The sequence below is a fragment of the Taudactylus pleione genome, unplaced genomic scaffold, assembly GCF_031769625.1.
Source record: "Taudactylus pleione unplaced genomic scaffold, aTauple2 ptg000367l, whole genome shotgun sequence".
Taxonomy (NCBI): domain Eukaryota; kingdom Metazoa; phylum Chordata; class Amphibia; order Anura; family Myobatrachidae; genus Taudactylus; species Taudactylus pleione.
Genome location: NW_028284768.1, coordinates 1229450 through 1358732, shown reverse-complemented (window position 1 = coordinate 1358732; position 129283 = coordinate 1229450). Strand labels below are relative to the sequence as shown.

Here is a 129283-nt window from a genome sequence, read left to right as displayed (position 1 = left end):
ATTATTTGTACTCATATCTGCGTGTGCATGTTTTCCTGTCTGTCCTATTTATTATTTGTCCTCATATCTGCGTGTGCATGTTTTCCTGTCTGTCCTATTTATTATTTGTACTCATATCTGCGTGTGCATGTTTTCCCTCTATTTCTGATTTATTCATTCTACTGCTATTTGGCTTATTTGTTGTTTTTTTTATTTTTTTTAGTTTTGTTGCCCGGATTTGTCCATAAACTAACCGCAATTTCTTTGTCATATTTTAGGGGGACAGCCAAGACTCCGCCGTCACCGTCCGTCCAGACGGCGTTCCCGGCCACTATCCCCAACCCCCAGCCAACACTCCACCCCAAATCTTTCCCCTATTCCCCACTCCTCCCAATCCTTTCCAGACCCTCTCCCGGAAATGTCGGGCCTCCTTCCCCTCCGTCCCACTTCCCCCTCTCCTCCACCCACCCCTCTTCCAATTACCCCCTCCCCGGAGTCCATCATAACTCCTCCCCATTCTTTGGGGAATGACGGATCCTCCGAGGAGGATCATGGAGGTATTTCCGGAGCTCCCGTTTTGGCTCCCGGTATGTTTTTTTTTTGTTTTTTTTTAAAGCAAAAACTGTTTGTATGTAATCATGTGTCGTGCCTTTCTTCGTGTTTTTGTGGCTTGACTTTTGGTGATTTTGAAGGTTTGCCTTTACCTCTTCCTGGTGATTTCAACATACACATATCATACCTGTGGGAATTTTTACCTAGGCCTTGTATTTTTGCCAGCCCCCCCTCTTTTTTTTTTTTTTTAACAAATATCTTTGCCACAAAAAAAAGCCAACAAAATATTAGGCCAATTTGTTTGTGTTTAAACAATAAATTTAAAACAAAAAACTGACATTGTATTGTGACATTATTGAACAAATGGGTTACATTTAATCCTGGCCCTAAAGGCAAAAACTGACCCTCTTAAAAAAAAAAAAAGGCCTCTTTAAGGAACGTTTAAAAAATCACATAGCGATGCAAATTCCACAGTAAACCAAAAAAAAGGGGAGCTAATTAAAACATGATGACATTATTGTTACAATAGGCCATAACCAACAAATTGTGGCCAAAATAAAACACCAAAAATGTACGCTAATTGATTGTGTAATCATGACATTAGCAGCTCTGATTTCCACCTGCGTACGCTTTTGTGCTATCCCAATAAACTGCTTTCCAAACACATACCAAGCCGGTTTTCAATCCAACACTAATTATTTTACTGACCAGCCGCGATTAATCGCAGCACCATCGTTGAGTCCAGGGACGGAGGAGAAGGCCATCGCCAATGTGGTCGAGTAATCCTGACCCTAAGCTGTGCGAGCATTTTGAAGGGAAAGCGGATGTTCCAGTGACGTATGAGACGGTCCGAACACATTTGACGTTCGCATCTGCTAATGTATGTACGCCCCAAAAACGCCTCGCCACGCCTGCGTTTTTTCATCTCCACCCCCGTCAACACCCAAAAACGCCCTGTTCTGTCAATCACATTTGACATGTCACTTCCTGTACGCTATTTTAGGAACGAGAGAAAAAAAACTCGCAATCTGCCGTACGCACATGCGCAGTGTAACACCGACGCATGCGCGGTTAGTCAACATCGGAACGCAACGAGCGTACTGTTGTTAACGTGCGGCTCTGAATGAGGGCCAATGTTCACTTCGACTACTTAGGCTCAGGGGTCTGACACCTCTTCTGGTCCCACTCTTCACCATGAATGATGGAGATAAAAATGTCATTAGTCACAATTTCTCTAGCAGCTAACGACAGACCCAGCAATAGGTATAGGGTTTTCAGTTGATAGAGGGCTATTCGCAAGAACAAATCAAGGGTCTGATTCAGAGCCGGACGCTCTGACAAGAGCGCTCGCTCAGAATCAGGGCCCTCCTACCTAATATTGGAGCGGCCTCCTGGCCGCTCGCATAGCTGTGGGTGACCACCCACAGCTTTGCGAGTGGCCAAAAAGATGGTCGCGATGGTCAAGACCATCGCGACCATCGGGCTTGCGATGAGACCCTGCGGTAGGGTCTCGCAGCCGCAAGCCCAGGAGTGCTTTTGGCTCTATCAGAGCCAAAAGCACTCCCACTGACATCACTAGTGATGTCAGTGGGGCCGGCCCCAGACGGTAGGCGTTCCCATGGGAACGCCTTCGTCTGGGCAGCAACTCCCCCGGCACACCCACCAAAGGGGGCGTGCTGTCAATAAACATCGACAGCACGCCCCCTTTGGTGCGAGACCCATAGCAACGGCTTGGCCGTCGCTATTCGGGTCTCGCGCATGCGCACAATGGAGCTCCCTCCGTCGTGCGCATGCGCACTAGGGCACCATTGACCTGCTTGCGAGCGCTCAGCGCTCGCGAGCGGGTCAGAATCAGGCCCCAAGTTTGTAGGTTATAGACTCCTGCATACTAAGGTTTGTTTTTTTGGAAGCTTTGCTACCCATCAACAGCTAGTGGGCACTAGGCAGCCTATTACACACCTCAGTGTCTAGGATATTTGTTCTGTTGTTGGCACGAGGACAGTTGTTGGCACCGGGACGTTGTTGCAATTACAGTTCCTCCTTTATTGTACACCACACAGTGGACCTCATTCAGAGCCGGTCGCACAGAGCGTGCGGTCGGTCTGAATGAGGGGAGGACCTCTTGAATTTTCAAGACGTCCTCCTTTGCGGTGGTAAGGCTGTGGGTTAACACCCACAGCCTTACGACCACCTAAGGTGATGGTCGCGATGGTCAAGACCATCGCGACCATCGGGGCTTACGACGAGACCTTAGGGTAGGGTGCCCTCCTCTGTTGCGGTCATTAGGCTGTGGGTTAACACCCACAGCTCTAACGACCGCTTCGGTGATGGTCGCGATGGTCAGAGACCATCGCGACCATCGGGGCTTACGACGAGACCCTAGGGTAGGGTCTCACTTGTCGTAAGCCCCGGAGAGCTTCTGGCTCTATCTGAACCGAAAGCTCTCCACTGACATCACTAGTGATGTCAGTGGGGCCGCCCCCAAATGGTAGGCATTCCCATGGGAACGCCCCCATTTGGGCTACCAACCCCCCGGCCCGCCTTCCAAACGGGGCGAGCTGTCAATCAACATCAACAGCTCGCCCCCTTTGGATCGAGACCCGCTACGACCGGCGCTGTCGGACGTAGCGGGTCTCACGCATGCGCACGACGGCACCGGCGCCGTCGTGCGCATGCTCTGTTGGGGGCCATCGACCCGGTCCGAGCGCATCGGCGCTAATGACCGGGTCTGAATGACCCCCAGTGTCCCTCTGCGATTTGGACCTTGTAACGCGTCTTCTCAAGAACACTGATGGCAATAAGATTGGTTACTAGATCTGGCAGAAGTAATACATCTTTTATGTTTGTGACACTATTCCCCTAATGTTTACAGGCTCACATGACTCAAATTATTTGAAGTAACTTTCTTTACAACATTACAGCTAAATTGCCTTGTGGCTCCTGAGTCCATGTATCAGCAATCTTTGCACTGATTGTCTCCTACATTTAACGCTGACTCTATTTTTCTGTCATGCTTACATGCTGAAATATCACTTGGTTCACTTGCTCTATATGCTGAGGTCTTATGTCCAATTTTGTGACACTTGAAGCACATATTAATGGGAGTACACACCTGCGTATATACATAGACTGGTGGCAATAGAGCATAGACACACTGGCAAAGATATACAGCAGTATAGTGGTGGTGGAGTCATGGATGTTGCAGGGTCACTGGCTTTTGTAATGTCATCTCTTCTTACCATTAGGGAGACTCTCATTGACACGTCTTCCCCCTGTGGAGGACAGAGCTAAAGACGCACGGTATGGCCTGGCATGTGCAGTAGCACATGCCAGGCCATAGGGTTGGAGGTCATTCCTCTGACAATCCTGTGCACTCTCATAACAAACTTTGGAGCTACAGAAGGCCAAGCTAGATATGACAGACAAGGAAAGTTCCCCACCATCAGCTACAGCTATTATGCTGATGTATAGATCAAGTGCTATTGCACATAAGTTGTATGAGTATGGTCCCCTAAATGTAAAACACTGATTAATATGTTTATGATTTACAAATAAAGAATAATGGTCATAATCGTATGATGAAGTAAAGTTACCCCTACATTTCAAACATGATTCTAGTGAATACTAAATGGTATCCTCTGCGAGATACTAAGGAAAGGTGGTCCTGCTGGGAGATGGTGGGCGTAGCACTGTGAATCGCATCATTGAAGCCCCTCCTGTGATATGTGACACTGTGCAGCAGGAGGTGGGACCCCAAATATAATTACTTACTGGGGAAGTGGTTGATATCAAGAGGCTGGTCTAATCTCTCTGGAATGTGGGAGAATTCCCCAAAATTTGTGAGTCTGCCGGACATGGACAAGTATTTGCTGTGTCCCTTGCATTTACTTAACACCAATGGGCAATCACCCTTAGGGCAACAACAATTATAACCTGTTTATTGATCTTAGGGCCTGATTCAGACCCGGTCGCTATGAGCGTACGCTCACACGATGCGTATGCACATATTTGAAAGTGACGCAGGGGGGAGCGATTGCTCGCCAAGGCATAAGTATGCCCATTTTACCTCTCCGAGCGTTCGCTTTGTGTATGCAGACTCCCCTTAGCGAATGCAGAGACGCCCACTGCCCCAGATTGTGAAAACATTGGTACATCGACCACTATCGGATGTGAACGCAGTGCTTGTGGTAGCTTTTTTCTACAGCAAGTATTGTGAGGAAAACAGAGTAAAAAAATGGCTGGTAACGTGTACTATGACGCTGCCTGTTAATTATGCACGCCTCTAAAACGGCGTTGAAACACTCAGACACGCCTGCGTTCTCACCTCCACTCCCCCGTTTTTACTGGACTGCCCTTGTTACCACCCACAAACTGCCTCTCCTGTCACTCACTCTGCTGGGCTGGCTTTGCTGTGCGAGCGAGGGATCTGCAAACGCACTGTGTAGTTTGCACACGTGCACTGCGATGCATACGCATGCGCAGATTAGCAACCATCGGCAATAGCGAGCGCACTGCGGATAGCGACTGGGTCTGAATCAGGCCCTTACTTTTAATGTCAGGTTATCCATTTATTTAATAGATAGTTGTTTACAAAATGCCGGAGAACAAATATTGATTGTGGGAATTGGAGTATTTATTTATTAACACATTTATTTTACTCATTCATATCAGTCCTTTTTGTTAGAAGCCAATAAACTTACCTCCATAGTTTTTTTTATGGGTTGTGGCAGGAAACCAGACTTCCTGGAAGAATCCGATGCAAACACAGGGAGAACATACAACACAAACAGGGCTTTGGTGGGAATCAAACCCAAGACCTCAGTGCTGTCAGGCAGCAGGCTAATCATTGTGTCATGGTGCATTATTGTACATTGTAGATGCTCCACAACCCTTCTAAAACACTAGGCTGACCCTAATTCCACCCTTGTATGGATGGACACCACCTGACTGGCACATTTCAAGGGAAAATAATGTTCAGAATCAGTATCAAATCTTTAGATACTGCAACTGTCTTCGAGAAATTATCAGGAAGAAATCACAATTACAAAAGGCTCTGTTCCTGTACTTCCATCTTAGGGGGGAATCCAATTGCGGGTTTGATATTTAAAACCCCCCTGCAGCACTGGGTTTTTCCTGCAGCTGCGGGGTTTTGCTATTCAATTAGATGACTGAAAATGGGACACCACAGTGATTTCTATAGAAATCACTGCATTTTTCTCGCACCTCCAGAGCAAGTCTGATTTTTCCTAAAATAATTCATATTAGGAAAAATCAGCGGGACTTGCTTTGGGCCCCCGCACCCTCCCTGAGGACTAATTAAGCGATTGGAAGTTTCCAATTAGCTTAATTAGTCCTTAATTACTCACCTTCCTAAGTGGTGTCTTATGCATCCAGCGTTGGTAGCCGGGTCTTCTGCAGCAGAGTATGTGTTTGCAGGGTTGGACTGGCCCACAGTGGTACAGGGGAAATCCACGGTGGGCCCCACTGCCTGTGGGCCCACCCCCATCCTCTAGGTGTCAGGTTCCAGACCTCAAATTATAGACTTTTACTCTTTTAGATGGTCAGTTACCAGGAACACTGATCAGCATGGAGGCTTGGTCCCTTCTATACAAACTACACCAAGATTTGCCTATTTGTTAGCCAAGCATCTGTGGTGGCTGGCCACACCCCCTCTTGTGGATGACCACACCCTTTAAGCATGGACCCCTGCCACTGTTTACCCCTGATGGGCTCTTCATGTCCCAGTCCGACCCTGTGTGTTTGTAAGTGTGTATGAGTGTTGTGTGCATGAGTGTGTGTGTGAGTAACCCCCAGTATGTGTGACCAGGCTGCCATCAGGGGGGACTGCCGGGACTGGAGTCCCGGGACCGGACAGAGAGGGGCCCGTGTGGCAGTGGTGTGGATTGGTGCCGGGCTGCTGCCCGCCAGCTGATTGCAGCTGGCGGACTGGCAGACAGCCATGGAGAAGCAGCAGCGGCACTTCAAACGACACCGGACGCGAATCAATCGGAGCTTGCGGACCAGCAGCCAATCAGGAGCGGCGGCAGAAGTGGCTCCAGATTGACTACCGCTCTATGAGCACCGGTCAGCTCATGGACGTTGTCAAGTTTGAAGTGCCTCTGGTGCTGCTGCTTCTCCATGGCTGTCTGTTGGTCCACCAGCTGAGGGCGGCGGATTGGCGTCAATCCACCTCTACTCTCTCCCATAAGTTCCAGTTCAATTTAACTGCCTGCCCAGTGCCCTGCATTCTGCACTGACGGAGACCACGCAGCACAGGACAAGAGGAGGCATGACCAGCAGCTAAAGAGGTAAGTGACCAGTCACCAGCTGTCCACATTTGCTCCAAGCCCAGTCTGGCCACACATGGTCCCAACTGACCTGACCCATTCCTCCCCGGCCCACACCTGACTCTTTCATCCCCTGCATGCTTGTTTGTCCAACAATAGTCTACGTCTGCTTCTCCCTGACCCCAGTGTGCCTGTCATTGTCACCCTCTGTCTCTCTCTCTTTGTTTTCCCCCCTTATCACCAATTATGTATGTGCACTTGTCTCCTCTGCTCCTGCCCATGTTTGCATTTGCCATGTGTGCCACTAGGGTCCCCATAGTAAAATTGGCCCACCTAGGTCCCCCCCCCCTCGGTCCGCAGGTGCAAGGTTTTTGGGTTTTTTTACCTCGCTAAACCTAGCCTCCCAATTGAATATGCCCCTTAATTTATGACTGCCATCACCTCAGGCGTGTCGACCATCTGGCTGCCTCTTCTGAGAGAGGCAGCCAGCTCGGCACAGCTGGGGGGCGTGTCACTGTATTGATGGCGTGGCGGGGGAGCATGACAGCGTGATTGCGTCATCACGTCCAATGCTGAGATTACCAGCATTGTGTTGCTGGGGCAGGGCCACGATGACGCGATTCAGGGCAAATCTCGTCATTAGCTGCCCCCAGAGTGTCCAGTTATCAAAGGTAGGAGCGGACGCCAGCAGGGAGACTTGCCCACTCTTCCAGGAGGCCGAGAGTGATGCCCTATTTTTGTGAGGCTCCCCACCATTTCGGGAGAGTAGGCAAGTATGCATCACCTGTGGTGAAACACCTTTCTTATCAATGAACTAGTTCTACACAGGCGACTGCAAGTATGAGGGAAGTACAGGAACAGAGCATTTTGTCACTCCTGAAATGGGTCATGTTGGGAAGTATGCAACGATAAGAAAGGTAAAGAGTCGACCAGACAGATTTCAGTGATTCCAGCCACAACATGGCGCATATTGCACAAGTTGCACTTGTGCCAGCCAAAAGATGGCCAGTTCACTGTGAGCGACGGAGCGCAGCCAACCGCAAGATGGCGCCGCCAGCCGAGCTGTATCTCGTCTTCCTGCTTCCCATCCATGTGAGCGTGTGAGGATCCGGCTGCGGCAGGCCGGGCAGGTAGTAGCGATACACTACGTGTGTTTCTGTCCTCCGTCCTCTGATGTCCGCCCGGTAGCTCCCGACTCCCACAGACATGCAGGTTTCTAATGTCAATGACGTGAGGATCTACGATCTGAGCTGCGGGAAATCCCTGCCTGAGGTAAGGGGCTGCCACACCACACTTACCCTGCCACCACCATGCCAGGGGGTATAAGGGGCTGCCTCACCACAATTACCCTAACACCATCTCAGGGATATATGGGGCTGCTTTACCACAATTACCTCAACTCTACCTGGCCAGGTGTAAGGGGCTGCCACATGACACCTAAATACCACCAGCACCATGCCAGGGGGTATAAGGGGCTGCCTCACCACAATTACCCTAACACCATCTCAGGGATATATGGGGCTGCTTTACCACAATTACCTCAACTCTACCTGGCCAGGTGTAAGGGGCTGCCACATGACACCTAAATACCACCAGCACCATGCCAGGGGTATAAGGGGCTGCCATACCACACACTTACCCCACCACCATGCCAGGGGTATAAGGGGCTGCCATACCACACACTTACCCCACCACCATGCCAGGGGTATAAGGGGTTGTAACCAACACATATAACCCATCACCACCATGCCAGGGGTATAAGGGGCTATAACCAACACACTTACCCCACGACCATGCCAGGGGGTATAAGGGGCTATAACCAACACACTTTACTCCTCCACCATCCCGGGGGAAAAAGGGGGATGTAGGCAACACACATACCCCATTACCACTATGCCAGGTTTATATGGAGTTACCACACTTTCCAGGGGTATAAAGGAATGTAACCAACACACTTATACCCCCAACATGCCAAAGGGGTAACTAAAACTCCACCACCATACCCAGTATTTATCCAAAATACTTACCCCACCACCATGCCAGGGTTATAAGGGGCTGCCCCACCACACTTGCTTAACCACCAATATGCCAAGGCTATAAGGCTCTGTAACCAATACACCTACCACACCACCATGCCAGGGGTTTAAGGGGCTGTAACTAGTACACTGTACCACCACGATTTCAAGGTTATAAGGGGAACTAACCAATCTACTTGGCTCGTCACCCAAATGCCAAGTTATAATAGGTTGTACAGACACATCCCACCACTCACGTACACTTGTCTCTACCCCAATGCCAGAGGTATAAGTGACTGTACCACAACACTTAACCCAGGGCTTGACAAATCCCGGGGGCCAGGTCGCCATGGCTAAGAGATTTTGCTGCCTTACTACCAGATTTTGCAGTGAGGGAGGAAGCAGAGCCTCATCAGCCCCCGCGGAGATTTGTGGCTATAGTATTGCAGCGTTCATTTCATGCACAGGAGTGCATGTGCTGAGTGTCGTCTGCGGTGATTGCTGTGCCTGTGTCCGTCCCATCCTGCGCTGACTCCTCCTCTCCGTCCCATCCTGCGCTGACTCCTGTCCCGCTCTGACCCATGCTGTCTGTCTCAGCTGAGACATACAGGAGGATACACGTAGACTGTCTATGGTCACCTACCTCTGGCTGCATAGAGCTCCCCGGTAATAGAGTCTATGTGGGGCCAGGGATTGTGGAGTGGCTTCAGAGGGATAGCTGTGTAACCACGAGGGGAGGGGGATTCTGTTGTACTTTCTGGCACCATTGTTTTATATGAATGTGGTCTGTTATTACTGGAGGGTGGGGGGTGGAGAAGGGGAACTGTGCAGAGCAGTGAGGGGGCCTCCATGTTACTATTTCCATTCAGCTGCAACCATTTTGTGGATTAGTGTGTATAACAGTTGCATAACACACAGAGCTGTGCTCCTCAATCACTCCTGTAATTTTTTTTGGGGGGGACAGTGATCTGGCTCCTATATTTTAGAAAAATTTGTCAAGCCCTGACTTAACCGGATCTCTCTCATGTCTTACCTCATGTATCCAATCCCAGGCATATGTGGTCCTATTTAAAGCTTCATTTGCTGCAGTTTGAATTGGGCCTAGATCATGTGCCTGAATGCACCTAACAGCAAACGCAACATAGTCTGAGACTACCTATAAAAATTGTAAATATATATTGTACATATATGTACAGGGGCTGCAGTTTAAATTCCGGCTGTCGGGATGTTGATGCTCAGAATGCTGGCGCCAGAATCCCGACACCTTGGGAGGGTTAGGTTCAGGAACTAGGGGGAGAGGGTTAGGTTTGGGATGTGTGTTGGGGGGGGGGGGTTAGGTTTAGGCACTGGGGGGGGACGGATGGTTACGTTTAGGCACTAGGGGAGGTGGGTTAGGTTCAGGGGTGGGGTTAGGATACTTACCGACAAGTGTCTGTATCTTAACCTTGTCGGTATTCTGACCGCCGGGATCCCCATACCCAACCCTTTTACAGTAATGTAGATTTAAGCAGTAAATTCTTGTAGAAGTAACTGTAACCAGTTACTGCCAGTCATTTTTTTATTCTTCCTTACAGTGGCTTTCTGATCGGAAGAAGAGGGCACTACAGAAAAAAGATGTGGGTAAGTGCTGAACTCTGCAAATAACCTCTACTCTAAAGCTGAGTACACACTAGACGATATGTCACCCGATCTGGCGGATCGGGCAGACCTATCGTCCACACTGGCCACTATGTTGCTGACGGTGCACGCTTTTGCGCATCGTAGGAGACTTCTTCCGTCTCGATAGTGTTTGGCGAGGGCCATGCTGCCGAATGCAGCATGGCCCCCACCGTCATTCCGTCGTTGCCGACATCGGCAAGTGTGTATGCACTTTCCAATGCCGGCACCCCCACCGGGTCCCGCTGCTGCCGATGTCGTGTGTACCCAGCATAACAGTTGTAACCGGTGTATGCTTACAATGCCTCACTACCGCAAATGTCATTAATCTTCTTTGTTGGCATATAGATGTTCGGAAGAGGATCGAACTTATCCAGGATTTTGAAATGCCCACAGTCAGCACGAACCTCAAAATCTCCCGGGATGGGCAGTACATTATGGCAACTGGTGAGCATGCAATCAGTACTATAATGTTGTCAGGGAACTCAAGCTCTCAATATAGGGAACTTGATAACATCCGAAAAAAGGCCTACAACAATCTTAGGATATATGAGAGGCTCTCCTTTCAATAGGAACCAGACACAATACTGAGGCATTAAAGCAGCCAGTCCCATCAGTGACATCACAGATCATATTGCAACCTGTCCCTATACCAGTGATATCAATGAGACATTAATGCTACCTATTCCATTATAGTGTTCTCGCTAGATTACGGTCAGGGCAGGGCAAGGGGGGTGCCGGCTACGAAGCCTCTGAGTGCGCATGCACCCAAAAAGGGGTGTGGCCTACAGGGAGAGGGTGTGTTCTTGTGACACGCCTCCAATTTGTCACACTTGGGGGCGTGCCCAGCACTTATGGAGGTGCTGGGCTTCCCCCAAGCTCTCCACTCACAGTGAATAGTACTGCAAATTTTTCCACCTGCGGGACACTGCTGCACGCGGGTGGGGACAGGGCTGGATTAAACCATCAGGGGGCCCGGGGAACTTGTGAAAGGAGGGTCTGCCCCCACTCCTTCGGACCACCCCTTGTCAGCACGGCCCCCACTAGTCATCCATCCTGCCCCCACTTGTAAACTAATCAAATTATGGGGGGAGTTTAATAGCAAATAAAGTACGTTTTAAAAGTTGACTTTCTGTACAGGATATAACAGCTGCGGTTCCACAGGGTCCAGAGGTGGCAGGGTGAGGCAATGGGTACCGGGGAGGCCGTGAGTGGCAGAGGGTGACTAAGGAGAGGCAGTGGGTGTTTAATGTGTGCTCCCCAGTTCCCCATCCACAGACACATCCCATAGGGTCTGTGCTCATGCTCCCCTGCTGCTGCTTTTTCTCCCTCCTCCACATCACTCAGTGAAATAACAGACGGTTCAACTGATTTCAGACTCCTTAGAGCAATGGCTGAGAGATCAGAGGAATAATCAGCCTGAGCCCACACTCTCCTGCACCACTGCCGGTCCTGATGTGCTTCGGCCATGGGGAGCCACCTGACAGAGGGGGCTTCGGGGCACTGGGCCCCCTCTGTCAAGTGGCTCCCCATGGCCGGAGCACTGGTCCGCCACCTTAATCCAACCCTGGGTGGGGAAGGCTCAGGGCAGGCTGTTTTAGCGGAGTGCCACTCAAAGGGCAGGGCGCATTTTGCCTTTTTAAAACCATGCAGGGCGCAGCACCCCGCTATAACAGACATCACAGATCATAATGTAACCTTCCCCTCACTAGGTACTAGTGACATTAATGCAACCAGTCCCAGCACTAGATACCAGTGACATCACTGAGACATTAATGCAGCCAGTCCCAGCACTAGATACCAGCGACATCACTGAGACATTAATGCAACCAGTCCCCAGCACTAGATACCAGTGACATCACTGAGACATTAATGCAGCCAGTCCCAGCACTAGATACCAGCGACATCACTGAGACATTAATGCAGCCAGTCCCAGCACTAGATACCAGTGACATCACTGAGACATTAATGCAGCCAGTCCCAGCACTAGAAACCAGTGACATCACTGATACATTAATGCAGTCAGTTCATTCATTAGGTACTGGTTATATCACTGAGACCTTAATGCAGCCTGTCCCATCACTTGGTACCAGTGACATCTGTGGGACAGTAAAGCAGCCTGTTCATTCACTAGGTACCGGTAATATCACTGAGACAGTAATGCAGCCTGTTCCATCCCTATGTACCTGTGACATCACAGATCGTAATGTGACCTTTCCCCTCACTAAGTACCAGTGACATATCTGATATAAATATGCAGACTGTTCCATCACAAGGTACCAGTGACATCACTAAGACAGGAATGCAGCCTGTTCCATCTCTATGTACCAGTACAGATTGTAATGTGACCTTCCCCCTCACTAGGTACCAGTGACATCACCAACAGTAATGCAGTCTTTTCACTAGGTTCTGGTGACATCACAGACAATAATACAGCCTGTTCCTTCAGTAGATTCGAGTGACATCACTGACACATTAATGCAGCCTGTTCCTTCACTAGGTACCACTTCACTGTGGTACTGATTCAGAGTTGTACTATATTGCACATGTGCAGGGAAGCGGCTGTGTAATACCATACAACTCAAACGCAGCAGCGGACATCTGGTGTACGCAGACACCTCCTGACCGCGTAGCGGATCCCAATGCTGCGTCCTAAGACGAAAGAACAAAAGAATAGCCTCTGGCGCTTGGAAGGAGTTTGAGAATACCAAGGGAGAGGGGGATGGGGGAGTATAGAAGAGCACAGGATGATATGATAGTAACAATGTAAATTATTATTGAAATATAATTTGAAAGATCCACAATCGTCAAAATCAAGACCCTATGGTCAGTAGGAACCTGAAGAAATAACAAGGTGGAGGTGCTCCCCGGAGAGTACACATCATATGGAAACAAGAAAGAAGAAAAAAACTCTCTAGTTGGGGTCACTCTTGAATATAAGTAAATAGTTAATTAATAAATAACATTTAATTGGTATGCATTAAAAATAGCTGCCACAATACGGTAAGTATATCAGTAGTAATATACAAGAACAAGACAAAACAAGACATGAAACATGAAAGGTCTCAGCGGGGTGATGTCAGAGAAAAAAAGAGATCACAAGTGTAGTCTCATAAATAATTCTCTGAGTTGGCCCACTACGGTATTAGTCCAATGACTGAATTATATCAAATAATTATAATGTGTATTAAAGATAAAATTAGTAGATTAAATAACCTCAAACCGCATCAACACATCGTTAATAAACAAAACTCCACATGCAAATATCACCAAGAAGCTCCCTCTCTATAAATGGAGTAAACATGAAATTAATGATACGTAACAAAGGTAGAAAACAATGCGCATCATATAGATTGTTGTAGAGAGCTCTCTCTGTACATATTCCAAAGGTAGCACAGTTGTACTAGTTAATGAGGTAAACAAACCTAGAATAATCAGTCTCTCGCCCACATAATATATACACTGAAAAATTGACAGATAAATTAAGTGTACATATGAGCAACAAGTGTTATGGAGATGTGATCTCTGTAGGTACCGCTGAGAATAGATATGTGGAGAATATCAAGCGAAGAAATTAAAGGAGTTATTCCCTATCAACGGTGTCAAGGCAGTAGCTGCTGCAAGTCATTATGATACTCAGAGAATGACATGTGAGCGTACTGTCAGGCTCACCCAAGGGTATGAATGAGTGAATTGAGCATCTGCTGTTAGGGCTGATATGAAAAAGGAGCCTGGTATATAGAGTAGTGCAGGAACCTATTCAAATCAGGCTGTAATGAGAGTGCTCATAGATATTAGGTAATCTGATTAAAAGATGGTAAGCAAGACAAAGAATAGTAAAGGCCACAGTATAATGTCGTCCCCAGTGCTGCTGCTAGTCACATTTCCCAACGGTAGTGGTGAGTAGTGAGAAGCATGAAGTCGTATACTCTGGTATGAAAGAAGTTAAGAAAAAGATTGCACTGCGACTCACACAGGGTAAGCAATGCTCTGTGTGCCCGTCGGGGTAGTGCAGAGTCAGTCACTTACACATGCAGCCGAGTAGGCACGTGCGTCTAAGAGTAAGAGAAGAGCGGTACCTGTATACCCATATGGAGAGCGGCAAATGGTGGACTAGGGGTGCCAAACCGGGAGTGTGTTGTGCTGTGTGGTCCCGCCTGTACACAGCGGGAAAACACCGATCTGAGACGCGCGTTTCACGAGCTGCTTCCTCAGTCAGATGCTGGTGAGGGTGCACAGCTGACCTTTAGTCTGCATGGTAGCCAATCAAAGGGCCGGGTTCTGCTGTGCAGTGTGTAAAGCGCCTGGTTATAGGCCATTTAAAGCTCTCTGCTGATTGTTCCAATTGCGGAGGATCAGAGAGAGACACACAATAACAAAAACGAAACCACGTGGTTAGCTAAATGTAGCTGTTTGTATGGGGATTAACAACATATATTAACATGATGATGAAGGAGTGGATTCCGGAATCTGGATATCCTAAACATTAATTAGTCTGTGCTGATCATGTGTATATACTGTTAGGTAAATGAGAAGAAAAGCAAAGGGAGATAATGAAAAGGGGAAGAGAAAAAAAGAGAGAGAGAAACATAGATGTGAGAAAGTATGGGTGAATAAGAAATATATGTAATAAGAAAAATAAAATAATAATAGGAATGAAAATATATAAATGAAAATATAGAAGTAAAAAAATTTTTTAAGATAAATAAATATGAATAAGAATAAATTAAAATGAGAATAAATAATGTAAATAGATAAAATAAGTAAATAAAGGATTTATAATCACAATAATTATAAAAATAGACTGATAAATCTCATTGATGAATATATATATATATACATGCATGGACAATCCCTTGCTGCCGCTGAGAAATGGAAGCAAACCAGAAAAACTAAAAGTAAGACACGATACAACAGCACAATATGTGGTTCTAAATGCTAATTCATCTGCAAATATTCCAACATATATTTAAACAACTGTTTAATCAAACACAGCAATGTCTAAAACAATATATTTAAAAATACATTATAGCAGCCACAATTTTTAAAATATATGTTGGCATATTTGAAAATGAATTAGCATTTAGACCTACCCATTGCGCTGTTGTATCGTGTCTTACTGTGCGTCCTACTACGCAGCATCTGATCTTCTGCGATACCTTTGGCAATCTGAGTAACCGTGAGGTTACTCAGATTGACCCCCGCAGCTCCATTGTCTGGGCCAGTAAGTCTGAAGACGCAAAATTTGCGATACGCTCCCGCTTCTGGGAGTTGAGGCCGGCCCAGCCTCCAAACGCTGCTGTGGCTTGAGAGAACTGTGAGAGATCTCGCAGAGAGAGACCTGCACATGCGCAGTACAGATCCTGCGTATGTGCAGGACTTTCACACTCTCTGGTTTGCGTACTACTCTGAATCAGGCCCAGAGACATTAATGCAGCCTATCCCATAACTAGTGACATCACTGAGACATTAATGCAACCTATTCCATAACTAGTGAGATCACTGAGACATTAATGCAGCCTATCCCATAACTAGTGACATCACTGAGACATTAATGCAGCCTATCCCATAACTAGTGACATCACTGAGACATTAATGCAACCTATTCCATAACTAGTGACATCACTGAGACATTAATGCAGCCTATTCCATAACTAGTGACATCACTGAGACATTAATGCAGCCTATTCCATAACTAGTGACATCACTGAGACATTAATGCAGCCTATTCCATAACTAGTGACATCACTGAGACATTAATGCAGCCTGTTCCATAACTAGTGACATCACTGAGACATTAATGCAGCCTATTCCATAACTAGTGACATCACTGAGACATTAATGCAGCCTATTCCATAACTAGTGACATCACTGAGACGTTAACGTAACATGTCCCGGCAGTAGGTTGGTGTATGTGTTGACTGTCTCCCCAGACAGCAGATTAGTTATGTGATCCTTTGTTGATTAAAAATTACATTGTCTTTCAGGTACATACAAGCCCCGTGTCCGCTGTTATGACACTTACCAGCTGTCTCTGAAGTTTGAGAGGTGCTTGGATTGTGAGGGTGAGTATCCGATAAAATTACCAATTCCGTCTGTGTCTTAAGGGGCCCATACATCATTGCTGCAATTCCCTCCGCAAATCTCCGCCAGGCCGCGGACACCGATGATTGGCAATCTGTCGGCGGATCGGAGAAATTCGACTTTTTAGATATCCCAGACTCACCGATCCCGATCATTTCTCCATCATCTACTAGGGGACACTGGAGCTTCTGGCAGTCGGGTATAGAAGGTGGGTTGAGTAGACCCTGGCACTTTAAGAATCTAAAAGTGAGACTGGCTCCTCCCCCTCTATGACCCTTCAGCCCCAGTTTTTAGAATGTGCCTGAGAAGAGCCGGTGCACATGGGGCTGTTTTCCAGCCCTATTTTCAAATTTTTATTACGATTGAACAGTCTGCCTGCACTGTGGGAGCTGGCAGGGGGAGGGTACCACCACGGCTACTGCAGCCTGTGTCTGGTCACACTATGGAGGGGGCCCCCACTTAACAAGAGTCCCCTAACTCAGCGGGGCACGCCACAGCTGAAACCGGCTTGTTTTCTACTGACAGCGGCCATGGTTCTCCCAGAGAGCTATGCGTCTCCTCCTCCACTACTCTGCACTATTGGCGCGCTCTACTCACTAGGAGCGGCGCCATCTTAACTATAAGCCCACTCCTCCTCTTCCCTGGTGTCTGCAGTACAAAAGAGGATCTCAGAGGGCAACAGTGACAACCAGCTCCAGTCTGCTATGGGCTCTGTGAGTCCTGCAGTGGCGTAGCATTAATTTTTGTAAATTCAGCTCTCCCCACCTGTTTCTGTAGTAATAGTGGGGTAGCATTATTAGTTGTGAATTTTTTTTTTTCTGAGTAGCATTATTATTGAAACTCTGCTCCTCCCCATCTGTTGCTCTGTCTGCCTCAGTTTACTTTCTCTGTGTCAGATTATCTGCAAAAACTCTGTGAGTGGGCTATGATGGGTAGGGAACAAGAGGCTGCCAAGGATAGACCTAGTACCTCTCACCCTTCCTTTCCTGCTACAGAACCAGCGTTGGCTCAGGATCTACAAACATGGCCAAAAATGTTGAGAATTACACAAGTATTGGTTTTCACAAAGCTTGCTTCTTCACTGTTCTTAGACCTTTTTGTCAGATGTTACTATGGCATACTGAAGTAATATTACAAGCATTTCATAAGTGTCAAAGGCTTTTATTGACAATTACATTAAGTTTATGCAAGAGTCAAAATTTGCAGTGCTGACCCTTCTTTTTCAAGACCTCTGCAATTCGCCCTGGCATGCTGTCAATCAAATTCTGGGACACATACTGACTGATGGCGCCCATTCTTACCTAATCAATGCTTGGAGTTTGTCAGATTTTGTGGGTTTTTGTTTGTCCACCCGCCTCATGAGGATTGACCACAAGTTCTCAATGAAATTAAGGTCTGGGGAGTTTCCTGGCCATGGACTCAAAATTTCAATATTTTGTTTCCCGAGCCACTTAGTTATCACTTTTGCCTTATGGCAAGGTGCTCCATCATGCTGGAAAATGCATTGTTCGTCATCAAACTGTCCTTGGATGGATGGGAGAAGTTGCTCTTGGAGGATGTTTTAGTACCATTCTTTATTCATGGCTGTGTTCTTAGGCAAAGTTGTGAGTCATCCCACTCCCTTGGCTGAGAAGCAACCCCACGCATGAATGGTCTCAGAATGCTTTACTGTTGGCCAGGTGATGGATTCTGCACCTGTCTCCTGAGGCCTGTGGTAAGTCGGACCTCTAAGAAGAGGGCACTTCGACGGTTCTCCAGTCATTTTGAGGATTCTGAAGCAGATCACTCGTCTCAAGAGGAGGTAGGGGAAATGCTGGACGTATCCGATATAGAGGCTTCTTCACAGGAACCTGAAGCGACGCAGGGCATTGAAGCATTTATACTGGCTGTGAGGGACGTATCTGACATTGAGGCTCCAGAATCGTTAGATGACTCCTTGTTTGCTAAGAAACGGAAGTCTTCTGCTACCTTTACGGTTTCGGCAAATTAGACGAACAGATGGCGACAGCCTGGCAGAATCCGGATTGTAAGTTCCAGATCCCTAGGTGTTTTTTCTCCTTTCATCTTTTTCCTGCAGAGAATAGAAATCGATGGGAGACTCTGCCATTTGTGGATTCTTTGGCTTCTCGTCTGTCGGAAAAAAACACGCTTCCAGTTCCGGGAGCTAATGCGTTAAATGAAAGCTCAGAGCGGATATTGAAAACCACGTTAAAATCCATTTATACTGCTACTAGCGCACTTCTCAGACAGCCTTGGTTGGCTCTTCGGTCACCAAGACACTGGAGAAGTGGGCGGAACAATTTCCGGAAGGTCTAAAGTCAAACACTCCGCGGGCGGATATGATTACCTTGGCGGAGCATATTCAGGAGTCTGCAGTATACTTGGGAAATGCCTCCAGAGATGTTGGCCAGGTAGGCGCTAGGATCTCTGCTTCGGCTTGCGGGGCTCTTTGGCTTTGTGCTTGGCAAGCGGATGCTGAGTCTAAACGGGTGGTTGAAGCTCTTCCTTTCACAGGTGATATTTTATTTCTTCTAGAGTTGGACAAGTGGATCTTTCTGGCCACCGGAGTTAAGAGCACTTTTCTACCTTCGTCAGCACCTCCTCCACGTCCCTTGTTTGGAGGACCTTCTTTTCGCTCCTTTTGAGCTCCAGCGAGATTTCAGGGTCGACCTCGAGGTTCGTCTTCAGCAGGTCACGGAGGTTGTGCAAGAGGATGTCAGACTGCCAGTGCCCGCTGTCAGGATCCCATGCCAGCATAAAAGTCTGTGGCATGATGGGCTCCCATCACACCTCAGGTATCCCAAGGTGGGTGCTCGTCTCCTGAGCTTTTGGGAGGTTTGGCGGCAGACTTGTCCCGACACTTGGGTTCTGGATTTTGGTATCTCATGGATACAAGTTAGTTTGCCTTCTCTTTTCACAACAAGATTTCCAGTCGATCTTTTGAAACATCTAGTTTTGCGTCAAGCAATCGACAAAAACTTCTGCTGGCCGAGGTTCTGGTCTCGGTTCCGACTGCACAAAGAAACCAGAGATTTTATTCAAATCTTTTTGTGGTTCCACAGCCGAATGGGTCCGTCGGACCCATTCTAAATGTCAAGTCTTTGACCCAGTATCTCTCCTTTCACAGGTTCAAGATGGAGTCCCTTTAGTCTGTGATTGCGGGACTGGAAGCAGGGGAGTTTTTGGTGTCATTAGACATCAAAGATGTCTATCTTCACATTCCGATTTGGGATCCTCACCAGGCCTTCCTCAGGTTTGCCATGAGGGATACTCTAGACAGAATCCTGCTTCGGATCTTCCTGCCATTAGACAAAGCCATTGCCATTCAGGAGTTGGTTTGCTTGGTGCTCAGGCCAAAGAAAGTGTCTGTGCATCTTTGTATTCGTCTCTTAGGAAAGATGGTGGCCTCCTTCGAGGCCATCCAATTCGGCAGGTTTCACTCCAGAACGATTCAGTTAAATCTGTCTTAATGGTCGGGATCCCACCTACAAATGCATCGTCTGGTGTGTCTGTCTCTTCAGACCCGCATATCCTTGATCTGGTGGCTCCAGACGGACCATCTGGTAGCGGATCGACTCTTCAGAATTTGGAATTGGACCCTGCTTACTACGGACGTCAGCCTTCGTGGATGGTAAGCTGTGGTCTTGGACAAACACTTCCAGGGCAGGAATCCCTTTTACCTATCAACGTTCTCGAACTGCGGGCAGTCTACAGGGCTCTGATACAAAGGAAAAGAAAACTGAAGTTGGTGCAAAAACAACTACTAGCTCCTTGCGCTAATAAAACGGGTGTGTAAATAAAACCAAGCTGCTAGTCCAAGTAGACCAGTACTACCTGGTCTTAATAAAGTCACCCACAAAAAGCTACAAATTAAGACTGCGCTATACAATATAATATCTCATTTATCGCTTGTTTGAAATTAATCAACGATCAAGGCTCCTCTAAATATAAAAAAAATTTTTTTATTCACAACCTACAATAGATAAAAATAAAAAATAGACCTAATAGTAAAACAAAAAACATGTATCTAAAACACACAGTAATTGTATAAAATAGCACTGGTAGCAATTAAATTGAAATCACTCGTGACATGCACATAATCATTCCACATAAAGCTTAGTGCATCAGCAAATGTCCTGATGGAAAAGAGGGAGATATCTCTCTTTTAGTTGGTATATATCTGTCTGTATCAGCTCTTATCCATTTGCATATTATTGGTCAAAGAAAGTCTCTTCATGCACTGTGAATGCCTTTTTGGTAGATAAAGTATGCTCTCACCACATAAGTTCAAATTGTAGAAGTAGCAGAACAATGCTGTCTGCCTGTGTTCAAAAGCAGTCCTGGGAGACACGCCCCCTGGTTGCCGGGACCTGCAGGCAGGCACAGATGATGGTTGTTCAGTGTGTACGAACAACCATCATCTGCAGATATATCTGTATAGTGTGTACCCACCTTTACATAACCGCTTCTTTTTATGGTTTTTCTTTTCATTTATTTAAATTGTCGAACTTGCTAGATTTGCAATCTAGCCTCTGATCCTGCGTCACTGATTTACTATCTTATGCGCATGTGAATATCCGATAAAACTAATGCGGGTGTTTGTGCGTGTGCAAGCGGAAACACGCCGGCATCCTCAACGGTCATCATTAGTATCAGCACTCACATCAGCCCCAGTTACTAATCTGTCTTAGGAGATAAAGTGAACGGTGATAAGGTACCAGCCAATCAGCTCCTAACCGCCGTTTTTCAAACACAGCCTGTGACATGGCAATTAGGAGCTGATTGGCTGGTACCTTATCACCGTTCACTTTATCTCATAACACAGCTTAGTAAATATGTCATTTTCTACTTCAGGGTCCATAGGGGGTCCACAGGGTTGACCTTGGGGGTATAGGTTGGGAACCAAATCCGGGCACCACGCAGTTAAAGCTTTCAGCTCCCAGGATGCACTTGGGTCCACTCTCCCTATAACCCCACCCCCAGCCAGAGGCACCTCAGTTTAAGTTGGTGCCCGGCCGGAGTCAGGTCACTGTTTAGTGCAGTGGGGAGCTGATTAGCAGCCCCTAAGCTTTATATTTTTTTGAAAGAACAGAGTTTTTTATTTTTACTTTGGACATTTAGAGCGGCAGCGTCGGACTGTCTGTATTTAATTCTCTCACCTGTCAGTGTATATCTATCCCTTTTCTTTATCTGCCCTAATACAGCTGTACTTAGGGTGGTTCTGAGATCTCACGTTTATATACTCGTTAATATTTGTGAGGTTTGTCACATACTGTTGCGTGCTGCACGTTGCCACATTTTCGTTGGAACTGTGTGTTGCATACGCTGAAAATGGGTCCCTGCGGCTAATTTTGGCATCAGTCAGGACCAGTATAACGCTGCTTGATATTTCCGTCAAGATTGGTCAGATATGTTTGACCAGGAGATAGAGCGTTATACGGCACCCATTTTTGCTATCCTGCAAGTCATGTTCTGCAGGTGTTAGTGCGGAGGATTTGTTTCATAAAGGGTTCTGTGTGTGGCGTCATCTGGTGCCGGCCCCTTTCACGACCCCCTTGGGCGGTTTGTTTTCTCGGGATCCTCTCAATTGCGGATCGCTGGGTGGGCCCCATTGTTGTACCTCACTTGGGGTTACTTCACCATACTGCCCTTTTCATCTTAGGGTATCTCGCAGTTTCTTGCACTCTTCCCCTGTGACACAGACTACCGCTCCCTGCAGGGGTTTTTCGCAGAATATGAATTCCCCCTGGTGCCACAACAGTCTGTCATTCCCCTTGCAGGGATTCCCACAGCCACCCTGGGTGGATGTCGTTTTCTACGTAACGCAAAGTGGCGTGGTTGACGCCCTGTGGTTACTTCCCAGTTGGCTCTGCCGTGAACTGGATACTGTTTTGGGCTCTTTCCCTCTTACACGTGGGGAAGCCTATTTCAGGTATTATTATCCCTGCTTTGGGGCTGGTAGCAGGTCCATTCTGGTTAGAGTGAATGTTGACCTGCACTTGTATCATACACCCTCAGTCTTACGTGCCTTCGGGTTCCCTGTTGCTGACTAGCGGGTGGATCGCATGGCGGGACTCTGGCTGTTGCCAGATACGAGGTATTGCAACAGTGTTTGGCCTCCTGTCCCAAATTCCCTGAGGGTCCTCACGAGTCCCTCCTGGGGTGGATGGGCGTGTTACTCGTCTGATTTCAGACGTTGACGCCTCCCATTCCTGCGTGGTCGGATTCTTCGGATCCGTAGGGGGTTACTCTGCCTGAAGTCAGTATACTCGCTTTCAGGGCTTGTTACCCATCCTACCATGGTTATAGCATGGTTGGTTAATACTATTGCATACCGAGCTGATGCATTTGTAATGTTTTTTCCCCTCCAACAAGTCTGGGGTTCAAATTTATTTGGTCGCTCACGTAATATATGCAGTTGTCATAGGTGGAAATGCCTATATTGGATATCAGTCTCCTAACTTTCAGAGTTCCGGCTGCGACTGTATCCTCCGTAATACCCTATGGCTGCGCTCTGGGAATGCAGAGGTGCAGATACCATCTATAGGGTAGATCTTGTTTGGTCCTGACCTTGACAGGATTGTAGTAACTTTGGCAGTATTACTAACGACAAGTTTACCGCCTTCAGCTATGCCCACTACAAGGCCTCAGACTAAGTCTGTTAAGTCTTTTTGTCCTCTGGGTCAGCCTAAAGATCTGTTTCTTCATAGACTGTCGGCCTCTACGAGGGCCGACATATCCAGTACCGAGCAGGCCTGGACTGCCAGCCGATCCTGCTTCTGAACCTACGGATATCTCTTCAGCCTGACGAGACAGGCCTACCACTGGGAGATGGCGATTTTCTCAGTTCGCCCGGTACTAGTGTCAAGTTGCCGCGGCGACGTGGGTAGGAGGGTACGCCCTCTTTTTGTTCAGGCGGACTCTTTCCAGGTGATGGTACGCAGGCCCTTATTCAGACCCGAACAGGTCCTTACATATCCAGAAAGCTATACAGTTGTTGCTGTATGAGGAGCTCATTAGGCCATCCCCACTTTCTCAGCGAGGGACTGGTTGTTCTGCTTTCTTTCTGGTGCGGTGGCTGACTGGTCCTCTTTGGCCTGTTCTCTGTCTCACTTCCCTGAACCAGTTCCTAAGGCTACCTGGGCTCAGGAGGCAATCCCTAGGCTCCATCATACTATGTTTGGAACCTGGGGACTTTATGGTATCACTAGATACACAGGACGCGTGCCTACGGGTACTTACAGAGACCTTGCCTCAGCATGGACTGAGGTTTGCTGTATCACAGCACTTACAATTTTTTGGGCTCTGCCTGTGGGGACTGTCCTCAGCCCCACAGGGGTTTACCAGCGTTTTGGATTTTCTGACAGTTCTCCTGTTCAGTATATCCCAATGCTCCTGTACCTGGACGGCCTCCTGCTCTTAGCAGGATCGCCGGGGTTCTCTACAGCCAGGTCAGGATGACCGTGGCTTCTTCAGGGTGCAGACGTTTAATCAACGGGGAAAAAGTCCTCCCTGCATCCCTCTCTGGGTATTCTTCACCTAGGAGCCCTGCTGGATTCTCAGAATCTGAGAATTCTTCTGGTGTAAGACGGCATCTCCACTCTTCCATTAGGAGTACATGGATGTCTACGCAGTCGACATATGTCATTACACTCTGAGATGCATGGTCCACTATTCAGTGTCTGCCTTTGGAAGGGTGGAATGGGCTCAGTTCCATTCCAGGTCTTTCCATAATTGGCTTATCTCCAGATGGAACGAGTTTTTTCTGTCGGATCACTGTTCAAACGATGATGCTCTCTCCGGAGGCAAGTCGGTCCCTTTCCGGGTGGCTATGGTCATCTCGTCCAGGGTATTCTTGGCTACGGACAGTGTCTGGTTCGCATCCATTTCAGTGCAGTTGGACGTCTGTCGATTCCACCCTGTCAATTAACTTGTTGGAACTTTAACCTGTCTTGGGCCTTCACTCTGGCGTAACTCTTGTTTCCCGGTGAACCTGAAAAAGTTCAGTCCAGCAGGGTTAGGGCAGTGGCTTCCTTTTTAGCAACACTGTTCGTTGGGTGGCAATGACAGGTATGTCACACATTCGGACATGGACCGAGGGTCTCCTCCTGACCATCTCGGCAGCGTTCATATCAAGTCCTCAGCCGTCACGAAGTGCATCCCGGGGACTAGTCTCTTCCCCAAGAGAGGTTTTCATCTCCTGGTGAGCAGGGGGGCCCCCCTGAGGTGACCCTCCTGGCCTTCTGACTTTATCACACTATGGTGTTACAGTCCAACTCTGGGGATTCTGAAGCAACCTTCAGTGACTCTTTGTCGGTGAAGTGGTCCTTCCAATTTGAGTACCTGTGTTCTCCGGTCTCCCTTCTTCCTCGTGGGAAGTGTTTCAATCGAGACGGAGATGCTTTCCTGCTGGTGGCTCCTGATTGCCCCAGATGTCAGGGGTACTTGGATTTTCGGAGTCTCTCCATCGATACTCCATTCCTGCTGCTTCACTGCCCGGACCTGTTATCTCAGGGTCCTTGGTTTTGCCTTGGACCTGGGTCGCTTGTCCTTGACTGCGTCCCTTACAGTGGTCTTACGGCTTCCCTGGCTTTGTAATCCCTGGCTTTGCACATGGATCAGCTTTTGCCAGGACCTACCACTAACTGTGGCAGCCGTAATTTTTATGGTATTGTACCTGTTGATACAATCCTCCGGTGTCCAGGATTTCCTAATATTCTGGCATTCGTTCCGGCTGGCTTGGGTTGCACCCTCGGCCTGGCCTTCCTGTCAGTGCGGATCTCTACACTGTCAGTATGTTTAAGATATGGAATTGCTCCGCTCTGGTATCCAGTTCATCCTTTGGAGTGTTTTCTGTATTATTCCTCCATTTGTCCTCCCTAGCGACTTCTTGGGAGTTAGTAGTGGTTCTTCGTTCCCTCTGGGGACGGTCTATGGAACCGCTGGTTGTGATAGCCATTACATGGTCTATTGCTTAGGCTCTCTCTTTCTCTCAGGGTGTTTATATCACCCAGGTGAGTGTCGGAATTGGGAGCGTTCTCATGTGGCTCCCTCTTCTGGAGGGCATCATGTCAGGGTGTGAGTTGCTCTCACCCTGTGTTTCTTCTTAGTGATTTTTAGGTTCCATATTATTCTGGAACTTATGGTACGGCCATTCAGTCCCCAGTCCTCTCGGCTGGTGTGGCCTCATTGACTGTGGTCCGGCCTCTGGATTTATGTGATCCGTTCAGGTTCCTTACGGAAATCGGACTCCTTATTGGTGGTCTGAGATTTCTGGTTTTAACAGGAAAGGATGGCCGGCCTATAGCCAGATGTTGGCTGGATGGCCTCGTATGTCTTCTTCAGGGGCCTCCCTTGGGTAGGCCTTTCTGTTGTTGATGCTTGTTTTTTCTCGGGCCATGTAACCCTCGTGGGCGGCTCGCTGTGGCGCCTTGGCTGTGTTGCCTTACTAGGTGGCCATGTGGTCTTCTGTCCACACCTTTTTTTAAGGTTCTAGGCATTGGTTTCCTTTGCCTCTCAGGATGCTTCCTTTTTGGCGACGGATTCTCCTCTCAGCACAGGAGCGTCCCCACCCTTGGTTGAACTGCTTTGGGACATCCCCAAGGTCAACCCTGTGGACCCCCTATGGACCCTGAAGTAGAAAACAAGAGATATGGTAAGAACTTACCTTTGTTATCTCTGTTTCTACGAAGTCCATAGGGTCCACAGGGCGCCCGCCCTGACGCACCTGGCTTCATATGGGCTGTGTGGCTGGTCACCGGTTTTCCGTCTCCCATTTCTGTGAGTATGGTTATTGAGTGTTCCAGTTTTCTCTCTCTTTTTCTCTCCTCCTCCGGCCTTTGGCTACTTACAAACTGAGGTGCCTCTGGCTGGGGGTGGGGTTATAGGGAGAGTGGACCCAAGTGCATCCTGGGAGCTGAAAGCTTTAACTGCGTGGTGCCCGGATTTGGTTCCCAACCTATACCCCCAAGGTCAACCCTGTGGACCCGATGGACTTCGTAGAAACAGAGATAACAAAGATAAGTTCTTACCATATCTCTTGTTATTCCTAGTACATTTTTAAAAATGAAAGCCAATGTCTGGTGGGGCTGCTGTAGACAAGAGAGACTTTTCTGTGCAGTAACCTGTAGAATTATTTCCCCTATCATGTATGTCAGACAGTGGATTATGACCCTAGGAGAGGAGAATGGACACCTCCTTCCTTTCCTCTGTTCCATATGCTTCTGTCCTGCTTTACCCATCAAACTTCGTGTAAGTTGCAGATGTTCCAGTATGATCCTAAATTGATAAATTGTTCTGTTTTAAGTTAATAGCCCTGTGTGATTCAAGGTTTACAAAATACAAATGATCTTACAATTCATCATAGATCTGCATGTAAAGTGTCTTATCTGTTCTGGAGCAATACTTTTTATTTCCCTTCTCTGACCTAATGTATTATTTTTTTTTTTTAGTGGTTAAATTTGACATCTTATCAGAGGACTACTCCAAGGTACAGTACTTACAGTATGTTATTGCTTTGTGTAACACTGGGAATGGTAGGGGTCATGTATGTCGTCCCAGAGATCAGCAGGGTACAGTGTAGGGTTAGGCACCTCCCTGGAAGATTTAGGCTAGGGCATGGGTCTTCAACCTTGGCCCTCCAGCTGCTGTGGAACTACACATCCCAGCATGCACTGCCATAGTTTTAGCATGCTGTTATATCAAAAAAGTGACAGTGCATGCTGGGATGTGTAGTTCCACAGCAGCTGGAGGGCCAAGGTTGAAGACCCGTGGGCTAGGGGAAGGGGGTGTTGGCGTCGGGCACCTCCCGGGGGGGGGGGGGGGTGTTGGGGGGCGGTTAGGTTCAGGCACTCCCCCTGTGAGGGTTGGGTGCAGGGAGGTGGGGTTAGGTTTAGGCACCCCTGGGGGGAGGTCCATCTAATTTGCTAAAGCCAGTCTCATTCAGGCGTAGATGTTTCCCATAGCAACTAATCAGCTCCTAGCTATCGTTTATCAAATACAGCCTATAGAATGATAGACTGCTAGAACCTGGTTGCTATGGGAGACTTTTATGCATGTCGTCTTTAGAAGGTTTGGTACATCTGTCTATAGACAATTATGCAATAAAAATAGGGATGGATGCTCTCAGGAATGGGGGCAAGGAGAAGAGAGTATTAATGTAGACGTCCCATCTGTGCGCAGAATTATCTTTATCTCTGTCCTAAGAGAGAAGAACTGGAAGAGCCCAAAGATCATGCCTATAGATTGAGGCCTCCGCTGGTTTTGTTTTGTATGACGGATTTCCACTGTCTACCCATCTATTCTCATTTTAGTTACCAAGCTGAATCAGTGCTGACAATATTACTCGAGTATAAGCCGACTTTTTCAGCACATTTTTTGTGCTGAAAAAGTACCCCCTCGGCTTATACTCGAGTGAAGTGTAGCGCTGACCGGACGGAGTTCGGTCAGCGCTACACAGCACAAACACACAGCCGCCGGAGCCGGCAGCTGCGTGTTGCTGTAATCAGCAGCCGCTGAGAGTCTGTCAGACTCTCAGCGGCTGCTGCTCCCACTGCGGGAGCCATCTTCCGGCTCCCGCAGTGGGTAATGGGAGACACGTCGTCATGACGACGTCTCTCCCATGCAAAGCGGCCGGAGGAGCGGATAGCGGCGGGACCAGGAGCGGGTGTTTCAGGTAAGTGATTTTTTTTTTTATTATTCTTATCACATCTCTCTCTACTGGGGGGGGGGGGGGGGACTACAGGGAGCACTACCAGGGGGCGATTAAAACAGGGGGCGATTACTACAGGGGGCACTACCTGGGGGCGATTACTACAGGGGGCACTAAAAGGGGGGATTACCACTGGGGGTACTACCAGGGGGGGATTACAACAGGGGGCACTAAAAGGGGGGATTACCACTGGGGGTACTACCATGGGGGGATTACCACTGGGGGTACTACCAGGGGGGGATTACCACTGGAGGCACTGAAAGGGGGGATTACCACTGGAGGCACTGAAAGGGGGGGATTACCACTGGGTGCACTACCAGGAGGGATTACTACTGGGGGCACAACCAGGGGGAATTACTACTGGGGCCACTACCAGCTGCTGCCATTTCCCACACTAGGCTTATACTCGAGTCAATAAGTTTTCCCAGTTTTTTGGGGTAAAAGTAGGTACCTCGGCTTATATTCGGGTCGGCTTATACTCGAGTATATACAGTACATCTGTTCTTTAGATAGTCACATTCTAGTTTTCCAAATGTGTCGTCACTTGAAGTGCAGGCGCACGTGTAGGTGAAACCCGGCTTCTTTATTCTGTTCCAGATTGTCTTCCTGCAGAGTGACCGATATGTAGAGTTTCACTCCCAGCATGGCCGCTACCACCGACTCAGGATACCAAAGTTCGGCAGAGATTTTTCCTATCACTACCCATCCTGCGATCTGTATTTTGTTGGAGCAAGGTAATGAAAGTGATCTTGAGAAATATAATATGATATAGCAGGTAAGGGGCACTTAGGAAACTTGAACCTAACTATGTTGTATTTGCCCTTATTAATTTACCTGTTTGCGCATCCTAATAAATGTCGGCATCGTCCCTTACTGGCACCATATTGGAGAGGGCAGGTTCACCTATCCCCAGAAGTGTAACAGGATGTGGGTTAATCACTCCCTTTGTCTAATCATTACCAACTCCCAACTCTCTCACCCTCAGCTGATGGACATGTGGGCAGCTCAGCCACCTAGCGAGAGGAGGGGATATCTATTGCTGTGGCCTCCACACTGTTAGGGTTTTACTGCAACAAATGTCAGTGATGCAGGCAGGGTGGGCTTGAATGGTGGTCCTGCAGTGTTAGACCTTACCTACTTCAGTCATTGGTATGATGTGGGCAGGGAAAGCTGAAAGGCAACTGGATCTCAGCTGTGGTTCCTTGGACACTCCAGCCTTAGTACTGCAGGACCTATTTGGTTCTACACTTCTGATATGTGGCAACCTACCTAAGGTGTGCAGGACCGATCGGGTCTAGCACATGTAACTTAGTCTGATCAATGGGCTGTCACCAGCAAGCTTGAAGCGTACGAGACCTATCGTAGCTCTTCAGCTTACAGCAGCCTGTCACAGATTCCTTTTGGCTGCTACTTAGTGCACCAGCCTCCACACGACCCCCAGCAGTGTTGGTGACACAGTCTAGACATGCAGTCCTCCTTTCTCTATCCCCTTTGTAAAGGGGGTAGATCATGGTGGCTTGTCCTGCTAATGCTGGCGTCCTTGTGAGCCTTGGCGCTTGCTCTGTGTGTGGATTTCAACCAAGTTTTTTTTGTGTTTAATTTCTACCAGGTGGCATGATGCTTATTAACTTTAAGCAGCATCTGCAGTTTAAAAACTAGCAGTTCTGTGCCAGGTCATATGTATTTAGAAATGGAAGACCTTTTTCCCATTATGGTTCTATTGTGCTGTTTTTGCACTGTTCATCTGTGTATTATTCTAAGCAGATCAGTGTTCTCCCCACAATCTACAGTCAGGTGCATAAATATTGGGACATTGACAGAATTTTCATATTTTGTCCTCTATTCACCACCACAATGGCTTTGAAATGAAACAAACAAGATGTGCTTTACCTGCAGACTTTCAGATTTAATTTGAGGGTAATTACATCCAAATCAGGTGAACGGTGTAGGAATTACAACGGTTTCAACGTGTGCACCCGAGATATGCACAATTCAATTAGAAATACAAATTCGCAGTGAATGTTCTTATTTTGTCCAAATAGCGAACAGGCAAAATGGCATGAAAAAGTGGGGAGACCTTCCTGGACCCCAAAAAAGTGACAACTTCATTAGCAGAATCATAGAAGACGGTTAGTGGCCATAAGGAAAGTACTTTATGTGTTTAAAAGGTGTCAAATGGCTGATTTATGCATTTTTTTTTAAAAAAAGAGTCAAATGTTAAAAGCTGTAGAATTTCGTTTAATTACAAAGGAATTAAAAGGAAAATGCAAAAAAAAAAAGTAGAAAAAAAGGGTGCTTTTGGGGGAAATTTGTGGCGACTTTTTAAAAATGTAAAAAAAAATGTTAAACAACTATTTGTCATTGAAATAAATACTTTAATTAAATTTGGGGTGCATTATTTAGCTAAAAAGCTTATTTTGGGGTAATTGGGGGCCATTTCCTTTTTTTCACCCCAAAAATTACTTGTAATTATTGTCTAATTGAAAACTTCCAAATGCCTAATTAGTAATTAGGGAGGGGAGGGGGGGGGAGAGGTTGGGTTCCAAGGGGTTCTGAAGCAAGTCCTGACATTATTACCTTAAAATAAAGATTTCTTCTTAAGGGTCCATAGGGGTCCACATGGATACCATGGGGATAATTCGGTTGGAGAGATCCAGGCACCAAACAGTTAAAGCTTTCAGCTCCCAGGATGCCTCGGGTCCTCCTCCATATATATATATATATATATACTTTAGACTAATTCTCAAGTCCTGCTACTTTAACAGCTCTATACTCTTTTTTTTGGTTATAATATACTATTGTAGTTGTGCCTTTACATCTTCCTGCACTGTTCTTCCTTTTATCTTATTTTGACCTGTACTGCTCCCTCATCTCACACTCATTACTACTACTGACTCTCCATCCCCCCCCCCCCCCCCCCACTGCCTCATTTACACAATGTCTCTTTTCTTCTACTCCTCCCCCACTCAGCTGCTACATTATTTTCTCCTCTACCACCAGTTTTCACCTCTTTTTTCCTTCCTTAGTCCCCTCTACATTCTCCCCCTCCTCTGTGTCTCTTCATCACATATTAGTCTCTCAACTGCATCTCCCACAACTCCAGTATTATTCACTACTCTTCCACCATGGTCCTGCTCCACCACCACTAAACCCTGCACCCTCTCTTTTCTCCAAGATACTTATCCTTCTCCCCCCCCACACCACACTAAACCTCCACCTTACCCATCACCTGCTGTCACCCTTCCTCATTCAGAAGCCAGCCACATAACCCCACACTCCTTATCCCCCTTCTCTAGATCAATATCACCTCCACACTACATCAACCCTAATAATCTCATTCTCCTCTCGCCTCTTAACTCTATCCCTCTCTCCTGTTCCTTCTGGAAAGCCAGTTTTGTCTATAATAAACTGGTCCCTGTTCATGAGCACTTCATCTGTAATGCCTTGATTCTCCTTGCCATCATCAAACCCTGGGTTTACCCCTCTGACACCACTGCTCCTGCAAAATTCCTCCATCACTTGGCTTCCTGGCTTTTAATCTTCAACTGGGCCCATTTCTTCCTCAATGCTTTCCAGCGCTCATCCTAACCCACTACTCTATGCTCCTTCCTCACTATCTAGCCCATCTGTGTCACCCCTGTTTGTCTGACCCTCCCCTCAGAATGTAAGCTCTCGCGAGCAGGGCCCTCTTTCCTCACGTGCTTCTTCTTGCCTTACTTTTACTTTCATTTACAATGGTGCCTAAAACTGCTTACTGACACCCTGCTGCTTATTTAGGTGTTATGCAGCATTGTTTATAAATCATGTACTTGTCCTGCATTGTCTGTACTGTTAATAACTGTTGTCTTGTGTGCTCATTTGTTTTTGTACTTTGTAAGGCGCTGCGGAACCCTTGTGGCGCCATATAAATAAAGGATAATAATAATAATATAATATACACCCCGCGAACAAAAACAGGCAGATTTACTCTTGAAATAGAAATGAGTTCGGAATTGAATTGCAAATGTAATTCGCATTGTGAATTTGCTGTGAATTCGGCTCGCGGGACAAAACTCGCACCTAATTGAATTCCCCCCTTAATGTTACCCAGCTGGCAACATTTTCTGGGGAGAACACTGCAGACAGAGGCACAAGCCTGTATGAGAGCAGGAGAGAGAATGTACTGATTTACTGATCTTTATGTAATAATCCATGATGGACCCAAAGAACCTTTTATGGCTTATCACTAGTTGGGAGAGGTCTTTCTTATATATATTACAAAAGTGATGAAATAACTACTAAACTTGTGTTTCTACGATTGTGGAACTAAAACTGTTTTCCCATTTATTTGGCTTTGATATCAATAGCTTAAATTTCATCTATGACGGTTATACAGAGATTCATTGTTTTTGTTTTTTTATTTTTACAGCTCTGATGTGTACCGGCTGAACCTAGAGCAGGGGCGGTATCTGAACTCTCTTCAAACTGATGCCTCGTAAGTAAGATTGCTTTGGCCTTCCAGTCTTTATATCAAGTAACCACTAGGTGGTGCTAGACAGTCACTTAGCAGTAGAGCTGTTCACATTCCATGTCAGCGCCTACCATACGTCAGACAGCCTTCATTATTTGTTTCATCCACAGATACAAAATTGCAGGCAATTATCTACTTAACCATAATTTTGCAAATCTCTTTCCTTTCAGACAGATTAATGTTTGTGACATCAATCCTGCGCACCACTTATTTGCTGCTGGCACAGTTGAGGTAATATTTACTTATATTATCCTTTTGTGTGATCCTACACATCTGCGGATAACCATTGACAGACCTTGTACATTCAGAGAACATCCTTCTAAATATGCTGGATGGCCCGCAGGCTATATTAGCTGTGCTCTAGTTAGGGGGAGGGGCTAGGAATGCACGCCCTCATTTTAAACATAATGAGGTGCTACCATGCTGGGACTTGCAGTTCCATTCAGAAAAAAACATGCTGGTGCACACCCACAGAATATAATAAACTGCGAATGGCATGGAGTAAGGGGAGTGCTTACTGCATATTTGGCCAAACATGTGAGTCCATCCACCATGTTACAGTGAACCCCATCAGATGGGTCCCTGACGTTACTAATACTAACACATATAGAGCAGTATCCAATTAGCCCCGAACATTGTTCGGGCGCTAATTGATCTCCGCGATCGGGTAAAACTGGGAGTTTTCTCTGTTTATTCCCGATTTTCGTTGATGTTTTTTTTCACCCTATCCTATTATTTAGGTCGAAATAATATGATAGTTCTCAGAAAACACATAGGTCCGCGAGCTTATCGCGGCACCTATGTGTGTTCGCCTTTTTTTCAGGTGAAAAAAATGGCAATTATTGTGGATTCTTTTTCAGGACACATCAGGTCCCGGAAAAAAAAAACCCTGATAAGTGCCGGCGTCAGGCCGACTTCGGGGCTAATTGGATAGTCCCGGACAAGGTAATTATATGCGGTAATTTACCGCGGCTAATGGGATACTCCCCTAAGTCAGTTTATGAAGGACTTGCCATAATCATGCCCATTCTAATATGCAGACAGTACAGCACATCATGTGCTGATTAAAAACGCCTAAGGGCAGATGTAGGGGGGCTAGTACCAGACGGAAAGAGTCCCTACCTTATACGTGTATTTTATATCCACAAATACCGAGGAAAGGTGGGGAGACTGTTCTCTAGTTACTTACACGTGTCCCCTTTTCCAGGGTAAGGTGGAATGCTGGGACCCCCGCATGAGGAGCCGCGTAGGGATTCTAGACTGCGCCTTGGGCAGTATAACAGAAGAGACAGAGTAAGTTAAATTACTGGCAGAATTGACTTTTTTATGTGACGGCTAAAGCCTGGAAAGCTGATGTGTGTATTCCTGTACCTGTCACCTTACTGTCTATGGAAGTGGTTGTAGTATTCCTTTATAATAAGATATTAATCCCAGTCGTCGTGTTTATTAATGACACATTTACTCATCGTATAAACCCCCTACTCCCCTATAGTCATCCAATTTTAATAATGGCTAAAATCCTGCTTATAAAAGGAATACTTATAGACACGTGCTTCAGTCACCAATAAAATCAGCCTTTGTTCAGTTGCCAGGAATTTCCATATGTCGGCCATAACTAGCATGTGTTTGTTTGTACTGATCATTAGACATAGGCTCAGGATACAGGGACAGGTCTGGCTGCTGTAGTATGCATGCTACTTTACATAGGTAACATGTCTCTTCTTACAGCTAAACTGCCTCCCCTCCCCCATTTCCTCTGTACTAGTGATCTCTGCATGGTAATAAACTACAGAGAATAGAAGTACTGAGGGGTTGGCTTCCTGGTAAATCTCCATAGTGACCGAGCAGCTGTGTCACACACTTGTGATATAGGGAAACCGTGCACGGTCACATACATTAATAAAGGTCAGAACTCAACTTGGAGGAACCGTTCAACATGGTGTCTGACCATACACATTTCCCTAGGTGCAAAAATAATGATCCTTTTATTTATTTATTTATCACCAGTTATTTATATAGCGCACACATATTCCGCAGCGCTTTACAGAGAATAGTTGGCCATTCACATCAGTCCCTGCCCCAGTGGAGCTTACAATCTATGTTCCCTATCACATGCTCACACACATACACACTAGGGTTAATTTTTTTATGTGTTTGGAGCCAATTAACCTACCAGTATATTTTTGGAGTGTGGGAGGAAACCGGAGTACCCGGAGGAAACCCACGCAAGCACAGGGAGAATATACAAACTCCACACAGTTAGGGCCGTGGTGGGAATCGAACCCACGACCTCAGTGCTGTGAGGCAGTAACGCTAACCATTACACCATCTGTGCTGCCCAATGATCCTTTTATTAATAATTAAGATTGTGTCAGATACTTTATGTAGCTTAGTGCTGGAGACAGTTGTTTATTGCAGTTAAACTGTTGGAAAAGTGGTGGAAGATTTGGTGCTACCCATGGGCCTTAGATGTGGCAGCACATCCTGGGCATAGGAAAGAATATGATCTTATCCAGTATTCCGCCCTCAGTAGTTCTTATAAGCGTGTCGGTGTAAACAGTACAAGGAACTTAAGAGACCTATCCATTAGGAGACCTGAAGGACTGAACGCTAGTCATTCAGTCCTTCAGGTCGCCTAGGTGCGCTGCCCGCTCTGAGCGGCGTTCACTGAAAGTCATTCAGTGCAGGAGAACGACCTCCTATCTGTGCACATGTGGAAGCTGACTATCGTCGTCAGGTTGACGAGCATGTTCCACAAATAGTTGGCGTCGGCAAGGACCCAGCGTGCACGCGTATCGCTGGTCCTTGCCGGCTATCCATTAGACCGACTTGCTGAACAATCCGACCAAAACCTCAGTTTAATGGATAGGCCCCTTTATGCTTTGACAAACTGTTCTGTAAATGAGTCGTTTTTATCAGCCACATTGTATCAGGACAGATCTTTACTAGAAACACACTGATTTTTTTTAGATTAATACTGTCACTATTTCATGCTTTAAATTGTGTCCATTCATATTATAGTAAACGGTTTATCCATATATTTGAGCCTCTAATTGTATTCTATCTATCTAGCATTTTTAGGCATTTACTAAGCGCAGTGTATTTGTTTTCAAGTTACGCCACAGTTTTCCCACCTAAATGTATATGGCAACAGCTCATGTAAATAGGAATGCTGACTGTTATCTTTTTTTTTTTTTTTTCCCTCTTTCATCCATGGGGACACTGGAGAATACTGGGTATAGGTGTTGCTGGAGCAGTCTGCGCAGTAAATATTTAAAGCTTGACAGCACAGGCTCCTCCTCTCCTATACCCCACCCACTGCTCTGACAAGCGCATTCTCTTCATAGTGCCCATAAGTGCTGGCCACATTTTTTTTCAATTGCTGCTGCAATTTTTTTTGTTGTTTTACTCTCTTATTCAACATCTTTGGGATGGCTGGTAGGGCCGTCCGTTCTGCAGGACCTGCTCCGGCGTCGCAGTTAGAAGCTGCAGCCGGTTCCTGGACCACACAGGGATACTATGGCCGGAGCCAGGGGCTCAGTTAATTTAGCCAGTTCAGGAAGGAGGTTGGCCAGGTGCTCTGTAACAGGCCACCATGAAAACCGCTGGAGTCACTGGCGGTCGGCCGGGGGAGGAGCCTTTTCCCTTTGAATCCTTCCACCCCATCTTGTACTTGAAGTCGCTCAATGTTTATCTCTGAGTTCCCAGGTTCAGGATGGAATCTTTCCGGTCAGTTATGTATGCCTTTGAACTTGGGTATTTCCTGGTGTCCCTGGATGTCAAGGAAGCTTATTTACATATTCCCATTTGGGAGGATCATCAGCGCTTCCTGTGCTTTCCATTTCTCTCGGGTTATTACCAGTATAAGGCCTCGCCTTTGGTTTGTCAACTGCATTTTGGGTTGGGCAGCACAGACAGTGTAATGGTTAGCATTACTGCACTGAGATCATGTGTTCGATTCCCACCACGGCCCTACCTGTGTGGAGTTTGTATATTCTCCCTGTGCTTGCGTGGGTTTACTTCCGGGTACTCCGGTTTCCTCCCACACTCCAAAAATATACTGGTAGGTTAATTGGCTCCCAACACATATTAACCCGTGTGTGTGTGTGTGTGTGCGCATATGTGGTGAGGAACATAGAATGTAAGCTCCAGTTTAGCTCCATTTCCAACACCTCTCATTGTCACAGGAAGTTCGTCACTCTCTGGGGCTTCCCTTCCTCATCCAGGACTAAATGCTGCTTACAACAGAAGCGAACCTGAAGGGGTAGGGGACCTGATCTCCCAATCTCGCATTCTAGGGCAGTGTTCACAAATAGGCGCTATAGCGCATATTTTACCCCATATCGGGGACTCACTTTTTTAAAGTCCCCGGGGACGCGCTGTGCTGTGGCCAATCCCTGACAGCTGGCTGCAGCACAGCGCGTCCCCCTGCAGAGACGGACATAACGCTGTCTGTTAGAGCAGCCAATGAGAGTCAGATAGACTCTCATTGGCTGCTGCTGTGGAAAGCCGTGCTGGGATCAAGTGTCTGATCCCAGCATCGGCACAGCGTCCCGTGCCCGGCGCTGGGACAGTGTTTGTTCCCAGCGCCGGGAAAGCCACTGCGGCGGGTACCTGGTGAAGGGACCACCTGGTCCCTTCCACCAGTGGCGGCGGGAGAAGCTTGGCTCCGGTCGCGAGCTGAGCGGAGCTCGCTGCCCGGAAGCCAAGTAGCGGCGGCAGTGGTTTGACACTGGCCCGGGCCAGCAGCCAATAGGAGGCAGACGCGACGAACCAATCGCGGCTCGTCACGTCATAGCCCCGCCCACTCGCGGCGTCTTGAATAGACGTTGCTGAGCTGGAACGTTCAGTCCGTCGGCGGAGGGGAGGAGTGAAGACCTCCCGAAGACAAGTGAAGAGCGGCGCGGCAACAGTTCCGGCGGCCGCGCAAGAGGCCAGAAGACTGCGTGATCAAGAAGGAAGAGGCGGTGCCACTGGCCAGGACGGGCCAGCGGCAGAAGACTGAAGCTGAGGACCGAAGAGGACTGCGGGGGAGGAAAGCAAAAGTGCTAACGAAGCTCCCCCCCGCAAGCCTCTTCCACCGTACCGGTAGGCGGCCTTTGGCCACCGGTATTTTACTCCTTCCTAGACCACCAGGGTTGTCGGGCACTAGGCCCGTGGGGTAAATTCAGGCAATAGGCCTGTGGGTCTATAGGCGGGCACAAGGCCCGGGCAACATAGGGCGCATTAGGCCCAATTGAAGGTATATGCCCCCAAAATAGGTGTGTGACTTGGGCATTAGGCCCAGGTCACTAGAGGGCCCATCTATTTGCCCTTTAGTGGCCTGGGCCTAATGCCCAGGTCACACACACATATTAGGGGGGCAGATACCTTCATTGGACTGCTTAGGTGGTCTGACAGGCGTACTACTGCTGGGGGCACTGCACAGGGGGTCTAAAGGGCATTAATGTGTGGTATAATGTGTAAAGGGCATTAGTGTGTGGCATCATTTTGTAAGGGGTATTGCTGCATGGCATAATGTGTAAAGGCTGGGCTTTGCTGTGTGACATAATGTGTAAAGGAATGTGTAAAGACCTGGCATTTATCCTTTGATAATTATGCCTATTACCTAAAGTGGCTAACCATAATATCACTTTAAAACTGGACACGTGAATTAATTACAAAGGTTCTGTGACTGGCTGACTTCATGCCTAGATTTCACCTGGTTTTAATGAGCCACAGAACCTGTGTAATCCATGAGTGTCCCAGTTTAAAGGGATGATATGGTAAGCCTACTTATTAACTATGGGTTTTGTGAACAGACAAGTCATATTACCTGAAAGATCATGGAGGCATTAAAATATGCATTTAAGGGGCTTGTGGGGATAACTGATGCTGTTGGGGGTATCAGATCTGCATTTTAGGGGCATGTGGGGCTGTGGTGGCATGTGGGGAGGTCTGAGGCATATGGGGAGCTCTAAAGCATAAATTATGATGGGACCCAGAAATGGTCAGGTAGGACCCCATTTTTTTTAAAGTGGTGGGTCCCTGGGACCCACAAATTTTGTCGCTCACGGCGGTCACTGTAGGGTCGATGGACGGCCCAAGGATTCACTTCTTTCTATCAACATTCTGGAGCTCATGGCAATCTGCAGAGCCCTCTGTCAGACGAAGCCTCTTCTTCAGGGTAAAGATCCAGTCGGACAAAGCAACCGCCCTTGCGTATATAAATCATCAAGGCAGTACAAGAAGCCCGAGAGCCATATGAGAAGTGAGCATAATTCTCAGTTGGGCAGGGTGGTTCCTCCCAACTCTATCAGCAGTTTATATCCCAGGAGTCGACAACTTCTAGGCAGACTACCTCAATCGTCAGGATCTTCACACGGGGGAGTGGTCCCTCCATCCTGCAGTAATACAATTGTTGGTGGAATGCTGTAGCCAACCTTCCATAGACTTTATGGCCTCCCGACACAGTCGCAATCTGTCCCAGTACTGCTCCAGGCCTCTGGATCTGAACGCCTTCCTGGTGGACGCTCTGTTGGTCCCATGGATGTTTCCCCTAATATACCTCTTTCCACCCATGTCAATGCTGCCTCTAGCTAATGCAAGCTGAAGCTAGGGAGCGGGTCAGCTATCCTGATGACTCCAGACAGGCCAGGCAGGGACTGATGTCTGTGACTCCCCCTTGTCATCTTCCTCTAAGGCCGGACCTTCTATTTCGGGGTCTGTTCCTGAATCCCCGGAACTCCCTCATCTGGCTTTGACGGGGTGGCTGTTGAGACATCCCTCTTGAAGGCCAGGGTGTTTTTATACTTTGTACACACATTGCTTTGCGCCATGAAATCTGTTTCTACTAAGGTCCATCACTATGTGTGGCAAGCCTATTTCCATCAGGAAGCTAAACAACGTTTTTTTTCCTCTTCAAACTCCTGTCCTTTCTCCAAGAAGGGTTAGATTTGGGTCTCCATCTCTCTTTTCTCAAGTTCCAGGTCTCAGCCCCCTCTGTCTTTTTCCAGTGTAAGATTTTTTTTTTGTATTCTGGTGGTGCAGACTGTTCTCCAGGGGTTGCTTCACATCATATCTTCTTTTATTACCCCGGTTGCCCCTTGGGATTTGGTTCTGGTCCTGTGGGCTCTTCAGAGTCATCCCTTCTAACATTTGGACTCTGTGGACCTCCGATAGCTCACTATGTTCCCTCTTGCTATCTCGTCTGCCCGTAGTGTCCCTGACTTGAGTGCCTTGTCTCACAGATCTGTTTCTGATCTTTCACCCTGACTGAGTAGTTCTGTGGACCAGGATGGATTTTCTTCCAAATGTGGTCTCTAAGTTCCATATCAGCCAGGACACTGTGGTGCCTTCTCTTCCAGTGGACGATCAGCGGGATCCACTCTCGTCTTTTGCCTCATTGGACGTAGTATGGGCTCTCCTTATGAGTTGGCAGGACCAAGGCCTTCTGACACTCAGATTCTACTACTTGGCAAACAAGATGGTTCTGGACTTGGGGACAGCTTTGTAGGGAACCTCCGTGGTCCTCTGCACACACTTTCATTAAGTTCTAAAGATTTTCACCTCTAGTAACGCTAGTTTCGGGCAAAGGGTCCTACACCCAGCATAGGAGCATTCCCTCTCTTAGGAGACAGCTTTGGGATGTCCCAGTGTTCTCCAATGTTTCCCATTGATAAAAGAGAAAATGTAATTTTGGTACTTACCTGATTAAATGCTTTTCGCTGAATTTCATGGGGGACATTGGATGACCTGCCTTTTCGCCCCTGGCTTTTGTTTGGGGTGGTTTTTTATGGGTTTTGGCGATCCAGGTCCACTGAGTCTGTATGCGTGTTGTGTGCCTGCTTTGACTCTACTCCTCCTCCTCTGTCTTTTGGGCTTTGTTAGTAATAACTGGCAGTTCAGGGCAAAGGGGGTAAGGTATAGAGAAGGAGAATCCTTTTTGGTCAAGCTTTAATTATTTAGTGCGCTGTTTTCTCCAGCACCACCTATACCCAGTGTTCTACATTGTCCCCCATATAATTGGGAGACAAGGATTTAATTTATAATGTAAGAACCAAAATCCCACTTTTTTTTTTTTTGACTTGGCCTGGTTATGTGGCTTACGATAAAAAATTTTGTTTATGAAGTTTGTGCACATTTTATAGATTACCTGGGTTATTACCAGGATAGATATACTTAGTGTGTGTGTATGTTTACATTGTAATGATTGAGGTTAGTAGAATGTTTATGCCCACGTTGTTTCAGCGGCTACAACATGCTTATGTTCTGTTTCTGTCTACATTCTTTTAGAATTGAAGGGTTACCGTCGGTTTCTGCCCTGAAGTTTAATGGACCTTTGCACATGGCAGTGGGAACGTCTACTGGACAGGTACACATAGACTATCTGATAACAGGTGGCACGGAGTACTGTTCAAAAGTATGGAAGAAAAATGATCTTTTCTATGATGCTTAAAAGTTTTGCTTAATATCACATTCCTTATATGAAACCATTTATATTGTCACGGTGTCTAATGTCTCAAAAGCTAGTTCTCACATATATTAGAAATACTTGCAGTGTCCTTCCTTTTCCATCTCTTTGTGGAGTTCCTTTTCTTTTTCCTTCTGGATGAACTTGTGTGATCCTCCTTCAATCATGGGGTTAACTTTCAATAATCGTGTTGATTCCGTCTGTTTCAGATAATATCCACGTAGTTAGAACATTTCTCAGGTGACCATGTAGGAGAAAAAAGTGCCTTACACTCAATCTTCTTTTATACTTCTTTAAAAACCTCTTCTGCAGGTCTGCCTGCCACCTACGCGTTTCACTCTCAATCTGAAATAGGCAGCAGGGATACAGAGCGCTGTTACTGTAAAATACATAGGCAGCGGCTCTCAGAGGATTTACAAAGACAAATTAACACAGATCTATTTGTGTCAATGTTTCTGGTTTATTTCAACCTGTCATCAGGATACGGGTTGAAGTAAACCTGAAACGTTGATACAAATGGATCTGTGTTAATTTGTCTTTGTAAATCCGCTTAGTGACGCTGCCTGGACTTGACTATATATAATATATATATATAATTTATATTATATTATATTTTTCAGTATGAAGACCTAGGACTTAATAGGCTGTTAAAACAGTGACTATTCATGTTGGTGAAGATTGTGATACCAGGCAGTGGCAAATTCAGTGCAACATAAACACCTCAATATAATAATGGGAATCTCCCACTTCAGTCTGTGCTTGACAAGTGTGTAGCTGGCATGTGAACTGGTTCAGACACCCGTGGGTACCCGCCCTCTCATACTGTGAGCTACTCCAACGCTGTTGGAAAGGCGTGTCACAGAATACGGCTTAGTCTAGACCATAACATAATAAACCACAAAATAAGCAGGTGTACAAGCAATTACATTTTGTGCTGAAGCACCTAATGGTCTTCTTCATACCTAATAAACAGTCCACCTAGCAGATTTAGGACCTGCCCCTGGAAAAATGCTTTGTGTAGCTGTTAGTAGTGTCGTCTGGAAATCTGAATAGAAAAAGATGAGTCCAACAGACTACAACCTGAGAGCCACTACCTTCATTAGTTTAACGTCTAAATTATATACATTTTCCATCTGCCTCCTAATAATCTGTCATGTTTATGTCCTAAGTTATGGGGCCCATACATCTAGGACACAGATACAATGCTCTGCCAATACGACCCTCGGATCAACGGCCATTGACAATTGGTTGGCGGATCGGAGAATTTAAAATGTAAAAAATCCCTGATTCCGACCATTTCCAGGTCCGGATTGGGGAATAGAGATATTTCAATATGTTGATAATCGCGGATTGCCCGACCCCTCTATCGGTAGAACAGGGAATTTCTGCGACAGCGGCTAAATATTGTGTCATTCTAAATCATAAAATGGGTCATTGCAAAGTGAGAGTGGGTGAACTTTAATGTAACTTTTCCATAGTGATAAGGACCCACTCTCTCATTAGAATGACCCCTTCCATTACTTTAAAATTCTTCAGTTTTTCTTAAAAAAATAAATAAAATCAATTTGTGTAACTTATGCCCAAAATGAATGAGAACTGTATGTGGACATTTGACCTTTTTTTAATGTGGCAATTTTTTGGTTCTTTATGCAAAGTACACCTACCAAAGCGTGTTGCTCTAAGGTGCAAATTGCACCTCAGTGTAAGAATAGATTAGTCCAATGGTTCCCAAACTTTTTTGAATCACGGCACCCTGGAGTATCAGCGTAATTTTCACGGCACCCCTAAGCCAAAAGTTTAAGGAGAAATTCAGGAAAAAATGTAGTAAAATGAAGTAAATTGTGCTTATATGTCATCCTTAGGGTCAGTTATGTGGTGGTGGGGACAGGTTTGCGCTTCTTTTTGTCCACATATTTACATTACATTGACCATAAATAATTTGATTTGGTGCTGGACCACTAACCTGAGGCACCCCTGCAAATGTCCCGAGGCACCCCTGCAAGTGTCCCGAGGCACCCCAGGGTGCCACGGCGCACAGTTTGGGAACCATTGGATTAGCCCACAGAACGGCCATAGCATCTAGGTGGTTTTTTGTTTATATCGCTTTCTGCCTTGTCTGGGTAGTGCTGCGTACACACTGTATGATGGCAACGATCAGATAATGATCAAACAATCGTCTGATCGTTTTGCATGTGTTGGATGCAGTAAACCCTTAACGACTATAGCGTGGTCCCTATAGTAAGCAGGCTAACCTGGTAGATATCGACCAGGTCTGCCTGCTTGCACAGGCGACGTAAGTTGGTCAATAACGACCATACGTGGCCGTGCATCGACCATTGTATGGTCGTTTGCAGGGGCCACAAACTGTCAGATTTTAACGATAGGATCGTTATCGTTAAAAATCTGACAGCTTTATCTTGCCGTGTGTACGTTGCATATATCCATGTATCCATGTGTATCCATGGAGAGAGAAGGGGTTATTTATGAACTTGTTCTTAGTTGCAGAGATGAATAATTGTATTATGTTTATCTGCTCCTGTACAGGTCCTTGTGTACGATCTCCGCTCCAGCCGGCCACTGATTGTGAAGGATCACCAGTACGGCTTACCCATCAGATCCATCCAGTTTCACGACCCTTTAGAGCTGATTATATCTGCTGACTCCCGAATCATAAAAATGTGGAACAAGGATAATGTAAGTGCACATGTAACCACTTGCATGTTTGTTTGCAGGCGCAGTGCTTACAAATAATTATAATCTATACCTGAGCAAGCAACTCCTACTTGGATTACCCGAATATAAGCCGAGGCACCTAATTTTACCACAAAAAACTGGGAAAACTTATTGTCTCGAGTATAAGCCTAGGGTGGGAAATGCAGCAGCTACTGGTAAATTTCAAAAATTAAAATAGATACCAATAAAATGACATTAATAGAGGCATCAGTATTATGTTCATCTTTTTTTTTTTTTTTTTACTTTACTTTCCACTACAGTGGAAGTACCTTCATTAGAAACAGCGGCACCCAGCAGTTATGTTACTCTGGATAACAGGATGTGCGCATTGCAACTAGTGAGGGCATCTCTGCTTCTCATCAGCACCCCTCGCCGCTAACTGCTCTGGTGCACAGTCCACGGGGGGGGGGGGGGGGGGTTTGCGGGCGCCGCTCACCTAGCTCACCCGGAAGCAGACAGAGCAAATGGCTCCACAGGGGAGGGCGGGTTTTTGCGGGCGCCGCTCACCCGGAAGCATACAGAGCAGGTCACCAGCGCAGTGGAATCAGACAGGGCAGCATACCCCGGGGATATCTCACACTGCTACCGCCGGCCACCTCAAGCAGGTACTTTTCATTGTGGTCCTGGAGCATCACTCGAGTATAAGCCGAGGGGGGGCTTTTTCATTACAAAAAATGTGCTGAAAAACTCGGCTTATACTCCAGTATATACGGTAATAGTCTGCCTTCATTAAAGCCCCTTATTTATTCTACACATGGACGGTTATTTACAAACATTTGTTGAAATGTGCACAGGTGCAGTAATCCATAGCAACCGATAAGTACTTTCATCTTACATCCATTAAATGTAGTTACCGATTGGTTGTTATAGGTGACTGCATGTATGTACATTTACACCTTGTTAGCAAAGGGAGAGCAAAAAATCAGCCTAGTTTAATATTTTGACAAGGTTTTTGTGAATGTCATTTTAGGCAGAAGCTTCAGGTTAGTGCATACAGAAGATGGATTTGGGAAGTGCATGTGTACATTGCACAAAGCTCTCACCCTTGCAGTGCCCACTAGTCATTTATGTTGTCTTCATTTAGCTTTATTTTTATTGCATTAGATGTGCAAGATTTCTGTTTTCCTTTGTGGCAGTGTGCAGCCCCCTAGCTGATATTGTAGAAGTGTAACATAATGTGGTCAGTTTACTGGAAGTGAAATACTTTATTTTCCATAGGGCAAAGTTTTTACATCTATTGAACCAGAGGCAGACGTCAATGATGTATGCCTTTACCCTAATTCAGGTGAGAATCTGTTTTACATGTAGTAATAGAGTATATGTCTTAAACACTGCAAACACTCTTCCTTCCCTGTCTGCCTGCTACATCACTCTATTCTCCAACTCCTAGCTGCTGGCCCCAGCATTCTCTGCTCATCTACCTGCACACTGGCAGTGACATACACTGCTTCCCTGCCTGTATGTGTGATGGCCAGTGCGTTCTCTGCTCCTCTATACACTGGCAGTGACATACACTACTCCCCTGCCTGCATGTGTGATGGCCAGTGCGTTCTCTGCTCCTCTATCCACTGGCAGTGACACACACTGCTCCCCTTCCTGCATGTGCGATAGTCAGTGCGTTCTCTGCTCCTCTATACACTGGCAGTGACACACACTGCTCCCCTGCCTGGTTATGTGATGGCCAGTGTGTTCTCTGCTCCTCTATACACTGGCAGTGACACACACTGCTCCCCTGCCTGTATGTGTGATGGCCAGTGCGTTCTCTGCTCCTCTATATACTGGCAGTGACATACACTACTCCCCTGCCTGCATGTGTGATGACCAGTGCGTTCTCTGCTCCTCTATACACTGGCAGTGACACACACTGCTCCCCTGCCTGTATGTGTGATGGCCAGTGCGTTCTCTGCTCCTCTATATACTGGCAGTGACATACACTGCTCCCCTGCCTGCATTTGTGATGGCCAGTGCGTTCTCTGCTCCTCTATACACTGGCAGTGACACACACACTGCTCCCCTGCCTGGTTATGTGATGGCCAGTGCGTTCTCTGCTCCTCTATATACTGGCAGTGACATACACTACTCCCCTGCCTGCATGTGTGATGGCCAGTGCGTTCTCTGCTCCTCTATCCACTGGCAGTGACACACACTGCTCCCCTGCCTGCATGTGCGATAGTCAGTGCGTTCTCTGCTCCTCTATACACTGGCAGTGACACACACTGCTCCCCTGCCTGGTTATGTGATGGCCACTGCGTTCTCTGCTCCTCTATACACTGGCAGTGACACACACTGCTCCCCTGCCTGTATGTGTGATGGCCAGTGCGTTCTCTGCTCCTCTATATACTGGCAGTGACATACACTGCTCCCCTGCCTGCATTTGTGATGGCCAGTGCGTTCTCTGCTCCTCTATACACTGGCAGTGACACACACACTGCTCCCCTGCCTGGTTATGTGATGGCCAGTGCGTTCTCTGCTCCTCTATACTGGCAGTGACACACACTGCTCCCCTGCCTGCATGTGCGATGGCCAGTGCGTTCTCTGCTCCTATATACTGGCAGTGACACACACTGCTCCCCTGCCTGCATGTGCGATGGCCAGTGCGTTCTCTGCTCCTCTATACACTGGCAGTGACACACACTACTCCCCTGCCTGCATGTGTGATGGCCAGTGCGTTCTCTGGTCCTCTATACACTGGCAGTGACGCACACTGCTCCCCTGCCTGCATGTGCGATGGCCAGTGCGTTCTCTGCTCCTCTATATACTGGTAGTGACACACACTGCTCCCCTGCCTGCATGTATGATGGCCAGTGCGTTCTCTGCTCCTCTATACACTGGCAGTGACACACACTGCTCCCCTGCCTGCATGTGCGATGGCCAGTGCGTTCTCTGTTCCTATATACACTGGCAGTGACACACACTACTCCCCTGCCTGCATGTGTGATGGCCAGTGCGTTCTCTGCTCCTCTATACACTGGCAGTGACGCACACTGCTCCCCTGCCTGTATGTGTGATGACCAGTGCGTTCTCTGCTCCTCTATACACTGGCAGTGATGCACACTGCTCCTCTGCCTGCATGTGCGATGGCCAGTGCGTTCTCTGCTCCTCTATATACTGGCAGTGACACACACTACTCCCCTGCCTGCATGTGTGATGGCCAGTGCATTCTCTGCTCCTCTATACACTGGTAGTGACACACACTGCTCCCCTGCCTGCATGTGTGATGGCCAGTGCGTTCTCTGCTCCTCTATACACTGGCAGTGACATACACTGCTCCCCTGCCTGCATGTGTGATGGCCAGTGCGTTCTCTGCTCCTCTATACACTAGCAGTGACACACACTGCTCCCCTGCCTGCATGTGTGATTACCAGTGCGTTCTCTGCTCCTCTATACACTGGCGGTGACACACACACTGCTCCCCTGCCTGCATGTGTGATGACCAGTGCGTTCTCTGCTCCTCTATACACTGGCAGTGTCATACACTGCTCCCCTGCCTGCATGTGTGATGGCCAGTGCGTTCTCTGCTCCTCTATACACTGGCAGTGACACGCACTGCTCCCCTGTCTGCATGTGTGATGGCCAGTGCGTTCTCTGCTCCTCTACCTGCACACTGGCAGTGACACTCTTTACTCCGCTGCTTGTCTACGAGACAGCCACTGCATTCTTTGCACTTCTACAAGTAAACACTCTGCTCCCCTGCCTGCCTCCAGAACAATGCAACCTACTCCCCTGCCTCCCTCCTGATCACAACATTCTCTGCTCTTCAGCTGTCTCCTGAACACAACACACAGCTCGCATGCCTCTCCTGTATGTGTGCTGACAATAGCCTCAGTGTGATAGCCATGTTCTTTGCATTATAGGCACAATGCGTTCATCTGTAATACACAGTGATATGTTTGCCTCCAGCACTACACGTGTTTCTCAGTGTGTAATATACCTCCTGCTGGCAGTGCTGATAGGATGATTACCCATGAGCATTTGTTTATGCGGCACCCAGTCCTATCCCCTGCTGCCAGGTGTCTAGTGTGAGTGCAGTTCTCATGTTCTGTGCTGTTGTGTGTCCTCAGGAATGCTGCTCACTGCTAACGAAACCCCTAAAATGAACGTCTACTATATACCGGTAAGTTCACTCCACAGGGGAATGCTAAGATCCTGTTGCATGCCTGGATTAGCCCTCAGTTATGATGAATTAATGAGGTTTTTTAAGATGTAAATGCACAAATGGTGGAAACGGACAAAAGCACATGTGTAGCTTTACAAATGGCGATTTCCGTTTGTTCTCCCATTTGCTTGACAGCAGTGAATATATTGTATGCGTTTGGAAAGCTTCCAGTTTCCTAGATAACCCTTTAGTAGAGCATGGACCGCTGTGATGTACTACTCCCGTGCCTCAGATCAGAGTATGGCAGAGCTGCCATGTTGCCTGCGCATCAGCTAAAGTATAAAGTATGGTCTTGTTTACTAATCTCCGGATGTAGGGATTTGGCATGAATGTACCTATTTGTCCACCTCGTACGAACACTGATCATGTGCTCTTCCTGATTGGAAAGGATCCCCATGTAAAGTCCTTGTTTGACAGTTAATGGGATTACTGAGCCCATAAGGTGTGCATCAGGACAAGGCCCTGCACACACAACCATTGCAGGGCTCTGGCAACTTGGAAGCACAACTTTTTGTTAAATACAGCCTTTTCTACTTCAGGGTCCATAGGGGGTCCACAGGGTTGACCTTGGGGTATAGCTGGATCTGGATCCACGGGCACCACGCAGTTAAAGCTTTCACTGCTCCCAGGATGCACTTGGGTCCGTCCTCCTCTATACCCTGCCCCCAAGCCACAGGCACCTCAGTTTTAGTTGGTGCCCGGCCGGAGTCGGGTCACCCTGTTGCAGTGGGGCTGTTTTTAGCAGCTAAGCTTTATTTGTGAAGATAGAAGATTTTATTATTTTATTTTTTACTCTTCAGAGCGTCAGCATCAGACTGTCCATCTGGACGTCCACGCTGCCGCTCCAACAACCCCGCTGGCGCTGCGACGCCAGTACTGATCTGGGGATCGCAGCGGGACCCCGGAGTCAGTACTAGCGTGGCTCCGGGACCTCCCACTGACTGCTGCCGGGCTTACGGGGATTAAGGTAAGTCGCGTACAGCGCTATCAGCGTTGCTCGCGGGGATTCATGCAGTCTCTAGCCGCCGGTCTCTGGGGACAGACCGGTGGCGCTAGTTGCGGCGGCGGCGGGCTCTCCCTCTTCAGGCATACACCGCGCGTCCGCTGGACCACAAGGGTGTAATGTCTGGAGGGGAACCAGCGTCCCTGGGGTTAATCACTAGCCAGGGGAGGCAGCCTTCCCTCGTTTAGCGGCTCCTCAGCTCAGTGCGCTTTCTCCCACGTGTGCTGGCGTCGCTGAGCTGTTCCTCATGCGGCCACTCCTCATCAGAGCTCTCCGGCGGCCATCTTCTAGGCTGTAACGCAGATTCCCAGGCGGTGCGTGGACGGGTCCCCCTGTATACCTATCCTCTGCTAAGGGACAGTGTATGCAGCGCTATAGCCCTCCCAGACACTGAATCTGGGAGGTTGATTGTAGCGGAAGGTGCGGTAAGTCAAATCCTTACTGCATGGTATGTGACTATTGCTAGTGCTGCTGTCTGTGACTTCTTTTTAACTTGCTGTCAGCTTGTACCTATCCCTTTCCTTTTCCAATACGGCCCGACAGGTGTGTGGGGGAAGGGCTTTTTTCTGTGGACCTCGCTTGTATAAATCAAGTATTTGCGAGGTCAGTCACATAGAGTTGTGTGCTGCACAGTTCCATATTGTGGGCTGTTTGTGTTGCATGCTGTGAGTGCGGGGGTGTTTTTTCACCGTAATTCCTCTGGTGATACGTATTCATTGAGTATTTACTGTATCATGTCTGACGAGGAGACTGAGTACTCCGGGGCTCCTGTGTTGTTTTCCTGCAGATGCTTTTCTGCTGGAGTTGATAGGGAGGATTTATCTCAGGATGGTCTGTGCGGGCGGTGGCATCTGGTACCTGGCCCCTCTATACCTCCTATATCGCAGGATCCTCCTTGGGCGATGTTTTCCCAGGTGCTGGCGTCTATTGCGGACCGTTTAGCGGTGCCGGCTGCAGTGCCTGTTAGGGCGTTGCCCCTGCCTAACATCCCCCATTCCCCGGGTATTCTGCATTTATTGCAGACTCCCCCTGGGTCTCAGACTGTGGGTCCTTATGCGGGGTTGCCCGTGTATGTCCAGCCCCCCCCTGTGACTCAGCAGTCGGTGGTGCCTTTTCAGGGTTATCCTCAAGCAGCTCCTCCACCATGGGTGGAGGTACTCTCCAGCTCTGTGCAGAGTCTGGCGGCCTCATCCTCTGCTTTTCAGTCTATGTTGCAGAGTGATTTGCCCCCTAAGGCGCCCAAGCGTCACATTGTGAGTTCTTTAACAGCGCAGCTGTCGGACTCGGATGTGTCTTCAGATGATGGAGAAGTTCATGAGGAAACTGACTCAGACGCCATGGCCCAGGAGATGGAGGCTAAGTCCTCCATTAATGTGCCGGCATTGGTTAGGGCGGTGCGCGCTATCTGTCATATTGAGGATGATGCACCGGCCCCGAAGTCTAAGTACCCTAACTTTAAAAAGGCTAAGGTTACGTCGGGTGTCTTTCCCTTGTCTGACCAGATCATATGGCGGGGGCCTGGCAGTTGCCCAGTAAGGGATTCCAGCCACAAAAGAGGTTGGCATCTAATTATCCTTTTCCTGAAGCGCATTGCAAGAAGTGGGAAACTCCACCGACTGTGGATTCCCACGTCACCCGCTTGATTAAGAGCGCTACGCTCCCATTGCCGTCTATTTCCTCTTTGAAGGATCCCACAGACAGGAAGGTCGAGATCTGTTTGAAATCAATTTACTCCGTTTCGGGGGCGGTGGCGCGCCCGTCCATGGCCATCTCATGGGTGGCTAAGGCCATTGAGAGCTGGGCTAACGCTTTGGAGGATACTATTCCAGAGGATGCTCCGGAGATCCAGAGAGCGTTAATTGGACAAATGAGGGATGCTGCTTCCTATGTCGGGGAAGCTTCGTTGGATGCTAGTCTGCTGACCTCTAGGGTTTCGGCTGCAGCTGTGTCTGCTCGTCGGTCCTTGTGGCTGAGGTCTTGGCGAGCAGATGCGGACTCTAAAAAGGGTCTGGAGGCATTGCCTTTTAATGGTGAGTTACTATTTGGTCCAGACTTGGACAAAATAGTGGATACCTTGGCTAAATCCAAGTCGGCCGTCCTTCCTTCCGGTTCAGCGCCGGCTAAGGTGAGGAGCTCTGCTTTTCGGTCCTTTCGGGTTCAGGGTAAGGCCAAGGGTCAGTCCTTCCCGAGACATTCGGCAACCAAATCCGCACCCAAGCCCAAGAAGCAGGCATGGAGTGCTCGGCGCCCTTCTTCCAAGCAGGAGGATAAACCTGCTGCCTGATGGGACGGGCCTCCCTCTGGAGGACCTCAGAGTGGGAGGCCGACTTCTCCAATTCGCCCAGTGCTGGCACAATACCACCACGGATGCCTGGGTTTGGGAAGTAGTCTTTCAGGGGTACGCCCTGTCTTTTCGGCTCAGGCCGCCCCAACAGTTTTTTTGCACAAGTCCTTCTCTGGACAAGACCAAAGCTTCTCAGATTCAGGTGGCTATAGCATCCTTGCTACAAGCAGGGGTCATTGTTCCTGTTCCGCAGTCTCAACGCGGGAAGGGGTACTATTCTACTGTTTCTGGTACAGAAGCCAAATGGTTCTCATCGCCCTATCCTGAATTTGAAGTCTCTGAACAAATTCCTCAGGGTTCCCAAGTTCAGGATGGAAACGTTGAATTCCATCATTCTGGCGATGGAGCCAGGAAATTACATGGTTTCCCTGGACATCCAGGACGCCTATCTTCAAGGTGATGGCAGTTATGGCTGCCCACCTTCGGGACTAGGGTATACGGCTGCTACCGTACCTGGACGATCTTCTGCTGCTGGCAAGCTCCCCGGAGGTACTTCTTCGGCATCTGCACCTGACCATTACTTGTCTTCAAGCACATGGGTGCTAATAAATTGGTCGAAGTCATCTCTGATCTCATCACGGATGGTCCATCTGGGAGCCCTTCTGGATTCTTGTCAACAAAGGATTTTCTTGACTCCGGAAAAGGTGTCCTTCCTACAACTGAGGATACACAGTTGTCTGAGCAGTCACAGGGTGTCGGTTCATTCGGCAATGAGAGTCCTAGGGTCCATGGTGTCGGCATTCGACATGGTGGAATTTGCCCAGCTCCATTCCAGGCCCCTGCAGGGGCAGATTCTATCGGAATGGAACGGGTTACCTCACCGGATCCGATCCCAGATGCTGGTTTGTCACCGGAAGTGCGCCGGTCTCTGGCGTGGTGGCTTCGACCAGCTCATCTCATCGAGGGTCGCCCCTTTTGGATCCCAGACTGGGTTCTGCTTACGACGGATGCCAGTCTCCGGTGGTTGGGGGGCAGTGACCGGCTCGTTGTCTCTTCAGGGCCGTTGGTCGGCGGAGGAAGCAGTCCTTCCCATAAACATTCTGGAGCTGCGGGCCGTGTACAGAGCTCTGCTGTCCTCAGGCACTGCTCTTCACGGAAGGGCGGTTCAGGTGCAATCCGACAACGCCACCACGGTGGCGTACATCAATCACCAGGGAGGAACTCGCAGTCGAGCGGCGATGTTGGAGGTGTCTCAGATACTGGCTTGGGCGGAGTGCCACCTTCCAGCAATTTTGGCAGTCTTCATCAATTGGGAGGCAGACTTCCTCAGCCGTCACGACGTGCACCCCGGGGAATGGTCGCTTCACCCAGAGGTGTTTCAACTTCTCGTGGACAAATGGGGACTGCCGGAGTTGGACCTGATGGTCTCCCGTCACAACTACAAGTTGCCCGTTTACGGCTCAAGGACAAGGGACGCAGGCGCTGTCGGTGAAGTGGACATTTCACCTAGTGTACCTGTTTCCTCCGATCTCCCTGCTGCCTCGGGTACTAAGAAAAATCAAACAGGAAGGAGGCACGTTTCTGCTGGTGGCTCCAGCCTGGCCCAGACGTCCTAGGTACTCCGATCTCAGGAGCTTGTCCATCGACGTGCCGTACCTTCTACCTCAGCGTCGGGACCCGCTGTCTCAGGGGCCCTGCCTTTACCTGGATCTGGGTCGACTGTCTTTGATGGCGTGGCTCTTGAGACAGCCGTCTTAAGGTCCGGGGGTTTTTCAAGCTCTGTCATCAGTACCATGCACAGGGCAAGTAAACCTGCCTCCGCTCGGATTTACCACAGGGTGTGGCACACTTACTTTCAGTGGTGTGAGTTCAGAAACTTTGATCCTCAGGTGTTCAGGGTTTCTATTATTTTGGCATTTCTCCAGTCAGGTCTTGACTTGGGCTTACGTCTGGCTTCCCTGAAGGTTCATGTGTCAGCTCTGTCTGTGTGGTTCCAAAGTAGGATCGCTACACTGCCTGATGTTCACACCTTTTTCCAACCTCCCTTTGTGCCTCCAGTGGCTCCGTCGGACTTGGCGGTGGTTCTTCGGGGCCTTCGGGGACCTCCTTTTTAGCCTCTTGAGTCGGTTGACCTCAAGTGGTTAACACTTAAGACTGTTTTTCTCCTGGCTATTGCTTCAGCCAGGAGGGTATCTGAGTTGGGGGCGCTTTCCTGTAGTCCCCCCTTCTTAATTTTTCACCAGTACAGAGCGGTGCTTCGCACTCGTCCTGAGTTTTTGCCTAAAGTCGTCTCTAAGTTCCACATCAATCAGGAACTTGTGGTGCCAGCTTTTCAATCTCCTGATCTTACTGCTGGTGAGGCTTCGTTGGACGTTGTCCGTGCTCTCAGAATTTATGTGGACCGGACTGCTTCTGTTAGAAAGTCCGATTCTTTGTTTGTCCTCTTTGGTTTTCACAGGAGGGGTTGGCCTGCCAACAAACAAACTGTTGCCCATTGGCTTTGTTCTGTTATTTGTGAGGCTTATATACAGGAAGGTTTACCTGTCCCCGCCTCTGTTAAGGCTCATTCCACTCGGTCTGTGGGTCCTTCTTGGGCTGCTAGACGTGGTGCCTCCGCTGTTCAGCTGTGCAAGGCAGCGACTTGGTCTTCAATTCAGACGTTTTTGAGGTTTTATGCGTTTGACACCTTTGCCTCTCAGGATGCATCCTTTGGGCGCAGGATTCTCCTTTCAGCACAGGAGCGTCCCCGCCCTTAGTTGAACTGATTTGGGACATCCCCAAGGTCAACTCTGTGGACCCCCTATGGACCCTGAAGTAGAAAACAAGAGATATGGTAAGAACTTACCTTTGTTATCTCTGTTTCTACGAAGTCCATAAGGTCCACAGGGCGCCCGCCCTGATGCACCTGGCTTAAAATGGGTTGTGTGGCTGGTCACCGGTTTTTCCGTCTCCCATTTCTGTGAGTATAGTTTCTTGTGTGTTCCAGTCTTCCTTCTCTCTGTTTAGTCTCCTCCTCCGGCCTTGGCTGCTTACCAACTGAGGTGCCTGTGGCTCGGGGGCGGGGTATAGAAGAGGACGGACCCAAGTGCATCCTGGGAGCAGTGAAAGCTTTAACTGCGTGGTGCCCGTGGATCCAGATCCAGCTATACCCCAAGGTCAACCCTGTGGACCCTATGGACTTCGTAGAAACAGAGATAACAAAGGTAAGTTCTTACCATATCTCGTTTTTCTACTACAATAGTTGTAATCTTATTTGTATGGTGTAGGAATCATCATAATGAGGGGACTTCATAATGAAGGCGAGCTCAGGGAGGACAGAAACCTCCCATGGAGCAGAAGGGCATTTTGTGACTTAAAATGGTCACGTCCACAAAAGTGTAAAAAAAATAAAGTACTTTCTTCAGGGTCCATAGGGATCCACAGGGATACCATGGGGTGTGTGTGGTTTAAAGTGATCTGGGAAGCAAACAGTCAAAGCGTTAGCTCCCAGGATGCACCAGTCTTCCTCCACATATACCCCAGTTTTAAGTTTGGTGACGGCATGGCCGGTCGCACCTTTTCGACAGGAGGACTGCATTTAGCAGCCCCAAGCCTTACTTTTATTTTTTCATCAGAGCAAGCAGCGCTAGGCGTCCTAATTGGGCACCTGTGCTGCTGATCAGACTACCTCCGCCGCAACACCGGTGACTGTCCGGTGATTATGGCGGGCGTCAGCGGGGCTTTGCTAGCCGCTTCACTGGGGACCCTGGGTTGCAGCCGGACAAACAGACTGGTAAGGCGATTGCCCGTTTTGTGCAGTCCTTACCTCCGGCGGTGGAGACCTGTCGGAGGACGCTGCAGTGGGGCGACTGGTTCGTCTGTTCCCCCACTAGACCACCGGGTGGTTTAAGTCTGGTGCCGGGAACCATGGCAGGCCAGTGGCACCCGACGGTTGATGCAGCAGAGAGGGAGGTAGGCTCTCCCCCAGCCCAGAGCGCGATTCTTCACAAGAGGTTTTCCTGCCTATGAGCTGCTGCTCCTCACCCTCCTCCCTATATGGGACGCTTAGCAGCCGTTATTCTGGGCTTTGCTGAAGCTACAGGTCTCAGGAGATTCGGGTCCTGTCTCCCTTTATACCTCTCCCCGGAGCCAGGTTATATAGTGCTCAATCCTACCAGCCTATTAAGGCTTGAGTAGTTGATTCAGTGCCCATTGCAAGTATATTTATTTATATGCATTGTATGTGACTTGTGTTTAGCTCTTCTGTGTGATATACTGCCTTACATTTTATGACTGTCAGTTATATCTATCTCTTCTGCTATTTCTTAAACCCTTAGTACTTCACATTTACCTGTATTTGTTAAGGGTGTCACATTGCATTATTAGCTATACACTTTTTGTGTGCTACTTGCTGGCTATTTACTATGTCTTTTAAAGGCAAGGGTAAACAGGAGATTGAGGCTCCTGTGTTGGTTACATGTAAATCCTGTTTAGGGTGCTTGTCCCCTCAGGATTACATACAGGATGGTCTGTGTGCTAATTATGTACCACCTCACCAGTCCACCTTACTAGCACCTGTTCAGGAGCCAATGTGGGTGTCCTCCTTGTCTCAGGTTATGACGCATTTAGTGGACCGCTTATCAGCCCCCATGCTGCCTCCCACCATGGGGTACCCACAGCAATTACAGCCTGGTATGTTTGTTCCTCCCATACGTCCCCCTTGGATGGATGGTTATGCCCACTCAGTTCAAAATATGCAAACATCTGCCGCCTTTCAGCAAATGTTACAGGCAGACAGGCAGCCACCAAAGCACATAGGCAGACTGTATCATCCTCCCAGTTCACCCTGCTTTTGGATTCTGATGCATCATTTGAGGAGGCAGATGATGCACACTTTTCTCCCCCCCGAGTCCCCCTTGGGTGAGGAGGATCGTCATTCAAAAGTGGATGTCCCTTCTCTATTGAGGGTGGTTAAATCAATCCTGAACATAGGGGATGAGGAACTGTCCCCTAAGCCTAAAACCCCGGTGTTTAAACGCCAAAAGGTGGTTAGGGCTGAATTCCCTCAATCAGAACAGCTCACTGAGCTCATGGGGGAAGCATGGGGCACTCCTGGCAAACTGTTCCAGATTTCAAAAAGATTAGTGTCCTGGCGAGTGTACTAAGTGGGAAGTCCCTCCTACTGTTGATTCTCACGTGGCACGCTTAGTCAGAAGCTCTACGCTGCCTTTACCGTCCACATCCTCCCTTAAAGACGACACAAATAGGAAACTGGAGACTTGTCTCAAGTCTGTTTTCTCACTTTTTGGCGCTGTTACTCGGCTGGTTTAGGCCGCGCCCTGGGTAGCTAAGGCTATCGAAGGATGGACTGAGGCGCTTGCCATCAGACTCTACCAACTGGCCTACATCTCCCATATCCGGGAAGCAACCTCTTATTTGGGAGAAGCTGCATTGGATACTGGACTCCTTGCTTCTAAGGCATCTGCAACCTCGGTAGTCGCACACCGGGTCCTTTGGCTACGATCATGGAAAGCGGATACAGAATCCAAGAAGGCCCTCTAATTCTTACCCTTCTCTGGAGACTTGCTGTTTGGCGCAGAGTTAGACAAAATTGTGGCTACCGTGGCAGCCTCTAAATCTGCTTTTTTGCCATCAGCAGCTGCCCCTAGGCCTAAAACATCCTCCTTTATCTCCTTTCGTCCCCAAGGTTCGGCAAAAGGAGTCTTTTTCCCAGGCAGCCTAGTTCTCACAAGACCGCCAAGCAGCCTTGGGCGGCTAGACGTCAGACTTCCAAGCCTGATGACAAACCCTTTGCCTGATGGGGTGGGCCTTCTCCTGGGAGACCCCAGGGTGGGAGGCCGACTTCTGTGGTATGCTGACTCATGGCTACAAACAACCACGGATGCCTTGGTCCATGAAGTGGTCTCTTATGGGTACGCCCTCACCTTTTTGAGGCGTCCTCCTCAGCAATTTGTTTGTACAAGTCCTCCATCAGACCCCATCAGGGCCCGGGTCCTCCAAGAAGCCATTCACTCCCTGCTATGTTCAGGTATGATAATACCAGTTCGTTTGGATCATCAGTTAAACCAAACTGGTCTCATCGGCCTATTCTGAATCTCAAATCTCTCAACAGGTGCCAACTCTACGATCAATTGTCCTGGCAATGGACCCTGGGGATTTTATGGCTTCTTTGAACTTTCAGTATGCATACCTGCATGTGCCTATTACTTTAACTCACCAACGGTTCCTACGGTTTGCTGTTCTGCAGCAACATTACCAGTTTCAGGCGCTGCCCTTTGGTCTGTCAACGGCCCCTCTCGTCTTTACCAAAATAATGGCAGTTATGGCGGCCCACCTCAGGCGCCAGGGAGTCAGAATCCTGCCATACCTAGACGACCTCTAGTGTATCCATTCACTCAGCAAGAAATTATGAGTTTGGTAGACTTACCTTTAACTCTATTTTTCGAAGTCCATAGGGTCCACAGGGCGCCCTCCCTGACTCACCTGGTTTTATTGGGTATTTTTTTCTTGGTCACTAATTCTCTCATCTTCTGTGAGTGTTTCTTGTGTATATTGTTATTCCTCTCTCTGCTTCTGCCTTGGGCTTGTTCACACCTGTGGCTGGGGTCGGGGTTTATGTGGAGGAGGTCCGGTGCATCCTGGGAGCTAAAGCTTTGACTGTTTGGTGCCCGGATCACTCCAACCACACACCCCATGGTATCCCTGTGGACCCTATGGACATAGAGAGATAAGTCTACCATAACTCTTAATTTTGTGAATTTGATGGGAGAGACACTGTGGCCCCAATGTAACTAGGGATGCCCCTCCAAATAGATACTTCCTCCCACTGAAACTCTTATTATAAATGCTGTCTCACAAGACATAATTTGTTTTCTCAACTTTTGTGCCTGGCTGTTCCCATAACAAGGTGCTGCGCTCTGATCCGTGAGTCACATTCCATAAAACAGACACAATCGGGCAGATGGAACAGATGCTGTCAGCGCTTGTCCTTACTGATGCCTCAGTCCATTTAGCACATGAGAAATGGGGCTTTTGGTTCAAAACCTTTCAGCTTGCAGACCAGTTTTGAGGGTCCTCATTTTTGTGAGCGCTTGCATCTACAGCTATGCTTCAGATAACACACATGCTGCATAATCCTGTGCTCTGGGGAGTTTATTTTTTTTTATACTCCACACCGAAGTAATCCCCTAATGCAAAGGTTCCCAAAATCCATTCTTCGCCCCAAAAGTCCAGGTTTTAAGGATATCCATGTTTGAGCACAAGTGACTTAATTAGCACCACATTGCTCTTGATTACACCAGCTGTGGTCAACCATGGATATCCTTAATACCTGAACTGTTGGGCTTTAAGTAAAATGCTATGCATTTATTAATAGTTATTTATATAGTGTGCACATCAGACAGCGCTTTACAGAGAATAGTTCCGTCATTCACATCCGTCCCTGCTGCGGTGGAGCTTACAATCCTTATCCTCTATCACATTGACGTACACATACACACTAGGGTTAATTTTTTGCCAGAAGCCTATATACCTACAGTACCAGTATGATTTTGCTGCATAGGAGGAAACTAGAGCTCCCAGAAAATAGAGGAAGAACATACAAACTTCACACAGATAGTGTACAATATTCGTAGAAAAACTTGTTCTCCAATCCAAAGGTGCTGCAGTAGTCGCTAGGGTGGTCACTAACACCCTGTTCAAGATCAAAATACAGTACTTGCAGTCAATTGCGCTCCTCTGAGGTAAGTACCAATTCTGAACAACAGTATGGTTGGTTATGTCCCAACAGAATCCCGTGATCTTCCCTCTCGGTTCTTCACACTTGGAAAACCTCTTTTAAGCTGAATATTCCTTCCCTATGGAACACACATGTATCCACTTTTCCTAAAAAATTTAAAAATAAAATAAAAATAAAGTGATAGATATCTCTCTCTCTCTCTCTCTCTCTCTCTCTCTCTCTCTCTCATATATACATATATATATATATTTATTTATTTATTAGTGAAGTAAAGGTTTTTTTGTTTGTACATTAAAATATATCTATTAAAACACCAATCCATCAAATAAGCAGACTATGTGGGGTATAGGACAACACACCCCCAAGTTCGCAATTATTTGGGTTTAAACAGTCACCTCCTGGGTATTAGGTTCCTGAAGTGCCCCTGGTCGTGTGTATAGTCAATATCCTCCAGAGGCATCACCTGGTACTCCTTCTGCTTCATCACGCTCACCAACGCGTTTCTGCTCTCATGGAGCCTATTTCAGATAGTGCCTTGGTCAGGAGTTGAACTCATGACCTCAGTGCTGTGAGGCAGTCTAGTAACCGAAGAGGACTTCTTATAGGTGTATCTAATCCTACATGCCAATTACATCACATGCTGCTTTCTCTGACCCCAGTATTTTCCTGCAGTGTCTCACAGTTCGCGGCAGAGACCAATCCAGTTATTTCTGGTCATAATCGGAAGCTTGTGAAAGTTTGGGAAATACCTGCAATGAGACGTTTGTTATGCAGGTTGTGTTCTGGGTGTGTAGGGCATTCATAACAGGATATACTTTTAATCATTGCTGGGGATGTTTATTGAAATAATTATGGATGTGACATGAAAGGACATGTAAGGATGACGGCATGCGCCCTATATTTAAGCTAACTAACGTCAGCAAACTAGGTTTATGACATCCATGGCATGCTACAAATGATCTTGTTACCTGGGATTGAGCGATTTCCTTAGCAACGTTATATCCTCATGTTTTCTCCTAGTCCGTGTCATGTTTCAGAATTTAGTTGTGTGACTGATTTTAATGGGAGTTTTTCATCAACCAGCAGTGTTTGTTTTAAATGGATACTTTCTGCACTTTCTCAAGAGATAGACAGGTCATGTATGTAGCATTAGTACTTTCCTCCCTCCCTCACACAAACTGTTGGAGAAAGCTCTCTGAGGGAGCAGCTCCTTCTCCCTACACAGCGGAGGCAGCCATTTTGTGTGTTCAACGAATGTTTGTCAGTGCTGGGGAACCTTTTTTCTACCAAGTGCCATTTTGATATATATATAATTATTCACGGGCGGGTGCAGGCCACGCCCCCTCCATGTGATGTCACACAGGTACGGGGCCACAATCGCCGGTGATTACAGCAATGCACAGAGCTTCCTGTGGATGCTTCGGGGAGCTGTAAGGGCAGCGGTGTGATCGTCTGAAGCGTCCTAAGGATGCTCCAGGCTGCACTGCTGCATAGATTATGGCTGCAGGGTGCCATTCTAGGCACCCTGCCCGCCAGATGAGGCTGGCATCAGCGCCTCATGCGTATTGGTCACAAAATGCCTCCGTGATTTAACGGTTCTCCACCTGAAGCTATGGACTGCGTTCATGTGAGTATTCGTTGAAGACACAAGATGGTTACCTACATTGTGTGTTGTTGACATCTGCTTTTTCAGGTGGCGCCTGTGCAGTGGAAGAGCAATGTGTTTTTAATTATTTGTCATTTGGCCCATTCTGACTCTCGTGCAGCCCGTCTGTAAAAATATGCATTTCTGACTATATAGAGATCAGTGCAACATTAAATATCTAGGCCTACTTTACAATAGATGGATCAGTACTGTGGCCATTGGAAATACATTCCCCAGGGTGTTACCTTTCGGTGGCTTCCGGAGCATTAATTGTCATGTTTTCTGAGAGTCACCTTGATTCCATTTTATTATATTCAATACTATGGTTACTAAGGGGCAACATTTATAGTCCCGCACTATTTTCAAATAGTATTGAGGTTTCTTAGTAACACCGCGGCTATGTTACCGCACGGTGAGCCTGACTCAGTCGTTCGCTAAATCTGCCGCTGCGTCGTCTGTGTATGCAGCTGCTGTGCAAAAATATGCAAATGTTGCCGAGGCAGTGCCAGCGACCTGTGCCCAGCCCTACCCTCTTTGCGTATGACATTACACATAGGGGTCGGGGCCGCCAGCACCTGGAAGTGCAGCGGGCAGCTATACACAGCAGGTTGCCTGTCTGCAGCGTCCAAGGACACGACGGGTGGCACTGCCGCAGCGTTAAAGGCTGCAGGGTGCCGTTCTAGGCCAGAAGCAAGGGCTGTGGGGCAGCGACATTGCCACCCACAGAGCCCTGTGCGCTCTGTGCAGCGGCATCGGTTGCACACCCCTAGCTAACGGCCCTGAATGTCGCAGACGCCAAGGATTGTATTGAGTTGCCCACCTGCAGTTTTAAAATCTAAGCATCCGCGTACAAAGACACAGCATCGGTCGCAGATGATTCGATTTATCATAGTTCTGATTAACGCTATGGCTACTCAGTATGGCCGTGGTGACTGATACGCCCCGGTGGGACCTCCACCATGTTAACGCTAGCAAGGACTTAGTGATCCAAAGTCTGATATTTTTTGGGGGGGCTGATTTGAAGCAATTGGTGAATTTCCTAACAAAAAAATCTTTCTGAAATGTGTTCTTGTCTAGATTGATTCATTTTTTTTTTATTTTTTTTTTTAACATAATCTTCATTGACTTTTTTTAGAGGTTATTGTTTGTGTACTAGTAGCTTTATTTTGGAGAGATGTTACCCTCGTGCACAGGGCCAGCGAGCTGTCATGTCACAGGCTGGAAATGCTGTTACAGAAATAGAATGCCATGTGCTACCTGTACACAACAGGATGATGGCAAACACACGGCCCTTGTGGTTGGATGGGGAGCGGACATAAGCCCTCATTATCACTGTCACCCTTATGTCTGGCACGTTCCTGTTAATAATGCTCTGTTTGTAGCTTGATGAGCTGGGGGACTCAGGAGGAAATAGGTCAATGTGTTAATTACTTCACCTGCCTTGTGTCTAGCTCAGCGTGGAAACATGTGCATCCTATACCAGTCTAAGCACGTTCAAGGAGAATCACAGCAACCAGAAAATCTGAGCCAATGACAGGAAATCCTAGTGACTTCCTCCAGCCGCCTGTTCAACTTAATGTGCCACTTGTCTTGTCCTTGTCCATAGCAATACATTTCACCGTATGTTAAATATAATGAATCAGCCAGTGAATGCACATTTTCAGGTTTAATACAGTAATCTTAAATTGAATGCATACAATCTTAGATTAGATCTGTTGACTGTGTTTTATTGATGGAAGTCCATATTATTCATTTACTGGACTTGTCTGTTCATTTGCTAGTATTGTGCGTTCATTCACTGGTCATTTCTACACTTCTCCTGCTTTCTGGTTGTAAAATTCTAACTCTTCCTTCAGTCTTTAAACCAAAAATGTATTTAAAAGTATACATAGTAATAATGATAGCAGATGTCTATAATAGTTATTATGTTGTATCTTCTACACGGGATGTAATTATTAGACCGCCGGACGAGATGCCGCCGGTCTAAATGCGGTTCAAGCCCGACATGGGACTGAAGATAGGCGTCAAAATACTGACGCCTATCTTAATCCCGACGCCGGAATCCTCACAGACGCCATCCCGAACAAGGTAAATCTTGGGGCGTCTTAGGAGTTAGCTGCAGGTGGGGAGGTTTAGGTTTAAGCACCCCCTGGGGGGGGGTGAGGCACCCCCCCTGGGAGGGATAGGATTAGGCTAGGGAAAGGGGGGTTAGGTTTAGCCCCCCCCCCCCTCCCCAGAGGGTTAGGTTTAGGGTGCTGGATGGGGGGTAGTTAGGTTTAGGCACCCCCGGGGGGACTTTGGGTTAGGCACCACCCCAGGAGTTTTACGGTTAGGCACCACCAAGGGTGGGTGGGAGAGGGGAGGGTTAGGATACTTACCAGCTGGAGTCAGGATCTCCTCCTGTCGGGCTTTCACAGTCGGGATGCCGGTATTTCAATCCCATTCCCTCCCACACACCCCATCCCCTTACACATATTCCCTCAACTGTTCATTCACTGCATGATTCACTAATATATAATTTTATATAAATATAATGTCCTGGTAGGTGTATGTAAAAAAGACACATCATGCTCGGAACTGCAGTATATCCAAAAATTTATTTAGACACTAATCATGTCAGCAGCAACGTTTCTGGACCGCGCAGGGTCCTGTCCTCAGGCTGATTTAGATATATATATAGATAGATAGATAGATAGATAGATAGTTCCGCTGTTGCAGGCACTCCAGTTCAAAATATTCTGCCCATGATGCTCACTTAAGAGGATGGATAATGAAGCAAAGCAGTGTCAGTCTCCGGACTTGGCAAAGAAAACCACACAGTCTCGTCAGTGCGTCAATGTTTCGAGTTTAATCACAACTCGCCATCAGGACATACAAAGTTAAACACTAAAATCTTACCTTTATATCCCTCCCTCCACGCGTGTGCCGCCAAACAGCTCCGCTTCCTGCTCACTCACGACGCTCGGCAACTGCCAATGATGTCAGCGGGAGTGTGAGCGTCACCTAGGCAACCACAGGGTCAGTACATGTGACACCAAGTGTAAACCATAACAACGTGCAGTAGACAAACTACATAGAAGGATAGAAGGTTAAATACAGCAATATTAAAAGCATACAGTGGTCCAAGTAACAATATTGGCTGTAACTACGTATTCCAAAGTGTATCACAACTAATAGCATACCACATGTTGTATGTCCTGATGCCGAGTTGTGATTAAACTTGAAACGTTGACGCACTGACGAGACTGTTGTTGTCTTTGCGAAGTCCGGAGAGTGACGCTGCTTTGCATATATATATATATATATATATATATATATATATGTGTGTGTATGTATGTATGTATGTATATATATATGTGTGTGTGTGTGTGTGTGTATGTATGTATGTATGTATGTATGTATGTATAGTAGTGTTGTGTACCTGTTTGGTATGTATTCTCATTCACTGCAGTATGACGCTGTGCTAGGGATAGACTACTTTGTGCACATAACTGTATGTATATCCTGTGTCTTGATGCACAAACATGGCTGCCCTGTGGTTTCAGGCACTGGGCTCAGCCCCCAGGTGGTGTTCCTTCTTGGACAATCTGACTGAGGAGCTGGAGGAAAACCCAGAGAGCACGGTGTACGATGACTACAAATTTGTCACGAAGAAAGATCTGGATGACCTGGGTGAGTATTCTCTACTCTGTGATGTAATGCCACATTGAGAACGGCCAGCCCGCTTATACACGGTGCTTCCATCAGTGTTTATATCATCTAGTAGTTTCCCTCCTACGTAGCTTTTTAGAAGAGTAAGTTTATATTTCCTCAGTACAGAGCTGGAATTTCAAGGGAACTAAAAAGAGTTCCAGGCTTCAGTGCCAAAGTAGGCCCATCTTCCTAAACATATCCGTTGTCCCATTCTGTTCAGAAAACATAGTACCGCACATTTCCAGATGAATGTTTCTCAAACACTTTAGAAATGTAAGTAAAAGTTTGCTGTATGGAAGAAAATTAAATAAAATGATTTAATATAAAACCCGGTTAAAAGATGAAGATCTACAATCCGATAAAATATAGGACCAAATCAGGCACTAATAAAAATGTCTGCAGACCCAAACTGTCAATTGATTAACGAATTAAAAAAACAAAACAATCCAGCCATAAACAGACAGTGAAATTACCTATTTATTGATTAGAGAATGTGCCCGTTTAAAGCGTTATGATGTAGATCAGGGGTGTTCAACGTGCGGCCCTCCAGCTGCTGTGGACCTACACATCCCAGCATGCCCTACCACAGTTTTGCTATTCGGGCATTCTGCATTGTAATTCATCACAATGTCCATCCTAACATCATGTGCTTTTATTCCTCACTAAACAGGTCTGTCCCATCTCGTTGGATCACCCATGCTCCGGGCTTACATGCACGGCTATTTTATTGATATACGGTTGTACCACAAGGTAATGGAAATGTTTTGCAGACTCCGTATACGCAGGGGCGACTTGTAGAGATGAAGTTGGCAGGAGGAATTGCATTGGGGAGATACATAAACATTACTTCTACATATTTTGCCCTCTCAGGTGAAAGCAATGGTCAACCCATTTGCTTATGAAGAATACAAACGGGAGAAGATCAGACAAAAGATTGAAGAGACACGGGCTCAGCGTGTTCAGATTAAGGTAACTCTACAGGTCTATGTAACACGTCTGTCTGCAAAATGCAGCTACATTCCAGGCAATTGGTTTCCAGCCATGATTTTATGGACTATACTATATAAAGCCTTTGCTCCGAGTAGTGGTTTAAAACATCCAATTGACCAGGCTTTAAGCTTTAGCCCTAACATTACTCCCAAGAAGCCAAAGAGCTCAGTGGTTAAGGCCACGTCTGTGGAATCTCCGGGGGCCTTGCTGGTTCCAATCCCAGTGGCTGCGGTTGTGAGATTTGAACAAAATCCACTTTTCTCCAGCTCCCCAAGTAGCTTCTACGAAATCGGTTGGGCTGAGAAAATGTGGCTGGAAAAATTCTATGTACAGCATTGTGTCAACATTAGGTAACCACATGCAGTATGAGCAGCCTAGTACTCAAAGTAGTTTGGGAAAAGAGGAAAGTGAGCACTTTGCTTTACATCAGTCATTGGCACATTTGTGAAGAACTCAGTGTCTGCTCCATGTGGTAGTGACTTTTCTTACAGGTGTGCTAAGACAATGGGGGTTTATCACTGTGGTGAGGGCTAGCAGAGAGTATCTTTTGAGTACAATATTCTGTTTCAATGATTGACTTCGGTCTGAGATATTCCGTGAGAACTGGGCCCTCATGACGGATTCTCTTTACTGATAGAACGCTGCCAAAAATAATACTTCTCCCTCTTTCCTTTCTATTTTAGAAACTGCCGAAGGTGAACAAAGAGCTTGCTTTCAAACTGCTAGAGGAGGAGGAGGAGGAGCGGCCGCTGCAAAAGAGAAAGCAGAAGGTGAGTCTCACCTGGAATATATGCTACAATAGTCACATGTGGCTCATCTGCGAGTCAGGCAACTCATGACAGTGATGTAGTAGAAAGAATTACTGCAGCATTAAGTAGTTTGAGATCAGATCGAAATGTTTTCTAGTTTCCTTGTTAGTAATAAGAAGAAATTCCCCTCCCCACTCTTTCCATCCAAGTAGAGATTTGCCTTCTGCCCGCACAACCAGTGTCTAAGGCTCTATAGACTTAGCAAAGCTTATTACTGTTCCGTCACTGCGCACTCACCATTGGGTTTTTAATAGTACTCCAATGAGTCCTATTTAAAGTGCCCAATACACCGTGTCAAAACATTCTTTCAATCTAAATTTGTAGTTAGTAAACATCACATGTCTGCGGTCCAGACAGCCAAGGATTTCAGTTTTTCCTGTGACAAATGTTTCCCTTTTTATTGGACCACTGGCTGCTAAAATCTGCATTTATATTTCCCCACCTTCTCCAGAAAATGCCGAACATTCTCAGCGACGACCGTTTCAAAGTCATGTTTGAGAATCCTGACTACCAAGTGGATGAGCAGAGTGAGGAGTTCAGGCTGCTGAACCCACTGGTGTCTAAAATCACCCAGAAGAGAAGGAAGAAGCTGAAGGACATGGAGATTCTGCAGGCCAAAGAGGTACAGAGCCGCGTACATGATCCTCTATCGCTTCAGTCACACTTGGCAAAAGTATCATGCTAGCTTCACATGTATTACATCGGTTCATATAGAAAACCAAAGGGTTAGTTGCCTTGGATGCAATGTTTAACCAATAGATCGGGGTGTAGGGCGGCTCTAATGGTCCTACGTCACGCTGCCCCTTTAAAAAAGGCTGAGCAGATGCCGTGTCTTCACCTTGTAAGCCTAACATTCATTCAGATGTGACGTTCAAAGGGGGGACAAGGCATCAATTCCTGCTTGAAACCGATTGCATGATAAGAGGAGACAAGAGTTGCCACATGGGACCATTAGAGGGATCCAGGACCCTGACGACTGTGTTGAAGGATCGTCCAAGATGTGTAGGGGCTTCAGTTTCACCCCAAGAACATGTTTTTGTTTTGTATGAAGTTACATTTTCAATGTACAGTTTGTAAAAGTTTCAAAAATGTCTATTTTATGAGCATTGTACAACCAATGCCATTTATAATTGTATGTAACGATGTGTACAAACTACCCTCCAGACCCAGCTGCAAAAGTCTGCGTTACACAGGTGTCATCACCCCCAGTTGTCCCCGGGGAATAGGTATTAAATGTATCTGTCCTGTTTTTAACTGAAGATTGTTATAATTAGACTGTAATGTCTGGGGCTACTTGCTTGGTTGTCATTTGTTACTAATTCTGTCCCCAGGAGGAAGAGGAAGAGCCGGAAGGAAGACCGAGTGATGCAGAGAGCTCCGAAACGTCCGATGATGAAAAGGAATGGGTCGAAGAGGTCAGGAAGCAGCGCAAGCTCTTACGCCAAGAGGAAAGGACCAGGTGGCAGGAAAGGGAGAAGGAGGACCAGCAAACAGCTCTCCAGCCGCAGTTCTATGAGATAAAAGCTGGGGAGGAGTTCCGCAGCTTCCAGGATGCAGCCACGAAGCAAAAGTTGATGAGGTAGGTGTGAGGTCTTGACAAGTGTCTGTATAAACACAGCTAGCTTGTTGTCTTCTACAACACGTACTGGCATTCAGTCCATCTGGAGGTCCAGCTAGAACACTTGGTGTGTGTATAGGATAAACAATACTGCTCTACTAGTCAGTGCGGTTTAGAAGTTCCCCATGGCATAAGTTGTATTTTCTTGGGTCAATATATCAACATTTTTTAATTTTTTTTTAAGTAATGTGTGACAGTACAAGACTCTAAACGACTGCATAAGATATTTCCTAGCAAGTGCTATTTCAGTGATTTGTTGTTCTTTATATAACGTCAGACCTATTGCACAGCAAGTAGACAGAGAAAAGAAGAAATGTCCATTGCAGTGCACTAAGCAAAAATGATACATAAAATATAACTTTTATTAATATAATTAATATCTAAAGACAAAAATGCGAAATATTAAAAAACGGGGATAATGTGTGTGATGTAAATGAAATGTGTTATAAAAATTGCGTGCGCTCCTATTACACTAAATGCCCTGATGTTAGTATCAATAACCGGTTGGTATAAATAAATATATAGAGATGATAATGTTGCTTTGTAGAATTACCATATAAGGGCATATATGGTGTCTGGTGCAATCAGAAACTTAAAAATTGTCCTATTACACAGCACTTTACAGAGAATGTTTCACGGCTCACACCGTCCCCTTCCCCAGAAGAGTTTATCATCTAGAATTTCTACCACATGAGCACACTATGGTCCGTTTTGTCAGAAGCCAGTTATTCTAGCAGTATGTTTTTTGGACCGGTGTGCTCCTGTGCTTCCTGAGGCTTTAATCTATTATAGTTGGGTCCCCTTGGACCTATTGGAAGCCTGAAACCTAACCCTCCCCCCCGGCGTCCGGCTTACCTTCGTTGGCGGTCAGCATTTAGACCGTCGGCATCCCGACTGCATACCCTTTTTAAGAAATACTTTCAAAGTCTACAAATCCATCCCCCTTCCATAGTCTCCTCCCTGTAAGGAACTTGTTTTTATTTTTTGTGAGTGCCCAGTAGACTGTGACCAGTGCTTCCCTCAGGAGAAGGGAGGTGGCTGATTATTTGGGTATAGATGATTCCACTAGACAGCAAGGTGTGGATGATTTAGTGCTGATGAATGTGCTGCAAGTGCTTAACATTCAAGACAGCAAGGAGTCAGCAGTGCCTGGCATTACGCTGGAGGACTTACTATTTTAAGCCCGGATGTAACCAGAACACAAGTTTCAAGAATCATGCAGATTGCAGACCCTTTAACCGGTATCCACTTAAGATGGATGCCCCCATTGCATGGTTGTCTGACAACTACTATTCCAAATGCTGCAGCTGTTCTATATATGTGCCTGCAGGGGCTTCTCTCAGACCCATTTTAGCCTCCGCATGGGTTATAACAAGGCAGTGGAAAAGTGGCTTGAGCAGCTGTTGGAGGGTTTGCAATCAGACAGAACCAGGACTAAACTGCTGACTTTAGTGAAATACATTTGGGACGTGTCCAAATATCTGGTAGAAGCAGCTTTGGGTGCTAAACTTATTGGGAGCTAGGATTTCAGCTTCCGTGGTCTCTGCAATTTAGATTCTCTGGCTTAAGACCCGGGAAATAGACGCTGAGTCTACGAGGACACTCAAGTCCCTACCTTTTTCAGAGAATATCTTATTCGGGCCAGAACTTGATAAGATTATTAGGCAGACCATGGAGGGAGAAAGTTTCTATCTGTCCATTAATGTTCCAAAGCCTATGGGGTTCATTGTCCAGAGGACAGTTCTGGCCCCCTCCCGGACTCCTGTGTCGACCCCCTCCTGTTCTCCGTCAAATGATAGTGAAGCAGCCACAAATGCTAGATAATCCATAATGTGCTGTCGGTTGCTACTAAGTCCGGGTCAGCCAGCAGTTCTGTTAACTGGTCATTAATCCCCCAAGAAGTGACTTAGACAGTTGATATGTGGGAACAGTATAGACAAGTGATGAGAAAGCAGGTCAGTGCAGGAGCCTCAGTACAGAGTGCATGTCAGTGCAGGAGCCTCAGTACAGTGCATGTCAGTGCAGGAGCCTCAGTACAGAGTGCATGTCAGTGCAGGAGCCTCAGTGTCAGTGCAGGAGCCTCAGTACACAGTGCATGTCAGTGCAGGAGCCTCAGTACACAGTGCATGTCAGTGCAGGAGCCTCAGTACACAGTGCATGTCAGTGCAGGAGCCTCAGTACACAGTGCATGTCGGTGCAGGAGCCTTAGTACACAGTGCATGTCGGTGCAGGAGCCTCAGTACGGAGTGCATGTCAGTGCAGGAGCCACAGTACGGAGTGCATGTCAGTGCAGGACCCTCAGTACACAGTGCATGTCGGTGCAGGAGCCTCAGTACAGAGTGCATGTCAGTGCAGGAGCCTCAGTGTCCGTGCAGGAGCCTCAGTACACAGTGCATGTCGGTGCAGGAGCCTCAGTACAGAGTGCATGTCAGTGCAGGAGCCTCAGTACACAGTGCATGTCAGTGCAGGAGCCTCAGTACACAGTGCGTGTCAGTGCAGGAGCCTCAGTACACAGTGCGTGTCAGTGCAGGAGCCTCAGTACACAGTGCGTGTCAGTGCAGGAGCCTCAGTACACAGTGCGTGTCAGTGCAGGAGCCTCAGTACACAGTGCGTGTCAGTGCAGGAGCCTCAGTACACAGTGCATGTCAGTGCAGGAGCCTCAGTACACAGTGCGTGTCGGTGCAGGTGCCACAGTACACAGTGCGTGTCGGTGCAGGAGCCCCGGTACAGTGCGTGTCGGTGCAGGTGCCCCAGTACACAGTGCGTGTCGGTGCAGGTGCCCCAGTACACAGTGCGTGTCGGTGCAGGAGCCCCGGTACAGTGCGTATCGGTGCAGGAGCCTCAGTACAGTGCATGTCGGTGCACAAGCCTCAGTACATTGCTGGGAGAAAACATTCCAATGGAAAATGAAGACAAAACTGGACCTCTCAACACAAACAAGATGATAAAAACGGAGCTGCAAAGTTTTCTTTGATTAAAAAAACAAAAGCGCAGTGTAGCATTATGTTATACATCTGACTTTATTTCTTGCACCTCCTCTTTAGGTTTATGTTAAAACCTTTTTATATAGCACCAGTATATTATGCAGCGCGTTACAAAACATATTTAGTACATTTCTTCAGCACATGGAGGAAAGCCACACAGACATTGGGAGAATATACAAACTGTACCACCCAATGTATTCATGTTAACCTTCCCACTAGCAGCTTGTCTATGTTGCTGACAATAACTAGTGGTCATCCCAATGATTGGTAGGCAGGTGGACTGCAACACTGTTGGACCCTCATTCTGTAAGTTCACCATGTCTGTCCACCTTCTCTTTATATATGTACAGATGTGTCCACATACATATTACCTCCGTGCTCTGCAAGTCGCGTTAAACAGAACGCGCGAGCATTGTGCAACTTTTTACGTTCCAATGAGTCTTGTTTGCAAAGCGATGTGAATAGCACGAACAAGCCACCTGGCGCTAGAAGAGTGGCATGAGACCTGGCGTGCCAAGTTGTCTGTATGGCGTGGCTGCAGCAAGAATGTATGAGGGCACATCTGTAATTGTTTCCGCAAGAGAACATCCAAAACGATCATCACATATTGAAAAACAATGTGGAGCGGTTGGATTTGTTGGGGGGGGGGGAATGGAAAATCTAGCTGGCCGATTACTGTGTGGGGGTCTTTGGCTGGCCATGACATTAGGTAAAGGGGCACTTTGCGTTCTTTGTCCTGAACGCCCAGATCTGTGCAGATTGTGGGGCTAAAATGTCCAAAGATTTGAGCCAGCTGGCAATTGCCCAAATGATACCAATTGCATGTGATTGGCCAGCTTAAGATTGATACTAGATAGCAACATGCTGAATATGAGAGTGCCAGATGACGATGATATAGGCTGGCGGCTGCGCTGAAGAGTATGTGAACTCCATGCTTAAACGTCCACAGGTCCTAAGATTTTTGATCTTCATGCCAACCACCGTCCTCGCTCATATACTACAGCTGTGGTCCCATGCACTGCACCAAGGACCCTACCAGATAGATGATCTCCATGGCTGCACTATTACCTATGTGCTGTGCAGAAGATTAGCAGGGTCTAACTGCTGCCAGGTGCACTTCCCCGCTACCAGGGGACAAACCCTAAATACAAGAAATAATGTTTATATTATGCACAATATTTAAAGTCCGTCGGGGGGGGGATTCAATTAGCCGTGGTAAATTACGGTGCGCTAATTGATCCCCTGGGGCTACTCTATTAGCCCTGAAGCGCGGATGCTCGCAACACTGATCTGAAATAAATCCACGATACTTAGCCTGTTTTCGGGAAGCCGCCAGCGTGTAAACACACAGGTCTGTGTTATCACGGATTCTATGTCTACTCATCCGAAAAACGTCCAAAGCTAAAAAACGGTCAAAAGTTCAGTTGTTTGACCCCGAAAAATGATCTGGGCTATTGATTTCCACCCTATATGTTATAAATGTATGAATACAAATGAGTTCTCCTGGCCTCTGGAGGGGTGCAGTCAGGTTACAGCATACAGGAGGATGGCCTATGTATTGAGGTTAGTGCACATCTTACAATTGGCACTGGGCAAGAGGGACGGTTTAGTCATGAAACATTTAATTATGTTTAATCCTAAATGAATCTGTTTTCCTTATTAGCTTTGTTTTCTTAGAATTGTACGACCTTACCAGCGAGAATGATGTCAACGCCCTGAATTTTATATTGCTATTAAGGGTCTGTTGTCTAGTTTGTCATGTACTCTTTCAGCAAGTGAACTAGAAATGCATGCAGTAAATACAAGCTTAGATTTCTGTGTCCTTAAACCTGTCCGTAAACAAAACGTTATGTCCTTGAACTGGACAAGTCAAAAACAATAAATTAGGGCTGTGGGTTATACACATGAGGAGATTAAGAGGAAAGATGATCATGGTGTATAAATATATGTACAGAACTTCTGTGGCAACCGATGCCAAGGGCACAACCTGGAAGGCCGGCAATGTAATCTCCAGCTGTAAAGTGGGCGCATCGGAACAAAAAATCGTTAAAATCGTACAGTGTGTACGCACAACATCGTGTAGTTGCGCGCGACCCGTGGGGTCGTTGGCCGCATCGCCTGATCTTTTGTACATGCAGGTAAATCAGGTGTTGTGGGTGGCGATCCCATGCAGCACTATGCTGCGGTGGCCGGCATATTGGGCAGTCGGGCAGGCACAGGAATCGCCCAGTGTGTAAGTCCGCCCTGTATGCCAGCCCGTCGGCAGGGGGTCATGGGTCGCATCGCTGGGTACACACGTAGTTTAGTATGTACCCAGCTTAAGAGCCTTGAACCTGGGAAATGCAGAAAAACTGGTATTTCTACTTCAGGGTCCATAGGGGGTCCACAGGGTTGACCTTGGGGTAATAGCTGGATCAGGATCCATGGGCACCACACAGTCAAGCTTTTAGCTCCCAGGATGCACTTGGGTCCTCCCCTATACCCCGCCCCCGAGCCACAGGCACCTCAGTGTAAGTTGGTGCCCGTGCCGGAGTCGGTCACCGCGCAGGGGGGCTGCAGGAGCAGCCCCCAGAAGCTATTTATTTTAAATTAGATTTTATTTATTTTAATCTCTTTTTACTACAGACGGCAGTGAAGGGCTGTCTATACAGACGGCCACGCTGCCGCTCTGATCCCCGACTGGCGCCGCGACGCCAGTAATGATCTGGGGATCGCGGCGGGAGGACAGAGTCCGTACTAGCCGGACTCTGTCTACCTCCCAGGACTGCTGCCGGAGTCGCCGGGGATTCAGGTAAGCCGCGCGTCGCTGGCTAGCGGCGGCGCGCAGAATGCCTTAAAATGCAGTCCTTTAGCCTCCGGTCTTGGGGACAGACCGGAGGCTGCTGGCAGTGGCGGCGGGCCCCCCCCATAACCCGTGGGACCACTAGACCACCAGGGATTACAGGCAAGCGGGAAGCCAGCATCCCTGGGGTCATGGCCAGCCAGGGGAGGAAGCCTTCCCTGTTCAGCGGCTCCTCCCCTTAGCTCAGCGCACCTTTCAGCACGCAGTCTGGCGTCGCTGAGCTGCAGTTTCACGGCCACTCCTCCTCTGAGGTCTCTGGGGGCCATTTTCTCACAGTGGCAACGCAGATCTCAGGGAGCAAGCGGACCGGTCCCCCTGTGTACCTCTCCCCTGATTTAAGGACAGCGTACACAGCACTATAGCCCTCCCAGACACTGAATCTGGGAGGTTGATTGTAGTGGAAAGGTGCAGTGAGTATAACTTCTATGCATGGTATGTGACTTTTGCTAGTGCTGCCTGTCTGTGCTTATTTTCCGCTTACTGTCAGCTTATACCTGTCCCTTTACTTCTCCTACGAGCCCTACAGGTGTGTGGGGGAAGGGTGTTTCTACTGACCTCACTTATATAGATCACGTATTTGTGAGGTTCGTCACATACAGTTGTGTGCGACACAGTACCATATTGTGGGCTGTTGTTCAACACACCGGTGAGTGCGTTTACTTCTGCCCTGTTGCCAGATATATAATATATTCTGTCATGTCAGACGAGGAGGTTGAGCACTCAGTGGCTCCGGTGTTGGCCTCCTGCGGACGCTGTTCTGCAGGAGTGAATAGGGAGGATTTGTCACAGGATGGCCTGTGTAGTCGGTGCCAGGTGGCTCCTGGCCCATCCAGACCTTCTGTGACGCAGGAACCACAGTGGGCGATGTTTTCTCAAGTGCTGGTGTCTATTGTGGACAGTCTGTCGGTCCCGACTGCTCTCCCTACTAGGGCGTTACCCCAGCCGACCATCCCCGCAGTTATTGCGGAGTCCTCCTGGGTCTCAGTCTGTGGGTCCCTATGCGGGGTTGCCTATGTATATACAGGCTTCCTCTCCCCCGCAGAAGCCTGCGGTACCTTTTCAGGCCCCTATGGCGACTCCTCCACCCTGGGTGGATGTGTTCTCCAACTCCGTGCAAAATTTGGCGGCCGCATCCTCGGCTTTTCAGTCAATGTTGCAGACTGACATGCCTTCTAGGGTTTCAAAACGCCCACTCATGGCGCGGGCGGCTCAGGTATCGGACTCAGAGGGTTCCTCAGATGATGGGGAGGTCCCTGATGACACTGACTCGGACGCCTCGGTCCAGGAAATGGATAAAAAGTCGTCCATTAATGTGCGAGCACTGGTTAGGGCGGTGCGAGCCATTCTTCTTATAGAGGATGAGGCACCAGCTCCTAAGTCGAAGTATCCTAGTTTCAAAAAAACTAAGGTGGCTTCTGCGGTGTTTCCCCTGTCGGATCAGTTGACGGATCATATGGCGGTAGCTTGGCAGGCGCCCAGTAAGAGATTCCTTCCTCAGAAGTGGTTGGCTTCTAATTATCCCTTCCCTGAGGCACATTGTAAAAAATGGGAAACTCCACCGGCGGTGGATTCCCATGTCACCCGTTTAATAAGGAGCTCTACTTTGCCATTACCGTCTATATCCTCGCTGAAGGATCCCACGGACAGGAAAGTTGAGACTTGCTTAAAGTCTATTTACTCCCTCTCCGGGGCGGTGGCCCGACCGTCCATGGCCATCTCCTGGGTGGCCAAGGCCATTGAGGGGTGGGCCAATGCATTGGAAGATACCTTCCCGGATGACGCTCCGGATGTCCAGAGGGCGTTGTTGGGTCAGATGAAGGACGCTGCTTCTTACATTGGGGAAGCCTCTTTAGATGCTAGTTTGCTGACTTCGCGGGTATCGGCTGCAGCGGTGTCTGCCCGCCGATCCTTATGGTTGCGGTCCTGGAGAGCGGACTCTGATTCAAAGAGAGGCCTGGAGGCCTTACCTTTCAATGGGGAATTACTATTTGGTCCAGACTTGGACAAAATAGTGGATACCCTGGCTAAATCCAAGTCGGCTTTCCTCCCTTCGGCGGCACTGCCTGCTAAAGTTCGGAGTTCGGCTTTTCGTTCCTTTCTGGTTCAGGGTAAGGCAAAAGGTCAGTCCTTCCCGAGACAGTTTGCGAGTAAGACTGCCTCTAAACCCAAGAAGCAAGCCTGGAGTGCTCGGCGCCCTTCTTCCAAGCAGGAATATAAACCTGCGGCCTGATGGGACGGGCCTCCCTCTGGGGGACCTCAGAGTGGGAGGCCGACTTCTTCGATTTGCCCAGTGCTGGCACAATACCACCACGGATGCCTGGGTTCGAGAAGTGGTCTCCCAGGGGTACGCCCTGTCTTTTCGGCACAGACCACCCCACCAGTTTTTCTGCACGAGTCCTTCTCAGGACAAGATCAAGGCGTTACAGATTCAGGAGGCTATAGAGTCCTTGCTGAAAGCAGGGATCATTGTTCCCGTTCCTCAATTACAACAAGGGACGGGGTACTATTCTTCTCTGTTTCTGGTGCGGAAACCCAATGGTTCTCATCACCCTATCCTCAACTTGAAGTCTCTGAACAAATTCCTCAGAGTTCCCAAGTTCAGGATGGAAACGTTACGTTCCATCATTCTGGCGATGGAACCGGGGGATTACATGGTGTCCCTGGATATCCAGGACGCCTACCTCCATGTTCCGATAGCACCTTCGCACCAGCGGTATCTGAGGTTCGCTATCCTTCAACACCACTATCAGTTCCGGGTGCTACCCTTTGGTCTCTCTACGGCACCGAGGGTGTTCATGAAGATTATGGCGGTCATGGCCGCACATCTTCGGAACCAGAATGTACGGCTGCTGCCGTATCTGGACGACCTTCTGTTGCTGGCGAGCTCCCCGGAGGTACTGCTTCAACATCTCCACCTGACGATCGCTTGCCTGCAAGCACACGGGTGGTTGATAAATTGGAAAAAGTCCTCCCTGATTCCATCACAGCGGATGGTTCATTTGGGAGCCCTGCTGGATTCGCGTCAGCAGAGGATCTTCCTGACTCCGGAGAAGGTCGCCTCCCTACAGCTGCGGATACGCAGTTGCCTGAGCAGTTGCCGCCTGTCGGTCCATTCGGCTATGAGAGTTCTGGGGTCCATGGTGTCGACATTCGACATGGTGGAATTTGCCCAGTTCCATTCCTGGCCCCTGCAGGGGCTGATTCTATCGGAATGGAACGGGTTACTTCACCGGGTCCGCTCTCAGGTGCTGGTGTTGTCTCCGGACGTTCGGCAATCTTTGGCTTCGTGGCTTCAGACAGCTCATCTGGTCGAGGGGCGCCCCTTTTGGATCCCGGACTGGGTCCTGCTCACGACGGATGCCAGTCTCCGGGGTTGGGGGGCAGTGACCGGCTCATTGTCTCTCCAGGGTCGTTGGTCTGCGGAAGAAGCTCTTCTTCCCATCAACATCCTGGAACTGCGGTCAGTATACAGGGCCCTGCAGTCGTCCGGCCCTGCTCTTCACGGAAGGGCGGTACAGGTGCAGTCCGACAACGCCACCACTGTGGCGTATATCAACCACCAAGGAGGAACTCGCAGTCGGGCAGCGATGTCAGAGGTGTCTCGCATCCTAACTTGGGCGGAGGGTCACATTTCAGCGATCTCGGCGGTCTTCATCCCCGGAGTCCTCAATTGGGAAGCGGACTTCCTCAGCCGTCACGACGTGCATCCCGGGGAATGGTCGCTTCACCCAGAGGTGTTTCAGCTACTCGTGGACAGGTGGGGACTGCCGGAGCTGGACTTGATGGCCTCCCGTCACAATCACAAGTTGCCCGTTTACGGGTCAAGGACAAGAGACGCAGGCGCAAGTCTGTTGGACGCGCTGTTGGTGAAATGGACGTTTCACCTGGCGTATCTGTTTCCTCCGATATCCCTACTTCCTCGGGTTCTGCGGAAATTCAAGCAGGACGTGCTGGTAGCTCCAGCGTGGCCCAGACGTCCTTGGTACTCCGATCTCAGGAGCCTCTCCATCGACGCTCCGTACCTTCTTCCTCAGCGTCGGGACCTGTTGTCTCAGGGGCCCTGCCTTTACCCGGATCTGGGTTCGGCTGTCTTTGACGGCGTGGCACTTGAGACAGCCGTCTTGAGGTCTCGGGGCTTCTCCAGTTCGGTTATTGGTACCATGCTCAGGGCACGCAAACCTGCTTCAGCACGGATTTATCACAGGGTGTGGCACACTTACTTTCAGTGGTGTGAGTCCAGACATTATGATCCTCAGGTGTTCCGAGTTTCTAGGATCTTGGAATTTCTTCAATCAGGATTGGACCTCGGCTTACGCCTTGCATCTCTGAAGGTTCATGTGTCCGCCTTGTCCGTGTGGTTTCAACGACGGGTTGCAATACTGCCGGATGTTCACACCTTTTTCCAAGGTGTTCTCAGGATCCAGCCTCCCTTTGTGCCTCCTGTGGCTCCTTGGGACTTGGCTGTGGTTCTACGGGTCCTGCAGAGTCCTGCGTTTGAGCCTCTTGAGTCGGTGGAGCTCAAGTGGCTGACATTTAAGACTGTTTTTCTCCTGGCAATTGCTTCGGCCAGGAGGGTGTTTGAATTGGGGGCGCTTTCCTGTCGCCCTCCTTTCCTGATTTTTCACCAGGACAGAGCGGTGCTCCGCACTCGTCCTGAGTTTTTGCCCAAAGTGGTCTCGAAGTTCCACATTAATCAGGAACTTGTTGTGCCAGCTTTTCAGTCCCCTGATCTTTCAGCTGGTGAGACTTCCTTAGATGTGGTCCGGGCGCTTAGAATTTATGTGGACCGGACGGCTTCGGTTAGGAAGTCTGATTCCTTGTTTATCCTCTTTGGTTTTCACAAGAGGGGTTGGCCTGCCAACAAACAAACGTTAGCCCATTGGCTTCGTTCCATTATTTGTGAGGCTTATGCACAGGAGGGTTTACCTGTGCCAGCCTCTGTTAAGGCTCATTCCACTCGTTCTGTGGGTTCCTCTTGGGCTGCTAGATGTGGCGCCTCTGCTGTTCAGCTGTGTAAGGCGGCCACTTGGTCTTCAATTCAAACGTTTTTGAGGTTCTATGCGTTTGATACCTTCGCCTCTCAGGATGCATCCTTTGGGCGCCGGGTGCTCCTTTCAGCACAGGAGCGTCCCCGCCCTTAGTTGAACTGCTTTGGGACATCCCCAAGGTCAACCCTGTGGACCCCTATGGACCCTGAAGTAGAAAACAAGAGCTATGGTAAGAACTTACCTTTGTTATCTCTGTTTCTACGAAGTCCATAGGGTCCACAGGGCGCCCGCCCTGACGCACCTGGCTTCATATGGGCTGTGTGGCTGGTCACCGGTTTTCCGTCTCCCATTTCTGTGAGTGTGGTTTCTTGTGTGTTCCAGTCTTCCTTCTCTCTGTTCCATATTCTCCTCCGGCCTTGGCTGCTTACCAACTGAGGTGCCTGTGGCTCGGGGGCGGGGTATAGGGGAGGACCCAAGTGCATCCTGGGAGCTAAAAGCTTAACTGTGTGGTGCCCATGGATCCTGATCCAGCTATAACCCCAAGGTCAACCCTGTGGACCCTATGGACTTCGTAGAAACAGAGATAACAAAGGTAAGTTCTTACCATATCTCTTGTTTTGGAGACTGCTTGGTTACAGGATACCGGTGCTTGGGATCCTGGCGGTGAGAGCTCCTATATCTGCATCCCGACAGAGTTAATATCCTAAGCCTAAACCTAACCCTCCCAAGTGCCTATCCCTAAACCTCCTCACCTGTGCCTAACCCTCTCCCTAGTGCCTAATCCCCCACTACTTACCATCTGCATGCCGGTCCCGGGATTACAGGGCCGGCATTGTGAGCACTGGCATCCCGACTGCCGAGATAACTACATCCCTTGCAGACACTGTAGAACACTTTAAAAAAATAAATCTGTATATATTATGAAAATGATTCAACCTAAACCATTCTGTAACGCTTATAAAGCTTAAGACGTCCAGCTCTGCATTATCATAATATAACTGCTGCGTTTTCTGCCTCACCGTCCTTCCTTTTGTTTTGCCAAAGTCGGAACATCTCGACCTTGAAATCTTTTCTTCCCAATAGCTATTTTGTTTCTCCGTTACAGAAGTCAAACTAACAAAATGCTAAAGGGGAAAAAAAAAATCAGTTCTTGGAAAATTCAATTTACTTTTTTGTTAAGAACTAGGTCACTCATCAAAGTACAGTCCACACCATAATTATCAGAATAGGGCAGATGGGAAACATTAGTGTGTAATGCAGCGATATTGTCACATTCATTAACCCTTACAATGCTAATGGTGAAATTCCAGCTTCTCTGGTCATGTCAGATGATTGCCATCTATTTATATTACGTAGATTCTCTCCCGTCTTTGGCTTAGTTAATACGGGAAGGCGGAGGGGCTACATTTATTTATTTATTTTAAGTATTTTGCCACTCGAAATTAATGAACATTATACAACTTGAGTCTATTGATGACTAAAAGTAGGAAGACCACATGGTTTAATAATGACAAAGGTTAAAAAGTATTTTAATTGTACGACTACGGTACTTCTAGCTGAGCTCAGCTCGTCCTCGGCTGCAGAAGAAGCAGACAGATTGTGCTCTTTGTCCATTCACTTGTAATGAATAATGTCTGAGTGATCTGGAACAGGCCGGCAGGAGAGCGGATGTGTGCGCTGCAGCTGAAATGCATTCTCATAGTGAGAGTGGGCAAACAGGAATCCAGAATGACAAAAAGCATTTCAGTAAATGATCAAGAGGGGAAAACAAGACGATTGCTGTTAGCGGACCCTGACAAAAAAACAGCACAGTGAGTGGGCTAGAGGGCAGACGGAATAAAACAAAAAAAATTAAATACATTTTTACTGATAAATAACCATAATTGAATATGAACATCAATAGTATTTTTCAGAGTTTTTTTATCGTTTAGGAATTATTAACCCCACACATTAAACACTTCAATGCAAATTACTCACATATAATAAAAATGAAAGCGAACAAATAACTATTATAATTACGTTCAGTGTCTGTTACTTTGTATACTTTGGACCTGATTCAGCTTTGGGAATAGAGTAAAATGGAGCAAATATATGTGTACCTGGACAAACCATGTTGCAATGCAGGGGGTACAAATACATATTTATTTATGTTTTGCATACAGGGTAAATACTGGCTGCTTTTGTATGTAGCCCACAAATGTTGGACTGCAATTTAAGCTGCGTATCACTAGCGGATAGCAAAACGACAGTACGATTACAACATTGTAATCGTACAGTCGTTCCTCTTCACCTGCAGTGCCTACACTGATCGATATGTCGTTCAGTGCAGGCACCCTCCGTCATCCCTGAACATGCGCAATTTGTCGTTATCGCCAGATGGACCAGCATGTTCAATGCGATGATTGATGTCGGAAACGACCAGCGGGAGGGCGCATCGCTGGTCGTTTTCGACCGTTTCATGCACGATGACTGAGCGATTGAACGGTATAGTTATCGTTCATTCGCTCATTTTAATCGGTAAGTGGATACGCGGCTTTAGATATGCTTGTACACACTTCTCCCAAATCTAAAATATATCTGCACATTGTAAATCTGCCCCACCTGCAGGGCAGAAGCACAGTTACTTGCTATATCTTAAGCTGGCCACACACTAGGACCAACTTTCATCCAACTAGTTGATTGGTTGGAATGAAAATCTGGTAACGTATGGGAGTAACTGATGATCAGCAATTTGCTCCTAAATGCCAGAAAACGGATGAAAATGGTCGTCAGACAAGTTTGTTAAATGTTTGATCTAAACAATTTGTTCAAACAACAGTTTTTGTCCATTTTCCGGCATTTGGGAGCAAATTTCTGATTGTCATTTGCTTTCACCCATTACCAGATTTTCATTCCAACCAACCAACTAGTTGGCTGGTTGGATGTAAGTTGGTCTAGTGTGTGGCCAGCTTTACTCTATTCCCAAAGCTGAATCAGGCCCTTTGCTCATCCTTTTGGGAGACACTGAAAACTTTGGTGTACAGTGATGAAGCCAGGAGCGCAAACACTTTACATTTTGTATCTTGCCTGTAACCTCTCCCCTGTATGCTCCACGCCTGCAGGAACTCTAGTTTAGTTAAAGTGCCCTGCCGTGTGGGACCTTTATTATTTGTTGCCTGGCAGCGTTCGTTTTCTTTCTAGTCTATTCTACTTTAAGTTTCTTTGATCAACAGATGGGGCAAGCTTTGATGGTTGAGGGAAGAGAACCTCAGTTGAGGCCCTTTTTCACATTTGGGATCAGATGCCAGTTACAACTGCGGGGTTGGGGATGGATCACACTTCAGGCTCGTATGCGGGATCCTTGGAGCCTGTAGAAGAAAAAAAATTCACATCATTTTAAAAGGGCTAAGGGCAGTGTTTTATACCTTCGTATGAGATTGCCCTCTCTTGAGTGGAAAGGAAGTAAAATGTGGAATCAGACAATACCATAGCAGTGGCATACCTAAATCATAGGGGGCAACAAGTGTCCATCTGCCATAAGAGAGATCCACAGGATAATGTGATGGAGGAGCGACATGGCAGTATTTGTTCTGGGAGTTAGACAACTAGGAATTTTTAAACAGACTAATAGGGGTATTCAATATGAAACGTAAACCTCGCCCTCGAAGTTTTCGCCGCATATCGGAGCTTTTGCCTGCGAAAAAGTATTGCGCGCCACCGATTATACTCGTATTCAATATGAAATTGTCGAAAACGGCACCCGGCGAAAGTGAAATCAGCGAAAACTTTTGCAGATTTTTGGGGAAATCACCCTAACACCCCAAAAAGATGCTCTGACATGGGGGATCACTCTGGATACCCCCGATTAGTCCTGCTCAAGGTTTTTAGGGTCTTTAAATGGGCTCGATAGCTGCTATTTTGGGGCTTTGGGAAGGTGGTGAAGAATAGTAATTAGAAGGTTTTTTTGTAGAAAATAAGTAGTCCCAGCAAATTTTGGCTACTTGAAAATGGAGGTGAGCATATTTAAAAGTTGCTAAAGTGAAGTTTTAAAAAATGTGAAAAATCCACCTGCCGCAAACACCTGCAATGAAAAAAACTCTTGGGGCATACTTAGGGACCCCCCTAGATTGTAGTTCGCTAGTTTTTAACTTTGTACCCCTATTTTTTTTTTTTTGCCCCCAAAATGAAAGTGCTTTTGTTTGGGTTCTTCTGAGGTTTTTTTAAAAAAATGTTTTGACACAGTTTACCTTTGGGGGACTGTCTGAAGGTTGCAGGGTGGTTTCCGAAATGTTGCACCCCAAAACCCCAATTCTGCACTTTTTTTCGCCACCCATTCCTTGGTGATACTTTTTCGCAGGGTCGAATGCAATATAATTTTCGCACCGATGAAAAATGTTCATATTGAATACGGTGTAAAAGTAAAAGCGGGGAAAATGACGTCATCTGAGCGAAAACGTGGCACAAACTGACTTTTCGCTCCATATTGAATAAAACTTGAAGTCTTCATCCTTAGAATGGACCCTTCACCCAGCACTCTGTGAAGAGACCTAGAGTTTAATCTTGGCTGTTGGTAAATGTTAAGGGTAAAGGTTTGGTTACCAAGGACAATAGATTACTATACTGTGTAGAGGTTACTTTTATTCTTATTTTTTTAATCTAAGAATCCAGCAAGTAGATTTTTTTTCTTAAACCCCCTTTAAAACCCAACGATCAATAATATCAAGGGTCCGATATTCAGGACTTTTGCCATTAAGGAGTGCACCCAAACCAAAAGCTTTTCCCACACATTTAGGGCAGTGTCTGATACATCTCATAAAGCTACATTGCAGTCATTTTGAGTCGCTGTGATATCACTTAAGTATGAATCATCAGCAATTGTGCAGAGCACATTGCTGCGTAGGAGCTCTTCCAAACTGTCCAGTCATACCGTGCCTGCTGTGCTGTAATGGCACATTCCTCCTTACATGGCAGCCTTTCTGCAAAGGAGTCAGTCAGCATGTTGGGCTTATTTAGTTAAGCATATGCACTCCGGTTACTTTGTGTATTGTTCAACTAAGTAATACATTACCTTTGATATACAGTTATGTACAAAAGATTAGCAACGCACATGTCATTGGAAAAGCTGACACCGCAATAGTGGTCCACAGTCCTGTGCTGCTTACACCAATCTAGGAGGGTTGACTGGAGGAAATCTTTCTACAGTCTCATCACAAAACACAGCGACTAACATATGCAAAACAGCACTTCCATTAGCCAGAAATGTGTTAGGACAGAGCGCTGTGGACTAATGATAGAAAAGTAAAACTTTTTGGAAATAACCTAAAATATGGGGAAAAACAGGGTGAAGTCTTTGGAAAAATTAACTTGCATTTGTAGGAAGGGGGGGGGTGTATGTTCCCTTGCAATGTGTGACAGTCGCTGGCACATATAGTATCTGGAGGTGCGGGGGAAATGTATTCTGCTAGATATCAATAAATACTATAATAAATACTTATGTAACCAAGTCAGTGAAGAAGTTCGAGAAATTCAAGTTGAGAATTGAGCGAATATTTAATCAAGGCAGTGGCTCTAAACATACCTCCAAAATGAGGCATTAGGTACTTAGGGGAATGGCATTTAAGTTTTGAGTTGTCCTCACTGCCGGACACTGGGGGTCATTCAGACCCGCTCGTGAGCGGCAGTACGCTCGCAAGCGGGTCGATGTTCCCCCACTGCGCATGCGCACGACGGAGGGAGCTCCGTCGTGCGCATGCGCGAGACCCAGCGAGCGACAGGCTCTCCATCGCTCCGGGTCTCGCACCAAAGGGGGCGTGCTGTTGATGTTGATTGACAGCACGCGCCCCCTTTGGTGGGCGTGCCTGCCAGACGGAGGCGTTCCCATGGGAACGCCTACTGTCTGAAGCCGGCCCCACTGACATCACTAGTGATGTCAGTGGGAGTGATTTTGGCTCTGATAGAGCCAAAATCACTCCAGGGCTTGCGGCAGCGAGACCCTACCGCAGGGTCTCCGTCGCAAGCCCGATGGTCGCGATGGTCTTGACCATCATCATGGACGCTCGCTATAGCTGTGGGTGGACGCTCCTAAAACAGGTAGGAGGGCTCTGAATCAGGTCCACTGACTTAAATATTATTGAAAACCTGTGAGGATACCTGAATTGTGCAGATTATTTAAGGAGTTCTGAAAAGAAGAATAGTGAAGACTTCCTAAAATAACACTAGAAATATTTGTATGGCTTTCTTGTTACCTAATCCCCAATATGCAGAGGTGTCCTGTGTCTGTGTGTGTCCTGCAAAGCTTGCAGCAGTAAGACATGCAGTTTGCCCAGAGCTGCCTCAATGTGAGCCAAGAACTGTGTATTGGTGTGATATAGAAGCCTTAAGCCTTTCACCTCCTGCACTTCACTGTTAGTATAGATGTGCCCTCATACACTGTGGCTTCAGTGGTGCCAGGCAGCCCATATGGGCGCGCCAGGTGAATTGGCTGTGCCGAGCGACTTCTCACTTAAAATGTGCGTCTTATTCGCTTTAGTAAAACAACTGAACGCGACATAACTACATTGCTAAATTACACTGATCAGTCTTATGCGCGACATTTGTACATTTGTGAAGAATAAATGTCTGAGCCGTATTCAGTTTGAGCCGAGCCGCGTTAAGTTAACGCGGCCTGGACTTAACGCCGACTTCGCTTGTTTTGGAGGCGGAAAAGTATCGCACGTGTGCACGCTATACCCCGTATTCAATTTGAAAGTACGCGTAAACGGGACCCAGCGATACTTTAACAAGCGGAAAGTACTGTCATTTTTGGGGAAATCAGCCTGACACCCCCCAATGATGCTCTGACATGGGGGTTCACTATGGTACCCCCTTGATTTGGCTTGCTGAAGGTATTTGGTGTTTTTAAATGGGCTCAATAGCTGCTAAATAGCGTTTTTCTATACCTAATGCAGAATTGTATTTAGGAGTATTTTTTCCAGAAAATAAGTAGTCCCAGCAAATTTGGGGTACTTCAAAATGGGGGTCAGCATATTTAAAGTTGAAAAAGTGAAGTTGAAAAATCCACCTGCCGCAAACACATGCAATAAAAAAAAACACCTGAGGCATACTTGGGGACCTCCCCAGAGTCAAGTTCGCTAGTTTCTAAGTTTGTACCCCAACATTTTTTTTATTTTTTTTTGCCCCCTGTTTCAAAGTAAATTTTTGGGGTGTCCTTTGTATTTATTTTATTTTTTGCAACAGATTACCTTTGAGAGACTGTCTGAAGACTGCACGGGGGATCCTGCAACGTTGCACCCCAATTCTGCACTTTTTTCCGCCTGCCATTCATAGGCGATACTTTACCGCCTATTACATTGCATTGACTTTCTGCCTAGGCGGAAAGTCTTTCAAATTGAATACGGGGTAAAACCAGAACAGGCGATAATGACGTCATCAGCGGTAACTTAACGCGGATCCGGACTTAACGCTTCAAATTGAATAAGGGCCTACATCTGTATACGAGGTGCTACGATGAAGCGGCTGTGGCTTTTTCTTATGCCAAGTTCCGTTGTTCCTCTTTTCGACTTGTATGTGTTTAAAACTAATTCCTGTGAGGCGAAAGTCACAGCCCAGCGTCTCTATTACACTGTGAGTAGTGTTTTGCTGCATCTGCGGGGCGACTTAGGCACAAAATATAAAGTGAAAGACTGAAAGCTACTCCTCTTAGAGCGGCTTAGTCTCGCTGGGTATCTCTCGCCTTATGGCCTATTGATGCTAGGTGTATGAGGTCACCTCTGTACATCTAATTGTAGGTTACTTGGTCTCTGGCAAGTGCCCAACTTTCAAAAATAGACCAGCGACAAACAATATATATCGATGGCACATCTGCAGGTGTGTACACCCGATATGTGTGTGAATGGGATGTAGTTACCATTCCAGCGTGCGGGATGCTGACGGTCTAAGTACCGGCGCCGGAATCCCAACAGCGTCCGGATCCTGGCTCCAGTAATCCAACCACCGGAACCCCGAAGGTAAGTATCGGGGGTTAGGGTTAGGCACTGGGGAGGGAGGGGTAGGAGTTAGGGAAAGTTGTAGTATACTTACGCTGTCGGGATCTTCACTGTCGAGATGCCGCTGTCTGTTTTCTGACCAGCGGCATACCGACCGCCGGGATCTCATACCCAACCCTTGTAAACGTAATTCACAGACATATCTGATCGACCCTGCAGCACAGCTGATGACTATATATGTAGCAGATATATTGACTTATCCTACAGTCCGTACGCTTGACCCGCTGACCGCACAATGTCGGCCGCAGCAGCAATTTGCATAGGATATCACAAGTGGTTGGGCATATTCAAATGGCTCTACTGGCCACACATATCCGGCGGGTGATTGGCAAGTGTCTGTGCACACTTACCAGTCGTTAGATAGGCCGGCAGGTCAGCTGAACGGCCAACCCGTAGGCCAGAGTGTACTCTGCTTAACACACAACTAAAGACTAAACAAATATTTTGTACCATGTTGCATATGCTATTCTTTCTAAAGTCATAGAGACATGAGCATGTGACCGCTGAAATGTACATTCCCTTAATACGTGTTCTGTATTTTTACATTTATATACACTAGGCAATACTGCACATTGTAACTTACACATGTAATGTTCCCGCGGGGGAGATGGACCTAAGCACAGTAAGTATTGCAGGATCTTCAGTAAACAGGAGAGTGTACATCAACAGCTAATATTAAAAATGCCTAAAGTCTGCCGCACACACTGTGCAATTATCAGCCCAATCGTCAATTCTCAGCTGATTGGGCCGATAATTGATGCTCAGTCAAAGCCAGACACTGCAATTATTAGTCTGCCGGCCATGGGAATTCTTCCAGCACCTCAGAAAGTTGCGATAATTGCTGCTCGGATCTGAAGGTGGATATACTCGCCCTCAGACAGAATAATCTGGCCGCATATGGCAACGTCAGATAATTGGTCTGTCTGATGGTGAGTTAGATACCAATCATTGGACCAGCCCAATCATTGGACCAGCCCAATACGGAAGGGCACAGTTTTACATCTTATTTGTTCAAGAACATGTACATTGTAAGTCTGGAGCTGTACTGTTAATATCATTACGTCACATGGCTTAGGCTGTTTGAATCGACAGACTTTATTTCCAAGTAGATTATCTTGGCCAGCCGAATGGTACTCTTGAAGACCGAGCTGGCTACTAGATTTCATTGGTGAACTATTTTGGACAATAGACTGTTTGTTGAACACCTTCTATTACTAAGACCTACCACTTTGTCAAGCATACACACAATGTAAATGTCATTTTACTGCATCGGCATTTCCTCTGCGCTGGTGTCTAGACATCACCGGCCTTCCAAGTTTTTAGTGGTTACCGACTTAATGTCACAAGCAATCACGGTAAAGAATAACTGGTCGGCAGCCACATTCTCACCACCACTTTCAAAGAAGGAGATCTCCAGACTGCGAGCCTGTGCCAGTGACTGATCTCCTGCCATTGTCCGCTCGGAGGCTTACTGCGCACACAGGAGATGTTTATACAGGGATTTACCAGGAAAATCCAAGCTCTGGGCAAAGTGGCAGAAAAACCCGATCAAACCAATTGTCTTGAAACAGCAGAAATGGGAGAGGAAGTAAAATATGTAGTGACCCCCTCTCCCCCCTCCCCAATATAATCATTCTTAGTAAGCAGAAAACTTGTCTCTTTATTTTTTATTGTAGAGTATTTTTATTAAACATTTTAAAGGCACAGTACATGAGATAAATAGGGGTAAAAAGATAAAGAAGATATGAATGAGAATGTAAAAACAATACAAGCAAACAGTGCAGCAAAGCTATCACTAAGTAAAGCTATAATTCATAATACAGCAAAGATACTTGGGATAACTAAAGGAAATATAAAGTGCAGGATATAGTAAACAGTAGAATGAGCAGAGATGGAAAAACAATGTCACCATAAATAAGACAACAAGTAAAATACAGAGGCAGGGGTACCCAGGAGAGTCAGGGGCTGGAAAAGGTGCCAAAGCTGGGTAAGCGCCAAAGAGACCGCACCTTTATACATTTATCAGGGCATTTGCGTGAAGGGTACATGAAACAGTCCTGAGAGCAGAAGTTTTCATCGGCCCAATCCGTGTAGCCATCCAATTTCTAGCAATGATCACTTTAGCTAATGTAAAAAAAAAAAAAAAAACGGTAACCTAAAGTTGTAGGTAGGAATTTATGGAGTCTCAAAGTCTGAGGCCAAAAATACAAGTCTGAGGGTCAGCCATGGAGATCCCTATGCCAGTCTCACCGATGCAACGTACCACTGCATGCCAGAATTCCGATACATTCCTGGACAGGACCATAGCGGGTGCCAGGAATAGTTTGTAAAGTGTGGCTGCCTGGTGCAGACACCGGCTCGCGGCTACCAGCATCTATTTGGGACGGCAGAGAGGAGGAAGTATTTTTACAGCACGCCGAGCAGACCAAGCTCAGAGAGGCGTTCCAAAGTCTCTGTGCACATACCATTGTGTGCCATGTGACTGTGGTTGCTATGGCACTGCAGAGTTGATAGCACCCTGGAGAAACAAATCAAGGAAAATGGTAAATACCAATATTCATAATTAATTTTAGATACTCCCTGAAATCTATTTGAAAATTGTAATTTGCTACTTTTCCTAGTTGTAGGGATGACTTGTTTGGATAATACACAAAACCTGACATGTCACATGTCTTGTATTATTATTATTATAATAAAAAAAAAAATAATAATAAGTTGATAAATCAGGGAAGATCTAGATTGTGTCATCCCATTGTCTCCATGGGCATTTCAGGTAGCTATATACCTACCAACTGTCCTACGTATATTCCTTCCACATCGTTCCTCTTCTGCGTCTGATGAAAAGATATGTTTGTCTTACACTGCACCCTGTATGTCAGTATTTGAGTTAGTGCAGGGTGAATAAGGCTAAATCAAGGGACTGCTGTGTTGGATGTACAGTGCATCCGGAAAGTATTCACAGCGCTTCACTTTTTCCACATTTTGTTATGTTACAGCCTTATTCCAAAATGGAATAAATTCATTTTTGTCCTCAAAATTCTACACACAATATCCCATAATGACAACGTGTAAAAAGTTTTTTTTTTAGATTTTTGCAAATTTGCAAGAAATGAGGACCCTGTACATCAGGTTAAATTATAATATCAACTAATACTTTTTATGGCACAAGATACATAAGATTCACGCAAAAGTGGTTTCCTTCATAAGAGACCATAATGCACTTGTTACTAGGCTTTATATTTTATTTATGACCATGCCATGTACTCCTGGGTTCATATTGTACCACTCTTTGGAGAGGGAGCATAATATAGCGCATAGGCTGCATCTTTAATGTCTGACCAGGATTTACCTTAAGGTGCGTACACACTGGGCGATAAAGTGGACGACTGAACGATAACGATATCGTTATCATTCAGTCGTCCACTTTATCGTCCATTTTTAAGCCCAAAAAGATGAACGATGATGACGAAGCGCGTTCCCGCGGGTCGTTCGTCATCATCGTTCATCGGGCTGACATGCAGGCCAACCTGACGATCTCGTCAGGTTGCTGCATGTCAGGGAATGGGGGAGAGAGCCCGGCGCTGAACGATATCGTTAATGATATCGTTCAGCGGCTGTGCTCAATGTCATGAACGACATTGAGCACAGCCTGCCGGGGACACACTACACAATATCGCTCAGGGAGCATATCGTCTAGTCTGTATGCACCTTTACTGTCTGTACACAGCTTTTCATTAATGAGATAGATGCCTGGGTTACCAGATCGTCCTTCACCACTAAGCAAGTTGCTTCTCATATAGTTCATAATTCCAGAGTAACCACATTTAGCAGAGAGTTGTGGTATTGGACATAGGGATCAATCTGACAGGAAAATAAAAATCTCCTAACCAGTACTGTTTGTAAACCAGTAACCCTGAACTTTATATTTGATAATAGTCAATATGCACTTATGTTTGGTTACATGACACAGTAGCAATGCCTGTATGGTATCTTCCCTATAATGATTGTAGCCTATGGCTTAGTATTCGGTTTCCCATGCCATGTCAGCCCAGTGTCTAATTGCAGGTCTATGCATCTCATTTGCTGTGCTGGGTTATGACGGCTCCTCATTAGTGGAATAGCTGAAACATTACATAAGACTTTATTCTGATCTAGGACATTTGTCTAATCGGCGGACAATAGCTGCCTGAGAGCAGTCCCCCTTCTGAGCAATCATTACAAGGAATCAGAATGAAAATTCTTAATAAACTTAATGAGTGGCGTGCAGGGCCATAATGCTATGTTATGTGTTCTGCTCTTCACTAAATGGGGAAGATAGGTTTATTGGAACGCTGACAAGTTGCATGGAGGATTTTGTATTTTATTTCCTACTTGTAATGTTTGTTATTTAGGTTTAACCCTGTATAAACTTATTTAATATCACGTTTAAGTAATATTAACATGTTTTAGCCTTTACCAGCCTAGTACAGACCCAAAATTTATATAATTTTATTGTTCTTGTCGTCTTTTATGTATAAAGTTTATTCTTGTGTTTTCTTTGAGTGTTTGGTCGTATCAGTTGTTTTGCAAACAGAGCCCTCTATCCCACACGCCCATTAATCTATAATTCCCTGCTCATTCCCTACTGGGACACCAGATGAACTATAGTCACATATCAATCCATGGGGACCGCCAGGCGTTAGCGAGCAAGGAAACATGGCGTTAGATTTTAGCCTTTGAGTCTAGACCTTGTTGGTGTTGCCTGATCAGCCTCTGCTCCTAAATATGTACTATTTGGGAGGACATCCATTGATACTGGAGCTGAGGATTTTCATTGTAGTACGATGACCTGTTTTGCATAAAATAATAAAAAGCAGAAGAACAAATGGAAATTATTTTTAAGGTTTAAAGAAGCAATAATCCCCAAAAAGGCAAATTTGAGGCACTTTTTAATCCTGGGAAAACCAAGGTAATAACACAGATGGTTATTACTACCTGTCCAAAGCGCACAATCTTTGAGCAAGTCAAGAACACCTGTAGATCCAATCCAGGTCCATGGGATATGTAAAATATAGGTCAGTAGGCTTTCATCCAATGGCCGACCGACCCGCCATCCAAGTGGCCGATTTGGTAAGCTATACATACTTCCCACTCAGCCGCTCGATATGTCCGGCCAGATATCACACCTGGATGGACATTTACATTTTTGCCCGCCCAGTTGTGGTTCCTGCAGTCAGTGTACAGGTGGACAGCGGGTCGGCCGTACACGCAGGCAGATGTACCGAGATATATTGGTATCGGCTGTGCTTCAGGACCGACCTGATATGTCTGTGAACTACGTCAATCACAGACACATCGGGTATATGCACCCGCCGATGTACTATGCGATATGTCGTTCTTTGGCTGTATGAACACATGGCATAGTGTGTACCCAGAATAACTGAATGGACAGATTATGCTCAAGTAAATAAAAAAAATATACAAATGTGTCCATGTTTTCATGAATACAGCAATATGTATGCTATCGTTACTATTTGTGTCTTTCCCGAAGGAAAACGCTTGAAGACCGATTGAAAGTTGAAGAGAAACTGGGCACGCTCAATGTTTCCGATACAGCCGTGGGCAGCAAACAGTTAACGTTCACATTGAAGAAGGTAAGACCGGTGTGTTCGGAGGATGCCGACACTCCATTCTCTCAATAAATGTTTTTGACAACAGTAATAGTGACGTGACATGTTTGGGAAGATGCAAGTCTGCTGGATTAACTGTGTATAAGGGAAAATAACAAGGATGGGAATAGCCAATTTATACTCTCATCACAAAGTTTCCCAATGAGCAACTGAAAAACAAATAGATGATGTAAAAAATGAACAATCAACATTTACAATTGACATGGAAAGCATAACCGCAACAAAAAAGAACAGTATTCTAAACAAGAGCATGTAAAGCTGGGTACCGCCATTACAGGTTTTAGGGATAACCATGCTTGAGCTCTGGTGACTTAATGAGTACCTCAGTCAATTTGATTTAACCACCTGTACTCAACCATGGATATCCTTAAAACGTGGCCTGTAATGGCGGAGTTTGGGAACCCCTGGTGTAGTGCGTATGCCTGATTTGTCATTTCATCGCATCGCCCCATCTGATGAACTGCACGTCAACGACGTGGTTGTAATTACATGCGCCGTCGCACTCCGGATCGCGCATTTTGTGCGGCTCGTGCGATGTATCATTACATCGTATATAGCGCCGTCGCTGATATGCACCATCGTATGCTGTGTACCCAGCTTAAGTGTCAGTGGATCAGTCCGTATGTAGAAGAAGAAACCCCTATAAAGTTGAACGGTTCAGTAGTCCCTTGGGATGAAACTATTGATTATATATTATTATATGTTATTCATTGATATGTTCCATGTACACATCTTTTTTTTACCTAACATTGACATAATTGCATCGACTTTGGAGAAATCCGTTACTGGTAATGACGGCAATTTATCCACTTGGAAAATGATGGCGAGAGCCTGTTCCTCCCGCGCTGCAGGCAGCTCCGTGTGCCCAGACAGAAGCCGGATGATGAATCCAGTCCTGTTAGGCTTCTACATACTGACCAACTTTTATCTACTATCTGGAAAACATGAGGCTTATCTGATGTAGTATATATACTTTACACGACCTAAGGGCATATAGTAAGTATACAGTTTAGGTGCATAAAGATCTCCCTGGTCTGCTATATGGTGTCTAAGTACAAAACAATAATTGTACAATATATTCCAGTGCAGCACTATTTAGAGGAGTAATCAAGATGATCACACAACCGATAAATAATTAAAAAAGTAATAATCCAATTCAGAGTGCAAATGAGCTGGTTTTGGTAGACATTAGTTGCCTCTGGTGGGATCTAAAATGCATCCACGAGCCACTTGGTACATGACCACAGCGGCTGCACCTACATGTATTGCTGCTCCAGAGATCACCAAGAAGCACTCTGACATCACCTTCCAGTCGTACATACACTGTATACTGTATGTCCTCGAGCTGTGTAAAGTATATATTATCGGGCTGTGTAAAGTATATATTACCAGACCAACTTTACACTTTTCCAATAGGCTTCTACACACTGATTACACTAAAGGCAAGGTGGAACAAAGCCTTTATTTACTACTCATAGAAATGGGTTCATCAACCGAGCTTACACAGCTCACGTGTGGACAAGGGAAGCAGCCGGGAAGCCGACGGACGAAATCCCGACCGCCGGCTTCCCGATTGTCTCATCCTGGCAAGGCACTAATGACAGGCGTTGAAATACCGACGCCTGTCATTAGACCTACGCCGGGAGCCCAGCATACCGAACGAAGGTGTAAGCCGGGCGCGGACAGCTACGGGGGGGAGGGTTAGGCTTTAGGGCTCTCGGGGGGGGGGGGGTTAGGTTACGCAACCCCCCGGGAGACTTAGGGTTAGGCTGCGGGGAAGGGGGGGGGTTGGTTTTGGGAAAAGAGGAGGGTTAGGCATTTGGGGGGGAGGTTAGGGTTAGGCACCCCTAAGGGAGGGTTAGGTGGGGGGGGGGGGGAGTAGTAAGGTTACTGATACTTACCTTAATTAACGATCAGAATTTTCAACCTTGCCAGGCTGCCACTGTCTGGATTAGACCTGGTACATACTGATACATACATACTGTTTCCGTGGACAGTGTTTACAAGCAACTACAATGCCTGAGGAATAAGTTTGATTGCAGTATTCTAATTCAGGACCCCTTTATGTAACTGTATAGGAATTGTATATATACAGTGGTGCTTGAAAGTTTGTGAACCCTTCAGAATTTTCTATATTTCTGCTGAAATTTGGCCTAAAACTACCTCAGATTTTCACACATGTCCTAACAGTAAAGACAACAAGGTCAAACAAATGAGAGAAAATTTAGACATGCTCATTTTTGTATCGAGGAAAATGATCCAATATCACATATCTGCGAGTGTCAAAAGTATGTGAACCTTTGCTTTCAGTATCTGGTATGACCCCCTTGTGCAGCAATAACGGCTTCTAAACATTTCTGGTAATTGTTGATTAGTCCTGAACTTTAGCTTGGAGGGATTTTACCCCATTGCTCCGTACAAAACAGCTTCAACTCCTGTTATGTTGGTGGGTTTCCTCCCATGAACTGCTCGCTTCAGGTCCTGCCACAACATTTCTATTGGATTAAGGTTAGGACTTTGACTTGGCCACGACTTGTGTGCTTTGGGTCGTTGTCTTTCTGCATGACCCACGTTCTCTTGAGATGTAGCTCATGGACAGATGTCCGGACATTTTCCTTTAGAATATTCTGTTATAATTCAGATGTCCCATCAATGATGGCAAGGCATCCTAGGCCAGATGCAGCAAAACAGGCCCAAACCATGATACCACCACCGTGTTTCACAGATGGTATGAGGTTTTTATGCTGGAATGCAGTGTTCTCTTTTCTCCAAGCATAACGCTTCTCATTTAAACCAAAAAACTCTATTTTGGACTCATTGGTACACAAAACATTGTTCCAATAGTCTTCTGGCTTGTCCAGGTGATCTTTAGCAAAATGCAGACGGGCAGCAATGTTCTTTTTTGGAGAGCAACTGCTTTCTCCTTGCAATCCTGCCATGCACATCATTGTTGTTCCGTGTCCTCCTGATGGTGGATTCATGAAAATTAACATAAGCTAATGTGAGAAAGCCCTTCAGTTGCTTAGAGGTTACCTTGGGTTCCTTTGTGACCTTGCAAACTATGAGACGCCTTGCTCTTGGCCACTCCTGGGAGGGTAGTAATGGTCTGGAATTTCCACCATTTGCACACAATCTGTCTGACTGTTGATTGGTGGAGTCCACACTTTTTAGAGATGGTTTTGTAACCTTTTCCAGCCTGATGAGCATCAACAACTTCTTCCGAGGTCCTCAGAAATCGCCTTTGTTCCTGCAATGATACACTTCCACAAACGTGTTGTGAACATCAGACTTTGATAGATCCCTGTTCTTTTAAAAAGACAGGTTGTCCACTCACACCTGATTGTCATCTCATAGATTGAAAATACCTGACTCTAATTTCACCTTTAAAATATCTGCTACGCCTAAAGGTTCACATACTTTTGCCACTCACATGTGATATTGGATCGCTTTCCTCAATAAAAAAAAATTAGCAAGTTTAATTTGTCTAATTTTTATGATTTGGTCTTTTTATCTACTTTTAGGACTTGTGTGAAAATCTGAGGTAGTTTTAGACCACATTTCAGCAGATATATAGACCATTCTGAAGGGTTCACAAGCTTTCAAGTATATATATATATATATATATATATATACACACACACACACACACATTGCCGCAGCAGACTTGAATTAGTTATAAAGCTGTATAGAGGCGCCTGCAATAAATGATTTCCCATGCTTAGTTAACAGTATTTGACACTAGGTGGTAGCGGGGCTTGTGCTGTGATTATGTAAGCGATGTCCGGCCATGACTCTCAGAGCGGTGTACAGTTTAGAAGCTCGTCCATACATCCCCACCATCTCTCATCCACTGACACATTGCATTGACTAAGCATTGCCTGTCTTAAATTTAGCATCGCAGGGAATCTGATCATGCAGACCTTATTTTAGGCAGCGTTGTCCGTGACTAGCTGGGCGAGAGCCAGCCATCTTACAGCAGTTGTCATGTTACCCAAGTAACTTACTTCTCAAATATCCTGTTATTTGTGTCTTGAGTGTTCTATTTCCGAAGAATAAAGGAGAAATATCTGGCAGGAAACCTAAGTGCAGATCTCGCCTATTATATGATCAGTCCATCATTAACCTGGCGCAATTTAAGAAACTGAAATAGCTTCTGAATTGCGAAATCTGTGATGTTCCAGAAATATAACTGTAGTCTGTTGTGCCCCGCATTGGGGAGGGGGGACCAGACTGAAAATCATTAGTCCCTGGATATAATGGGAGGACATTTATGAAAGCGGGTGCTTAGCCAATTATATTATATCTGCCAATTATATTCTAGCATTTTTTTCTAGTGCAGTTTAGAAAATGATAGCAGACATCTGATTGGTTGCTGTGGGTTAGAAACTATGGGGTCTATGTACTAAGCCTTGGATAGAGATAAAGTGGGGAGATATAAAGTACCAACCAATCGGCTCCTAACTATCACTTTATAGGCTGTTTGAAAAACGACAGGAGCTGATTGGTTGATACTTTCTCTCTCCACTTTATCTTTCTCTAAGGCTTAGGGCCTGATTCAGCACAGATCGTGATTGCGGCTGCGATTATTCATGCAGGTCTGCTGCGAAAATATGCTAATGAATGCTATCGCAATGCCTGCATAGAGACGCACACTGCCTCCCGCTATCACATCCGCAATACCTTGCTGTCCTGCATATAAACCGGGAACATCGAGCAACATCGGCCCCTCACGCAGAATTACAGCAGCCCTGACCTTACTCAGAAATTGCTAACCTCGCCGCACGCAGTGAGTACTCAATCTGCGTATGCAATTGCAGTGGCTAATTTAGGCACGCCCATGCAACGGCGTTCAAACGGACAGGCACGCCTGCGTTTCTCCTACCACTCCCCCGTCACCACCCCCAAACGCTGACTACCTGTCAATCACTCTGCGGTGGCTTGCCGTGCTCTGCGTGATCGCAGTGCAGCCGTCGCGCATGCGTACTGTGATGCACGTGCAGTATGCAACAATCGGCCGACTGCATACGCCGTGCTGAATCAGGCCCTTAGTACATAGATCTCATTAACTTAGTTTTGACTAATTGCTAATGAACCTTTTATTGGGAAGCATGGAAGAATAGTACGTGTCTCATTGCATTGGGGAAATCAGTATTTCAACCGTATAACTGTTTTTTGTGTGATTTCTACAAAATTGTATCTAAATGAAAGGAGAGGGGCTTATGGTGTTTCCTGGGATCACAAATGTTTCACATGGATGTTTGCTGTATGTGTCTATGACAACTGTGACAGCTGCACATGTCCGCTACTAATATAGGAGGATTACCAAACATGGAGAGGAATATATAAGGAAACTGACTTTTATATTTGAGTGGGAGTTGTAGACCTATGTACTCACTAACTTCTACATATATCAAATTCTCTGCATTTTTATGACCTATCTAAATAATTTTTCATATTACAGGCTTGTGTCATACACATTGGTTTTGTAATATTGGTGACCTGTTTGTTTGTAATTCGTTAAGGGGGAAATTGCAGTAAAGGTGGTTAATTTGTTTACTTTAAGGTATACCTGTGGCCTACACATAGTATAGGCAGCCATTTTGTCAGTGCAGTCAATGTTCATGAGACTGCATCCCTTTTCTGAGGTACTTTAATGGGTCATGGTCAAATCCTGTCAGCCCACAAAATGGCTTCCTCCACTGTTATAGGTGATGGGTGCACTTTAGCTAAAACTATTTATCCTTGAGTTTCTCAGTGAAGTTCCCTGAATATTGAAATTAATTCATGGACATTGTCAAAAGCAAGGCTGTTTTTAAAGTCACTTTAAAACTTTATTCAACATAAATTCCTAATAAGAATTATAATATTTAAACCGTAATCTTCTTTTGGCCAGTCATGCATAGGAAATTAACATATGTTATGCTTCTGTAATATGCAATAATAGGAGCGAGGATTCTTGTACAGAGAGGTAAATCGTCCCTGAAAGTCATGTTCAGCCATAATCGATCTACAGTGATATAGGGGTCTATTTACTAAGCAGTGTTAGGAGACAGAGTGAAAAGTGATAAGGTACCAGCCAATCAGCTCCCAACTGTCATTTTTCAAACACAGCCTGTGAGATGACAGTTGGGAGCTGATTGGCTGGTACCTTATCTCATTTCACTCTGTCTCCTAACACTGCTTAGTAACTAGACCCCATAATCTCATCAGTGCATTTTACAGGATGTGGTTCTGGTGACATATTGTGTAGCTTATTGTTATGTATGAGTTTCATGTATTAGGTAAAGACAAAGGTGCTACTGATGCCCTACAAAGTAATATCACTTCTTTGTAATTCTGTCACTAAATCTACTTTGGTAACGCAATCATTTAGACAAGTGCCAATAAGTGAGGCTAATATATATGACTCTCCTGTATAATGGGTGAGTTGTGATGTCATCAAGTCCGCGTTCATCACGAAAACTTTTGTATTGAAAGGAATATTTTATCCCCTGCTGTAAATTAGTCTGGATATCGGCAGTCACCGCGGCGCTGTGATCTCATGACTACAGAACTTCTCTAGGACGCTCAGTATCTTTCTACGTTACAGTATGTGGTAGTGGCACAAGGAAAGGATGGAAGATGGTTGTATTGGAAGTGGGTGATGAGATGCAGATTATGCCTCATTTCTGTTTGTTCTTTACTAAAAGTTTCTTATTGCTTTACCCCCAGTCTGAACAGCAGAAGAAGCGACAAGAAGCTGAGAAGCAACATAAAGAGGAGAGGAAAAAGCTGCGTCGATCAGCGGGACATTTACGGAGCAAACCTGCTAAGGGGCGACCATTCCGCTAAGGGACGGCATAGCTTACCAAAGGTCTCCCGGCTTGGAACGTTGTGGCACATTGTGACAAACCAAGACCAAACCAACCAGGAATTCAACTGTGCGCTCTTCAGTCACCTTTTAATGTCACCAGCGATTTGAGTCAGACCTGCCTTGTGTGCCTGTCACCATAAATGACGCCATGTGAGTGTCATCAGTGCCTATAAATAAAACTTCATTTTACTTTTTTTTTTTTTTTTTTATATTGCCGTGTAATAAGCTCTATTTATAGTATCTTGATGCACTAAAAATGATTTATTAATCCAGAAAGTGGTTTGTTTCGTGCTACATTAATCAATGCTCAACATGGTGGTTATTCCATATAAGTAATAATAATATATTATAATCTTTTAGTAGAGTTGACAAAATTCTTACACCGAACAGTCATAACAGAACCTAAAATCACCAGCCTTATATTGTGTAGGTCCCCCTTGTGCCACCAAAGCCGTCCTGACCTGTCGAGGCATGGAATTTTGGGGCGCGACATCCGTCATAGTGATGGGCTCCCAAAAACAATTGAATAGCTCCTGTCACTTTAGATGGGAGCTGAGGCTGCGATGAAACAATTGAATTCCCACCTTAATGCTGTTAAGGCTGATCATCAGATTTCCTTATGGGACCAGAACCCAATTTATAAAGTTTGTGAAAAACCTCATCTCAGGCAGAGAGGCATCAATGTATTTTATTACAGCACAAAAAAAAAATAATCTGTGTGATTTAGGGCCAAATGTACTTATCATGACTGCTACCAGGTTCTAAGGCAAAAACACAGCATTAACGAAAGGTGTCTTCACCTTATAAACAGAACTCGCCGCAAATGCACCACGGTTTTCATGGGCTGCATGGACCCCTGAGGGTGTGGGTGGCACATTGTGTGTCATCTACAAGTGCTGGAACAGATGCATGGTTATTGGTCTGCCATGCTGCCCCCTTCTGGATTTAGCAGCCCACAAGCTACGGTAGTGGGTGTTGTGTGGAGTAAATGTGTGCGTGAGGAGAGCTGTTGTAGATTAGGACTACCCAGGGCTGTTAGGCATATAAATTAATACACTTTTACTAAAATATTGAAGATTTCTATTTTAATTATTTTTTTTTTTATTACATTTTCCCTGAGCTCCACCTAACCATATTATAGAATAGTATTTTATTGTTGGTAAAGTCATATCAAATGCTTAAGAATGTTTCGCCGGACTGTGGGATTTATTCAGCAGTGGACGCTAGGGCAGCGCTGAACGCAGATACCCAATGGTCACCGGACCCGTACTGCGCATGTGCACACAGTCCGGCAGTAGTGATTGACGGTTTGTAGGCGGCGACCGCTTCCTTTTCCTGAAACTAGGCGTGTAGCCGCCATTGGGTGGGAGGGAAGAGGCCAGGATCTCCGTTGGCTGACAGAGTTTTTCAGGCCTCTTTGTTGTATCTGCGGAAGCCGGCTTGCAAGACCTCGGGGGTCACTCAGCCGGCCGATGTTATTGCAGATTATCCAATGCTGCGTCATTGGACGCGGGTCGGACAAGCAATGCATGCACGAGGCAAGGATGGAATTGCTAAGCTGCTTGTGTGCTGCTTTGTAATTCCGTCCTGTGCTGAATTAGGTGCCGTGTCGGCAGTTTCCATGTCCAAGTCACTTACAGTACTTCGTGAAGCTTCCTGAAACAACAATATGAGTGTGCTTATATAAATAAACCGGGCCTTGTCCTGGCACGAGGGGGAATGTCCTGGAAGACTGATGCTTGTGCTTACAAGACAGGGATCCCTGAACTCTTGCCAGAGCTGATTCATCCTGAAGGCTCCGGAGGATTTTCTCTAACTGCATTTCAGAAGGTTTATCTGTTACAGAGCAGCACTTAGAAACATTCCACTGTGTCTTTCCATTGGCTCGTAAGTCGTTTTACTGGGGATTAAGGAGACCTTGTAAAATACAAAGACTTTGGATGAGCCTGTAAACAACACACAGCCTGGGATAGAAAGCACAGTACAAGATGCCTTGGCTTTGTACGGTAACTTATATCAACCACACATCACATCCTAAAATGCCTCTGCAGTGGCCCCCTCTTCTTCCTCTCTAAATTTCCCCCCAAATCCTGAGATGCCTACTTGCCACAAAACGCCCCCATGTGCCTCTCAGATCTCCCAATTACCATAAAATGTCCTCAGCATACTCGTACTTCAACATAGCACTCTGACATCCCCACCTGCATTCACTGGCTGGGTGTAGCAGAGACCACACTATAACTAAGCTGGTAACCTAATTAGTCGTCAATTAAATCAGAGATAGCATTCGATCGCATTTCGTGGCCCTTCATTTTTTAAGTCCTCCGCAAAAACTGGGTTTCTCTGGCAAATTCTCTGATGGAGTTTCAGCTCTATACCGCTCCCCAACGGCTAGGGTCTCCTTTAACAATGCCACTTCCACTAGTTTTGGGATCACCAACAGCACTAGACAGGACTGCCCTCTCCTGCCATTAGTTTTCGCTTTAGTTATGAAGCCTCTAGCGGCGAGGATCCACTGTAATGCTAATATACTGGGTGTAATAACTGGTCCCTCAGAACATAAAATAGCACTATACACGGATGACATTTTAACCCTACCCTACCCCTCTCCGGGATAGACTTATACTCCATCGCTCAAGATACAAAATCAATACCAACAAAACTGAAGTCATTGATTTTTTATATCCCTGCTTCAGTAAAACAAACTCTCGAAGCCTCATTCCCCTTTACATGGCATAAACGGAAAATTAAATACCTGGACATTTATTTAACCCACCAACACCATCAATTATTTCAAGCCAATTACCCTTGAATTCCAGACCAAATTAAATCGGACCTCAAGTGGTCTAGCCACTTTATATAGCGTGGATTGGCAGAATTAATTCTATAAAGATGAACATGGCAACAGTTTAATGCTATAAAAAAAAAAAGCAAAATTATACACTTGGGTCTCAAGAACCCAAAAGCTAAATATTTTATTGAGAGTACTCTAATGGAAACTACAGAGGAGGAAAGGGATCTAGGAATTACTATTTCAGGTGACCTAAAGGCAGGTAAGCATTGTAACAAAGCAATGAGAAAGGCAAGTCAGATGCTTGGTTGCATAGGGAGAGGAGTCAGTAGTAGGAAGAAAGAAGTGATAATACCACTGTATAGGTTATTGGTACAACCTTATCTAGAATACTGTGTTCAGTTCTGGAGGCCATATCTCCAGAAGGATATAAATACATTAGAGACGGTACAAAGAAGGGCAACTAAAATGGTGCAAGGTCTACACCACAAAACTTAGCAGGAAAGACCATCACAATATGTATAGTTTGGAGCAGAGAAGGGAAAGGGGGGACATGATAGAAACCTTCACACACATCCTGGGTTTTACCAAGGTGCAGGAGGGAGACATTCGGCAAAGTAAGAGATGTACTACAACACGAGGACATGCACCGACACTGGAGGGAGGGGAGGTTCAGGGGAAATCTGAGGAAAAATGAATTCACAGAAAGGGTAGTAGATAAGTGGAACAGCCTCCCATCAGAGGTGGTAGAGGCTAAGACAGTAGAACAATTTAAACATGCTTGGGATGGACATAAGAATATCCTTACAAAGAACTGAGGATCACATAGGGTTGAGGTTATCGAAAAAGATAAAAAAAAGGGCAGACTAGATGGGCCAAGTGGTTCTTATCTGCCGTCAAATTCTATGTTTCTATTTTCCAACGTACTCCCTCGACTCTTATATTTATTTCAAACTCTACCGATATATGTCTCTCCCTTTTTTTTTTTTTTTTTTTTTTTTTTTTTTTTTTACAATTCCAATCTTCCCAATTCATCTGGGTCCAGAAACGCCCCCAGATTAAACTGAAATTGCTCCAGCATCCTTCTCGAGATGGCGGATTGGGTATTCCCAATTTTCAGAAATACGATTATGCAGCACAGCTCTCTCATCTAACAGGCGCTTTCAATTATCCCTGGGCTCTCCTCCCCTCATCCCATTATTCCATAACCCTGAATTTCCCCCAGGTATGTGCAAGTCTTTTTTTAACACTTGGAGAACAGGGAATATTTTATATTTAAATGATATTACGGCTGATGATAATTTCCCCCAATTTTCGGATATTCAGGAAAAGTCGGCAACCGTAATTTCCACTCCAAGATCAAATCAATCGTAACTGGGAGTCCTTTGTCTTCCTTTGAATCTCTCTCTTGGAGACTATCTTCAAAAATAGGATTAATTTCTAAATTATATCTTCTTCTTAGCGAAGAATCATCCCATACGCAGGACTCCCATGAACTGGCATGGGAAGCGGATTTGGGAATCAATTTAGACCCCGTGGAGTGGTCAGAAATCTGGGACAATGCCGTTTCTAGTTCCATTTATGTTAAGATCAAAGATAAAGTATACAAGCTCTTATACCATTGGTATTATGCACCTTCCTGTCTGAAAGCTATGTTCCCCGATACCTCGGATAGGTGTTGGAGAGGTTGCTCAGAGGAAGGTTCCATTTTTCACAGATGGTGGGCTTGCTCAGGATCTCGCCAATTTGGCAAGAAGTGATCGCCCTTCTCTCTTACCTACTCGAAGTTGCTATTCCATCTGACCCTAAATATTTCTTTCTTCCCCCTAAGCCATTCCACTCTTTCTAGACATCTAAACGAGCTACTGCTACATATTTCTGCGGCCATGACATGCCAGCTGCTGACTGGAAAATACCATCACCTGTGCAGGCAATCTTGGCCCGGATATGGTCTGTCCACAAAATGGAATATATGTCTAGCATAGTTAACCACTTGTCTAAAGCTGCCCATCCACTTGTAGATGCAGGGCCGACGGCACTATTACGACATCGCAATTGCGCCGTCGTCTCCCACGGGGTGAAGTGCACACACTGAACGTTCAGTGTATGCACATCAATCATCCCCGAACATGGGTTATTAATACTCCTGTGCTCAGCCCGGTGGTCTAGAAATGTGAACTGTTAGGGGTTCCTGTGGAGTACCCTCCCACTAGCTGTCAGATTTTGGTCATACGTGTAATATGTGGCCAAATCAGAAAAATGATGGCTGTCATGTGCTTGGGCCAAGCAGCCAAATTTGACGGGGCACCATTGGTGTAGCATGCACAATAAAAAGGGGCCATCACTCAATCTCATTTACCACTCATAGGACATCTCATAGACAAGATGTTGATTTTGATTAGCTGCAGTTTTAGACATATACACACTGCAAATGTACCAGGTACAGTGCGTGCCCTGCTTTCTGTCTATATGTACTTAGTAATTATATCCAGCCCATGTCCATCACAGCATTTTACTGATATATAACACACAAATTAGCACACACACGTAACTTACTAAAAACTATTCTGTAGCCTCATTTCTATGGATAACATATCTGTTTTAAGGATTCCACTGCACAACAATTGCCCTAAGCAATAGAAACAAGTAAATGTCTAAATGATTCTGGAATATCTGTCTTCTCCCCCTTACTACCTGCAACAAGCTGTGTATAGTATTCCCACTGCACCCATACTGACTAGGAAACATCCTTACATCCCAATTTATGTGTTCACTGAAGATATTACACAGCCTCATCCTTTCCAACACTTCTGCCAAAGTGTGGCTAACCTTGATTATTACATCCTGCAGATGTCTCAGAATGAGTTTCCCTTCTGTGTCTATTGACGTTTGCAAAAAATGGAATGATCTTTTCAGGATGCGCACACAGCAAATGATTTATGTTCCCAATATAACCCATTATAACTCGTATTCATACTGGGAAGCAGCCAGCATGTCTGTAAATATACTACATTTAGGTAAAAGTATGGATATTTCTTGTAGTGGGTAGTTTTCAATAATTTTCAGGAATGATGTATTAATAAAGAAAAAACTTTAAAACCAGCGCTCCTTCACCAGGGAGAAAAGAAAGAGACCAAAAAATTGTGGCAGACTGGTAATGATGCAAATATATTTATTCCGTAACAACAACTCAAAACTATGTTCAATTTTTAGAAATATTCCAAAATTAAAAGGTTGTTTAAAACAACTTCTGATGAAAATACTTTAGGCACTGAAACGCGTCAAGGACTTGCTCTTAGCTCCTATGAAATGCTATTTGGCAGTTGAACTCTGGAGAAAGGACTTTGAGCAGCAGCAGATATATCACGTTTGCTGGTGCTGATTACAGACGCACTGACTGGAGGGACATTGATACACAGTGGGCTCAAAATTCTCCTTTTATGCCAGCAGGGGTTTCGTAAGATTGTCTAATGAAATATTGTGATTGTATGGAAATACGCACCTGACAACTATCATACCTGATGCAGGAAGAACCTTTGAATTGTAACTGCTATATACTGGCCCCGATTTATGAAACGAGCGCAGCTGACCGCGGTCTACATAAAGCGTGACAAACCGGGACCCAGCGCTACTGCACCCTCCAACAGCATAAAATTCAAATCAATCATAGTTAAATGTGTATTTGTACTTTGTGGCACAATTTTGCTGTCTCGTCTCACTGTGCTGTTATAACCTTTTTTTTTTTCCAGCTTTTTCTACAAATTAGCATACTGTACCTATTGTAAATAGCCAGCAGCAGTGTCGTCGTAAGTTCGGTAACTTATAAGTGATTGATATCATCTTTATGCACCGTTTGACTGTGCCCATGGTATTTGACATGTTTGTAGTACTAGGAATGATGTATTACAGATCGAAAGAGAACCATGTGAGGAGTACAGAGAAACTCCCTTCTTTCAGTTATGTTACACTTACATAGAAAGTGGGTCTGAAGCCCCTTATGGGGCATCACAGCGTGTGCATCAGCCCTCACACAAGCTCAGAAGATCAGAGCTTGGTCACCTTGGCAGCAGACAGATGCCAGACCACCGTAGCCTCCAAATCCTATAGCCATTACGACCCCAATCCCGCCGCCCCCCCCCCCCCCGAAAAAAAAAAGTGAAGCATTGCACAGGTTCCTAGAGGTGCCAATGATCCCAACCACGCTACTTCTGAGTCTGTGAACCAGAGACTGTGCGGCTAGCCCACCAGGATCATCGGCGCTTGCAGGGCTAGATTGAGGTGCATGGTGGTGCACAGCCTAGGTCCCTCATCTTACACATGTCTGTGATAAGCTACAGTGCCACCCAGAAACAGGCATAGCATGGGCAGAGCAGGTGGAACTTGTACTGCGGGCACCAGGGTTGAGCGAGGGCCCCATCTGGGGAAGCTTTTTAATTACTATACTGCCAGGAAAGGTACCCATAGGGATGGCCATCAACCGTTGATGATTAACAATCCTCCATCGAGGGCAAATATCCAATGGTTCTCCGCCATCAATGGTAAGGAAGTAGGCAATGATTTTTTGTTCTCCTGCCCAGTACAGAGGCACGGAGCTTAGCTCTGCCCCTCACACGACACACAAAGTCCCCCCCTTTCCTGATTGTCCTGCCAGCCACAGTAGGTTAAACCATTGTTGGTTTCAAGCCATTGATGCAAAGCACCAAGAGTGGTGGTGAGTGAGGGGTATTTCTGTGGGTGAGATATGCCGTCAGGGAGTGGTGGTGAGTGAGGGGGATTTCTGTGGGTGAGATGTGTAGTCAGGGAGTGGTGGTGAGTGAGGGGGATTTCTGTGGGTGAGATATGCAGTCTGGGAGTGGTGGTGGTGGTGTGTGAGGGGTATTTCTGTGGGTGAGATATGCAGTCTGGGAGTGGTGGTGGTGAGTGAGGTGTATGTCTGTGGGTGAGATATGCAGTCTGGGAGTGGTGGTGGTGAGTGAGGGGTATTTCTGTGGGTGAGATATGCAGTCAGGGAGTGGTGGTGGTAAGTGAGGGGTATGTCTGTGGGTGAGATATGCAGTCTGGGAGTGGTGGTGGTGAGTGAGGGGTATTTCTGTGGGTGAGATATGCAGTCAGGGAGTGGTGGTGGTGAGTGAGGGGTATGTCTGTGGGTGAGATATGCAGTCTGGGAGTGGTGGTGGTGAGTGAGGGGTATTTCTGTGGGTGAGATATGCAGTCAGGGAGTGGTGATTGTGAGTGAGGGGGATTACAGTGGGTGAGATATGCAGTCTGGGAGTGGTGGTGGTGAGTGAGGGGGATTTCTGTGGGTGAGATATGCAGTCTGGGAGTGGTGGTGGTGAGTGAGGGGTATTTGTGGGTGAGGTATGCAGTCAGAGAGTGGTGGTGGTGAGTGAGGGGTATGTCTATGGGTGAGATATGCAGTCTGGGAGTGGTGGTGGTGGGTGAGGGGGATTACAGTGGGTGAGATATGCAGTCAGGGAGTAGTGGTGGTGGTGAGTGAGAGGTATTTCTGTGGGTGAGATATGCAGTCAGGGAGTGGTGGTGGTGAGTGAGGGGGATTACAGTGGGTGATGTATGCAGTCAGGGAATGGTGGTGGTGGTGAGTGAGGGGTATTTCTGTGGGTGAGATATGCAGTCAGGGAGTGGTGGTGGTGGTGAGTGAGGGGTATTTCTGTGAGTGAGATATGCAGTCAGGGAGTGGTGGTGGTGAGTGAGGGGGATTTCTGTGGGTGAGATATGCAGTCAGGGAGTGGTGGTGAGTGAGGGGGATTTATGTGGGTGAGATATTCAGTCAGGGAGTGGTGGTGGTGCATGAGGGGTATGTCTGTGGGTGAGGTATGCAGTCAGGGAGTGGTGGTGAGTGAGGGGGATTACAGTGAGATATGCAGTCTGGGAGTGGTGATGGTGAGTGAGGGCGATTACAGTGGGTGAGGTATGCAGTCAGGGAGTGGTGGTGGTGGTGAGTGAGGGGTATTTCTGTGGGTGAGATATGCAGTCAGGGAGTGATGGTGGTGAGTGAGGGGGATTACAGTGGGTGAGGTATGCAGTCAGGGAGTGGTGGTGGTGAGTGAGGGGGATTACAGTGGGTGAGGTATGCAGTCAGGGAGTGGTGGCGGTGGTGAGTGAGGGGTATTTCTGTGGGTGAGATATGCAGTCTGGGATGGTGGTGGTGGTGAGTGAGGGGGATTACAGTAGGTGAGGTATGCAGTCAGGGAGTGGTGGTGAGTGAGGGGTATTTCTGTGGGTGAGCTATGCAGTCGGAGTGGTGGTGGTGAGTGAGGGGTATTTCTGTGGGTGAGATATGCAGTCAGGGAGTGGTGGTGGTGAGTGAGGGGTATTTCTGTGGGTGAGATATGCAGTCAGGGAGTGGTGGTGAGTGAGGGGGATTTCTGTGGGTGAGATATGCAGTCGGAGTGGTGGTGGTGAGTGAGGGGTATTTCTGTGGGTGAGATATGCAGTCAGGGAGTGGTGGTGGTGAGTGAGGGGGATTACAGTGGGTGAGATATGCAGTCTGGGAGTGGTGGTGGTGAGAGGGGGATTACAGTAGGTGAGGTATGCAGTCAGGGAGTGGTGGTGAGTGAGGGGTATTTCTGTGGGTGAGATATGCAGTCGGAGTGGTGGTGCTGAGTGAGGGGTATTTCTGTGGGTGAGATATGCAGTCAGGGAGTGGTGGTGGTGAGTGAGGGGTATTTCTGTGGGTGAGATATGCATTCATGGAGTGGTGGTGAGTGAGGGGGATTTCTGTGGGTGAGATATGCTGTCTGGGAGTGGTGGTGGTGAGTGAGGGGGATTACAGTGGGTGAGATATGCAGTCAGGGAGTGGTGGTGGTGAGTGAGGGGTATTTCTGTGGGTGAGATATGCAGTCAGGGAGTGGTGGTGGTGAGTGAGGGGGATTACATTGGGTGAGATATGCAGTCAGGGAGTGGTGGTGGTGAGTGAGGGGTATTTCTGTGGGTGAGATATGCAGTCAGGGAGTGGTGGTGAGTGAGGGGGATTACATTGGGTGATGTATGCAGTCAGGGAATGGTGGTGGTGGTGAGTGAGGGGTATTTCTGTGGGTGAGATATGCAGTCAGGGAGTGGTGGTGGTGAGTGAGGGGTATTTCTGTGAGTGAGATATGCAGTCAGGGAGTGGTGGTGGTGAGTGAGGGGGATTTCTGTGGGTGAGATATGCAGTCAGGGAGTGGTGGTGAGTGAGGGGGATTTCTGTGGGTGAGATATTCAGTCAGGGAGTGGTGGTGGTGGTGGTGCGTGAGGGGTATGTCTGTGGGTGAGGTATGCAGTCAGGGAGTGGTGGTGAGTGAGGGGGATTACAGTGAGATATGAAGTCAGGGAGTGGTGGTGGTGAGTGAGGGGGATTTCTGTGAGTGAGATATGCAGTCTGGGAGTGGTGGTGGTGAGTGAGGGGTATTTCTGTGGGTGAGGTATGCAGTCAGGGAGTGGTGGTGAGTGAGGGGGATTTCTGTGAGTGAGATATGCAGTCAGGGAGTGGTAGTGGTGAGTGAGGGGTATTTCTGTGGGTGAGATATGCAGTCAGGGAGTGGTGATGGTGAGTGAGGGCGATTACAGTGGGTGAGGTATGCAGTCAGGGAGTGGTGGTGGTGGTGGTGAGTGAGGGGTATTTCTGTGGGTGAGATATGCAGTCTGGGAGTAGTGGTGGTGAGTGAGGGGTATTTCTGTGGGTGAGATATGCAGTCGGTGTGGTGGTGGTGAGTGAGGGGTATTTCTGTGGGTGAGATATGCAGTCAGGGAGTGGTGGTGAGTGAGGGGGATTTCTGTGGGTGAGATATGCAGTCAGGGAATGGTGGTGGTGAGTGAGGGGGATTTCTGTGGGTGAGATATGCAGTCAGGGAGTGGTGGTGAGTGAGGGGGATTACAGTGAGATATGAAGTCAGGGAGTGGTGGTGGTGAGTGAGGGGGATTTCTGTGAGTGAGATATGCAGTCTGGGAGTGGTGGTGGTGAGTGAGGGGTATTTCTGTGGGTGAGGTATGCAGTCAGGGAGTGGTGGTGAGTGAGGGGGATTTCTGTGGGTGAGATATGCAGTCAGGGAGTGGTGGTGAGTGAGGGGGATTACAGTGAGATATGCAGTCAGGGAGTGGTGGTGGTGAGTGAGGGGTTCTGTGGGTGAGATATGCTGTCAGGGAGTGGTAGTGGTGAGAGGGGGATTTCTGTGAGTGAGATATGCAGTCTGGGAGTGGTGGTGGTGGTGAGTGAGGGAGATTTCTGTGAGTGAGATATGCAGTCACGGAGTGGTGGTGAGTGAGGGGGATTACAGTGGGTGAGATATGCAGTCAGGGAGTGGTGGTGAGTGAGGGGGATTACAGTGGGTGAGATATGCAGTCAGGGAGTGGTGATGGTGAGTGAGGGGTATTTCTGTGGGTGAGATATGCAGTCAGGGAGTGGTGGTGAGTGAGGGGGATTTCTGTGGGTGAGATATGCAGTCAGGGAGTGGTGGTGAGTGAGGGGTATTTCTGTGGGTAAGATATGCTGTCAGGGAGTGGTGGTGAGTGAGGGGGATTACAGTGGGTGAGATATGCAGTCAGGGAGTGGTGGTGGTGAGTGAGGGGTATGTCTGAGTGAGATATGCAGTCAGGGAGTGGTGGTGGTGGTGAGTGAGGGGTATTTCTGTAGGTGAGATATGCAGTCAGGGAGTGGTGGTGGTGAGTGAGGGGTATTTCTGTGGGTGAGATATGCAGTCAGGGAGTGGTGGTGAGTGAGGGGGATTACATTGGGTGATGTATGCAGTCAGGGAATGGTGGTGGTGGTGAGTGAGGGGTATTTCTGTGGGTGAGATATGCAGTCAGGGAGTGGTGGTGGTGAGTGAGGGGTATTTCTGTGAGTGAGATATGCAGTCAGGGAGTGGTGGTGGTGAGTGAGGGGGATTTCTGTGGGTGAGATATGCAGTCAGGGAGTGGTGGTGAGTGAGGGGGATTTCTGTGGGTGAGATATTCAGTCAGGGAGTGGTGGTGGTGGTGCGTGAGGGGTATGTCTGTGGGTGAGGTATGCAGTCAGGGAGTGGTGCTGAGTGAGGGGGATTACAGTGAGATATGAAGTCAGGGAGTGGTGGTGGTGAGTGAGGGGGATTTCTGTGAGTGAGATATGCAGTCTGGGAGTGGTGGTGGTGAGTGAGGGGTATTTCTGTGGGTGAGGTATGCAGTCAGGGAGTGGTGGTGAGTGAGGGGGATTTCTGTGAGTGAGATATGCAGTCAGGGAGTGGTAGTGGTGAGTGAGGGGTATTTCTGTGGGTGAGATATGCAGTCAGGGAGTGGTGATGGTGAGTGAGGGCGATTACAGTGGGTGAGGTATTCAGTCAGGGAGTGGTGGTGGTGGTGAGTGAGGGGTATTTCTGTGGGTGAGATATGCAGTCTGGGAGTAGTGGTGGTGAGTGAGGGGTATTTCTGTGGGTGAGATATGCAGTCGGTGTGGTGGTGGTGAGTGAGGGGTATTTCTGTGGGTGAGATATGCAGTCAGGGAGTGGTGGTGAGTGAGGGGGATTTCTGTGGGTGAGATATGCAGTCAGGGAATGGTGGTGGTGAGTGAGGGGGATTTCTGTGGGTGAGATATGCAGTCAGGGAGTGGTGGTGAGTGAGGGGGATTACAGTGAGATATGAAGTCAGGGAGTGGTGGTGGTGAGTGAGGGGGATTTCTGTGAGTGAGATATGCAGTCTGCGAGTGGTGGTGGTGTGTGAGGGGTATTTCTGTGGGTGAGGTATGCAGTCAGGGAGTGGTGGTGAGTGAGGGGGATTTCTGTGGGTGAGATATGCAGTCAGGGAGTGGTGGTGAGTGAGGGGGATTACAGTGAGATATGCAGTCAGGGAGCGGTGTTGGTGAGTGAGGGGTTCTGTGGGTGAGATATGCAGTCAGGGAGTGGTGGTGAGTGAGGGGGATTACAGTGGGTGAGATATGCAGTCAGGGAGTGGTGATGGTGAGTGAGGGGTATTTCTGTGGGTGAGATATGCAGTCAGGGAGTGGTGGTGAGTGAGGGGGATTTCTGTGGGTGAGATATGCAGTCAGGGAGTGGTGGTGAGTGAGGGGGATTTCTGTGGGTAAGATATGCTGTCAGGGAGTGGTGGTGAGTGAGGGGGATTACAGTGGGTGAGATATGCAGTCAGGGAGTGGTGGTGGTGAGTGAGGGGTATGTCTGAGTGAGATATGCAGTCAGGGAGTGGTGGTGGTGGTGAGTGAGGGGTATTTCTGTAGGTGAGATATGCAGTCAGGGAGTGGTGGTGAGTGAGGGGGATTTCTGTGGGTGAGATATGCAGTCAGGGAGTGGTGGTGAGTGAGGGGTATTTCTGTGGGTAAAATATGCTGTCAGGGAGTGGTGGTGAGTGAGGGGGATTACAGTGGGTGAGATATGCAGTCAGGGAGTGGTGGTGTTGAGTGAGGGGTATGTCTGTGAGTGAGATATGCAGTCAGGGAGTGGTGGTGGTGGTGAGTGAGGGGTATTTCTGTGGGTGAGATATGCAGTCAGGGAGTGGTGATGGTGAGTGAGGGGTATTTCTGTGGGTGAGATATGCAGTCAGGGAGTGGTGGTGAGTGAGGGGGATTTCTGTGGGTGAGATATGCAGTCAGGGAATGGTGGTGAGTGAGGGGTATTTCTGTGGGTAAGATATGCTGTCAGGGAGTGGTGGTGGTGAGTGAGGGGTATTTCTGTGGGTAAGATATGTAGTCTGGGAGTGATGGTGGTGAGTGAGGGGTATTTCTGTGGGTGAGATATGCAGTCAGGGAGTGGTGGTGAGTGAGGGGGATTTCTGTGGGTGAGATATGCAGTCAGGGAATGGTGGTGAGTGAGGGGTATTTCTGTGGGTAAGATATGCTGTCAGGGAGTGGTGGTGGTGAGTGAGGGGTATTTCTGTGGGTAAGATATGTAGTCTGGGAGTGATGGTGGTGAGTGAGGGGTATTTCTGTGGGTGAGATATGCTGTCTGGGAGTGATGGTGGTGAGTGAGGGGTATTTCTGTGGGTGAGATATGCTGTCAGGGAGTGGTGGTGAGTGAGGGGGATTACAGTGGGTGAGATATGCAGTCAGGGAGTGATGGTGGTGAGTGAGGGGGATTACAGTGGGTGAGATATGCAGTCAGGGAGTGGTGGTGAGTGAGAGGGATTACAGTGGGTGAGATATGCAGTCAGGGAGTGGTGGTGGTGAGTGAGGGGTATTTCTGTGGGTGAGATATGCAGTCAGGGAGTGGTGGTGAGTGAGGGGGATTACAGTGCGTGAGATATGCAGTCAGGGAGTGGTGGTGAGTGAGAGGGATTACAGTGGGTGAGATATGCAGTCAGGGAGTGGTGGTGGTGAGTGAGGGGTATTTCTGTGGGTGAGATATGCAGTCAGGGAGTGGTGGTGAGTGAGTGAGGGGGATTACAGTGGGTGAGATATGCAGTCAGGGAGTGGTGGTGAGTGAGAGGGATTACAGTGGGTGAGATATGCAGTCAGGGAGTGGTGGTGAGTGAGAGGGATTACAGTGGGTGAGATATGCAGTCAGGGAATGGTGGTGAGTGAGGGGTATTTCTGTGGGTGAGATATGCAGTCAGGGAGTGATGGTGGTGAGTGTGGGGGATTATAGTGGGTGAGATATGCAGTCAGGGAGTGGTGGTGAGTGAGAGGGATTACAGTGGGTGAGATATGCAGTGAGGGAGTGGTGGTGGTGAGTGAGGGGTATTTCTGTGGGTGAGATATGCAGTCAGGGAGTGATGGTGGTGAGTGAGGGGGATTTCTGTGAGTGAGATATGCAGTCAGGGAGTGGTGGTGAGTGAGAGGGATTACAGTGGGTGAGATATGCAGTCAGGGAGTGGTGGTGGTGAGTGAGGGGTATTTCTGTGGGTGAGATATGCAGTCAGGGAGTGGTGGTGAGTGAGGGGGATTACAGTGCGTGAGATATGCAGTCAGGGAGTGATGGTGGTGAGTGAGGGGGATTACAGTGGGTGAGATATGCAGTCAGGGAGTGGTGGTGGTGAGTGAGGGGTATTTCTGTGGGTAAGATATGTAGTCTGGGAGTGATGGTGGTGAGTGAGGGGTATTTCTGTGGGTGAGATATGCAGTCAGGGAGTGGTGGTGAGTGAGGGGGATTTCTGTGGGTGAGATATGCAGTCAGGGAATGGTGGTGAGTGAGGGGTATTTCTGTGGGTAAGATATGCTGTCAGGGAGTGGTGGTGGTGAGTGAGGGGTATTTCTGTGGGTAAGATATGTAGTCTGGGAGTGATGGTGGTGAGTGAGGGGTATTTCTGTGGGTGAGATATGCTGTCTGGGAGTGATGGTGGTGAGTGAGGGGTATTTCTGTGGGTGAGATATCCTGTCAGGGAGTGGTGGTGAGTGAGGGGGATTACAGTGGGTGAGATATGCAGTCAGGGAGTGATGGTGGTGAGTGAGGGGGATTACAGTGGGTGAGATATGCAGTCAGGGAGTGGTGGTGAGTGAGGGGTATTTCTGTGGGTAAGATATGCTGTCAGGGAGTGGTGGTGAGTGAGGGGGATTACAGTGGGTGAGATATGCAGTCAGGGAGTGGTGGTGGTGAGTGAGGGGTATGTCTGAGTGAGATATGCAGTCAGGGAGTGGTGGTGGTGGTGAGTGAGGGGTATTTCTGTAGGTGAGATATGCAGTCAGGGAGTGGTGGTGGTGAGTGAGGGGTATTTCTGTGGGTGAGATATGCAGTCAGGGAGTGGTGGTGAGTGAGGGGGATTACATTGGGTGATGTATGCAGTCAGGGAATGGTGGTGGTGGTGAGTGAGGGGTATTTCTGTGGGTGAGATATGCAGTCAGGGAGTGGTGGTGGTGAGTGAGGGGTATTTCTGTGAGTGAGATATGCAGTCAGGGAGTGGTGGTGGTGAGTGAGGGGGATTTCTGTGGGTGAGATATGCAGTCAGGGAGTGGTGGTGAGTGAGGGGGATTTCTGTGGGTGAGATATTCAGTCAGGGAGTGGTGGTGGTGGTGCGTGAGGGGTATGTCTGTGGGTGAGTTATGCAGTCAGGGAGTGGTGGTGAGTGAGGGGGATTACAGTGAGATATGAAGTCAGGGAGTGGTGGTGGTGAGTGAGGGGGATTTCTGTGAGTGAGATATGCAGTCTGGGAGTGGTGGTGGTGAGTGAGGGGTATTTCTGTGGGTGAGGTATGCAGTCAGGGAGTGGTGGTGAGTGAGGGGGATTTCTGTGAGTGAGATATGCAGTCAGGGAGTGGTAGTGGTGAGTGAGGGGTATTTCTGTGGGTGAGATATGCAGTCAGGGAGTGGTGATGGTGAGTGAGGGCGATTACAGTGGGTGAGGTATTCAGTCAGGGAGTGGTGGTGGTGGTGAGTGAGGGGTATTTCTGTGGGTGAGATATGCAGTCTGGGAGTAGTGGTGGTGAGTGAGGGGTATTTCTGTGGGTGAGATATGCAGTCGGTGTGGTGGTGGTGAGTGAGGGGTATTTCTGTGGGTGAGATATGCAGTCAGGGAGTGGTGGTGAGTGAGGGGGATTTCTGTGGGTGAGATATGCAGTCAGGGAATGGTGGTGGTGAGTGAGGGGGATTTCTGTGGGTGAGATATGCAGTCAGGGAGTGGTGGTGAGTGAGGGGGATTACAGTGAGATATGAAGTCAGGGAGTGGTGGTGGTGAGTGAGGGGGATTTCTGTGAGTGAGATATGCAGTCTGTGAGTGGTGGTGGTGTGTGAGGGGTATTTCTGTGGGTGAGGTATGCAGTCAGGGAGTGGTGGTGAGTGAGGGGGATTTCTGTGGGTGAGATATGCAGTCAGGGAGTGGTGGTGAGTGAGGGGGATTACAGTGAGATATGCAGTCAGGGAGTGGTGTTGGTGAGTGAGGGGTTCTGTGGGTGAGATATGCTGTCAGGGAGTGGTAGTGGTGAGAGGGGGATTTCTGTGAGTGAGATATGCAGTCTGGGAGTGGGGGTGGTGGTGAGTGAGGGAGATTTCTGTGAGTGAGATATGCAGTCACGGAGTGGTGGTGAGTGAGGGGGATTACAGTGGGTGAGATATGCAGTCAGGGAGTGGTGGTGAGTGAGGGGGATTACAGTGGGTGAGATATGCAGTCAGGGAGTGGTGATGGTGAGTGAGGGGTATTTCTGTGGGTGAGATATGCAGTCAGGGAGTGGTGGTGAGTGAGGGGGATTTCTGTGGGTGAGATATGCAGTCAGGGAGTGGTGGTGAGTGAGGGGGATTTCTGTGGGTAAGATATGCTGTCAGGGAGTGGTGGTGAGTGAGGGGGATTACAGTGGGTGAGATATGCAGTCAGGGAGTGGTGGTGGTGAGTGAGGGGTATGTCTGAGTGAGATATGCAGTCAGGGAGTGGTGGTGGTGGTGAGTGAGGGGTATTTCTGTAGGTGAGATATGCAGTCAGGGAGTGGTGGTGAGTGAGGGGGATTTCTGTGGGTGAGATATGCAGTCAGGGAGTGGTGGTGAGTGAGGGGTATTTCTGTGGGTAAGATATGCTGTCAGGGAGTGGTGGTGAGTGAGGGGGATTACAGTGGGTGAGATATGCAGTCAGGGAGTGGGGGTGTTGAGTGAGGGGTATGTCTGTGAGTGAGATATGCAGTCAGGGAGTGGTGGTGGTGGTGAGTGAGGGGTATTTCTGTGGGTGAGATATGCAGTCAGGGAGTGGTGATGGTGAGTGAGGGGTATTTCTGTGGGTGAGATATGCAGTCAGGGAGTGGTGGTGAGTGAGGGGGATTTCTGTGGGTGAGATATGCAGTCAGGGAATGGTGGTGAGTGAGGGGTATTTCTGTGGGTAAGATATGCTGTCAGGGAGTGGTGGTGGTGAGTGAGGGGTATTTCTGTGGGTAAGATATGTAGTCTGGGAGTGATGGTGGTGAGTGAGGGGTATTTCTGTGGGTGAGATATGCAGTCAGGGAGTGGTGGTGAGTGAGGGGGATTTCTGTGGGTGAGATATGCAGTCAGGGAATGGTGGTGAGTGAGGGGTATTTCTGTGGGTAAGATATGCTGTCAGGGAGTGGTGGTGGTGAGTGAGGGGTATTTCTGTGGGTAAGATATGTAGTCTGGGAGTGATGGTGGTGAGTGAGGGGTATTTCTGTGGGTGAGATATGCTGTCTGGGAGTGATGGTGGTGAGTGAGGGGTATTTCTGTGGGTGAGATATGCTGTCAGGGAGTGGTGGTGAGTGAGGGGGATTACAGTGGGTGAGATATGCAGTCAGGGAGTGATGGTGGTGAGTGAGGGGGATTACAGTGGGTGAGATATGCAGTCAGGGAGTGGTGGTGAGTGAGAGAGATTACAGTGGGTGAGATATGCAGTCAGGGAGTGGTGGTGGTGAGTGAGGGGTATTTCTGTGGGTGAGATATGCAGTCAGGGAGTGGTGGTGAGTGAGGGGGATTACAGTGCGTGAGATATGCAGTCAGGGAGTGGTGGTGAGTGAGAGGGATTACAGTGGGTGAGATATGCAGTCAGGGAGTGGTGGTGGTGAGTGAGGGGTATTTCTGTGGGTGAGATATGCAGTCAGGGAGTGGTGGTGAGTGAGTGAGGGGGATTACAGTGGGTGAGATATGCAGTCAGGGAGTGGTGGTGAGTGAGAGGGATTACAGTGGGTGAGATATGCAGTCAGGGAGTGGTGGTGAGTGAGAGGGATTACAGTGGGTGAGATATGCAGTCAGGGAATGGTGGTGAGTGAGGGGTATTTCTGTGGGTGAGATATGCAGTCAGGGAGTGATGGTGGTGAGTGTGGGGGATTACAGTGGGTGAGATATGCAGTCAGGGAGTGGTGGTGAGTGAGAGGGATTACAGTGGGTGAGATATGCAGTCAGGGAGTGGTGGTGGTGAGTGAGGGGTATTTCTGTGGGTGAGATATGCAGTCAGGGAGTGATGGTGGTGAGTGAGGGGGATTTCTGTGAGTGAGATATGCAGTCAGGGAGTGGTGGTGAGTGAGAGGGATTACAGTGGGTGAGATATGCAGTCAGGGAGTGGTGGTGGTGAGTGAGGGGTATTTCTGTGGGTGAGATATGCAGTCAGGGAGTGGTGGTGAGTGAGGGGGATTACAGTGCGTGAGATATGCAGTCAGGGAGTGATGGTGGTGAGTGAGGGGGATTACAGTGGGTGAGATATGCAGTCAGGGAGTGGTGGTGGTGAGTGAGGGGTATTTCTGTGGGTAAGATATGTAGTCTGGGAGTGATGGTGGTGAGTGAGGGGTATTTCTGTGGGTGAGATATGCAGTCAGGGAGTGGTGGTGAGTGAGGGGGATTTCTGTGGGTGAGATATGCAGTCAGGGAATGGTGGTGAGTGAGGGGTATTTCTGTGGGTAAGATATGCTGTCAGGGAGTGGTGGTGAGTGAGGGGTATTTCTGTGGGTAAGATATGTAGTCTGGGAGTGATGGTGGTGAGTGAGGGGTATTTCTGTGGGTGAGATATGCTGTCTGGGAGTGATGGTGGTGAGTGAGGGGTATTTCTGTGGGTGAGATATGCTGTCAGGGAGTGGTGGTGAGTGAGGGGGATTACAGTGGGTGAGATATGCAGTCAGGGAGTGGTGGTGAGTGAGAGGGATTACAGTGGGTGAGATATGCAGTCAGGGAGTGGTGGTGGTGGTGAGTGAGGGGTATTTCTGTGGGTGAGATATGCAGTCAGGGAGTGGTGGTGAGTGAGGGGGATTACAGTGCGTGAGATATGCAGTCAGGGAGTGGTGGTGAGTGAGAGGGATTACAGTGGGTGAGATATGCAGTCAGGGAGTGGTGGTGGTGAGTGAGGGGTATTTCTGTGGGTGAGATATGCAGTCAGGGAGTGGTGGTGAGTGAGTGAGGGGGATTACAGTGGGTGAGATATGCAGTCAGGGAGTGGTGGTGAGTGAGAGGGATTACAGTGGGTGAGATATGCAGTCAGGGAGTGGTGGTGAGTGAGAGGGATTACAGTGGGTGAGTTATGCAGTCAGGGAGTGGTGGTGGTGAGTGAGGGGTATTTCTGTGGGTGAGATATGCAGTCAGGGAGTGGTGGTGAGTGAGGGGGATTTCTGTGGGTGAGATATGCAGTCAGGGAATGGTGGTGGTGAGTGAGGGGGATTTCTGTGGGTGAGATATGCAGTCAGGGAGTGGTGGTGAGTGAGGGGGATTACAGTGAGATATGAAGTCAGGGAGTGGTGGTGGTGAGTGAGGGGGATTTCTGTGAGTGAGATATGCAGTCTGGGAGTGGTGGTGGTGAGTGAGGGGTATTTCTGTGGGTGAGGTATGCAGTCAGGGAGTGGTGGTGAGTGAGGGGGATTACAGTGAGATATGAAGTCAGGGAGTGGTGGTGGTGAGTGAGGGGGATTTCTGTGAGTGAGATATGCAGTCTGGGAGTGGTGGTGGTGAGTGAGGGGTATTTCTGTGGGTGAGATATGCAATCAGGGAGTGGTGGTGAGTGAGGGGGATTACAGTGAGATATGCAGTCAGGGAGTGGTGGTGGTGAGTGAGGGGTTCTGTGGGTGAGATATGCTGTCAGGGAGTGGTAGTGGTGAGAGGGGGATTTCTGTGAGTGAGATATGCAGTCTGGGAGTGGGGGTGGTGGTGAGTGAGGGAGATTTCTGTGAGTGAGATATGCAGTCACGGAGTGGTGGTGAGTGAGGGGGATTACAGTGGGTGAGATATGCAGTCAGGGAGTGGTGGTGAGTGAGGGGGATTACAGTGGGTGAGATATGCAGTCAGGGAGTGGTGATGGTGAGTGAGGGGTATTTCTGTGGGTGAGATATGCAGTCAGGGAGTGGTGGTGAGTGAGGGGGATTTCTGTGGGTGAGATATGCAGTCAGGGAGTGGTGGTGAGTGAGGGGTATTTCTGTGGGTAAGATATGCTGTCAGGGAGTGGTGGTGAGTGAGGGGGATTACAGTGTTTGAGATATGCAGTCAGGGAGTGGTGGTGGTGAGTGAGGGGTATGTCTGAGTGAGATATGCAGTCAGGGAGTGGTGGTGGTGGTGAGTGAGGGGTATTTCTGTAGGTGAGATATGCAGTCAGGGAGTGGTGGTGAGTGAGGGGGATTTCTGTGGGTGAGATATGCAGTCAAGGAGTGGTGGTGAGTGAGGGGTATTTCTGTGGGTAAGATATGCTGTCAGGGAGTGGTGGTGAGTGAGGGGGATTACAGTGGGTGAGATATGCAGTCAGGGAGTGGTGGTGGTGAGTGAGGGGTATGTCTGTGAGTGAGATATGCAGTCAGGGAGTGGTGGTGGTGGTGAGTGAGGGGTATTTCTGTGGGTGAGATATGCAGTCAGGGAGTGGTGATGGTGAGTGAGGGGTATTTCTGTGGGTGAGATATGCAGTCAGGGAGTGGTGGTGAGTGAGGGGGATTTCTGTGGGTGAGATATGCAGTCAGGGAATGGTGGTGAGTGAGGGGTATTTCTGTGGGTAAGATATGCTGTCAGGGAGTGGTGGTGGTGGTGAGTGAGGGGTATTTCTGTGGGTAAGATATGTAGTCTGGGAGTGATGGTGGTGAGTGAGGGGTATTTCTGTGGGTGAGATATGCAGTCAGGGAGTGGTGGTGAGTGAGGGGGATTTCTGTGGGTGAGATATGCAGTCAGGGAATGGTGGTGAGTGAGGGGTATTTCTGTGGGTAAGATATGCTGTCAGGGAGTGGTGGTAGTGAGTGAGGGGTATTTCTGTGGGTAAGATATGTAGTCTGGGAGTGATGGTGGTGAGTGAGGGGTATTTCTGTGGGTGAGATATGCTGTCTGGGAGTGATGGTGGTGAGTGAGGGGTATTTCTGTGGGTGAGATATGCTGTCAGGGAGTGGTGGTGAGTGAGGGGCATTACAGTGGGTGAGATATGCAGTCAGGGAGTGATGGTGGTGAGTGAGGGGGATTACAGTGGGTGAGATATGCAGTCAGGGAGTGGTGGTGAGTGAGAGGGATTACAGTGGGTGAGATATGCAGTCAGGGAGTGGTGGTGGTGAGTGAGGGGTATTTCTGTGGGTGAGATATGCAGTCAGGGAGTGGTGGTGAGTGAGGGGGATTACAGTGCGTGAGATATGCAGTCAGGCCCCCCCTCCCCCTGCGGGTTTGCAACCCCTCCCTCCCCGGTGTCATACCTGCCTCCTTTGTGCCGCCACATCTCCTTAGCCTGACTCACCTGTCTTCTTTCGGTGAGCCGGGCCACATGTCTGCAGTGCAGGAAGGGATCTGAATAGTGTGGCTGCTATGTAAATCTTCACAGGCTGCTGTGTAAACAGCAGTGGATCTCCTAGCACAGATCACAGCACAACACAACACTCTTTACCTTGCACAGCACCCCTCTCCCAGCACAGATCACAGCACCACTATTCCAGCATAGCATAGATCACAGCACCCATCACCCCTCTTCCAGAACTGTACCCCTCTCCCAGCACAGCGTAGATCACAGCATACCACCACCCGGCCCTCACCCAGCACAGCACGGTGTCATCACCACCCCCCTATCCCAGCACAGCACCCAACACCAAAGTACAGCACCCCTGTCCCAGCACAGATCACATCACCCATCACCTCTCTCCTAGCACAGCACCCCTCATCTAGCACCCCGGCCCTCTCCCAGCACATCATAGTGTCAGCATCCACCCTCACCCAGCAGAGCAGGCATGCAGTCGGGAAGCCGGTTGACATTATACCGACAGCCGGCTTCCCGACTGTCATATCCCGGTGAGGGTCAAATGACCGGCGTCTAGATGTAGATGCCGGTCATTTTACCGACGCCGGGAGACCGGCGTCCGGCATCCCGATCGAAGTGATGCCGGGTGCCGCTGCGGACAGCTGCGGGGGGAGGGTTAGGTTTGGAGCTCCCAGGGGGGGACTTAGGGTTAGGCACCCCCCTGGGAGGTTAGGGTTAGGCTAGGGGGAGGGTTAGGGTTAGGCACCCCCGGGGAGGACTTAGGGTTAGGTGGCGGGGAAGGGGGGGGTTAGGTTTAGGCACTGGGGGGAAGGTTAGGGGGGTTAGGTTAGTTTATACTTACCTGGGGACGATCGGAATTTTCAGCCGTGTCGGCCTGCCACTGTCAGGATTTGAACCTGTGTCCGGTGGTAACTCGTATGTATTCCGCAGAGCTCCCCTCTCCCAGCAGTGAGCACCACAGCACCCAGACTGGCCCTCTCCCAGTTCTAGACTTACTTTACTTGCGGGCAGCCTGCAGAGCTGCCCGACTCAAGGTACAGCAAGCCAAGGGCCCTAGACTGCACACCCTGAATATAAATAATGGGAGGTGCTTTCTGTTGAGGCTAATGTCAAAGCTGAATAATTGGCTGAGACAAGTTCAGTTTAAAATTTAATTGCAGCGACGCCATCTTACGACTGGCCGCAAGACTCCATTTTAGAAATGCGATCGCAAGACGCCATTTTGCGAATGGCCGCCTAAGCGCCATTTTAGGTGAACTCACAATATAGTACATATGGCGATATTTATATTAGCACTATGCGATCGCTTCTTTCATCATTTCTCATACACACAATAATACTCACAAGAGCGCTATTAACTAGTCGCAATAAGCGAATGCATAGGACTTTGTATATAACCGTTGAAAAAGTAGCTTTATGCGCACGCATATGTCCCAAGTCAACCAGCGTCCTTATACCAAACCCTGAACACCCACACATTTCATATTCACTCATAAGGTTCAATAAGCATCAAATGTATGATTCAAGTTGGTTAAGTTAGTTTAAATGCTAAGAAATAAAGGTTTTTGATACCTAAGGTATTATACATGATAAGCAAGGTGTGTTTGGTCTCGTTCTGATGCGTATGCTTTTTACAGCATTCCGGTGTTATCGGTGGAGAGATCGCATCATGCAAACTCAAGTTACGGATCGCAGAACCTACAAGCAACAAAATGTTTAGCTGATGAAATGTTACAGGAGGCGTTACTAGAAAGACTCCTGCTGTTAGAGGCAGGGAAAGTCTATTTGAAACAACCTGTTAAATGTGCCGTAACATATGCTTCTCCTCTGGGAACCAATGATATCAGCAGGAAATTTCCCCTTTGTCCTGCTTTAGTCTGGGGGGAATAAATACATGTGCCCGAATACTGGTTTAGGAGTCCATGCTGAAGGTTGTATGTACTAGGGGTCTCTAGTCTGAGGTCTATCTCTGGGTCCAGAGGCGCAAGCGTATGTATACTGTACTTGGGTCTGTATTATTTCTGTTTAGGCCTAAAATCATGTATGTATAGATTGCGTGTAACTGACTGTACTTTTACCTGAATAATACTTGTGCGTTGGAACCACAGATTCCACTCCTATCTTTATTTGCGGTCATACTGCGTACGCAATTAGCGTTGTGTTTAGAGGTTTATAGGAAGGTTTTCAGAAGGTATAGGCAGGGGTATATAGAGGTTCATTTCTAATATCGTTACTAATGTTGCAGACACAAAAGGAAAAATTACAAGTGCACAACTCCAACATTACTAATTACATATATAATACATTTTGCAATAAAATTTTGCAATAATTAGAGGTTTTAGTATTATCATGGCCAAGGTTATGGTCCTACCCACAGGGGCATGGTCGTGGCATCTCGTCAGGGGATGTGGTTACTCCTCTCCTGCACTACTGGATACTCCTGGGTAATTTGTATTCCTCCCGAGCAGTAACAGTGCATGGTTTCCATTTTTCCTAGAGGGTGCACAGGTGTATTCATTACTGGCTGACACATTATAAAAAATCCACAGGTGGTGCTAATTATTTCACTTTTGGTTCTGTGAGGAGAGATGGAAAACATGCACTGTTAGTGCTCCCTGAGGAATGAGTTTGGGAAACACTGCTGTATAGATTGCTTGTATAGACAGTCCTACACTAACATTACACACCGGTCATGCTTCTTTATTGTTCATTTGCATATAATATCTCAATATCTGAATGAGTCCAGTGTGCTATAAAGAATTGACGCATAATCATTAGTTAATCAAATGGTTAACGGCAAACAGTACTCAAGTTCAAAACATATGGCCAGCCGCTAATCCCCAGCATATGTTATTGTATCCTTTCTAAATATACCGTATCGAGTCACACAGCCAGTAAGACTGCTCTCTGTATTGTTACGTCCGTTTTCCTTCCGTGATTCAGGATCACACCCTGGAAACAAAATGGAAATTAAAATGCCAGACATGTCCGCTGCAGCTGTTGGAAAATGTTTCCTATTTACACTTTTGGTGTGAAAATGGGAAAAGGGAGTTCTTATAAAACGTACGCTAAATGTTCTATTAGGATTTCATACACTTATTGCTGCATAGCGCTATACTGAGGAATTACACGCTTATAGTGCTATGTAATCTCCACCCCTGTATGACTTGGATTTATTGGTTTCTACATGCCCTCATACAACTTTTACACCACTGTATTTATCTAGCTATGTTTTTATGCAACTAGGCACAGTCATTCAGTTATTCAGTGTTCTTACAGCTCCGTCTTCTGAAAAGCATCTACACACATAAAATACATGGAAACTATAATTAGAATGTAGTATTAATCAGTATGTGTATACGCCGGAGCTAGAGAGGGCAACCTTGTGCGCGCCTGAAAAGGGGGAGTGGTCGTGAAAAGGGGGTGTGTCTATAAGACGCGTCCCCTTTTCGTCATACTTGGGGGCGTGCCCGACGCTTACGGACATGCCGGGCAGCCCCCAAGCGCTGCAGAAAGGGAGAATAGATGCCGGGCGCATGCGCCCGGCGTCTAATCTCCAGCGGTGACCGGGTCACCGCATGTTTCTCCACCCGCGGGACACTGCGTCCCGCGGGTGAGAACGGCACCCGCAGGCTGTGAGGGCAGGGCGCTTTTTGCCCTCCTCCTGGAGGGCAGGGTGCTTTTTGCCCTCCAGAAGGAGGGCAGGGCACCGCGCCCCGCTAAAACAGCCTAGCAGGAATGCTACACACAGTATAGTGCAAAAGTTTTAGGCAGGTGTGGAAAAAATACTGTAAAGTAAGAATGCTTACAAAAATAGAAGTGTTAAAAGTTTACTTTTATTAACAAAATGCAAAGTGAATGAACAGAAGAGAAATCTAAATCAAATCAATATTTGGTGTGACCACCCTTTGCCTTCAAAACAGCATCAGCATTCTTCTAGGTACTTGCACACAGTTTTTGAAGGAACTCAGCAGGGTGGTTTTTTCCAAACATCGCGGAGAACTAATCACAGATCGGTGGATGTAGGCTTGCTCAAATCCTTCTGTCTCTTCATGTAATCCCAGACAGACTTGATGATGTTGAGATCAGGGCTCTGTGACGGTCATATCATCACTTCCAGGACTCCTTGTTCTTCTTTACGCTGAATGTAGTTCTTAATGATATTGGCTGTATGTTTGAGGTCGTTGACCTACCGCAGAATAAATTTGGAGCAAATCAGAAGCGTCCCTGAGGGATACAGCCAATATACCGACGGACGGGAAGCTGTCCGTCAGAATCCCGCTGTCTAAATCCTGACACAGTTCTAAAGACAGGTGTCTAAATCCAGACGCCTATCTTTTGTCCGATGTCAGAAATGTTACCCCCGGGCCACATTAAGCTGCGTAAATAGATTCATTTAACGTGGTTAAATGAATTCGGCCTCAACTGGAGGAAGAAGCATGATGGTCCAGACCTCTTTTGCTGGATCCTGAGTCGGATACTTGCACAGAATGACTAGCACCGTGAACCTAGAAGTGCTACCACAGCATTTTCTAGTGCCATGCAATACCCTCTGGTTTCCCCTAGTTAGCCAAGGGTCTAGCCCACAGCAAGATAATGACCCAAAACATACCTATGTCAAATCATGGAATGGCCAGTACAGTCTCCAGATTTAAACCCCATTGAGCTGGTTTGGGATAAACTGGACAGATACTAATATAAATGTGTGTGTGTGTATATATATATATATATATGTATATATACACACATTTATATTAATACTGTGATAGAAGCACAGGAAAAGTTGTAAATAGGGGCTATGTGTGCCCTAGATTCAAGGCTTCTGTTTGGTGAACAGAAGCTAATTGGCAACATTGATTGTCAGATCACTTGTGTGAGGTTTATATAAGGTGTGTCAGTTTCTAGTCTTAGTCTCTCACTACTTGGGGAACAGGCAGAAGACCTGTTGAGAGAAAATGGGATTACTGGCTGTAAGTACTGTGCTAATACTGCTGTTTAGTGTTAGGAGCCACTCACAGGTCTGTCTAATGGACCGGGACACCTTGACATGCCAGCTGCAATGGACGATGGTCCTGACAGTTGCTAGGCAACTGGAACTCCAGTTGGTCCTGGCTGTTACTACAGCTGAGATGCTTTATTTGTACCTGCAGCCACTCAGCTGCAGTGTAATGAATTGCAAGGGGCCTGTCTCTGTTCTGGTGTTCTGATTGGCTCCCTGAATAGTTAAACGACAGTCAGTGCTGTGGTGCATTGCTGGTTAGAGATTCTGTCCTTCCAGAAGTCATCTGCCCTGTTGCAGTATTCTAGTAATCTTCTGCTTGTTTTTGCCAGCCATTCTTGCATTTATACTGGACCATAGTTGTCCACTTACCTCTGATCCTATGCAATGTGATACTGTCAGTTGCAAAGTTTCTTCTTAGGTCAGCTAGCCTGCACTGCAGACAGGCTGACCTATATAAACACTGTGTATAATAACTATAGGTAAACAGAAGTTCTGTTAGATTTTTGCAGCCTGGTTACCCCTGTAAAAGCTGAGTTGGTGAACCCCTAAAAAATGCCAGGGGAAAACTGTTGGTGTAACCTGCATCCATGGGAATACTCGGTACAGAATGATGTACAATACCTCCTGCTGAAGTAGCATATATTGTTGAACCAGTCAGGAATCATGAAAGAGTTGTGCTGTCTGTTTAAGGTTACTCATCTAAGGACCTGTGTGTATCGCCCACAGACTGATGGTTTAGTGGAGAGGTTTAACAAAACTTTAAAGAATATGCTAAAGAAAATAGTGGATGAAGATGGGAAAGATTGGGATTATTTGTTACCCTATTCATTGCTGGCCATTGAAGAAGTTCCACAATCCTCCACAGGAGTTTTGCATTTTGATTTGCTGTATGGGAGACACCCAAGGGTATTGCTGGATATTGCAAAAGAGACATGGGAGGGGCAACCCAAAACAGTTATTGACCATGTTTCTCAGATGCAAGAAAGAATAGCTGCAGCGGTGCTTATAGTGAGGTAACATTTGGAACAAGCACAATAGAGGGTATACAATTATAATGCACAATTATGCACCTTTGCTGCTTGGGACAAAGTGCTTGTTTTGGTTTCCACAATAGAAATAATTTTTTTAGACAAGTGGCAAGGACTATTACAAATAATAAAAAGTGGGTGAGGTTAATTGTGAAGTGTATCATCCTGGAAAAACAAAGCCAAATTAGATCTACCATGTTGTTCTTATAAAATCCTGGGAGGATAGAGTAGCTCTGTCAGCCACATTGGTCCTTCAGTAGTACCTTTGGTTCCCGTAGTAACAATAGCCTAAACCTTCTCCACTATTCAATAGTATGAGACAAAATAATTGCTCCTAACAAATATAGCTTTGTTTTCTACCATACATGATAAAACAACCGTCATTAAACATGCCATAATCACTGAACCAGGGGTTAACTTTAACCTAAAGCCCTTCAGAATACCAGAAGCCTAATGGGAGGCGGTATCTAAAGAAATTAAAACAATTTTGGAGTTATATTAAATATAATTGAAGAGTCGCATAGAGAGTGGTCTAATCCCATTTTACTCATTCCGAAACTCGATGGCAGCTGACGTTTCTGCAATGATTTCTGTAAATTGAATAGTGTGTTTACTCAATGCCTTGTGTGGATAAAACCTATTCAAAGACTGGGAACGGCACAGTACTTAACCACTCTGGACTTAACCAAAGGGTACTGGCCTGTGCCATTGTCAAACAAGGCAAAAGAAAAGACAGCTTTTTCTACACCTGAGGGTCTGTTCCAATATAAGATGTTGCCATTTGGGTTAAATGGGGCACCTGACACCTTCCAGAGGATGATGTCAATCCAGCATTGGGTTTTACAGAGGGGAAGACTTGTTAAAGAAATAAAAAACTGAGAAAAGTCTGGAGAAAATAAGATTATAGTAAGATTATAGAACCAATTTTATAGCATCAGCTCTGAGCAGAAGAGTTGGTACTATAAATGGATTTATTAAAACTTCTAAATAAGTGGAGGTGTGGCCTGTAGCAACCAATTAGATTATAGCTCTCATTTATCTAGTACATTGTATAAAATGGTAGCTACAATCTGATTATTTGGTATGGGCTAGACCTCCACCTCTACTCTTTAGAAGGTTTGGTAAATCTCATTCTATGGGAGAGGCCAAGAGAGGATGCTAGAAAGAGGACATTGGAAACACAAGGAGAATGTGGGAGATAAATTGACAGTGGCGATGTCACGGTATTAGAATTTCAAGCTTTACAGACTTTTGTTATTTTATTTTTTTCATTTACAAAAAAAAAAATGAAGTCATAGTCTTAATCAACATATTTCAGTTCATGTTAATCAGCAGAGTGACTGATATAACCATTCAATACAACACAAATTTCCTATTTATATAACAGTTCAAAACTGATTAAGACAAAATTGCTAATTTGCTGGCAGTGAGCTTCAAACTGAAAATCACAAGACTAAAGGTGGCAAAATAACCACTAACTTAATTAAAGTTGACCCAAAGCTAATTTATTTGTCTGCATGTAGTGTTTGTGCACAGATAGAGAGACACAAGCCAATAGTCACATTTCTGTAAATGTATTACCTATATATGAGGAAATGCCAGCACCGTTACTAGGCGTTATAGTGGCCTGGGCAAGAGAGAACACTGGCACTCAACATCTTAGTGGAAAGGATACTAGATTCTGCCTTGAAGCTACCATGTGCCAACGGGACAACTGACTGTGGGGGCAAGTTCCAGACTGCCCACCAACCCCCTCCTTCCCTCCCTGGACCCCAGCCATTCTCCAGGTTCTTCTTATTGATCTTTGATTAGCATGAATGAAATTTGACTACTTCAGTGCTGGGCTCAGCTCCAACCCTTCTCCATCCCTTCAAACACACCATAAATGCAGTTTGAACCCCTATTAGGTGTACACAGGGGTTGGGTATGGAATACCGGCTGTCAGAATACTGACAGCATCATCCCGACAGTCAGAATCCTGACACAATGAAGTAAGCAACCTAACGCTAACTCCTAATCCTCCCCCAGACTAACCCTCTCCTTCTGCAGCCTAACCCTAACCCTCCCCTCTTCCCCACAGCCAACTCTAACCCTCCCCTCCTGCAGCCTAACCCTAACTTTCCTCCCCACAGCCTAACGCTAACCCTCCTCTCCACATCCAAA

At 47.2% G+C, this 129283-nt stretch overlaps 1 protein-coding gene across 1 annotated transcript; it reads left to right on the top strand.

Moving 5' to 3' along the window:
- Nucleotides 1–7844: 7844 nt before the first annotated feature.
- NOL10 (nucleolar protein 10) lies at nucleotides 7845–99468 on the top strand. Its single transcript, XM_088444599.1, has 21 exons — nucleotides 7845–8090; nucleotides 10408–10453; nucleotides 10838–10936; nucleotides 16477–16554; nucleotides 27025–27062; nucleotides 28881–29017; nucleotides 32692–32757; nucleotides 32964–33024; nucleotides 34001–34086; nucleotides 41068–41146; nucleotides 43790–43939; nucleotides 45197–45263; nucleotides 48040–48092; nucleotides 64350–64476; nucleotides 65168–65247; nucleotides 65368–65466; nucleotides 66171–66257; nucleotides 66748–66918; nucleotides 67628–67875; nucleotides 92283–92385; nucleotides 99133–99468. Exons 1-21 carry the CDS (start codon nucleotides 8025–8027, stop codon nucleotides 99250–99252), a joined length of 2061 nt encoding a protein of 686 aa, XP_088300725.1. The 5' UTR covers nucleotides 7845–8024; the 3' UTR covers nucleotides 99253–99468.
- Nucleotides 99469–129283: the final 29815 nt, after the last annotated feature.

Coding starts and splice junctions, on each gene's coding strand:
- NOL10 (XM_088444599.1), top strand. CDS start 8,025: ATGCAGGTTTCTAATGTCAATGACGTGAGGATCTACGATCTGAGCTGC. Junction 64,477..65,167: donor GAAAGATCTGGATGACCTGG/GTGAGTATTCTC, acceptor CTCACTAAACAG/GTCTGTCCCATCTCGTTGGA. Junction 67,876..92,282: donor ACGAAGCAAAAGTTGATGAG/GTAGGTGTGAGG, acceptor TCTTTCCCGAAG/GAAAACGCTTGAAGACCGAT.